The sequence below is a fragment of the Heterodontus francisci genome, chromosome 29 (genome assembly GCF_036365525.1).
Source record: "Heterodontus francisci isolate sHetFra1 chromosome 29, sHetFra1.hap1, whole genome shotgun sequence".
Classification (NCBI taxonomy): domain Eukaryota; kingdom Metazoa; phylum Chordata; class Chondrichthyes; order Heterodontiformes; family Heterodontidae; genus Heterodontus; species Heterodontus francisci.
The window spans coordinates 54,188,422-54,307,783 of NC_090399.1; the positions used below are offsets into that span (position 1 = coordinate 54,188,422).

Below are 119,362 nucleotides of genomic sequence, written 5' to 3' on the forward strand. Positions count from 1 at the left end.
ACGGAGCAGAGTTTGTACAGATTGTATCCCATAATATCCACACTAATGTTCAGGACTGAATATCCAGTGAGTGACGGAGCAGAGTTTGTACAGATTGTATCCCATAATATCCACACTAATGTTCAGGACTGAATATCCAGTGAGTGACGGAGCAGAGTTTGTACAGATTGTATCCCATAATATCCACACTAATGTTCAGGACTGAATATCCAGTGAGTGACGGAGCAGAGTTTGTACAGATTGTATCCCATAATATCCACACTAATGTTCAGGACTGAATATCCAGTGAGTGACGGAGCAGAGTTTGTACAGATTGTATCCCATAATATCCACACTAATGTTCAGGACTGAATATCCAGTGAGTGACGGAGCAGAGTTTGTACAGATTGTATCCCATAATATCCACACTAATGTTCAGGACTGAATATCCAGTGAGTGACGGAGCAGAGTTTGTACAGATTGTATCCCATAATATCCACACTAATGTTCAGGACTGAATATCCAGTGAGTGAAGGAGCAGAGTTTGTACAGATTGTATCCCATAATATCCACACTAATGTTCAGGACTGAATATCCAGTGAGTGAAGGAGCAGAGTTTGTACAGATTGTATCCCATAATATCCACACTAATGTTCAGGACTGAATATCCAGTGAGTGAAGGAGCAGAGTTTGTACAGATTGTATCCCATAATATCCTCACTAATGTTCAGGACTGAATATCCAGTGAGTAAAGGAGCAGAGTTTGTACAGATTGTATCCCATAATATCCTCACTAATGTTCAGGACTGGACTTTGTTTCGCTGTGATTTGTTCAACTTTGTCTTTGATTCAATGAATCAAGATCTTTCAGTTGTTTACAATGCTGCTTGTTCACACTCTGTTTGTTAACAGGCTGCCACACGTCAACGCAGTGAGCGAGAGAGCAAAGAATCAGGATTGGGGTCCGTGTTGGTGGGTGGGAGGGGATGCGATAACTGGAGGGAGAGGAAGGAGCGGGGTAGAGAAAAGGAGGGGAGAGAGGGAGTGGCAAGGGGGAATGGCAAGAGCAAGAACTCAGGGCGGGGGCGATAGAGGGAGAAAGAACGAGAGCATAAACTTGAGGTGGCAGAGAGAGAGAGACAACGAGCTGTGTCCCTGGGAGGGGGGGCGGGGGTGTGGAGGGGAGTGGTAGTGTGCAAGTGGGGAATGGGGTTATGGAAAGAGAGAGGGATAGAGCAGAGAGACCTGGTTGCAGTGAGGGGAGAGAGACAGAGAGCAAACAGGGAGCTGGGGAGTGCAGGGAGGGTTGGTGCAGGGGTATTTGGGGAGAGAGAGGGGGCAGCGACCTTGGGGGAGAAAGAGAGAGAGAGAGACAGGAAGTGCAGGAACATCAAGGAGATGGTGGTGGAAAGACTGAGACAACAGGCCCAGGATGAAGAGAGAGTGGGAATCCAGGGGCAGGAAGGGAGCGAAAAAGAGTGCAGGCACGTTGAGTGGAAAAGAGCAGTGGCCCAGGGGTGAGATAGTAAGCGACAGAGGGAGAGAGCAGGGACCCGGGGGCTGAGGGAGGGGGCGAGAGTGAGTGGAGAGTACACAGATGGTATAGCTTGATGTTGGTGGGATTGGGACAAGCTCGTTGAAGCCAAGTCTGGGCACCACACTATAGGAAAGATGTGAAGACATTAGAGAGGATGCAGAAAAGATTTACAAGATTGGTTCCAGGGATGAGGGCCTTCAGTTACATGGATAGACTGGAGAAGCTGTTCCCAACAGGGAAGAGAAGGTTGAGAGGAAATTTGATACAGTAGTTCAAAATCATGAGTCTATACAGAATAGACAGTGTTAAACTCCAGAAAGTTTGTTATGTCAGGATAATGCTGGAACCTATCCTGACTCAGTTTCACATTTATTGTACAGAGTAAAAGGATTGCAAGTGTGTAACTCCTCACACCAAACCCTCCCCCAGTCTCAGTAAGTGTCAGCTTATACCTGCTCAAGTAAGACCCCAATTAACATCCTCTAACTGTATATAATCAAACAATTGATACACAATTAACAGATAGCAGGGAGAAACTGCTCTCATTGGTGGAAGGATCGAGAACCAGAGGACATCGATTTAAGCTATACAGCAGAAGAAGCAACTGCGACATGAAGAAAAGCTGTTTTTACGCAGCAAGGGGTTAGGATCCGGAATTCACTTCCTGATAGTGTGGTGAAGGCAGATTGAATCGTGGCTTTCAAAACGGAACTGGATAATTATCTAAATAGAAAAAATTACAGGGCGACAGGGAAAGGGTGGTGAAGTGGGACTGGATGAGAAGCTCTTGCAGAGAGCTGACACAGACACGACGGGTCGAATGGCCTCTGTCTGTGCTGAAACTGTTCGATGAATCTATGATTCACATTGAAGATATCCAGTTATAGGAGGCAGGACTCACAGTGATGCTGGAGAAATGTCACCAGATGCTGTGTGTCGGGCACCATGTGGGTGTGGATACTTGGAGACCCAATAGGGCTAAAGAGGGCCTCCCTCAACAACAACCTGCATTTTTATAGCACATTTAACATAGTAAAATATCCCAAGGCACTTCACAGGAATGTTATCAAATAAATCACAACACCAATCCATCAAAGGAGATATTAGGACAGATGATTAAAATCTTGGTCAAAGAGATGGATTTTAAGGAGCCTCTTCAAGGAGGAGAGAGAGGTGAAGAGGTTCAGACAGGAAATTCCAGAGTTAACAACCCAGACAGTTGAAGGCAGGGCCACCAATGGTGGAGTTATTACAATCGGGGATGCTCAAGAGGCCGGAATTAGAGGAGTGCAGATATCTCAGAGGGTTGTGGGGCTGGAGGAGGTTATAGAGATAGGGAGGGGCGAGGACATGGAGGGATTTGAAAACACGCTCAATAATCTCACTAAAACTAACAGGTGTTAGATTTCCTGGGAACAGTGGGTTATTCCTCACATACTGTTAGAACTGTGGACAAACAATATAACTCCGATGAGTTAATGAAAGTAGAATGGTTAATAAGCAGTACTGATTGAAGACAATGTATTAAGATGTCTATTCCAGCTGGTACCTGGGTCTTTACCACGTTTCACAGCTTCAGGAACCCAGACACAAAGACAACACTGACACCTGCAGCTCTAACTAGTTACCACTTTAAATCAAATCAAACTTCCAGGCTGCAGCTTCGAGTGGGAAAAGCATTCTGTTCACAGCCTTGGGACTTAACCTCTTAGGAACTGAATCTAGTACAACAGAAATATTCTAAGTTATTGTCAGCCGTGGTTTAGTTAACACTCTCACCTCGGAGTCAGAAGGTTGTGGGTTTAAGGCCCATTCCAGAGATTTGAGCACTGAGGCTGACACTCCAGTGCAGTACTGAGGGTGTTAAACTGAGGCTCCCTCTGTCCACTCAGGTGGACATAAAAGATCACAGGGCACTATTTCAAAGAGCAGGGGAGTTATCCCCGGGATCCTGGTCAATATTTATCCCTCAATCAACATCACAAAAACAGATTAGCTGGTCATTATCACATTGCTGTTTGTGGGATCTTGCTGTGTACAAATTGACTGCTGCATTTCCAACATGAAAGCAGTGACTGCATTTCAATTGGCTTTCAAGTGTTTAGGGACATCTGGTGATCATGAAAGGTGCTATATCAATGCAATTCTTCCATGAGCTATAAAGAAATCCAACACAGGCAATCCAGGCAAAATCCATTGATCCACATTTACTGCCCCCACAGTTCAGTAACCTGCTGACCCTCCTTGGACACCAGTCTCCCAGTGAGGGGTCAGCACCTTCAGAGATGGCAGAGAATCGGAGGAAACTCACTCATTATTTTATTGTGTTACAGGAGTATCTCACCGTATTAAATCAGAGAATAGAGAGTGGATAGACACCGCACCCAGCCAAGACCCGAGGAGATCCCGGACATCACCCCAGGGACAACTCCACAGAAAAAGCATCTGCAATAAATCTGATTGGTCAGGAGAAGTGAAATTGACCAGTGTCCTGCGTCTAATCAAAACCAAAGCTTCCATCAGTTTGGCTGTGGGATATCAGTCTGTCCAGGAGATGGAGGGATTGTAACGGGTGAGTTTGGAAAGAAGTCTCTCAGGTTCCACAAGCAGTGGTTTTCACACAGTCATTGGTGTTCCTGAAACACTGGAACATCCACTCAGATGAAAGGTCATTCACAGTGAGGGACGTAAGGACTGCTCAGACCGTGACGAGGACTTTGAGTGTTCATTATACCTTGTGATGCATTGGCAGATCCTGACAGGTGTCTGACATTTGCTGAGGGCTTTATATGATTGTTGGACCTCCTCATCCACAGATGGTGAGAGTGTAGACAGTCTTAGTGACACCATTGTGTCTCCTGTAACACGAGAGCAGCCACATGACAGAGAAAACAATTGAATGTGGACAATTTGACGGAGTCTCTGCGAGGTCATCAGGCCCTGTGAATCCTCAATCCACCAACACAGAGGAGAGGTGGTTCTAGTGTGAAGTGTGTGAGAAGACCTGCGTACGGTTATCGTACCTCCTGAAACACCAACACACCCACACGGGAGAAACTGTTCATTTGCGAGGTGTGTGACAGAACAGGGCGGCACAGTGGCGCAGTGGTTAGCACCGCAGCCTCACAGCTCCAGGGACCTGGGTTCAATTCTGGGTACTGCCTGTGCGGAGTTTGCAAGTTCTCCCTGTGTCTGCGTGGGTTTCCTCCGGGTGCTCCGGTTTCCTCCCACATGCCAAAGACTTGCAGGTTGATAGGTAAATTGGCTGTTATAAATTGCCCCTAGTATTGGTAGGTGGTAGGGAAATATATAGGTACAGGTGGGAATGTGGTAGGAATATGGGATTAGTGTAGGATTAGTATAAATGGGTAGTTGATGGTCGGCACAGACTCGGTGGGCCGAAGGGCCTGTTTCAGTGCTGTATCTCTAAACTAAACTAAACATTCTCTCAATCATCCCACCACCTGGTCCATCAGAGAACCCACACAGGGGAGAAACCCTTCACGTGTGACATTTGCAACAAAGCTTTCCTAATGTTGTCCAATCACTTACAAAACCAGCACAGTCACACAGGGGAGAGACCCTTCATGTGTGAGCTGTGTGACAGGGCCTTCACACACCCATCGAAGCTGCTGATACACCAGCGGATGCACACAGCGGACAGATGCTTCAAGTGCGAGGTTTGTGGCAAGGCCTTCATGCAGTCGTCCACCCTGCTTCGCCATCAAAGGATACACACAGGGGAGAGGCCCTTCAGGTGTGAGGTGTGTGACAAAGCCTTCATGCAGTCATCGACCCTCCTTCGCCATCAAAGTATTCACGCAGTGGAGAAACCCTTCAGTTGTGAGGTGTGTGATAAAGCTTTTGTGAAGTCATCCACCCTCCTGGTCCACCAGCGAGTGCACACAGGGGAGAGACTGTTCAAGTGCAAGGTTTGTGGCAAGGCCTTCACTGAGTCATTGACCCTCATTCGCCATCACAGGATCCACACGGGGGAGAGGCCCTTCCCACACCGCTCGAGCCTGCGCCAGCAGCAGAGGATTCACATGGGAGAGAAACCCTTCAAGTGTGAGGTGTGTGATAAAGTCTTCAGACACTCATCGACCCTCCTGGCTCACTACGGAACCCACACAGGGGAGAAACCCTTCAAAGTCGAGGTGTGTGACAAAACGTTCCCTCAATCATCCCACCTCCTGGTCCATCAGAGAACACACACAAGGGAGAAACCCTTCACGTGTGACATTTGCAACAAAGCTTTCCCAAAGTTGTCCAGACTCTTACAACACCAGCGCATTCATACAGGGGAGAGAGCGTTCAGGTGTGTGGTGTGTGATAAGACCTTCACACAGTCATCAGCCCTCCTTCTCCATCACAGGATCCACACAGGGGAGAAACCATTCAAGTGTGATATTTGTGATAAGACCTTCAGACAGTCGTCGACCCTCCGTCTCCATCACAGGATCCACACAGGGGAGAAACTCTTCAGGTGTGAAGTGTGTGACAGGGCCTTCACACACCGATCGACGCTCCTGATACACCAGCGGATCCACACAGGGGAGAGACCCTTCAGGTGTGAAGTTTGTGGTAAAGCCTTCGTATGTTCATCAAACCTCCTGGTTCATTTCAGGACCCACACAAGGGTGAAACCCTCCCGCTGTGAGTTTTGTAAGAAAACCTTCCCACATTTGTCAGACCTGGTGGAACATCAGCAGACCCACACAGGGGAGACCCCATTCAGGTGTGAGTTCTGCAACAAAGCTTTCAAACAGTTGCCTGATCTCCTGGAACATCAACGTACTCACACAGGAGGCAAACCCTTCCAGTGTGACGTGTGCCAGGAATGTTTCACCTACTCCTCCTCTCTAGAGCTTCACCAGAGTCTCCACACAGGATAGAAACTCTCCGAGATTGACATGTACCAGTGCAGTTTCACCATCTCCTCCTCCTCCTCCCTTCCAGTATGATCACTGCAAGAACTGCTTCACTGACATAGCCACATCGGCTTGGAGCAAACTCAAGTCCTCCAGCATTGTGATGGTCTTCAGAGCTGTCTCCAGGCTGCCTTGTCCCCCTGCAGCTGAGCAGCCGTTTCATTGTGGTACCTGTTCCAGAATTTGCAGCAACATCACCAAGCTTACCCAGTCTCACTGTATGCAGACCCGTAAGAACGATTTAGAGGTTCAATGTTTCTGAAAAGACCGTTGACCAATCTGCTCCATTCAAATGCAGTGGATGTGAGCTTCGCCTGTGAATGCCTGAATTTGGTTGTGGTACATGTTAGGTGTGTCACTGGTCTTGGATCTGTTGTCTCCGAACACGGTATGGGGTTTATACATAGGAGAATGGTACCTGTAGATCAAGATTGTATGACTGATAACTCAAAGCAATCTTTATAAGCTTATAACTGTGGGGAGTTTGAGCCTTACCTGTAATGGCTAATCCATCAGGGAAGATAGATCTGGGAAAATAATGAGCTCAAGATTAATACCTGTGATATAACAGGTGTACTTCGATCAAAAAGAAGGATGTTCTTCAAAAATCCTAACTTAAGTCAAATGAACATCTGACTGGGGAAACAGCTCCAGTCTCCTGAGATCACTCAATCCAGACTTCAATATAATGGTGAGGGTGAACTCCAGTCAGCTCCATTAATCTTGTTATAATCATCCAGGATTCAGTTAAAGGACTCCAAGAATGTTGAAACATTTGTTATTTTGGTTTCATAAAATACTTCTCAGTATTGGTACAAGATACATAGGGTATTATTCGTCTGATGATTGAGCTTGCTTCTGTATAGCTGTACATTCCTGCAATAAATCTCTCTTATTATCCTGAGCCTACACTATATACTCAATTAGCCTGGTGTTTTCCCACCTATGGAAATGATTAGAAATGTCTGATTGGTATCCCTGTGTGTTTGATTAAAACAAGTTGATGAAGTGTATTTGTTCCCAGTGAGTGTGCTTGTCCACTCTGTCCACTGATGAGATCTCTGTTTCACTCAGTGGGAGGTGTGGACTTGCCTATGGGAGCTCTTTAGTTTTCATGAGGAAGCTCAGGTAAGGGCAATGGTTGCAGGTTATGAGGCCCAAACTGCCTTGAGTCGCAGGTGATCAGCTTTTCTGAATGATCAGGTTATTATTGATGAATGGATTTTTTTTTGGCACTGCAAAAAATGATTAACTGTCACAATTTTCTGATCACTTTGATTTGACACCAATCTTTTTTTCTCCAGCAACACACTACCCAGGTCCTGACAGGAAATGGGTTGCCTTTGCCACTTTCTCAGGTTGATACCAGATCACCAACAACAAAAACTTTTTTTTAATTCATTCATGGGATGTGGGTGTCGCTGGCTCGGCCAGCATTTATTGCCCATCCCTAATTGCCCTTGAGAAGGTGGTGGTGAGCTGCCTTCTTGAACCGCTGCAGTCCATGGGAGGTAGGTACACCCACAGTGCTGTTTGGAAAAGAGTTCCAGGATTTTGACCCAGCGACAGTGAAGGAACGGCGATATAGTTACAAGTCAGGATAGTGTGTGGTTTGGAGGGGAATTTGTAGGTGGTGGTGTTCCCATGCATCTGCTGCCCTTGTCCTTCTAGTTGGTCGAGGTCGTGGGTTTGGAAGGTGCTGTCTAAGGAGCCTTGGTGTATTGCTTGTATTTATATAGTGCCTTAGATATCATAAAACATTTCAAGGCGCTTTCACAGGAGTATTAGCAAATAAAAATTTAAACATAGCTACATAGGGAGATATTAGGACAGGTGATCAAAAGTTTAGTCAAAAAGAGGTAGGTTTTAAAGGAAAAAAGAGAGGGATGGAGAGGTTCAGGGAGGGACTTCCAGAGTTACGGGTCCAGGCAGCTGAAGACACAGCCACCAATACTGGGGAAATTAAAATCAGGGATGCTCAAGAGGACGAAATTAGATGAATGCAGATATCTCGGAGGTTTGTGGGGCTGGAGGAGATTACAGAGATAGGGAGGGACCAGGCCATGGAGGGATTTGAAAACAAGGATGCAAATTTTAAAATCGAGGCGTTGTTTAAACGGGAGCCGATATAGGTCAGCGAGCCCAGGGGTGATGGGTGAACAGCACTTTGTGCAAGTTAGGACACTGGCAGCAGAGTTTTGAGAATATTTCTGAAGGTGTGCGACTCGGTGAATGGTGAGTTTGTAACCTGAGATTCCTTTAGCCATGTGGGAGTGGAGGCCTGGATTTGTACAGTTCCTCTGAGGGAATGCTGTCCTACAGAGGGGCAGCACTGAGGGAGTGGTACCTTTTTGGAGGGGTATTACAAAGGAACAGAAGAAAGTCATTTAACTTTTTTGAGTATGTTCCACCATTCAGTGAGATCATGGCGGATCTGTGATCTAACTCCATATACCTGACCTTTCCACATCTCCCTTTATACTTTTGGTCAACAAAAACCTATCAACCCCAGATTTAAAATTAACAATGACCGGGCATCAATTGTCATTTGTGGAAGAGAATTCCAAATTTTTCACACCCTTTGTGTGTGGAAGAGTTTCCTAATTTCACTCAAGAAAGCTCTGGCTCTAATATTTAGACTGTGCCCCAAGCCCTCCCAAGCAGTGGAAATAGTTTCTCTCTGTTCATCCTATCTGTTCCCTTAAAATATTCAAAACTTTGAGTAAATCACCCCTAATCTTCTAATGTCCAGGGAATACAACCCTAGTTTGTTTAATCTCCCCTCGTAATTTAACTCTTATACTCCTAGTATCATTCTAATAAATGTAGGCTGCACTCCCTCCAAGTCCAATATATCCCGGCACCCAAGACTGCTCACAGTAACTCCAGGTGTGGTCTTAACAGGAATACAAATAGAAAGTGCTGGAAATGCTCAGCAGGTCTGGCAGCATCAGTGCAGAGAGAAACAGAATTAATGTTTCAGGTCTGGGACCTTTCATCAAAAAGGTTCTGATGAAAGGTCACAGAGCTGAAACGTTAACTCTGATTTTCTCTCTCCACAGATACTGCGGACCTGCTGCGTATTTCCAGCAGTTTCATTTCAGATTTCCAGAATCTGCAGTAATTTGCTTTTATTTTAGTGATCCTAACAGGGCTTTGTATATCTGAAGCATAACTTCTCCCCTCTTGTATTCTAGACCTCCCGATATAAAGATCTGCATTCCATTAGACATTTTGATTATTTCCTGTACCTCCTCATGACATTTTAATGATCTATGTACCTGGAACTCCAAGTCTATTCAGAGCCCCCCTATTTCTAGCTTTTCACCATTTATAAAGTACTCTGTTGTATCCTTTTTAGGTTCAAAGTAAATGACCTGACATTGATCTTGATACGGCCAAGTGAGGAGGGGTCACAGTCAGCCCTCTTGTCCTTCCCCTTATTTGACCACAATAGGGTTTATTCCTTTTTTTAAAAAAACAGTGGTTGTGCTTACTACCTCTGTGAGTGTTTTACATTTTAACATTACTGTGATCGTGAATGAACCAATCGGACAGGTTTGTCTTGAGTTTACACAAGAAAGCGGCAACTTTGTTAGACTTAACAATCGAACCCCGATTTACAAATAATAAAAAAAATCCACGACACATTCACGCACACAGTTACACGAGGATCACACACACACACAAATAGATTACAAAGTGGAAGGTAGGTTTTTTGGTTGGATTAAAGTCCAGAATAAATAAAAGTTAAATACACAGTCTGAAGTTGGATGATTCGCTGGTCTTCTGGCTGGGGTTGTACTCTTGAAGTCTTGGTTGGTCAAAGTGCACTTTGTAGCTGGCCCACTTTGCTCAGGGTTTACTTGGAGGCAGAATTGCAGTTGGCTCTCTTCCCCCTGGTCTCTGGCTGTAGCAGTTTGTAGGCTTGGAGAGTCCACAGTCACAGAAGGTTTTCAAACTTGATGTTTTCTGGGGAAAGGGAAAGAAAGGGAGGCACACAGCCTTCCCTGCTGTTGCAGTCTCAGTTTCTGCTTGTCTTCTGCCTGTGTCACAAAACTTCAAGTTTTCCCAGAGATGGTCACATGGTTCTCTCAGTCCACTTTGTTTTTAATGCAGTCCAAAGTCAGAAACCCAAAACCCCTCTCTCAGGTAGTATTGTCAGTGTTTACCCCTGGAGGGACATCACCACTTATGAATGCACTGTCAGAGGGGCAATTCTGAGGGATCATTGCACTGTCAGAGGATGAGCACGGAGGGAGTGCTGCACAGTCAGAAGGTAAGTACTGAGGGAGCGATGCACCATCGGAGGGGCGGTACTGAAAGAGAGGGCCACACTGTCGAGGGTCGGTACTAAGGGGCGCCAGACTGTCGGAGGGTCAGTTTTGAGGGGGCATCACACTGTCGGAGGGTCAGTACTGAGGGAACGCTGCCCTGTTGGAGGTCGGTACTGAGGGAGTGCTGCCCTGTTGGAGGTCGGTACTGAGGGAGTGCTGCACTGTCGGAGGGGTGGTTCTGAAGGATCACGGCAATGTCAGAGGTTCAGTACAGAGGGAATGCTGCACTAACAGGCGGGTGGTACTGAGGAAGTGCTGCACTGTCGGAGTGCCGCGCTGATGGAGGTTCGGTACTGATGGAGCGCCGCACAGTCCAAGAGTCGGCACTGAGTGAGCACTGTACTGTTGGAGGGTCGGTACTGAGGGAGCGCCGCACTGGGAGAGGGTCGGTACTGAGGGAGTGCTGTGATGTCAGAGGGTTGGTACTGAGGGGGCGCCATAGTCAGAGGGTCAGTACTGAGGGGGTGCAGCACTGTCGGAGGATCGTTGGTGAGGGATTACAGCAATGTTGGAGGGTCAGTATAGAGGGAGAGATGCACTGTTGTAGGGTCTGTACTGAGAGGGCGCCACACTGTTGTAGGGTCGGTACTAAGGGAGTACCGCACTGTCAGACGGGTGGTACTGAGGAAGTGCTGCACTGTTGGAAGGTCGGTACTGAGGGAATGCTGCACTGTCGGCATGCCGCGCTGATGGTGGCTCAGTACTGATGCAGCGCCGCACTCTCAGAGGGTCAGAACTGAGGGAGCACTGCAGTGTTGGAGAGTTGGTACTGAGGGAGCACTGTACTGTCGGAGGGTCGGTACTGAGGGAGCGCCATAGTCGGCGGGTCGGTACTGAGGGAGTGACGCACTGTCGGAGGATCGTTAGTGAGGGATTGCAGTAATGTAGGGTCGGTACTGAGGGAGCGATGCACTTTTGGAGGGTCGGTAATGGGGTGGGGGGGGGGGGGGGCGCCACACTGTTGCAGGGTTGGTACTGAGGGAGTCCAGCACTGTTGGAGGGTCAGTACTGAGGCAGTGCCGAACTGTCGGAGGGTCAGTACTGAGGGAGTGCTGCACTGTCGGAGGGTCAGTTACAGAGGGAGTCCTGCACTGTCGAAGGGATGGGACTGAGGGAGTGCTGCACTGTCAGAGGGACTGTGAAATGCTTTAGAACATCCTGTATATATGAAAGTTCTTGCTCCTTCTCCTTTATTTCTAATCACTGACAGTGACTGGATTGAATATTCTCAAAGTGACAAAGCACCAAGAGGTGGTCCCGCCCTCTTCTTTGTGATTGGCTGAGTGAATTGATTGACAGGAATGGCGGGTTGCAATATATCTGGGGTACCCATTGGCTGCGAGAAATGTCAATCTGAGCATCCAACCAATCGGATCATTCTCTCTTCCGCTTCCGCAACTGGTTCACTTCCTGACTGAAAACCAAGGGAGGAGACGGTGAGTAAAGGAGCAGAGTTTGTACAGATTGTATCCCATAATATCCACACTAATGGTCAGGACTGAATATCCAGTGAGTGACGGAGCAGAGTTTGTACAGATTGTATCCCATAATATCCACACTAATGTTCAGGACTGAATATCCAGTGAGTGACGGAGCAGAGTTTGTCCAGATTGTATCCCATAATATCCACACTAATGTTCAGGACTGAATATCCAGTGAGTGAAGGAGCAGAGTTTGTCCAGATTGTATCCCATAATATCCACACTAATGTTCAGGACTGAATATCCAGTGAGTGAAGGAGCAGAGTTTGTACAGATTGTATCCCATAATATCCACACTAATGTTCAGGACTGAATATCCAGTGAGTGACGGAGCAGAGTTTGTATAGATTGTATCCCATAATATCCACACTAATGTTCAGGACTGAATATCCAGTGAGTGACGGAGCAGAGTTTGTACAGATTGTATCCCATAATATCCACACTAATGTTCAGGACTGAATATCCAGTGAGTGACGGAGCAGAGTTTGTCCAGATTGTATCCCATAATATCCACACTAATGTTCAGGACTGACTATCAATTCCTTGTGACTTGTTCAGGTTTATCTTTGAATAAATTAATAGATTTTTCAATTATTTTATTTGCTGCTTGTTCACACTCTTAACAAATTTCATAGAGGGATACAGCACTGAAACAGGCCCTTCGGCCCACCGCGTGTGTGCTGACCAACAACCACCCATTTATACAAATCCTACATTGATCCCATATCCCCTACCACATCCCTACCATTCTCCTACCACCTACCTGCACTAGGGGCAATTTACAATGGTCAAATTACCTATCACCCTTCAAGTCTTTGGCTGTGGGAGGAAACCGGAGCACCCAGCAGAAACCCATGTGGTCACAGGGAGAACTTGCAAACTCCACACAGGCAGTACCCAGAACTGAACCCGGGCTGCTGGAGCTGTGAGGCTGCAGTGCTAACCACTGCACCACTGTGCTACCCCAAATTGCCTAGTTTTAACTAAGAGAGCAGGTACCATCTGATGTGGATTGGGTGGGTGGGGACAAAAGAGAGTGAGAGAGGAGAGGAAACGTGGGGTATTGGGGGAAGCGGCCTTGGTGGCAGAGGATGGTGGGTGGTAGAGACTCGGTCTGGGGGAGGCAAAGAGAGGGAGAGAGAGGGGGAGTGAACGGGTAGATATGGGAAGGTGGAGAGAGATGGAGAGAACGAGCAGGGGCCTGGAGGGGATGTTATGGGAAGTCAGAGGGAGAAGGTGTTTTGGAAAGAGAGAAAGAGGGTGAGAGCAGCGTCGTGGTTGCAATGGGGAGGGGGTGAGGGAGAGAGAGCACGCAGAGTGCTTGGGAAGTGTGGCGAGCATTGGTGTGAGTGAACAGGAACCCGGGTGGGTTGGGGGAAAGAGTGCAGTGACCGCGGATAGAAAACTAGGATGAGACCGCACCTGGAGTATTGCGTGCAGTTCTGGTCACCGCATTATAGGAAGGATGTGGAAGCTATGGAAAGGGTGCAGAGGAGATTTACTGGGATGTTGCCTGGAATGGAGGGAAGGTCTTACGAGGAAAGGCTGAGGGACTTGAGGTTGTTTTCGTTGGAGAGAAGGAGGAGGAGAGGTGACTTAATAGAGACACATAAGATAATCAGAGGGTTAGATAGGGTGGATAGTGAGAGTCTTTTTCCTCGGATGGTGATGGCAAACACGAGGGGACATAGCTTTAAGTTGAGGGGTGATAGATATAGGACAGATGTCAGAGGTAGTTTCTTTACTCAGAGAGTAGTAGGGGCATGGAACGCCCTGCCTGCAACAGTAGTAGACTCGCCAACTTTAAGGGCATTTAAGTGGTCATTGGATAGACATATGGATGAAAATGGAATAGTGTAGGTCAGATGGTTTCACAGGTCGGCGCAACATCGAGGGCCGAAGGGCCTGTACTGCGCTGTAATGTTCTAATTCTAAAAAAGAAGGGACTACATCAGAGTGTTGAGAGAGAAGCTATGAGCAGGGACCTTGGGGGTGGGGGCCGCAGTTTGTGGGAAGAGAGTGAGAGGGAGTCGGGACCTAAGAGAGAGCAGGGAATGAGGTAGCGTTGCAGTGGGATGGGGAGAGAGAGAGCAAGTGAGCAGGTAGCTGGGGGTTGTGAGGAGGGTTGGTGTGAGTGAACAGGGACCCGGGGGTGAACAGAGAAAGGGCAGTGACCTTGAGAGAGGGCAAGGGTTGGTGGAGAAACTGAGAGAGAGCAGAGCCAGGGGAAGAGATAGAGGGCAGGAATCCAGGGGGAAGAATGGGGAGAAAAGAAGTGCGCAGCATCCTTGGGTGAGAGAGAAATGGAAATAGCAGGGAGCTGCGGAGATTGAGAGAGCCAGAGAGGGAGAGTAATATGGTAAATGAATTTCAGTACCAGTGCAATGCCAGGTACGTAGGTTGTGCTTCCCAACGACTGGCATATCATATCAAACAGCACGTCCCTTCAGCTGTTTGCATGAGGTAGAGTTGTGAGTGCACTCAACCGACCCGTATGTGCAAAACTCAGAACGTAATGTCTAATGTTAGATGTGATTCCATGATTGGACGGCAGTTGCTGACTATCCCAAATGTGCTAAATATTACACAAACAACCAATTTATGATTATCAGTTGGGCTCGCAATGTGGCTCGCTTAAGCTTGCTATAAACTACCTACATTCATATGCAGGAGCCTGTCCTCTTCAGGCAAAAGGAACATGTCCACGCTTTGTGCCTTTTTTGAATTAAACAAAAGCTTTGGGGACAATACTTCCCTGGTGCATTCTCCATGGTAACGCCTGGACCAGAATCGACTTGCCAACAAATCAGCATCTTTTCTCATGCAGTACAAATTGTTGCTCCTTTTGACATTTGTCATCCTCGCATCTGTCCTGATGAGTGCAAACAAAAAAGCTTCAACAGTATGTCTCTTTTATCTGCAAAAATCCATTGATCCGCATTTACTGCCCCCACAGTTCAGTAACCTGCTGACCCTAATTACGACTGCAGTGGGAACAATGCACTGCTAATACAGTTGCGTTGCTCCACAGGTCGCAACGCTTTTTTTAAGCTTTCCAAATCGGAAAAGCAGCCAAATTGAATATTCTAGTATCCCCCGAATTAAGTGGACCAAACCAGGTATCTTTAGACAACAACAAATTAACTATGAAAAAAACTGAAAAACCTAAACACTACTAAGATAAATCTATGTCTAAAGACCTTATAACTTATTTAAAAATCTAACTCCTGCATTCGGATACATATACTCAAAATTAACAGTGGTTCGGTTTTAAATTAGCTGGCTGTCGAGAATAAATATAATGCCTTTGCAAGTTACGTTCCTGATGAATGAGGTCTTCCAATGTAAAACAGTCAACGGTCGCTTGAAGTCTTCACAGTGGTCCGATGGAAAAAAAAGTCCTTCAAAGATAGGAATTCAGCAGTACGGCTGTTGTCGCATTAAACTGTCCCTTCAGTGATGAACAAACCAAAATACCAATAATTTGTTGGGAAAGAAAAAGTTTTCTTATGGACTTAATTTGGCTTGATGTTTTGTAGAATTTTGAGAGAGGAATAACACAGCTTCTTCAGTTCAAATCGCCTCAGAACACTCTCTGCTTAAAACCAGTCTCTGTCAGTTTATCAAGTCAGACTGCAACATTGAATCATGTGACCTCTCTCTCTCCTGCTGTTGTTGCTTGGCAGCCCTAATGCAAATGGCAGACTGAGTCTCCAGAACTTTCTGTCTTAAAAGTGCACTGATCTTCATACAGTCTTAAAGACGCACACAATATTTCCGAGGAAGAAAAAAACAAGACTGTGACACCCTTCCTGGGCAGCCGTCTCCCAGTGAGGGGTCAGCACCTTCAGAGACTGGAGAGAGTCGGAGGAAAGTCACTCATTATTTTATTGTGTTACAGGAGTATCTCACCGTATTAAATCAAAGAGTAGAGAGCGGATAGACACCACAACCAGCCAAGACCCGAGGAGATCCCGGACATCACCCTGGGGACAACGCAGTCAAAGCATCTCCAATAAATCTGATTGGTCAGGAAAAGGGAAACTGACCAGCATCCAATCAAAACCACCACTTCCATAGGTTTGGCTGTGGGATATCAGTCAGTCCAGGAGATTGAGGGAGTGTAATGGGTGAGATTGGAAAGAAGTCTCTCAGGTTCCACAAGCAGTGGTTTTCACACAGTCATTGGCATTCCTGAAACACTGGAACATCCACTCAGGTGAAAGGTCATTCACGGTGAGGAGTGTAAGGACTGGTCCGAGTGTGAGGAGGGCTTTGAGTGTTCATTACACCTTGTGAAGCATTGGCAGATCCTGACAGGTGTCTGACGTTTTCTGAGGGCTTTATATGATTGTTGAACCTCCTCATCCACAGACGGTGAGAGTGTAGACAGTCTTAGTGACACCATTATGTCTCCTGTAACACGAGGGCAGCTACATGACAGAGAAAACAATTGAATGTGGACAATTTGACGGAATCTCTGCAAGTTCATCAGGCCATGTGAATTCCCAATCCACCAACACAGAGGAGAGGTGGTTCTAGTTTGGTGTGTGAGAAGACATTCGTACGGTTATCGTACTTCCTGAAACACCAACACACCCACACAGGGGAGAAACTGTTCAAAGTCGAGGTGTGTGACAAAGCATTCTCTCAATCATCCCACCTCCTGGTCCGTCAGAGAACACACACACGAGAGAAACCCTTCAACAAAGCTTCCCCAATGTTGTCCAATCTCACACACGATCAGCGCATTCACACAGTGGAGAGAGCATTCAGGTGTGAGGTGTGTGACAGGGCATTCACACACCCATCGACATTACTGATACACAAGCGGATACACACAGGGGAGAGGCCCTTCAGGTGTGAGGTTTGTGCCAAGGCCTTCATGCAGTCATCGACCCTCCTTCGCCATCAAAGGATCCACACAGGGGAGAGACCTTTCAGGTGTGAGGTGTGTGACAAAGCTTTTCTGAAATCGTCCACCCTCCTGATACACCAGCGGATCCATACAGGGGAGAGACCCTTCAAGTGCGAAGTTTGTGGCAAGGCCTTCACAGAGTCATCCACCCTACTTCTCCATCACATGATCCACACAGGGGAGAAACCCTTCAACTGTGAGGTTTGCCGGAAAGCCTTCACATATTCCTCAAGCTTGCTGCAGCATCAGAGGATTCACACGGGAGAGAAACCCTTCACGTGTGAGGTGTGTGATAAAGTCTTTACGCACCCATGCCGCCTCCTCCAACACCAGAGGATTCATACGGGAGAGAAACCCTTCAGGTGTGAGATGTGTGATAAAGCTTTCACACGCTCATCGAACCTCCTGGCTCACTTCAGGACCCACACAAGGGTGAAACCCTCCCGCTGTGAGTTTTGTAAGAAAACCTTCCTGCATTTGTCAGACCTGGTGGAACATCAGCGAACCCACACAGGGGAGACCCCATTCAGGTGTGAGTTCTGCAACAAAGCTTTCAAACAGTTGCCTGATCTCCTGGAACATCAACGTACTCACACGGGAGACAAACCCTTCCAGTGTGACGTGTGCCAGGAATGTTTCACCTACTCCTCCTCTCTAGAGCTTCACCAGAGTCTCCACACGGGATAGAAACCCTCCCAGATTGACATGTACCAGTGCAGTTTCACCATCTCCTCCTCCTCCTCCCTTCCAGTATGATCACTGCAAGAACTGCTTCACTGACATAGCCACATCGGCTTGGAGCAAACTCAAGTCCTCCAGCATTGTGATGGTCTTCAGAGCTGTCTCCAGGCTGCCTTGTCCCCCTGCAGCTGAGCAGCTGTTTCATTGTGGTACCTGTTCCAGAATTTGCAGCAATATCACCAAGCTTACCCAGTCTCACTGTATGCAGACCCGTGAGAAAGTGTAGGGGGGCAATGGACCAATCTGATTCCATTTGAATGCAGTGGATGTGAGCTTCATCTGTGTTTGGTTATAAAATATTTCTGAATTTGTAGCTGGACCAGAGCACTGGGATTTCAAATCGAGCAATGGCCTGCTGTGTCTGACAGAATGCACTGATATTAGAGACAATCACTGAACTAATCAGCCTGCTTGATTGGCATCTCATCCAGCAGTTTAAACATTTACTCCCTTCACCACCGGTACACATTGGCAGCAGTGTGTAGCATATACAAGATGCACTGCAGCATCTTGCCAGGGCTCCTTCAACAGCTCCTTTAACAGCACCTTCAACACCCGCGATCTCTACCGCTTCGAAGGACAAAGGCTGCAGGGACATGGGAACACCACCACCTGCACGTTTCCCTCCAAGCCTCTCATTATGCTGATTTGGAACTACATCGCCGTTCCTTCACTGTCACTTGATCAAAGTCCTGGAACTCACTTCCTAACAGCATTGTGGGTGTTTCTACACGACAGGGGCTGCAGCAGTTCAAGAAGGTGGCTCATTGCCGCCTTCGCAAGGGGAATTAGGGATGGGCAATCAAAGCTGGCCTAGCGAGCGACGCCCACATCCCTTGAATGAATAAAAAAATTAATTTGAAATAGTCTTTAAGCACTGATAGAATGCCTGGATTTGGTTGTGGTACAGCACGTTAAGTGTGCCACTGTGGTCTAGGATCTGTTGTCTCTGAACATGGTATGGAGTTTATGTATAGGAGAATAGTATGTATGGCTGATCACTCAAAGCGATCTTTTCTAAGTTTCTGACTGTGGTGACTTTGAGATTTACTTGTACTGGCTAACCCATCAGGGAAGATAGATCTGGGAAAATAATCAGCTCAGGATTACTACCTGTGATATAACAGGTGTACTTTGATTAAGAAGAAGGGTGTTCTTCAAAAATCCTAACTTCAACACAAATGAACATCTGACCAGGGAAACAGCTCCAGTCTCCTGAGATTACTAATTCCAGACTTTAATATAAGGGTGAGGGTGAACTCCAGTCAGCTCCATTAATCTTGTTACAATTATCCAGGATTCAGTTAAAGGACTCCAAGAATGTTGAAACATTTGTTATTTTGGTTTCAAAAAATACTTCTCAGTATTGGTACAAAATAAATACAGCATTGTTCATCTGATGATTGACCTTGCTTCTGTATAGCTGTACATTCCTGCAATAAATCTCTCTTATTATCCTGAGCCTACACTATATACTCAATTAGCCTGGTGTTTTCCCACCTATGGAAATGATTAGAAATGTCTGATTGGTATCCCTGTGTGTTTGATTAAAACAATTTGATGAAGTGTATTTGTTCCCAGTGAGTGTGCTTGTCCACTCTGTCCACTGGTGAGATCTCTGTTTCTCTCAGTGGGAGGTGTGGACTTGCCAATGGGAGCTGTTTAGTTTTCATGAGGAAGCTCAGGTAAGGGCAATGGTTGCAGGTTATGAGGCCCAAACTGCCTTGAGTCGCAGGTGATCAGCTTTTCTGAATGATCAGGTTATTCGTGATGAATGCATTTTTTTGGGGCACTGAAACACTGATTAACTGTCCCAATTTTCTGATGACTTTGATTTGACACCAGTCTTTTTATCTCCAGCACACACACACTGCCCAGGTCCTGACAGGAAATGGGTTCCCTTTAACACTTTCTCAGGTTGATACCAGATCACCAACAACAACAACTTGTATTTATGTAGCGCCTTAGACAGAATAAAATATTCCAAGGTGCTTCACAGGAGTATTATCAAATAAAAATTGAAACCAAGTCACATAGGGGGATATTCGGATCGGTGACCAAAGGTTTGGTCAAAAAGAATTAGGTTTAATGGAATAGAGGGAGGGTTGGGAGAGGTTTAGGGAGGGAATTCCAGAGTTTAGGATCTCGGCAGCTGAAGACACAGCCACCCAGGATTCCTCCCATTTCCCCTACATTTTAACCCTGGATTCCCTTCCACGTCCCCTGTAATTTAACCCTGGATTCCCTTCCATTTCCCTATAATTTAACCCGGGATTCCATTCCGTTTCCCCTATAATTTAACCCGGGATTCCATTCCGTTTCCCCTATAATTTAACCCGGGATTCCATTCCGTTTCCCCTATAATTTAACCCGGGATTCCATTCCGTTTCCCCTATAATTTAACCCTGGATTCCCTTCCGTTTCTCCTATAACTTAACCCTGGATTCCCTTCCGTTTCTCCTATAATTTAACCCGCGATTCCCTTCCATTTCTCCTATAATTTAACCCGCGATTCCCTTCCATTTCTCCTATAATTTAACCCGCAATTCCCTTCCATTTCTCCTATAATTTAACCCTGGATTCCCTTCCATTTCCCCTATAATTTCACCCGGGATTCCCTTCCATTTCCCCTATAATTTCACCCAGGATTCCCTTCCATTTCTCCTATAATTTAACCGGGATTCCTTCCATTTCTCCTATAATTTCACCCGGGTTCCTCCTATTTCCCTGATAATCTAACCCCTAACTTGCTTCCAAGTCCCCAATAATTTGACCCTAGGTTCTTGCCATTTCCCCTTGAATTAACCAGAGATTCCTTTAGCCATGTGGGAGTGGAGGCCTGGATTTGTACAGTTCCTCTGAGGGAATGCTGTCCTCTGGAGGGGCAGCATTGAGGGAGTGTTACTTTGTTGGAGGGGCAGTACATAGGAACAGGAATCGGCCATTTAGCCCCTCGAGCATGTTCCACCATTCAGTGAGATCATGGCGGATCTGTGATCTAACTCCATATACTTGACCTTTCCACATCTCCCTTAATACCTTTGGTTAACAAAAACCTATCAATCCCAGATTTAAAATTAACAATGACCGGGCATCAATTGTCATTTGTGGAAGATAGTTCCAAATTTCTCACACCCTTAGTGTGTAGAAGAGTTTCCTAACTTCACTCCGGAAAGCTCTGGCTCTAATATTTAGACTATGCCCTCTAGCCCGTGACTCCCTAAGCAGTGGAAATAATTTATCTCTGTTCACCCTATCTGTTCCCTTAAAATATTCAAAACCTAGATTAAATCACTCCCCAATCTTCTAAAATCCAGTTTGTTTAATCTTGCCTCATAATTTAACCCTTGCAATCCAAGTATCATGCTGGTAAATCTACGCTGCACTCCCTCCAAGACCAATATATCCTTTCTAACGTGTGGCACCCAGAACTGCTCACAGTAACTCCAGGAGTGGTCTAACCAGGGTTTTATATAGCTGAAGCATGACTTTTACCGCTTGTATTCTTTTCCTCTCCATATCAAGGCCAGCATTCCATTAGGTTCTTTCATTCGTTTTTCTATCTCTTCATGACATTTTAATGATCTATGTATCTGGAACCCCAGATCTCTTTGGACCCCTACGCTGCCTTCATCCCCCATTTCTAGCTTTTTACCATTTAGAAAATAGCCTGTTCTATCCTTTATAAGTCCAAGGTGGATGACCTCACATTGATCTACATTGAAATCCATTTGCCAGAGTTTTGTCCATCCACTTTATCCATCAACATTTCTTTATAATTTTATGTTTCCATGTATAATGCTTACAATGCTGCCTATCTTTGTGTCATTAGCAAAGTTGAAAATGTATCTTTCTATCCTAACATGTAACTCATGAATAAATATGAATTGTTGAGTCCCCCAAAACAGATGCTTGTCACATCACTACTGAGGGAGCCCTGCACTGTTGGAGTGGTGGCATTGGAGTGCTGCACTGTTGGAGGTCTGATACGGAGGGAGTGCTGCACTGTTGGAGTGGTGGCATTGATGGAGTGCTGCACTGTCGGACAGATAGCTGTGAAGGAGTGACGCACTGTCGTAGGGTCAGTAGTGAGGGAGTGCAACATTGTCGGAGATCAGTAGTGAGGGAGTTATGGCCAGATGAGGAGGGGGTCTCAGGCTCCCCTTTTGCCCCTTCTCTGGTTTGACTGCAACCGGGTCTAAACTTTTTTAGTCCAGTGATTGAACTTACCACCTCAGTGAGCGCTTGCTCCTGTTTTCTAATATAATTGCCAAAGACCTAATCAGACAGGTTTTCTTGACTTTAAACTAGACAGATAAAAGTTTATTATTCTTAATACTCTAAACCAGTTAAAATTACTAAAAATATGCTACGCATTCACATACTCATTCACACGAGAGTCACACACACACACACACACACACACACACACACACACACACACACAGATTACAGAGGGAAAACAGAGTTGGGTGGTTGGAGTAGAGTCCAGAATAAACAGCATTTAAATACTGAATATCAGTCCCAGAGTTCTCAGTTGCAAGTGTAGTCCTGAAGTTCCTGTTGGGCCACGTGCACAGTTGCAGGCTTGCTTCTCAGTTTCCAGAAGGCAGAAGAGGGCGTTTGATCTTTGTTCCCTATGTGTTGTTGGTGGTCTGTAGGCTGGAGGCTTTACCAGTTGCAGCCAGGGCTTCTCTGGATCATTACAGGAGAGAGAGAGAGAGATTTGCTCTTTGGATGGCTTCTCAGTTACTGTTCTTTCCTTTCTATCTGAAAAAGCATACGATCTCTTCAGAGCTGCCCAAGCAGTCACATGACATTACCAAACCCCTTTGAGTTTTAATGAGGTCCTTCCAGAAGCTTCTCTGATATTTAAGGCTCTACTCCTCAAATTGTCCAGTCACACTTGGCGGGGGTTGGCTGTTTCAAAGTCAATGGGTGTCGAAGGTCCTTGAAGACTGTACTGATTACCCATTTCAGGTAGTTTAATCATTGTTCTGGCTAAGTTGAATCAGTCACGTCTCCAGTCTACTCTGTTGGTGTTTCATATATAAATTGAGGTGGCCATCTTGGCTGCCAGCTTTTCTTTTTAAAAGTTATTTGTAAGAATTTCCAGTAAGAGTCTCAGACAAGGTTCCAACTGACAAAATTAATATCTCCCATTTGGCATGTAGGGTTTTCATGACTGCTGCACTGTCAGAGAGTCAGTAATGAGGGAGTGCTGCATTGTTGGAGGGTCAGTACTTATAGAATGCTGCACTGTTGGTGGGCCAATACTGAGGGAATATTGCATTGTCAACAGGTCAGTACTGAGGGAGTGCTGCAATGTCGGAGGGACAGTACTGAGGCAGCGTTGCACTGTCGGAGGGTCAATACTGATGGAGCACCATACTGTGGGATGGTCAGTGCTGAGGGAGTGCAGCACTGTCAGAGGGTCAGTGCTGAGGGAGTGCAGCACTGTCAGAGGGTCAGTACTGAGGGAGTGCTGCACTGTCGGAGGGTTGGTACTGAGTTGGAGGTTCGGTGCTGAGGGAGTGCTGCACTGTCGGAGGGGCTGTGAAGTGCTTTGCAACATCCTGAATATATGAAATAAAAACAGAAAATGATAGAAATACTCAGCAGGTCCAGCAGCATCTATGGAGAGAGAAGCAGAGTTAACGTTTCAGGTTTGTGACCTTTCATCAGAACTGGCAAAGATTAGAAATATATTAGATTTTAAGAAGTGAAGGTGGGGAGGTGGGTGATGGGGAAACGGGCATGGGACAAAGGCAAATGTAGTGTTAATGGTACTGGTGAAAGATAAAGCATTAGTCCAGAGAGAGCTTTAATGGCAGAATAATAAGCAGCTCTGCCCAAAAGCACAACATGAAAAACCAAGTTTAAGGGACATGGTAACAAAATAAAATAACAATAAAAAAGTAAAACATTAAAAACAGTCCAGTCATGCTCTGAAATTGCTGAACTCAATATTGAGTCCAGAAGACTGCAGAGTGCCTAACTGAAACCTGAGGTGCTGCTCCTTGAGTTTGCATTGATGTTCACTGTAACACGACAGCAGGCCAAGGACAGAGATGTGAGCATGAGAGCAGGGGGGATGTGTTGAAATGGCAAGCAACCAGAAGCTCGGGTCGTGCTTACAGACTGAGCAGAGATGTTCGCAAAGCAGTCTCCCAATTTGTGTTTGGTCTCCCCAATGTAGAGGAGACCACATTGTGAGCAGCGAATACAATATACTAAATTGAAATAAGTACAAGTAAATCGCTGCTTCACATGGAAAGAGTGTTTGGGGCCTTGGATGATGAGGCAGAGGAGGTAAAGGGCAGGTATTACACCTCCTGCGATTACATGGGAAGATGCCGTGGAAAGGGGATGAGGTGTTGGGGTGATGGAGGAGTGGACCAGGGTGTTGCGGAGGGAATGATCCCTTTGGAATGCTGACAGAGTAGGGAAAGGGAAGATGTGTTTGGTGGTGGCATCACGCTGGAAGTGGCGGAAATGGCGGAAGATGATCCTTTGGATGTAGAGGCTGGTAGGGTGGAAAGTGAGGACAATCGGAACCTTGTCACGGTTCTGGGAGGGAAGGGAAGAGATGAGGACTGAAGTGCAGGAAATGGGTTGGACACGGTTGAGGGCCCTGTCAACTACAGTGTGGGGGAATCCTCAGTTGAGGAAAAAGGAATAAATGTCAGAAACACTGTTGTGGAAGGATGCTTCATCAGAGCAGATGTGCAGAGATGGAGAAACTGGGAGAATGGAATGGAGTCCTTACAGGAGGCAGGGTGTGAGGAAGTGTAGTTAAGGTAGCTGTGGGAGTCAGTGGGCTTATAATGAATATTAGTGGACAGCCTATACCCAGAGATGGAGACAGAGAAGTCAAGGAAGGGAAGTGTCGGAGATGGGCCATGTAAAGGTGGGAGAAGGGTGGAAATTTAGAAGCAAAGTTGATGAAGTTTTCTAGTTCGGGGCAGGAGCAGGAAACGGCATTGATACAGTCATCAATGTACCAGAAAAAGAGTTGGGGGAGAGGGCCTAAGTAGGACTGGAACATGGAATGTTCCAAATACCCCACAAAATGATAGGCATAACTGGGACCCATGCGGGTAGCCAAAGCAACAATTTTTATTTGAAGGAAGTGAGTGGAGTTGAAGAAGTAGTTCAATGTAAGAACTAGTGCAGCCAGGCAGAGGAGGGTGGTGGTGGACTGGAATTGGTTGGGGCCAAATATGAAAGTTCTTGCTCTTTCCCTCCTTTATTTCTGTTCACTGATTCATTGACTGGATTGAATTTTCACAAAATTCAAAGCATGAATAGGAAGTCCCGCCCTATCATCTCTATTTGGCTGAGCAGTGTTTGCAAGAAAGGAATGGATGGGTTTGCAGTGTGTTTGAGGCACTGATTGGCTGCAAGAAAAGCTAATCTGCGAATCCAACCAATCATCTCTTTTCCTGCTCTTCCCCTTCAGCAGCTGGTTCACTTCCTGACAGAGACTGAAAACCAAGTGAGGAGACGGTGAGTAACGGAGCAGAGTTTGTACAGATTGTATCCCATAATATCCACACTAATGTTCAGGTCTGAACATCCAGTGAGTGACGGAGCAGAGTTTGTACAGATTGTATCCCATAATATCCACACTAATGTTCAGGACTGAATATCATTTTGTTGTGATTTTATTCAGATTTGTCTGATTGAATTATTTAAGATTTGTCAGTGTTTGCGTTTTTAGCAAAAGCAGCCTATTTCAAATGCTGCTTTTTCACGCTGTATTAAGATGCTGTCGAGCTTTGACAGAGTGCGAGAGCAAGAGGGAAGCCTGTGTGGCAAGGCCGTATGTGGAGTGGGGTAAAAGACAGAAAGTTAGGGATAGAGCAGGGACCCGTGGGGATAGAGGGCAGTGAGGGAGCTGAGGCCCCAGGGGGTGGATTGCTTGTGGGTTTCGGGTGTGGGGGTGTGGTTGAGCTGTGCGGGACAGGGGTGGGCGAGAGCATGGATCCAGAGAGTACAATCACAAGCAAGGACCCGGGGAGCTGGGGGAAGAGAGGGAGCCCGTGTGGTTGGGGCGGGGGGATAGAGAGAGGGCAGAGACCCCAGAGGACTGGGGATCAGGGGGAGTGAGAGATATAGATCAGGGACCCAGGGGATTGGGGCCAGAAGAGACACAAAGTGAGAGAACAGGGATCCGGTGTGGGGCGGGTGGGGGTTAGTGTGTGGAGAGAGACAGACAGAGAGTGAGAGAGAGAGGGAGAGCAAGAGAGAGAACAAGGACCCGGGAAAGAGAGAGCAGGGTCCTGGGGGAAGACAGAGAGAGCAGGAGAGGAAAGGAGAGCAGGAGAGAGTTGAGATCAGAGCTCCAGAGGGAGAAAGAGAAGAGGGATCTGAGGGAGGGGGAGAGAGTGAGTGGAGAGTACACAGATGGTACAGCTTGATGTTCGTAGTATTGCGATAATCTCGTTCAAGCCAATTCTGACACCACACGAGAGGAAAGATGTGAAGGCATTAGAGAGAATGCAGAAAAGATTTACCAGATTGGTTCCAGGGATGAGGGACTTCAGTTACATGGATAGACTGGAGAAGTTGTTCCCACAGGGAAGAGAAGGTAGAGAGGAGATTTGGTAGAGATGTTCAAAATCATGAGGAGTCCAGACAGAGTAGATAGAGAGAAACTGTTCTCGTTGGTGGAAAGGTCGAGAACCAGAGGACATTGATTTAAGGTGATTGGCAAAAGAAGCAACTTGGACATGAAGAAATACGTTTTTTCGCAGCAAGGGGTTTAGGATCTGGAATTCACTGCCTGAGAGTGTGGTGAAGGCAGATTCAATCATGGCTTTCAAAACGGAACTGGATAATTATCTGAAGAGAAAAAAATTGCAGGGCTACAGGGAAAGGGTGGTGAAGTGGGACTGGGTGAGAAGCTCTTGCAGAGAGCTGACACAGACACGACGGGTCGAATGGCCTCTTTCTGTGCTGAAACTTCTGTGATTCTATGATTCACATTGAAGATATCCAGTTACAGGAGGCAGGACTCACAGTGATGCTGGAGAAATGTCACCAGATGCTGTGTGTCGGGGATAATGTGGGTGTGGATACTTGGAGATGCTCTGGGGCTAAAGAGGGCCTCCCTCAACAACAACCTGTATTTTTATAGCACCTTTATCATCGTAAAATAGCCCAAGGCACTTTACAAGAATGTTGTCAAACAAACCACAACAGCAGTCCATAAAAGGAGATATTTGGACAGATGACCAAAGGCTTGGTCAAAGAGATGGATTTTAAGAAGCCTCTTAAAGGAGGAGAGAGAGGTGAAGAGGTTCAGACAGGAAATTCCAGAGTTTACAGCCCAGACAGTTGAAGGCACGGCCACCAATGGTAGAGTTATTACAATCGGGGATGCTCAAGAGGCTGGAATTAGAGGAGTGCAGATATCTCAGAGGGTGTGGGGCTGGAGGAGGTTTTAGAGATAGGGAGGGGCGAGGACATGGAGGGATTTGAAACACGCTCAATAATCTCACTAAAACTAACAGGTGTGAGATTTCCTGGGAACAGTGGGTTATTCCTCACATACTGTTAGAACTGTGGACAAACAATATAACTCCGATGAGTTAATGAAAGTAGAATGGTTAATAAGCAGTACTGATTGAAGACAATGTATTAAGATGTCTATTCCAGCTGGTACCTGGGTCTTTACCACGTTTCACAGCTTCAGGAACCCAGACACAAAGACAACACTGACACCTGCAGCTCTTACTAGTTACCACTTTAAATCAAATCAAACTTCCAGGCTGCAGCTTCGAGTGGGAAAAGCATTCTGTTCACAGCCTTGGGACTTAACCCCTTAGGAACTGAATCTAATACAACAGAAATATTATAAGTTATTGTCAGCCGTGGTTTAGTTAACACTCTCACCTCGGAGTCAGAAGGTTGTGGGTTTAAGGCCCATTCCAGAGATTTGAGCACTGAGGCTGACACTCCAGTGCAGTACTGAGGGTGTTAAACTGAGGCTCCCTCTGTCCACTCAGGTGGACATAAAAGATCACAGGGCACTATTTCAAAGAAGAGCAGGGGAGTTATCCCCGGGATCCTGGTCAATATCTATCCCTCAATCAACATCACAAAAACAGAATAGCTGGTCATTATCACATTGCTGTTTGTGGGATCTTGCTGTGTACAAATTGACTGCTGCATTTCCGACATTATAACAGTGACTGCACTTCGAACGTACTTCATTGGCTTTAAAGTGTTTTGGGACATCTGGTGGTCATGAAAGACGTTATATAAATGCAAGTTCTTTTTCAAGTCTTCAAAAAATCCAGCACAGGCAATCCAGGCAAAATCCATTGATCCACATTTACTGCCCCCACAGTTCAGTCACCTGCTGACCCTCCCTGGGCACCAGTCTCCCAGTGAGGGGTCAGCACCTTCAGAGACGGGAGAGAATCGGAGGAAAATCACTCATTATTTTATTGTGTTACAGGAGTATCTCACCGTATTAAATCAGAGAATAGAGAGTGGATAGACACCACACCCAGCCAAGACCCGAGGAGATCCCGGACATCACCCCAGGGACAATTCCACAGAAAAAGCATCTCCAATAAATCTGATTGGTCAGGATAAGTGAAATTAACCAGTGTCCAGCGTCTAATCAAAACCAAAGCTTCCATCGGTTTGGCTGTGGGATATCAGTCAGTCCAGGAGATTGAGGGAGTGTAACGGGTGAGATTGGAAAGACGTCTCTCAGGTTCCACAAGCAGTGGTTTTCACACAGTCATTGGTGTTCCTGAAATGCTGGAACAGCCACTCAGGTGAAAGGTCATTTACGGTGAGGGGCGTAAGGACTGCTCCGAGTGTGAGGAGGGCTTTGAGTGTTCATTATACCTTGTGAAGCATTGGCAGATCCTGACAGGTGTCTGACGTTTGCTGAGGGCTTTATATGATTGTTGAACCTCCTCATCCACAGACGGTGAGAGTGTAGACAGTCTTAGTGACACCATTGTGTCTCCTGTAACACGAGGGCAGCTACATGGCAGAGAAAACAATTGAATGTGGACAATTTTAGGAGTCTCTGCATGTTCATCAGGCCCTGTGAATCCTCAATCCACCAACACAGAGGAGAGGTGGTTCTCGTGTGAAGTGTGTGAGAAGACCTTCATACGTCCATTGTATCATCTGAAACACCAGTGCACTCACACAGGAGAGAAACTGTTCAAGGTCGAGGTGTGTGACAAAACATTCTCTCAATCATCCCACCTCCTGGTCCATCGGAGAACACACACGGGAGAAACCCTTCACATGTGACATTTGAAACAAAGCTTTCCCAAAGTTGTCCAATCTCTTACAACACCAGCGCATTCACACATCGGAGAGAGCGTTCAGGTGTGGGGTGGGTGTCAGTCCCTTCATCACCCATCAATGCTAATACAGCACCAACACATTCACACCGGCAAGAAGCTGCTGCAGTGTGAGGTTCACGACTAATTGTTTGTGACCTCCTTGAGCTTGCAGGTTCACCAGTGCACGTACACAGGGGAGAGGCCCTTCAGGTGTGAGGTGTGTGACAATTCCTTCACTCAGTCTTCGCATTTTCTGCAGCACCAGCGTATCCACCAAGGGAAGAGGACGTTCAGCTGCCAGATGAGTGATAAAGCCTTCACACGGTCCTCAGCTCTCGTCCAACACCAGCGGACGCACACAGGGGAAAAGCCCTTCAGGTGTGAGGTTTGTGACAAAGCTTTTGTGAGATCGTCCACACTCCTGGTCCACCAGCGAGTGCACACGGGGGAGAAACCTTTCCGCTGTGAGGTTTGTACAAAAGGTTTCACACTGTTATCTACCCTCCTGATACACCAGCGGATCCACACAGGGGATAGACCTTTCAAGTGCGAGGTTTGTGATAAGACCTTCACGCAGTCATCGACCCTCCTTCACCATCACAGGATCCACACAGGGGAGAAACGGTTCAGCTGTAGGGTTTGCCAGAAAGCGTTCACACACCCCTCGAGCCTGCTGCAACACCAGAGGATTCACACAGGACAGAAACCCTTCAGGTGTGAGGTGTGTGACAGAGCCTTCACACACACATCCCGTCTCTTGGAACACCAAAGGATTCACAGGGGAGAGAAACCCTTCAGGTGTGAGATGTGTGATAAAGTCTTCACACGCTCCTCAAACCTCCTGGCTCACTACAGGACCCACACGAGGGAAAAAACTTCCCGCTGTGAGTTTTGTAAGAAAACCTTCCCACATTTGTCAGACCTGGTGGAACATCAGCAAACCCACACAGGGGAGACCCCATTCAGGTGTGAGTTCTGCAACAAAGCTTTCAAACAGTTGCCTGATCTCCTGGAACATCAACGTACTCACACGGGAGACAAACCCTTCCAGTGTGACGTGTGCCAGGAATGTTTCACCTACTCTTCCTCTCTAGAGCTTCACCAGAGTCTCCACACGGGATAGAAACCCTCCGAGATTGACATGTACCAGTGCGGTTTCACCATCTCCTCCTCCTCCTCCCTTCCAGTATGATCACTGCAAGAACTGCTTCACTGACATAGCCACGTCGGCTTGGAGCAAACTCAAGTCCTCCGGCATTACGATGGTCTTCAGAGCTGTCTCCAGGCTGCCTTGTCCCCCTGCAGCTGAGCAGCTGTTCCATTGTGGTACCTGTTGTGAATTTGCAGCAACATCACCAAGCTTACCCAGTTTCACTGCATGCAGATCCGTGAGACAGTGTAGGGGGGCAATGGACCAATCTGATCCATTTGAATGCAGTGGATGTGAGCTTCATCTGTGTTTGGTTGTAAAATATTTCCGAATTTGTATCTGGACCAGAGCACTGGGATTTCAAATCAAGAAATGGCCTGCGGTGTCTGACAGAATGTCTCATAATATGCGTGCAATCACTGAACTCAGCAGCCGGCTTGATTGGCATGCCATCCACCATTTTAAACATTCACTCCCTGCACCACTGGCACACAGTGGCAGCAGTGTGTACCATCTACAAGATGCACTGCAGCAACTCGCCAAGCCTCCTTTGACAGCAGCTTCCAAACCCGTGATATATTCCACAAGGACAGCAGAGGCACCAAGGACCTTGAAATACCTGTGAATGTTCTAGTTCAGTGCTAACTGAAATCCCTGGGGTATCTAACTAAGATTGTCAACACTGCAGCATTGACCTGCAGTCTTCAGCAATTAGACATTAACCTTCAGCACACTGCTGTGGGCAACCTGTGAGTAAAATCACAGAGGCATCAAAAAAAGATTGTCTGTTGGCCTTACCATCCATGAGCTTATTGTGGATGATCACATTGACATCATGGCTTTGACGGAGACATGGCTGAGGGGTGACGGCACCTTTCCCCTTAATGAAGCTTCCCCGTCCTGGCTATACCTTTTACCATCTGTCCTGCTCAAACCGCCATAGTGATACTTTAGCTCTTGTCTATAAATCACACCTTGGTCTGTCTCCTTACTCCTCTGGCAACTTCTCCACCTTTGAGTTCCACCCCTCGTATTTCTCTTTTCAAAACTTTGTTCTGTGCGGCCCACCCAAGTGTCACTCCAGGTTTCTCACTGAGATATCTTCACTGCTTTCCTCCCTCTGCCTCTGTGCTGAGCGGCTTCTTATCCTCGGTGATTTCAATCTCCATTTCAATTCGTCATTCTCTCTCTCCTCGGAGTTTACTGCCCTCTTTCCTTGCCTAAATCTCTATCTTCATATAAACTCTCCGACCCATACATGTGGCCAGTCCTTTGATCTTGTTATGTGGCCACACTACTCCCATTGTAATTATCTCTGAGAAGGAAATCTCTGATCATTTCCACTCTCTACCCACATTGCCCTCCACCTCCCAAGCCCACTTCTTTCTGTGTCAGACTCTGGAAAAAGCTTTCCCCCAAAATCACCCGCCTCTGCTCAACTATTTATCCTTTAACCTTGAATTCATCATGACAGCTGGGAAGCTATTGCTTTGCTGAATCACACCCTCTCCATGACCTTTAATGCCCTTGTCCTCACTGGGACTATTATTCTTTCTCACCCTAATCCGTTCCCCCTAGTATACCCTCCTCTCCACTCCCTTCAGTCCAAGGGATGCAGACCTGAATGTCTTTGGTATACACCTGGTTTAACCGTTCATCATCAGTTCTGGCTGGACCACTTAAAGCATTATCAGCCTATACACTCTCTCTCACTAATACTGCCCACTATTCAAAGATCAGCCTAGAATGCAAAGATAATCCTGGCTTCTCTTCACCACAAACCATCTTAAACCACCCTTTCCTGCCTCCTTCACACTCCTCTCCAACAGTAAGTGTGATCAGCTCATGGGCTTTTTTGTTACAAAGGTCGAGACAATCTGTTGAGCTGCCTCTGCTGCTTGCTTTCCTTCCACTAGCCTATTTGGCCTAACTTCCTCTAAGCTTCCCCCTTGTCTTAACTCTGATTTTGCATCTTTCTCTAGTTTCTCTCCTCATGCCCCCTCCGAGTTCCTCTTGGCAGTGAGACCCACCTCCTGCCCTCTGGAGCCTGTTCCCACTAAACTGCTGACCACCCAACTCCCCTTCCTGGCTCCCATGTTATCTGACATTGTTAATGGCTCTCTCTCTCTTCAGGTATCTTTCTTTACTCCTTCAAATCTGCTGTCATCACCCCTCTCCTCAAAGAAACAACCCTTGACCGCCCATTCCTACTGCCCCATCTCCAACCTCCTTCTCCTCTCCAAAGTCCTTGAAGTTGTCGCACCTCACAAATCTGTGCCTACGTTTCTCGTAACGTCTTGTTTAATTTCATCCAATCAGCTTTCTGCTTTTGACACGGTACTGAAATGGCTCTATAACTCTTTAATGGGATGTGGACTTTGCTGGCCAGGCCAGCATTTGTTGCCCATCCCTAATTGCCTTTGAGAAGGTTGTTTTGAGCCTCTTTTTTGAACTGCTGCGGTCTATCTGGTGCAGGTACTCCCACAGTGCTGGATTTTGACCCAGCGACAATGAAGAAACGGTGATATAGTTCCGAGACAGGATAGTGTGTGGCTTGGAGGGGAACTTGCAGGTGGTGGCATTTCTATGCATCTGCTGCCCTTGTCCTTCTAGGTGGTGAAGCTTTTGGGTTTGGATGGTGCTGTCTAAGGAGCCTTGGTGAGTTGCTGCAGTGCATCTTGTAGATGGTGCACACTACTGCCACTGTGCGTTGGTGGTGAAGGGACTGAATGTTGAAGGTGGTGGTTTGGGTGCCCATCAAGCAGACTGTTTTGTCCTGGATGATGTCGAGCTTCTTGAGTGTTGTTGGAGCTGCACTTATCCAGGCAGCTGGAGAGTATTTCATCACATTTTGACTGCGACAAAGGTAAACTATTCCTCCTCGTCCTTTTGCCCCGTCTGCAGATTTTGACTTGTGTGACCACACCATTCTCCTCCCACGTCTGTCCGCCATCGTCCAGCTGGCTGGGACTGCACTTGTCTGATTTCATTAGTATCTGCCCTGTTGTAACCAAAGAACCATCATCAATGCTTTCTCTTCCCATTCCTGCACCATTACCCTTTCCTGTTCTAATATCAATGCTTCATCTCCTTGTGTTCACAGGAGTGTTGAATAAATGAGTAAACCTGTAATGCATGACTCTGACTATCTGACTGTAAATCAGTAGGAGGGAATTAACTCATTTAACATAGAACGAGAATCTGACCAAAGTAGATCAGTTCAGGTTGGAGCAATTGACTTGTCCCTGATTGGGATGGTAAGGAAATTCAGAACAAATTAAATCAGCACCTTATAAACATGACAATCGGGGCAGGGAAATACTGAGTCATAGATAGGCTTGAAGGAGACGGATAAACAAAAAAAAAATCAGTGCGTCACAGTGTAAAATCAGACAGACACAGGATTTGTTTTTACATTAGTCTATGGACTGTGTCTGTCTGATTTTACACTGACGCACTGATTTTTTTTTTGTTTATCCATCTGCTTGAAGAAATGGTCGCAACTGCACCCATGCAAGCATTCACTCTCTCATGCCCACACACACACAAGAATAGAGAGGAAAAGGGTAAGAGGTTTGAAGTGAGGTAGGTGTTCAGGGTTCACAATAAACCTGTTGAATTTTCTTGGAGGACGGTTTCTCTTTTTAAGTTGCAGGTCTGGGTGTTTGAAGTTTTCAAGTAGTTGAGACTTCAGACTGGAGGTGGTGGTCACTGTTCCGTTCCCTGCTTCACCAAGTTAAGTGTAGACTTTGTAGCAGGGTGTGTTTCTTGTTTTGGCTGGTCTTTCCACAGCCACTGGCTAGATTTCCTCTCTGAGATGTTGTTCTGATCTCTCTCTCTCTGTCTCCCCCCCCCCCCCCACCTTCCCCCCCGTCCACACACAAAAATCTCTCACATTAACCTCTGTTGGGAGATGCATGATGCTCTCCCTGTGGTGACCACACAATGGACCAAGATGTGGCTACTTCACACCACCTTTGTTTCAGAAGAACACATTCAATTCAGGAATGTCTCTTGATGGTTTCAGAATCGGTGTAATTGACACCTTTCATCTTGGAATGTGTCCTCATGTCCATAACAGACTGTGAGACCGTTTGAATGTACAGGCCGAGTCAGCTGACCATCGGCTGCTATTTTGCAGCATATTGTCCACTTTCTAGAGGAAAAGGCATTTTATTTCCTAACTCTTCTGTTTGGTTCTGTATTTTCATCACTGGATTTCTCATGAGTGTGATACCATCTTTCTCATAACTTCATGTCTGAAATCTACAATAATCTCTAATGTCCTTTAGGGAAGGAAATCTGCTGTCCTTACCTGGCCTGGCCTACATGTGACTCCAGACCCACAGCAATGTGGTTGACTTGTAAATGCCCTCTGAAATGACATAGCAAGCCACTCAGTTGTATTTAACCGCTACAAAGTCAATAAGGAATGAAACCAGACAGACCACCCGGCATTGACCTAGTCACCAGAAATGACAACAGCAAACCCAGCCCTGTCAACCTTGCAAAGTCTCCTTACTAACATCTGGGGGCTTGTGCCAAAGTTGGGAAGAGGCTTTCAATGTTGCAAAAAGTAGTAGCAAGTCAGGGGATTGGGACTGTTTTAGAAACCAGCAAAGGGCCACCCAAAGGGTTCATAAAAAGGGGAAAAATAGAATAAGAATAAACTAGCCAGCAATATAAAAACAGATTGTAAGTACATAAAAAGGAAGAGAGTAGCTAAAGTAGATATTGGTCCCTTAGAGGCAGAGACAGGAAAAATAATCATGGGGAATGAGGAAATGGCAGAGGCATTGAATAAATATTCTGTCTCAAATAAAAACAAGAAACGCTGGAAATACTCAGCAGGTCTGGCAGCATCTGTGGAGAGAGAAGCAGAGTTAACGTTTCAGGTCAGTGACCCTTCTTCAGATTTCCAGCATCCGCAGTATTTTGCTTTTATTTTAAATATTTGGTCTCTGTCTTCACAGTAGAACTAAAAGTGAGATCAGTGTGGATGTTCCCATTGAAGAATCAATGGGTCAGGTTCTAAGTTCCGTACCAGAAATAGGCAGTAACTTAGAGTGAGGAAATTAAGGATATTGATGTCAGTTGAGATAAAGTATTGGAGAAACTTGAGGGACTAGAATCTGACAAGTCCCCAGGACCAGATGGCCTGCATCTTAGGGTTCTAAAAAAGATAGCTGCAGAGATAGTGGATGGCTATGATTTTCCAGAATGCCTTAGATTCAGGAATGTTCCCATCAGATTGTAAGTTGGCAAATGTTACACTGCTTTGCAAGATGGAGGTAGAGAGAAAACAGGCAACTGCAGGCCAATTAGCCGAACATCAGTTGTTGGGAAAATGCTGGAAACTATTACTAAAGAAGCCTTAACATTGCACTTGGAAAAGCAGAGTATGATTAGAACAAGCCAGTATGGTTTTACTAAAGGGAGATCTTGTTTGACGAATCTGTTAAGAGTTTTTTGAGGATGTAACTAGTAGGGTAGATAAAGGGGACCAGTAGATGTTGTATACCTGGATTTTCAAAAGGCATTTGATAAGGTGCCACACGAAAGATTAATAGGCAAGAAAAGGCCTCACGGTGTTGGGGGTAATACATTAGCATGGATAGAGGTTTGGTTAACAGACAGGAAGCACAGAGTGGGCATAAATAAGGCATTTTCAAGTTGGCAGACAGTGAATAATTGCAAGGATCAGTGCTAGGGCCTGAGCTATTTACAATCTATATTAATGACTGGGATGAAGAGACAGAGAGTAATGTATCTAAGTTTGCTGATGATACAAAGCTCGGTGGAAAGGTAAGCTGCAGGGAGGATGTAGAGAGGCTGCAAAGAGATATAGAACAGGTTAAGTGAGTGGGCAACAAGATGGCAAATGGAGTATAATGTATGGAAGTGCGAAGTTGTTCACTTTGGTCATAAAAATATAAAAGCAGAATATTTTTTAAAACGTGAAACTGGTAAGTGTTGATGTTCAGAGAGACTTGGGTGTACTCGTACAAGGAATGCACAAAGTTAACATGCAGGTGCAGCAGGCTGGTAGGAAAGCAAATGGCATGTTGGCCTTTATTGCAAAGGGATTGGAGTACAAGAATAAAGAAGTCTTACAAAAATTTTACTGAGCTTTGGTGAGGCCGCACCTGGAATACTGTGTGCTGTTTTGGTCTCCACATTTAAGAAAGGATATACTTGCACTGGAGGCAGTGCAGCGAAGATTTACTAAATTGGTCCCTGGGATGATGGGGTTGTCTTGTGATGGGAGACTGAATAAATTGGGCCTATATTCTCTGGAGTTTAGAAGAATGAGAGGTGAATAAAAATGAGAAATACAAGATTCTGAAAGGGCTTGACAGGCTAGAAGCTGAGAGATTGTTCCCACTGGTCGGGGAATCTAGGACACAGTCTCAGGATAAGGGGTCAATCATTCAGGACTGAGATGAGGAAAAATTACTTCACTCAAAGGGTTGTGAATCATCGGAATTCTCTACCCCAGAGGGTTGTGGATGCTCCATCATTGAATACATTGAAGGCTGGGATAGATAGATTTTTGGTCTCGCAGGGAATCAAGGGATATGGGGAGTGGGCAGGAAAGTGGAATTGAAGCCCAAGATCAGCCATGATCATATTGAATGGCGGAGCAGACTCGAAGGGCCATATGGTCTACTTCTGCTCAATTTCTTGTGTTCTTGGGAGGGCTGTCCCACAGACTAGTCAAGCACAGCCTGACATAGTCATACTCACGGAATCATACCGTAGAGACAATGTCCTAGATACCGCCATCACCATCCCCGGGTATGTCCTGTCTCGTCGGCAGGACAGGCCCAGCAGAGGTGACGGCACAGTGGTATACAGTCAGAAGGGAGTTGCCCTGGGAGTCCTCAACATCGAATCCAGACCCCATGAAGTCTGATAGCATCAGGTCAAACACGGACAACGAAATCTCCTTCTGATTACCACCTACCACCCCCACCCCGCCTCCCCTCAACCAGGTCAGCTGATGAATCAGTACTTCTCCATGTAGAACACCACTTGGAGGAAGCACTGAGGGTGGCAATGGCACAGAATGTACTCTGGGTGGGGGATTTCAAAGTCCATCACCAAGAGTGGCTCGGTAGCACCACTACTGACCGAGCTGGCCGAGTCCAAAAGGACATATCTGCTGGACTGGGTCTGCAGCAGGTAGTGAGGGAACCAACAAGAGGGAAAAACATACACAACCTCGTCCTCGCCAGTCTGCCTGCCTCAGATGCATCTGTCCATGACAGTATTGGTTGGAGTGACCACCGCACAGTCCTTGTGGAAACAAAGTCCCGTTTTCACATTGAGGAAACTATCGATTGTGTTGTGTGGCATTATCACCATGCTGAATGGGATAGATATCGAACATATCTAGCAATGCAAAACAGGGCATCCATGAGGCACTGTGGGCCATCAGTAGCAGCAGAATTGTACTCAACCACAATCTGTAACTTCATGGCCCAGCATATCCCCCACTCTACCATTACCATCAAGCCGGCGGACCAACCCTGGTTCAATGAAGAGTGCAGAAGGGCATGCCAGGTGCAGCACCAGGCATACCTCAAAATGAGGTGTCAACCTGGTGAAGCTACAACCCAGGACTACTTGCATGCCAAACAACATAAGCAGCATGCGATAGACAGAGCTAAGCGATCACATAACCAATGGACAACATCTAAGCTCTGCAGTCCTGCCACATCCAGCCGAGAATGGTGGTGGACAATTAAACAACTAACTGGAGGAGGTGGATCCACAAATATCCCCATCCTCAATGATGGGGGAGCCCAGCACATCAGTGCAAATGATAAGGCTGAAGCATTTGCAACAATCTTCAGCCAGAAGTGCTGAGTTGATGATCCATCTCGGCCTCCTCCTGAAGTCCCCTGCATCACAGATGCGAGTCTTCAGCCAATCCGATTCACTCAATGTGGTATCAAGAAACGACTGAAAGCACTGGATACTGCAAAGGCTATGGGCCCTGACAATATTCCGGCAATAGTACTGAAGACCTGTGCTCCAGAACTTGCCGCCCCCCTAGCCAAGCTATTCCAGTACAGCTACAACACTGACATCTACCCAGCAATATGGAAAATTGCCCAGGTCTGTCCCATACACAAAAAGCAGGACAAGCCCAACCCGGCCAATTACCGCCCCATCAGTCTACTCTCGATCATCAGTAAAGTGATGGAAGGTGTCATTGACAGTGCTATCAAGCGGCACTTGCTTTGCAACAACCTGCTCAGTGATGCTCAGTTTGTGTTCTGCCAGGGCTACGCAGCTCCTGACCTCATTATAGCCTTGGTTCAAACATGAACAAAAGAGCTGAACTCAAGAGGTGAGAGTTACTGCCCTTAACATCAAGGCAGCATTTGACCTAGTATGGCATCAAGGAGCCTGAGCAAACCTGGAGTCAATGGGAATCGGAGAAAACTTTCTGCTGGTTGGAGTCGTACCAATTGCAAAGGAAGATGGTGGTGGTTGTTGGAGGTCAATCATCTGAGCTCCAGGACATCACTGCAGGAGTTCCTCAGAGTATTGTCCTAGGCCCAAGCATCTTCAGCTGCTTCATCAATGACCTTCCTTCAATCATGACGTCAGAAGTGGGGATGTTTGCTGATTATTGCACAATGTTCAGCACCATTCACAACTCCTCATATATGGAAACAGTCTGCGTAGAAATGCAGCAAGACCTGGACAATATCAAGGCTTGGGCTGATAAGTGGCAAGTAAAATTTGCGCCACACAAGTGCCAGGCAATGACCATCTCCAACAAGAGAGAATCTAACCATCTCCCCTTGACATTCGATCGCTGAATTCCCTCACTATCAACATTCTGGGGGTTACCATTGACCAGAAACTGAACTGGACTAGCTATATAAAAACTGAAAAGTAAAAACCTCAGCATAATTACAATCTCGACAGATTGATAACATAGAATGTTGATGGTGTACGGAATGCAAAAATTAGAACTTTGGCTATCACCTCATGCTTTTGACTGGTTTGGGCCCAGATTCTAGTTCAGACTAGTTACCCTCCCATCCTGTAACCTCTACAAAAACTACAAAACTGTGGCTATAAGAGCAGGTCAGAGGCTAAGAATCCTGCGGCGAGTAACTCACCTCCTGACTTCCCAAAGCCTGTCCACCATCTACAAGGCACAAGTCAGGAGTGTGATGGAATACTCTCCACCCGTCTGGATGGGTACAGCTCCAACAACAGTCAAGAAGCTCAACACCATCCAGGACAAAGCAGCCCGCTTAATTGGCACCCCATCCACAAACATTCACTCCCTCCACCACCGACGCACAGTGGCAACAGTGTGTACCATCTACAAGATGCACTACAGCAATGCACCAAGACTCCTTCGACAGCACCTTCCAAACCTGCGACCTCTACCAACTAGAAGGACAAGGGCAGCAGATGCATGGGAACACCACCACCTGCAAGTTCCCCTCCAAGCCTCACACCATCCTGACTTGGAACTATATCGCCGTTCCTTCACTGTCACTGGGTCAAACTCCTGGAACTCCCTTCCTAACAGCACTGTGGATGTACCTACCTCACGTGGACTGCAGCAGTTCAAGAAGGCAGCTCACCACCACTTTCTCAAGGGCAATTAGGGATGGGCAATAAATGCTGGGCTAGCCAGCGACACCCACATCCCTGGAATGAATAAAAATAAATAAGGCTTCCACCCCTGCTGCTACCCTAACCATGTCACAAATGATATCTTATGTGACTGTGACTAAGGTGCATCACCTCTCCTCATCCTTCTCTGCAGCTTTTAGCACAGTTAACTGCACCATCCTCCTCCATCACCCCTTCTCTGTGGACCAGTGCAGTGGGATTGCCATCCACTGGTTCCATTCTTCCCTGTATGGAACCAGGGAATCTCCCATAGTCACGTCTCTTCTTACCATTGTACCATTACCACCAGAGTGCCTGAATGAGCTATCCTTGGCCACTGCTGTTCGGACAGAAATAACAACAGAAAAATCAGGATAGGAATAGACCACTAATGGATCCACACAATAAACTCACAGGTAGCGATGGTGAAATGGAAGGAATAGCAAATAATTACTCTCCTTCAGTATCTATCAGGGAGACTGACAAGGTGGGGATGAGATTAGAAGAGACCAAAAATAATATCAAGGGATTTAAGATAGGTAGGAAATAATTAATAAACTAGTCCAACTGAGAGGATAAAACCACTGGTCCAGATGAATTACATCCACACATACTGAAAGAAGCAAGGGAAGAGGTAGTAGAGGAACTGCATATGTAACAATTCATTAGAAATTTCATTAGCGCCAGAGGACTGGTGGGCAGCTGATGTGATTACTATTGTTTTAAAAGAAGATTGAACAAGTTCAGGAACAACAAACATCAGTGATAGGAAAAATAATGGAATCCTCACTCAAAGATGTAAAAAAAAAATCAAGAAACTGACAATATAAGGAGTGGTCAGCACAGATTTCAAAAGGAAAGATCATGCTTGAACAACCATAGTAAATTCTCCGAAGAAGTAACAGAAGTAATGAGCGTAATGTAGTAGATGTCATATATTTGAATTTCAGCAAAGTCTTTGATCATAGTATACTCATGACTAAGGTCAGAACATGTTCACTCAGGGAACAAGGAGCAGAACGGATAGCAAGCTGGCTACAGGATAGGAAAGAGAGTAGGGGTTAAAGGTAGTTATGTCGATTGGCAAATGATAGGAAGTGGTGATCAGAGGGATTGGTGCTGAGACCACTGTTATTCATGATTTACATTAATGATTTGGAATCGTGAATCAGAAGTAGAATTTCAAAATTTGCAGAGCATACCAAATTGAGGGGTATAGTTAATACAGAGGAAGACTACAACAAAATACATGAAGACATTAATAAATGTGCAGAATGGGTGTTGTGTATTTTGCAAATTAATTTCAGTATAGACAAGTGTGAAGTATTACCTTTTGGTCAGAAGAATGAGGAGACTACATACTGTTTGAAAAGTAAAAGTCGAAATGAAGTAGAAGAGAAAAAGCTACGGGGTAAGGAGCAAAGGATACCAGGGCACAGATATACAAATCACTAAAAATAACAACACAGGTTATTAAGGCCATTTTTTTAAAAAAAGCAAACCAAGCACAAGGGTTCATTTCTAGAGAGATAAAACTGAAAAGCAGAAAAATTATGTTAAATGAGTTTTGCACCTTGGTTAAACCACACCTGGAGGACTGTGAAGATTTCTAGTCTCCATATTATAGAAAGAATGTAGAGGAACTGGAGAGTGTGCACAAGAATTCACAAGGATATGGGGCTCTACTTATCAGAAAAGGCTGAACAGGCTGGGGCTCTTTATCGAGAAAAGAGAAGGCTGCGGAGTGACCTAATAGAGATCTTTAAGATTATGAAAGGGTTTAATAGGGTAGAAGTAGAGAAGATGTTTACACTTGCAGGAGGAGAACAAGCCGAGGGGCCATAAATATAAGAAAAATAAATCCAATGAATTTAGGATAATTTTTTTTTATCCAGAGTGGTGCAAATGCTACCATGTGAGTGTGTGGTACAAATAGCATAGATACCTTTAAAGGGAAACTAGATAAGCACGTCAGGGAAAAAGGAAAAGAAGGATATGCTGATAGGGTGAGATGAAGACAAGTGGGAAGAGGCTTGTGTGGAGCAAACTCACCTGAATGGACCAGTTGTGTCAAATGTCCTCGAGACTCGGCCTTTCCAATTTCATATCAAAACAGAAAACACTGAAAATACTCAATATGTCAGTAGCACCTGTGGAGAGAGAAACTGAGTTCATGTTTCAGATCAATGACCTTTCATTGGAAATGGAAGATGTTGGAGATGAAGTTTTTAAGCAATTTCAGAGCCAGGGAAAACAGGGAGTGTGTGAGCAGGAATAGAACAGTGGGGATGGTCTGTAATAGAGCTTGGATCAGAAACCTACCCAGATTGTCCTGGAGTCTCCAGGAATTGGAGACTGATCTCCCGGGCACTGCCACGAGCAAAAACCCAGGGGTTGCAGGGGGAAGGATGGAAATCAGAAGGGTACCAAAATATAAAACAGAAGTTGGGGGAAGAAAGGATGTTTAATTGACAGTTAGGTGTAATCCAGTTGGGTCTGTTTACTTTCAATTATCATGGGAAGCTACAAAGATGAGATGAGGGACAACCAATGGCGGGGTTTGTGGAGAGCGGGATTGGCAGCAGGAGGTCATGTGATGAAAGTCTCCACAGTACGTCCGACCCATATTGTCATCCCGAAGCAGGATAGAGGGCAGGAGAGATTGAATGAAACAAGGGATGATGGTGCAAGGTAAAAGGTGGTGGTACTGATCACCAGTTATATCCTTGGTATTCTCAGTAATGGTCTTTGCCGAGTTTGCAGAGTCACTTTTACCAGTTTAAAATGAAAGGAGAACTAGTATCTGCAGTCTCCATTCCCAGGCAGCTCTCCAGTTTTCAGTCCCTTGTAATTCTGACACTGCTTGAGGGCAGCTTATCCAGCCTTCGATTATTCACCTGATCTCTGCACATTTTTTTATAACCATGCTGGTTGTAATGTGAGCAATGTCTCAACTTATCTCTGCAAAACACTCAAGTTTCCTTTCCAGCTCAGCGAAGCCCCTTTCCTGATTAAAATTGAGGTAAAAAACATATTTAGCATGTTTGCAGCCTGTGTCATATTAGATGTCATGCCTTTACCTGACCCCAGTTTCAGTGTTCACAGTCCAGTTAATTATTTTTTATATTTCAATATCACCAAGCTACTTTCCTCACACATTTGGGTCTATGTCTATGTGGTCTGTAAGGGTTAACTAGCAGACATCTGCTCATTATTTCACCCTGGAATGGGAGGAACTGCTTCTTAGTTTCAGCTCATTGGCTTAGAATTTTGATTGGCTATGAGAGACATCAATCAGAGTCAATCCACTCAGCCCAGTGTCTCCACCTCCTTCCGCAGCTGGTTCACTTCCTGCCAGAGGCTGAAAACCAAATGAGGGGCGGTGAGTAAAGGAGCAGAATTTGTACAGATTGTATCCCATAATATCCACACTAATGTTCAGGACTGAATATCCAGTGAGTAAAGGAGCAGAATTTGTACAGATTGTATCCCATAATATCCACACTGATATTCAGGACTGAATATCCAGTGAGTGATGGAGCAGAGTTTGTACAGATTGTATCCCATAATATCCACACTAATGATCAGGACTGAATATCCAGTGAGTGATTGGATGGAGCAGAGTTTGTACAAATTGTATCCCATAATATCCAGATTAATGTTCAGGACTGAATATCCAGTGAGTGATGGAGCAGAGTTTGTACAGATTGTATCCCATAATATCCACACTAATGTTCAGGACTGAATATCCAGTGAGTGATGGAGCAGAGTTTGTACAGATTGTATCCCATAATATCCACACTAATGATCAGGACTGAATATCCAGTGAGTGATGGAGCAGAGTTTGTACAGATTGTATCCCATAATATCCACACTAATGTTCAGGACTGAATATCCAGTGAGTGATGGAGCAGAGTTTGTACAGATTGTATCCCATAATATCCACACTAATGATCAGGACTGAATATCCAGTGAGTGATGGAGCAGAGTTTGTACAGATTGTATCCCATAATATCCACACTAATGTTCAGGACTGAATATCCAGTGAGTGACGGAGCAGAGTTTGTACAGATTGTATCCCATAATATCCACACTAATGATCAGGACTGAATATCCAGTGAGTGAAGGAGCAGAATTTGTACAGATTGTATCCCATAATATCCACACTAATGTTCAGGACTGAATATCCAGTGAGCATTTGATAAGATACAACATGGGAGATTGGTTAAGAATGTAAGAGTCCATGGGATCCAGGGCAATTTGGCAAAGTGGATCCAAAATTGGCTTAGTGGCAGGAGGCAGAGGGTGATGGTTGAGGGTTGTTTTTGTGAGTGGAAGCCTGTGATCAGTGGTGTACCTCAGGGATCGGTGCTGGGACCCTTGCTGTTTGCAGTGTACATTAATGATTTAGACATGAATATCGGAGGTATGATCAGTAGGTTTGCAGATTTTTTTAAAATTTTTTTTTTGTTTTTATTTAGAGATACAGCACTGAAACAGGCCCTTCGGCCCACCGAGTCTGTGCCGACCATCAACCACCCATTTATACTCATCCTACACTAATTCCATAAATTTCCTCAATTTGTTTGGAATATGGAACGCACTGCCTGGAGAGGTGGTAGAGGCAGGAACCCTCACAACAATTAAGTATTTCGATGAGCACTTGAAATGTCATAGCATACAAGGCTACGGGCCAAGTGCTGGAAAATGGGATTAGAATAGATAGGTGCTTGATGGCCGGCACAGACACGATGGGCCGAAGGGTCTGTTTCTATGCTGTATGACTCTTTGGAGCAGAGTTTGAACAGATTATATCCCACAATATCCAACTAATGTTTTGGACTGAATATCATTTCCTTGTGATTTGTTCAGATTTGTCTTTGGTTGAATTTATTTATTTAGAGATACAGCACTGTAACAGGCCCTTCGGCCCACCGAGTCTGTGCCGACCAACAATCACCCATTTATACTAACCCTACAGTAATCCCATATTCCCTACCACCTACCTACACTACTACGGGCAATTTACAATGGCCAATTTACCTATCACCTGCAAGTCTTTGGCTGTGGGAGGAAACCGGAGCACCTGGCGAAAACCCACGCAGTCACAGGGAGAACTTGCAAACTCCGCACAGGCAGTACCCAGAATTGAACCCGGGTTACTGGAGCTGTGAGGCTGCGGTGCTAACCACTGCGCCACTGTGCCGCAGTTACAGTTATTTTAAATGCTGCTTGTTGACACTCTGCTGTCAGGCTGTCCAGCTTTAACTCTGAGAATGAAAGCAGAAACACAGGGTTGGGGGGACTGGAGAGAGTGGAGGTGGAGTGCAGGGACCCAGCAGGAGAGAGAAGAGAAGAGAGAACAGAGACCCAGATGCGGGGGGAGAGTAAGTGGAGAGTACACAGAGGGTACAGCTTGATGTTGGTAAGATTAGGACAAGCTCGTTCAAGCCAATTCTGGCACCACACTATAGGAAAGATGTGAAGGCATTAGAGAGGATGCAGAAAACATTTACAAGATTGGTTCCAGGGATGAGGGACTTCGGTTACATGGATAGACTGGAGAAGCTGTTCCCCACAGGGAAGAGAAGGTTGAGAGGAGATTTGATAGAGATGTTCAAAATCATGAGGAGTCGAGACAGAGTAGATAGAGAGAAACTGTTCTCATTGGTAGAAGGGTCGAGAACCAGAGAACATTGATTTAAGGTGAGTGGCAAAAGAAGCAACAGTGACATGAGAGAGTGGTGAAGGCAGATTTGATCATGGCTTTCAAAACGGAACTGGATAAGTATCTGAATAGAAACAATTGCAGGGCTACATGGAAAGGGTGGTGAAGTGGGACTGGATGAGAAGCTCTTGCAGAGAGCTGACACAGACACGACGGGTCGAATGGCCTCTTTCTGTGCTGAAACTGTTGGATGATTCTATGATTCATATTGAAGATATCCAGTTACAGGAGGCAGGACTCACAGTGATGCTGGAGAAATGCCACCAGATACTGTGTGTCGGGGACCATGTGGGTGTGGATACTTGGAGACACTATAAGGCTAAAGAGGGCCTCCCTCAACAACAACCTGCATTTTTATAGCACATTTAACATAGTAAAATATCCCAAGGCATGTCACAGGAATGTTATCAAATAAATCACAACACCAATCCATCAAAGGAGATATTAGGACAGATGATTAAAATCTTGGTCAAAGAGATGGACTTTAAGAAGCCTCTTAAAGGACGAGAGAGAGGTGAAGAGGTTCAGACAGGTAATTCCAGAGTTTACAGCCCAGACAGTTGAAGGCAGGGCCACCAATGGTGGAGTTATTACAATCGGGGATGCTCAAGAGGCCGGAATTAGAGGAGTGCAGATATCTCAGAGGGTTGTGGGGTTGGAGGAGGTTATAGAGATAGGGAGGGGCGAGGACATGGAGGGATTTGAAAACACGCTCAATAATCTCACTAAAACTAACAGGTGTTAGATTTCCTGGGAACAGTGGGTTATTCCTCACATACTGTTAGAACTGTGGACAAACAATATAACTCCGATGAGTTAATGAAAGTAGAATGGTTAATAAGCAGTACTGATTGAAGACAATGTTTTAAGATGTCTATTCCAGCTGGTACCTGGGTCTTTACCACATTTCACAGCTTCAGGAACCCAGACACAAAGACAACACTGACACCTGCAGCTCTAACTAGTTACCACTTTAAATCAAATCAAACTTCCAGGCTGCAGCTTCGAGTGGGAAAAGCATTCTGTTCACAGCCTTGGGACTTAACCCCTTAGGAACTGAATCTAGTACAACAGAAATATTCTAAGTTATTGTCAGCCGTGATTTAGTTAACACTCTCACCTCGGAGTCAGAAGGTTGTGGGTTTAAGGCCCATTCCAGAGATTTGAGCACTGAGGCTGACACTCCAGTGCAGTACTGAGGGTGTTAAACTGAGGCTCCCTCTGTCCACTCAGGTGGACATAAAAGATCACAGGGCACTATTTCAAAGAAGAGCAGGGGAGTTATCCCCGGGATCCTGGTCAATATTTATCCCTCAATCAACATCACAAAAACAGAATAGCTGGTCATTATCACATTGCTGTTTGTGGGAGCTTGCTGTGTACAAATTGAGTTCTGCATTTCCGACATTATAACAGTGACTGCACTTCAAATGTACATCATTGGCTTTAAAGTGTTTTGGGACATCTGGTGGTCATGATAGGTGCTATATCAATGCAATTGTTCTATGAGCTATAAAGAAATCCAACACAGGCAATTCAGGCAAAATCCATTGATCCACATTTACTGCCCCCACAGTTCAGTCACCTGCTGACCCTCCCTGGGCACCAGTCTCCCAGTGAGGGGTCAGCACCTTCAGAGACGGGAGAGAATCGGAGGAAAATCACTCATTATTTTATTGTGTTACAGGAGTATCTCACCGTAAAATCAGAGAATAGAGAGTGGATAGACACCACACCCAGCCAAGACCCGAGGAGATCCCAGACATCACCCCAGGGACAACGCCACAGAAAAAGCATCTCCAATAAATCTGATTGGTCAGGAGAAGTGAAACTGACCAGTATCCAGCTTCCAATCAAAACCAACACTTCCATAGGTTTGGCTGTGGGATATCAGTCAGTCCAGGGGATGGAGAGAGTGTAACGGGTGAAATTGGAAAGAAGTCTCTCAGGTTCCACAAGCAGTGGTTTTCACACAGTCATTGGTGTTCCTGAAACACTGGAACATCCACTCAGGTGAAAGGTCATTCCTGGTGAGGGGCGGAAGGATTCTTTGAGTGTGAGGAGGGCTTTGAGTGTTCATTATACCTTCAGATCCTGACAGGTGTCTGATGTTTGCTGAGGGCTTTAAATGGTTGTTGAACCTCCTGTTCCACAGACGGTGAGAGTGTAGACAGTCTTAGTGACACCATTGTGTCTCCTGTAACACGAGGGCAGCCACATGGCAGAGAAAGCAATTGAACGTGGGCAATTTGACGGAGTCTCTGCGAGGTCATCAGGCCCTGTGAATCCCCAATCCACCGACACAGAGGAGAGGCGGTTCAAGTGTGAAGTGTGTGAGAAGACCTTTGTACGGCCATCGTATTTTCTGAAACACCAGCGCACCCATACAGGGGAGAGGAGGTTCAGCTGTCAGATTTGCAATAAAGCCTTCACACAGTCCTCGGCTCTCCTCCAACACCAGCGGACACACACAGGGGAGAAACCCTTCAGGTGTGAGGTCTGTGACAAAGCTTTTGTGAAGTCGTCCACACTCCTGGTCCACCAGCGAGTGCACACGGGGGAGAAACCTTTCCGCTGTGAGGTTTGTGCAAAAGGTTTCACACAATCATCCACCCTCCTGATACACCAGCGGATCCACACAGGGGAGAGACCTTTCAAGTGCGAGGTGTGTGATAAAGCCTTCACATGCTCATCGAACCTCCTGGATCACCACAGGACCCACACGGGAGAGAAGCCCTTCAGGTGCGAGGTGTGTGATAAAACCTTCACACGCTCATCAAACCTCCTGGAGCACCATCGAACCCACACAGGGGAGAAACCCTTCAGGTGTGAGGTGTGTGACAGAGCCTTCACGCATCCATCCCGCCTTCTGGAGCACCAAAGGATTCACACGGGAGAGAAACCCTTCAAGTGTGAGGTGTGTGATAAAGCCTTTGCACACCCGTCACGCCTCCTAGAGCACCAGAAGATTCACAGTGGGGAGAAACCCTTCAAGTGTGAGGTGTGTGATAAAGCCTTCACACGCTCATCAAACCTCTTGGATCACCAGAGGACCCACACAGGGGAGAAACCCTTCAGGTGTGAGGTGTGTGATAAAGCCTTCACACGCTCATCAAACCTCCTGGATCACCTCAGGATTCACACAAGGGAGAAACCCTTCCGCTGTGAGTTTTGTAAGAAAACCTTCCCGTATTTGTCAGAACTGGTGGAACATCAGCGAACCCACACAGGGGAGAGATCGTTCAGGTGCGAATTCTGTAATAAAGCTTTCAAACAGTTGCCTGACCTCCTGGAACATCAACGTACTCACACGGGAGACAAACCCTTCCAGTGTGACGTGTGCCAGGACTGTTTCACCTACTCCTCCTCTCTAGAGCTTCACCAGAGTCTCCACACAGGATAGAAACTCTCCGAGATTGACATGTACCAGTGCAGTTTCACCATCTCCTCCTCCTCCTCCCTTCCAGTATGATCACTGTCGAGGTGTGTGACAAAACGTTCCCTCAATCATCCCACCTCCTGGTCCATCAGAGAACACACACAAGGGAGAAACCCTTCACGTGTGACATTTGCAACAAAGCTTTCCCAAAGTTGTCCAGACTCTTACAACACCAGCGCATTCATACAGGGGAGAGAGCGTTCAGGTGTGTGGTGTGTGATAAGACCTTCACACAGTCATCAGCCCTCCTTCTCCATCACAGGATCCACACAGGGGAGAAACCATTCAAGTGTGATATTTGTGATAAGACCTTCAGACAGTCGTCGACCCTCCGTCTCCATCACAGGATCCACACAGGGGAGAAACTCTTCAGGTGTGAAGTGTGTGACAGGGCCTTCACACACCGATCGACGCTCCTGATACACCAGCGGATCCACACAGGGGAGAGACCCTTCAGGTGTGAAGTTTGTGGTAAAGCCTTCGTATGTTCATCAAACCTCCTGGTTCATTTCAGGACCCACACAAGGGTGAAACCCTCCCGCTGTGAGTTTTGTAAGAAAACCTTCCCACATTTGTCAGACCTGGTGGAACATCAGCAGACCCACACAGGGGAGACCCCATTCAGGTGTGAGTTCTGCAACAAAGCTTTCAAACAGTTGCCTGATCTCCTGGAACATCAACGTACTCACACAGGAGGCAAACCCTTCCAGTGTGACGTGTGCCAGGAATGTTTCACCTACTCCTCCTCTCTAGAGCTTCACCAGAGTCTCCACACAGGATAGAAACCCTCCCAGATTGACATGTACCAGTGCAGTTTCACCATCTCCTCCTCCTCCTCCCTTCCAGTATGATCACTGCAAGAACTGCTTCACTGACATAGCCACATCGGCTGGAGCAAACTCAAGTCCTCCAGCATTGCAATGGTCTTCAGAGCTGTCTCCAGGCTGCCTTGTCCCCCTGCAGCTGAGCAGCTGTTCCATTGTGATACCTGTTCCAGAATTTGCAGCAACATCACCAAGCTTACCCAGTCTCACTGTATGCAGACCCGTGAGAAAGTGTAGGGGGGCAATGGACCAATCTGATCCATTTGAATGCCGTGGATGTGAGCTTCATCTGTGTTTGGTTATAAAATATTTCTGAATTTGTAGCTGGACCAGAGCACTGGGATTTCAAATCGAGCAATGGCCTGCTGTGTCTGACAATTACTGAACTAAGCATAAAAGCAAAATACTGCGGATGCTGGAAATCTGAAATAAAAACAAGAAATGCTGGAACCACTCAGCAGGTCTGGCAGCATCTGTGAAAAGAGAAGCAGAGTTAACGTTTCGGGTCAGTGACCCTTCTTCGGAACTGAACTAAGCAGCCTGCTTGATTGGCACACCATCTACTATTTTAAACATTCACTCCCTACACCATCAGTGCACAGTGGCAGCAGTGTGTACCATCTATAAGATGCACTGCAGCATTTCACCAAGGCTTCTTCAACAGCACCTTCCAAACCCGTGATCTCTATGCCGAGAAGAACAAGGGCAACAGATCCATGGGAACACCACCTGCAAGTTCCCCTCTAAGCCACACACCACCCTGACATGGAAATATATTGCCCTTCCTTCACTGTCGTTGGATAAAACTCCTGGAACTCCCTCCGGAACAGCACTGTGTGTGTACCTACACAAGGACTGTAGCAGTTCAAGAAGGCGACTCACCACCACCTTCTCAAAGGCAAGTAGGGGTGGCCAATCAAAGCTGGCCTTGCCAGCGATGCTCACGTCCCATTAATTAATTTTTTTAAAAAGTCGTATGAAATAGTTATTCAGCACTGATGGAATGTCTGAATTTGGTCGTGAGAATGTCACTGTGGTCTTGGTTCTGGTGTCTCCAAACCCAGTATGGGCTTTATGTAAAGAACAGTACCTGCAAACAGGTTGTTGCTAGTTATGGAGTCATAAAATCATTTATGGCACAGAAGGAGGCCATTTGGCCCATCAAGTCCATGCTAGCCAGTTAGCTGAGCTAGGGTAAATAGAGGATCAAGGGAGATATCGACTCTCATGCAGGCCCCACCTACCAAGAATGAGGCACATTAATTTCGCCACATGAACATAGTTTAAAAATCAGTTACTGGAGTAAAGAAAGAACTTACTTTAAAAAAAACACCAGACCCTTGACTGTAAAGATATTTACATATTTACAGACAGTGCTTAAAAGGGACAAAAGACCATTTCCTGACACATTCAATCCACAATGGACTTTTGATTACCAGATGTAGAAGGTGAAGGAGCTAGCATTCCAGGTTGACTGCGAAGATCGCCGAATACACCAACAGACGTGGTCAGACCAGTTTAGTCACATGGCTAACTGGCTGTTGCAGGTTTGAATTTGAACTTGCCACAGAGTTTTAGAGAGAGAGAAAGCTGTTTGCTCCTAGATTGGAAAAGACTCTCTCCTGTCTGCTCTCATCTCGTTCTCACCAGCTTCGGAATCCATTGAAGACATATGAACCTCAAAAGAGAAAGGTCTCGTACAGTGAACAAGGTTTCAGAAGAATACTGGGGCCCAACGAAAAGCAAGATCTACCTACAAGCAAGGACAACAGTGAGCTCAAAGCACAGAAACAAAACCCCCCTCTTTAGAGATTGCCTCAAACATCTCCACTATTTTTTTTATATAGAGAGATACAGCACTGAAACAGGCCCTTCAGCCCACCGAGTCTGTGCCGACCATCAACCACCCATTTATACTAATCCTACATTAATCCCATATTCCCGACCACATCCCCACCTTCCCTCAATTCTCCTACCTATACTAGAGGCAATTTACAATGGACAATTTACCTATCAACCTGCAGGTCTTTGGCTGTGGGAGGAAACCAGAGCACCCGGCAGAGGGAGAACTTGTAAACTCCGCACAGGCAGTACCCAGAACTGAACCCGGGTTGCTGGAGCTGTGAGGCTGTGGTGCTAACCACTGCGCCACTGTGCTGCTCTTTTCTGTCTCTATTTGCATGTGCATATCGCGTGTGCATGCTAGTGCGGGGCGCGTCATGTATCCATAGGTGTTAACCGAATTAGAGTTTGTTTTAATAAATTTCACTTTTCTTCTTTAAACCTGAGAAAGCCTGTTTGTGCTGGTTTCTTTGCCTTATAATTGGAAAGCGGTGAACAAGGATTCACCAAGAGGGAGCTAAAAACACGGTGTGTTTAAAATTAAGGACTGTTAAAATAAGACTCCTAGACACCTTTCTCACCTAGTCGTAACACGACTCACAGTGATGCACATAAAGACTCCAAAAGGGAGGTTACTGACAGGACCACAAGATCCTACTGCTGGATGACCAGGGAACAAATTAATAAACTGCACTGCAACCTGGGAGTCTGAACCATTCTCAGCTACTGCTGAGCTGTGGGGATTTGCTTTAATGACATTTGTGCTAATTATTTATAACTTGCCAAAATACCTGTGAATGTTCTAGTTCAGTGCTAACTCAATGCGAACTGAAATCCCTGGGGTAATTTCACTGGTGAATTGAATGCCTACTGTAAACTCAAGGTTGACTATTTAAGAAATTGTTTGCTCTAAGATTGCCAACACTGCAGCATTGACCTGCAGTCTTCAGCAATTAGATATTAACCTTCAGCACAGTGCTGTGAGCAACCAGGGAGTAAAATCACAGAGGCATCAAAAAAAGATTGTCTGTTGGCCTTGCCATCCATGAGCTTATTGTGGATGATCACATTGACATCATGGCCTTGATGGAGACATGGTGACGGCACCTTTCCCCTTAATGAAGCTTCCCCATCCTGGCTATACCTTTTACCATCTGTCCTGCTCAAACCGCCATAGTGATACTTTAGCTCTTGTCTATAAATCACACCTTGGTCTGTCTCCTTACTCCTCTGGCAACTTCTCTGCCTTTGAGTTCCACCCCTCGTATTTCTCTTTTCAAAACCGTGTTCTGTGCGGCCCACCCAAGTGTCACTCCAGGTTTCTCACTGAGATATCTTCACTGCTTTCCTCCCTCTGCCTCTGTGCTGAGCGGCTTCTTAACCTCGGTGATTTCAATCTCCATTTCAATTCATCATTCTCTTTCTCCTCGGAGTTTACTGCTCTCTTTCCTTGCCTAAATCTCTATCTTCATATAAACTCTCCGACCCATACATGTGGCCAGTCCTTTGATCTTGTTATGTGGCCACACTACTCCCATTGTAATTATCTCTGAGAAGGAAACCTCTGATCATTTCCACTCTCTACCCACATTGCCCTCCCCCTCCCAAGCCCACTTCTGTGTCAGACTCTGGAAAAAGCTTTCCCCCAAAATCACCCGCCTCTGCTCAACTATTTAGCCTTTAACCTTGAATCCATCATGACAGCTGGAAAGCTATCGTTTTGCTGAATCACACCCTCTCCATGACCTTTAATGCCCTTGTCCTCACTGGGACTATTATTCTTTCTCACCCTAATCCGTTCCCCCTAGTATACCCTCCTCTCCACTCCCTTCAGTCCAAGGGATGCAGACCTGAATGTCTTTGGCGTAGAACTGGTTTAACTGTTCATCGCCAGTTCTGGGTAGACCACTTAAAGCATTATTGGGCTATACTCTCTCTCACTAAAACTGCCCACTGTTCAAAAATCACCCAGGAATGCAGAGATAAACTCAGCTTCTCCTTAGCACAAACCATCTTAAACCACCCTCCCCTGCCTCCTTCACACTCCTTTCCAACAGTAAGTGTGATCAGCTCATGGGCTTTTTTGTTACAAAGGTCGAGACAATCTGTTGAGCTGCCTCTGCTGCTTGCTTTCCTTCCACTAGCCTACTGGACCTAACTTCCTCTAAGCTTCCCCCTTGTCCTAACTCTGATTTTGTATCTTTCTCTAGTTTCTTTCCTATCTCCCCTCATGCCCCCTCCAAGCTCATCTTGCCAGCAAGACCTGTCTTCTGCTCTCTGGAGCCTGTTCCCACTAAACTGCTGACCACCCAACTTCCCTTCCTGGATCCCATGTTTTCTGACATTGTTAATGGTTCTTTCTCTCCAGGTACCTTCCCTTTCTCCTTCAAATCTGTCGTCATCACCCCTCTCCTCAAAGAAACAGCCCTTGACCCCATATTTCGACTGCCCCATCTCCAACAGCCCTTTCCTCTCCAATGACTTCGACATGTTATCACCTGGCAAACCTGTGCCTATCTTTCTCGTAACGCCTTGTTAAAATTCCTCCAATCGAGTTTCTATCCCTGACGCAATGCCAAAACAGCTCTTATCAAGCTTACAGGTGACAGCCTATGTGACTGTAACCAAGGTAAACTATTCCTCCTTGTCCTTTTCGACCTGTCTGCAGACTTTGCCACGTGTGATAACACCATCTTCCTCCAACGCCTCTCTGCCAACATCCAGCTGGGTGGGACTGCATTTGTCTGATCGGGAACTGCCATCACTGGCTTCTCTTCCCATTACCTCTGGTGTTCCCCAAGGATCTGTCCTTGGCCTCTTCCTATTTGTCATCTACATGCTGTTCCTCAGTGACATCATCAAAAAGCACAGCATTAGTTTTCACGTGTACGCTGATGACCCCCAGCGCTACATCACCACCACCTCTCTCGACTTCCCTGTTATGAGTTCTTTGTGTTATCTTAAGCAACAAAATAAGGTATGTGTATTCTTGTTCGTTGAAGATCTCCAACAGGTTTATGAACAGCTAAACTAGTATAGACAATATAGAGTAAACTATATACAGAACCTTTGCCTAGGATGTTAGAGCTGTAGAGTGACTATGGCTTCTAGTCACATGACCACATCCTGGTATTTCGCTCATTAGCATACTGAGTTCTTAAAGTGACACAGTAGCGCAGTGGTTAGCACCGCAGCCTCACAGCTCCAGCGACCTGGGTTCCATTCTGGGTACTACCTGTGCAGAGTTTGCAAGTTCTCCCTGTGACCGCGTGGGTTTCCGCCAGGTGCTCCGGTTTCCTCCCACAGCCAAAGACTTGCGGGTTGATAGGTAAATTGTCCATTATAAATTGCCCCTAGTGTAGGTAGGAGAATTGAGGGAATATGGGATTAATGTAGGATTAGTATAAATGGGTGGTTGATGGTCGGCACAGACTTGATGGGCCAAAGGCCAGTTTCAGTGCTGTAACACTCTATAACTCTTAAGGCGATCATACAGCATTCCCTTTCTTTCCAAAGATAAGTCTTGTATGCTACAAGTAAAAACGCATAAAATTGGATATCAAAATTAATTATACGGAATAGAGATTGTAAAATGTACAAGTAGAAGGATAGGGGTTGTGAAATTTAAGAGTGCAGAAACTGAAGAGTCCATATATCGTTTCAGTGGTTTGACAGCTCTTCCAGATCTTGTTATAGTATAACTTTCTGGGCTTGTGGATTTAACCTTTGGCTGTTTTTGGTTTGCAGACATGTTGTCAATGTGATGGTTGTTGTCCTGTTGTTCCATCACACCCTCGTCATTGGAGTGTGTTCTTTTGAGTCTGCTGTGCGCAATTGGAGTATCGCACATCTCTTAATTGGCTTCAGTTCCTCTTCAACACCGCTCCATTAGATGTTGTAACCTCATAGGACCTAGGCTCACTGCATACTTTGGATACCTCTGCAGGTAACCATGTTCTCATTGTGGGGTGCTCTACATGTAGTTGAGGTTGTTCCGCCCCTGCATTGTCGGTCGTGCACCATCTTCATTCTCCCTTGTTTATCACAGTGTCTCCTGCATCTTGGAGAATCTGGACAGATGATAGTTTGGCAGAATTGTTCGTACTTGTCTGTCAAACATGATCTCTGCTGGTGACGTAAAGCCCATATCCATAGGTGTAGCTCTGAGGTGTAGCATGGCAACACAAACATCTTGTTTCATTGGTTGATCTGATCTGTTGGTTGTGGGATTGCTTAGCCTTGTCTATCGCATGCTGCTTCCACTGTTTGGCATGCAAGTATTTTGAGGTATGCCTGGTGCTGCTCCTGGCATGCCCTCCTGCACTCTTCATTAAACCAGGGTTGGTCCCCCGGCTTAATGGTAATGATAGCGTGGGGGATATACCAGGCTGTGGGGTTACAGACAGTGGTTGAATACAATTCTGCTGCTGATGGCCCACAGCACCTCGTGGATGCCCAGTTTTCAGTTGCTAGATCTGTTCGAAACTAACCCAATTAGCACGATGTTAGTGCCGCACAACACAATGATGGGTACCCTCAGTGTGAAGACGGGAATTTGTCTCCACAAGGACAGTGCAGTGGTCACTCCTATCAAAACTGTCATGGAGAGATGCATCTGCGACAGGTAGATTGGCGAGGACGAGGTCAAGTAGCATTTTCCCTCTTGTTGGTTCCCTCACAATCTACCACAGACCCGTTCTAGCAGCTATGTCCTTTAGGACACAGTCAGCTCAGTCAGTAGTGGTGCTACGGAGCCATTCTTGGTGATAGAGATTGAAGTCCCCCACCCAGAATACATTCTGTGCCCTTGCTACTCACAATGCTTCTTCCAAGTACTGTTCAACCTGGAGGAGTACTGATTCATCAGCTGAGGGGGGAGAGGTAGGTGGTAATCAGCAGGAGGTTTCCTTGCCCATGTTTGACCTGATGCCATGTGACTTCATGGAGTCTGGAGTCAATGTTGAAGACTCCGAGGGCAACTCCCTCCCGACTAAATAACACTGTGTGCCACCACCTCTGGTGGGTCTGTCCTGCCGGTGGGACAGGACATACACAGGGATGGTGGTGTCTGGACATTGTCTGCAAGGTATGATTCCATGAGTATGACTATGTCAGGCTGTTGCTCAACGAGCCTGTGGAACAGCTCTCCAATTTTTGGCAGAAGCCCCAAGATGTTAGTAAAGAGGGCTTTGTAGGGTCAACAGGGCTAGGTTTGCTGTTTTTGTTTCCAGTGCCTAGGTCGAGGCTGGGAGGTCCATCCAGTTTCATTCCTTTTCTTAAGACTTTGTACTGATTAGATACAACTGAGTGGCTTGTTAGGCCATTTCAGAGGGCTTTTAAGTGTCAATCACATTGCTGTGAGTCTGGAGTCACATGTAGACCAGACCAGGTAAGGATGCCGGATTTCCTTCCTGAAAGGACATTAGTGAACCAGATGGGTTTTCACAATAACCGACAATGGTCAATCGACAATGGTTTCATGATCAACGCTAAACTAGCTTTTTAATTCCAGATTTATTAACTGAATTCAAATGCCACCATTTGCCAAGGTGGGATTCAATTCCTTGTCCCCAAAGCATTAGTGAGATTACCACTACACCACCGCCTCCTAGCCAAATATACTATATACTAGATAAACTAGTATATACAATATAGAGCAAACTATATACAGAACCTTTGTCTAGGGTTTTACAGTTGCAGAGTGACTACGGCTTCCAGTGACTACAACCTGGTACTTAGCTCATGAGCATACTGAGTTCTTAAGGGGACATCACTCTTAAGGCGATCATACAAAATTCTGCCCTGTTGCTAAATTATCAAACTGCTTATCCAACATCCAGGACTGATTAAACAAAAAATTCCTCCAATTAAAGATTGAGAAGGCTGAATCCATTGTCTTTGGGCCACGTCACAGACTTTGCTGCCTCGGCAGTGACTCCATCCCTGATATAACCTTTTACATTTCTAATATTTGCTAGTTCTGAAGAAGGGTCACTGACCTGAAACGTTAACTCTGCTTCTCTCTCCACAGATGCTGCCAGACCTACTGAGTATTTCCAGCATTTCTTGTTTTTATTTACTCCATCCCTCTCCCTGGCAACAGTCTGACACTGAACCAGACTGTTCACAACCTCTGTGTTATATTTGACCCTGAGATAACATTCTAACCACACATCTGCACCATCACTGCGAGTGCCTATTTTCACCCTAACATTACCCAATATTGCCCCTGCCTCAGCTCATCCACTGCTGAAACCCTCATCCATGCTTTTGTTACCACTAAACTTGACTATTTCAACACACACCTGGCCGACTTGTCACGTTCTAGCCGACACAAACTTGAGGTCATCCAAACTGCTACCAATTTCCTTACTCGGACCAAGTTACGTTCAGCTGTCAACCCTGTGCCCGCTGAACTATACTGGCTCATTGTTAAACAACACTTCCTTGGCCAGTTTCTGAATTATACTTTCTAAGTATACTTCAAAGAGCAGGTCACCACCAGATAGCTGGGAGGGCATGTGACCACTAGATACCCAAGACGTCATATGATCACCAGATAGCAGAGAGATCATGTGATCAACCCCCTCTTCAAAAAGCACTCCCTTACCTCACTCAAGTCCTCGAATGTGTTGTTGCTTCTTAAATCTGTGCCCATCTTTCTCATAACCATGTCTGAAATCTCCGATTAGGTTTCCACCCCTACTGCTACCTAACAATGTCACAAATGGCACCCTATGTGATGGTGACTGAGGTGTACTACCTCTCCTCATCCCTCTCTGTAGCCTTTGACAAGCTTGACTGCACCATCCCCCTCCGACACCCCTCATCTGTGGACCAGCTCAGTGGGACTGCCATCCACTGGTTCCACTCTTCCCTATTAGATTGGAACCAGGGAATCTCCCACAGCGACTTTTCTTCCTACCCACTGTACCATTACCGCCAGAGTGCCTGAAAGACCTATCCTTTGCCACTAGAGTCATAAGAGTCATACAGCACAGAAACAGGCCCTTCGATCCATCGTGCCTGTGCCAGCCATCAAGCACCTATCTATTCTAATCCCATTTTCCAGCACTTGGCCTGTAGCCTTGTATGCCAAGGCGTTTCAGGTGCTCATCTAAATACTTCTCAAATGTTGTGAGGGTTCCTGCCTCTACCACCCATTCAGGCAGTGCATTCCAGATTCCAATCACCCTCCTGGTGAAAATATTTTTCCTCAAATTCTCTAAACCTCCTGCCCCTTACCTTAAATCTATGCCCCTTGGTTATTGACCCCCTCCACTAAGGGAAAAAGCTTCTTCCTATCTTTCCTATCAATGCCCCTCATAATTTTGTATACCTCAATCTAGTCCCCCCTCAGCCTTCTGTGCTCTAAGGAAATCACCCCTCGCCTATCCAGTCACTCTTCATAGCTGAAATGCTCCAGCCCAGGCAACATCCTGGTGAAGCTCCTCTGCACCTTTTCCACTGCAATCATATCCTTCCTATAGTGTGGTGCCCAGAACTGTGCACAGTACTCCAGCTTTGGCTTAACTAGCGTTTTATACAGCTCCATCATAACCTCCCTGCTCTTATATTCTATGCCTCGGCTAATAAAGGCAAGTATCCCATAAGCCTTCCTGACCACCTTATCTACCTGTGCTGCTGCCTTCAGTGATTTATGGCCAAGTACACCAAGCTCCCTCAGACTCTCTGTACTTCCTAGGGTCCTACCGTCTATTGTATATTCCCTTGCCTTGTTACTTCTCCCAAAATGTATCACCTCACACTTCTCAGGATTAAATTCCATTTGCCACTGCTCTGCCCATCTTACCAGTCCATCTCTATCGTCCTGTAATCTAAGGCTTTCCTCCTCACTATTTACGACACCACCAATTTTCGTGTCATCTGCAAACTTACTGATCATACCTCCTATATTCATGTCTAAATCATTAATGTACACCACAGACAGCAAGGGTCCCAGCACCGATCCCTGCGGTACACCACTGGTCACAGGCTTCCGCTCGCAAAAACAACCCTCGACCAACACCCTCTGCCACTAAACCTATTTTGGATCCAATTTGTCAAATTGCTCTGGAACCCATGGGTTCCCCACCTTCTTAGCCAATCTTCCATGTGGGACCTTATCAAAAGCCTTACTGAAGTCCATGTAGACCACATCAGCTGTTTTACCCTTATCTATACATCTAGTCATCTCCTCGAAAAATTCAATCAAGTTTGTTCGACACAATCTCTCCCTGATTAATCCCAGCCTCTCCAAGAGGAGATTAGTCCTGTCTCTCAGATTTTTTCCAATAGTTTCCCAAGCACTGATGTTAGACTCACCAGGCTGTAATTACCTGCATTATCCCTGCAACCCTTCTTGAATAATGGTACCAGATTCACTGTCCTCCAGTCCCCTGGTGCCCTCCTGTGGCCAGAGAGGATTTGAAAATTTGTGTCAGAGCCCCCGCTATTCCTCCCTTGCCTCACATAGCAGCCTGGGATACATCTCATCTGGGCCGAGGGATTTATCCACTTTAAAGCCCGCTAAAACAGCGAATATAGTTCCTTTCTTTAAATGCTAATATGTTCAAATATATCACAATCCCCCTCCCTGATCTCTACACCTGCATTGTCCTTCTCCATAGTGAACACAGATGAAAAATAATCATTTAACACCTCACCTTTTGTCCTCCAGCTCCACACACAGATTGCCACTTTGGTCCCTAATGGGCCCTACTCTTTCCCTGGTTATCCTCTTGCCCTTAATATACTGATAAAACGCCTTGGGATTTCCCTTTATCTTGCCCGCCAGTGTTTTTTCATGTCCCCTCTTGTATGATTTAATTTCCACTGGAAGACAGTAAATTGTCACCCGATTCTAAAATGGGGCACAATATAAAATGTGCTGACAATTCGTTATTGTGATTCGCTTCTATGACTGGCCAGGACTGATTTCACCCGAACGCAACAGGTTCCCGCTCCACTGGCCGCTCTACCACCCTCCTCCTCTCGGCAACTCGCTTTCTCCCCCTCCTCCTGACCGGCCGCTCCCCTCCCCTCCCGGGGCCGATTGTTCCCGGCACGCGCCGCTCCCGGGGCCGATTGTTCCCGGCACGCGCCGCTCCCGGGGCCGATTGTTCCCCGCACGCGCCGCTCCCGGGGCCGATTGTTCCGCGCTCGCGCCACCCCGAAGACGACGGCGGCGGCCGGGGGGCGGTGATGCGGGGAAGCAGTGAAGGAGCTCCTGGAGTACGGGGATGCCGCGCGAACCAGGGAACAATCGGCCAGGGGGGTGGGGGTGGGGGGTGAGTAGCCGAGGGGGCAGGGGAGGACGCAGAGCTCCAGTCTCTCAATCAGCCGCTTCCTCCAGCCGGGGGACGGGGCTGCCGCGCATGCGTCACTGTCCTGTCAAGCTGCAGCTGCGCATCTCGGCGCTCGGTGAGGACGTCAGAGGGGCGGTGCGTTGTGAGGAATCACTTTCTGCTCCGGTCAAGGAGGTAAGTGAAGGCCCTGAACTACATGAAAAGGAGCAGAGTTTGTACAGATTGTATCCCATAATATCCACACTAATGTTCAGGACTGAATATCCAGTGAGTGAAGGAGCAGAGTTTGTACAGATTGTATCCCATAATATCCACACTAATGTTCAGGACTGAATATCCAGTGAGTGAAGGAGCAGAGTTTGTACAGATTGTATCCCATAATATCCACACTAATGTTCAGGACTGAATATCCAGTGAGTGAAGGAGCAGAGTTTGTACAGATTGTATCCCATAATATCCACACTAATGTTCAGGACTGAATATCCAGTGAGTGAAGGAGCAGAGTTTGTACAGATTGTATCCCATAATATCCACACTAATGTTCAGGACTGAATATCCAGTGAGTGAAGGAGCAGAGTTTGTACAGATTGTATCCCATAATATCCACACTAATGTTCAGGACTGAATATCCAGTGAGTGAAGGAGCAGAGTTTGTACAGATTGTATCCCATAATATCCACACTAATGTTCAGGACTGAATATCCAGTGAGTGACGGAGCAGAGTTTGTACAGATTGTATCCCATAATATCCACACTAATGTTCAGGACTGAATATCCAGTGAGAAAAGAAGTAGAGTTTGTACAGATTGTATCCCATAATATCCACACTAATGTTCAGGACTGAATATCCAGTGAGTGAAGGAGCAGAGTTTGTACAGATTGTATCCCATAATATCCACACTAATGTTCAGGACTGAATATCCAGTGAGTGAAGGAGCAGAGTTTGTACAGATTGTATCCCATAATATCCACACTAATGTTCAGGACTGAATATCCAGTGAGTGAAGGAGCAGAGTTTGTACAGATTGTATCCCATAATATCCACACTAATGTTCAGGACTGAATATCCAGTGAGTGACGGAGCAGAGTTTGTACAGATTGTATCCCATAATATCCACACTAATGTTCAGGACTGAATATCCAGTGAGTGAAGGAGCAGAGTTTGTACAGATTGTATCCCATAATATCTACACTAATGTTCAGGACTGAATATCCAGTGAGTGACGGAGCAGAGTTTGTACAGATTGTATCCCATAATATCCACACTAATGTTCAGGACTGAATATCCAGTGAGAAAAGAAGTAGAGTTTGTACAGATTGTATCCCATAATATCTACACTAATGTTCAGGACTGAATATCCAGTGAGTGAAGGAGCAGAGTTTGTACAGATTGTATCCCATAATATCTACACTAATGTTCAGGACTGAATATCCAGTGAGTGACGGAGCAGAGTTTGTACAGATTCTATCCCATAATATCCTCACTAATGTTCAGGACTGAATATCCAGTGAGTAAAGGAGCAGAGTTTGTACAGATTCTATCCCATAATATCCTCACTAATGTTCAGGACTGAATATCCAGTGAGTAAAGGAGCAGAGTTTGTACAGATTCTATCCCATAATATCTACACTATTGTTCAGGACTGAATATCCAGTGAGTGAAGGAGCAGAGTTTGTACAGATTCTATCCCATAATATCTACACTAATGTTCAGGACTGAATATCCAGTGAGTAAAGGAGCAGAGTTTGTACAGATTCTATCCCATAATATCTACACTAATGTTCAGGACTGAATATCCAGTGAGTAAAGGAGCAGAGTTTGTACAGATTCTATCCCATAATATCTACACTATTGTTCAGGACTGAATATCCAGTGAGTGAAGGAGCAGAGTTTGTACAGATTCTATCCCATAATATCTACACTAATGTTCAGGACTGAATATCCAGTGAGTAAAGGAGCAGAGTTTGTACAGATTCTATCCCATAATATCTACACTATTGTTCAGGACTGAATATCCAGTGAGTGAAGGAGCAGAGTTTGTACAGATTCTATCCCATAATATCTACACTAATGTTCAGGACTGAATATCCAGTGAGTAAAGGAGCAGAGTTTGTACAGATTCTATCCCATAATATCTACACTATTGTTCAGGACTGAATATCCAGTGAGTAAAGGAGCAGAGTTTGTACAGATTCTATCCCATAATATCTACACTATTGTTCAGGACTGAATATCCAGTGAGTAAAGGAGCAGAGTTTGTACAGATTCTATCCCATAATATCTACACTAATGTTCAGGACTGAATATCCAGTGAGTATAGGAGCAGAGTTTGTACAGATTCTATCCCATAATATCTACACTAATGTTCAGGACTGAATATCCAGTGAGAAAAGAAGCAGAGTTTGTACCGATTCTATCCCATAATATCTACACTAATGTTCAGGACTGAATATCCAGTGAGAAAAGAAGCAGAGTTTGTACAGATTCTATCCCATAATATCTACACTAATGTTCAGGACTGAATATCCAGTGAGTAAAGGAGCAGAGTTTGTACAGATTCTATCCCATAATATCTACACTAATGTTCAGGACTGAATATCCAGTGAGTGACGGAGCAGAGTTTGTACAGATTGTATCCCATAATATCGACACTAATGTTCAGGTCTGAATATCCAGTGAGTGACGGAGCAGAGTTTGTACAGATTCTATCCCAAATAATCTACACTAATGTTCAGGACTGAATATCCATTGAGTAAAGGAGCAGAGTTTGTACAGATTCTATCCCATAATATCCACACTAATGTTCAGGACTGAATATCCAGTGAGTAAAGGAGCAGAGTTTGTACAGATTCTATCCCATAATATCTACACTATTGTTCAGGACTGAATATCCAGTGAGTAAAGGAGCAGAGTTTGTACAGATTCTATCCCATAATATCCACACTAATGTTCAGGACTGAATATCCAGTGAGTAAAGGAGCAGAGTTTGTACAGATTGAATCCCATAATATCCACACTAATGTTCAGGACTGAATATCCAGTGAGTAAAGGAGCAGAGTTTGTGCAGATTCTATCCCATAATATCTACACTAATGTTCAGGACTGAATATCCAGTGAGTAAAGGAGCAGAGTTTGTGCAGATTCTATCCCATAATATCTACACTAATGTTCAGGACTGAATATCCAGTGAGTAAAGGAGCAGAGTTTGTACAGATTCTATCCCATAATATCCACACTAATGTTCAGGACTGAATATCCAGTGAGTAAAGGAGCAGAGTTTGTACAGATTCTATCCCATAATATCTACACTAATGTTCAGGACTGAATATCCAGTGAGTGACGGAGCAGAGTTTGTACAGATTGTATCCCATAATATCCACACTAATGTTCAGGACTGAATATCCAGTGAGTGACGGAGCAGAGTTTGTACAGATTGTATCCCATAATATCTACACTAATGTTCAGGACTGAATATCCAGTGAGTGACGGAGCAGAGTTTGTATAGATTGTATTCCATAATATCCACACTAATGTTCAGGACTGAATATTCAGTGAGTGACGGAGCAGAGTTTGTACAGATTCTATCCCATAATATCCACACTAATGTTCAGGACTGAATATCCAGTGAGTAAAGGGGCAGAGTTTGTGCAGATTCTATCCCATAATATCCAGACTAATGTTCAGGACTGAATATCCAGTGAGTGACGGAGCAGAGTTTGTACAGATTCTATCCCATAATATCTACACTAATGTTCAGGACTGAATATCCAGTGAGTGAAGGAGCAGAGTTTGTACAGATTGTATCCCATAATATCTACACTAATGTTCAGGACTGAATATCCAGTGAATGACGGAGCAGAGTTTGTGCAGATTCTATCCCATAATATCCAGACTAATGTTCAGGACTGGATATCCAGTGAGTGACGGAGCAGAGTTTGTACAGATTCTATCTCATAATATCTACACTAATGTTCAGGACTGAGTATCCAGTGAGTGAAGGAACAGAGTTTGTCCAGATTGTATCCCATAATATCCACACTAATGTTCAGGACTGAATATCCAGTGAGTGAAGGAGCAGAGTTTGTACAGATTGTATCCCATAATATCCACACTAATGTTCAGGACTGAATATCCAGTGAGTGAAGGAGCAGAGTTTGTACAGATTCTATCCCATAATATCCACACTAATGTTCAGGACTGAATATCCAGTGAGTGACGGAGCAGAGTTTGTACAGATTCTATCCCATAATATCCACACTAATGTTCAGGACTGAATATCCAGTGAGTGACGGAGCAGAGTTTGTACAGATTGTATCCCATAATATCAACACTAATGTTCAGGACTGAATATCCAGTGAGTGAAGGAGCAGAGTTTGTACAGATTCTATCCCCTAATATCTACACTAATGTTCAGGACTGAATATCCAGTGAGTGAAGGAGCAGAGTTTGTGCAGATTCTATCCCATAATATCCACACTAATGTTCAGGACTGAATATCCAGTGAGTAAAGGAGCAGAGTTTGTCCAGATTGTATCCCATAATATCCACACTAATGTTCAGGACTGAATATCCAGTGAGTGACGGAGCAGAGTTTGTACAGATTGTATCCCATAATATCCACACTAATGTTCAGGTCTGAATATCCAGTGAGTGACGGAGCAGAGTTTGTCCAGATTGTATCCCATAATATCTACACTAATGTTCAGGACTGAATATCCAGTTAGTGACGGAGCAGAGTTTGTCCAGATTGTATCCCATAATATCCACACTAATGTTCAGGTCTGAATATCCAGTGAGTGACGGAGCAGAGTTTGTACAGATTCTATCCCAAATAATCTACACTAATGTTCAGGACTGAATATCCCGTGAGTAAAGGAGCAGAGTTTGTACAGATTCTATCCCATAATATCTACACTAATGTTCAGGACTGAATATCCAGTGAGTGACGGAGCAGAGTTTGTACAGATTGTATCCCATAATATCCACACTAATGTTCAGGACTGAATATCCAGTGAGTGACGGAGCAGAGTTTGTACAGATTGTATCCCATAATATCCACACTAATGTTCAGGACTGAATATCCAGTGAGTGACGGAGCAGAGTTTGCACAGATTGTATCCCATAATATCTACACTAATGTTCAGGTCTGAATATCCAGTGAGTGACGGAGCAGAGTTTGTACAGATTCTATCCCATATAATCTACACTAATGTTCAGGACTGAATATCCAGTGAGTGAAGGAGCAGAGTTTGTACAGATTGTATCCCATAATATCCACACTAATGTTCAGGACTGAATATCCAGTGAGTGACGGAGCAGAGTTTGTACAGATTGTATCCCATAATATCTACACTAATGTTCAGGACTGAATATCCAGTGAGTGACGGAGCAGAGTTTGTACAGATTGTATCCCATAATATCTACACTAATGTTCAGGACTGAATATCCAGTGAGTGACGGAGCAGAGTTTGTATAGATTGTATTCCATAATATCCACACTAATGTTCAGGACTGAATATTCAGTGAGTGACGGAGCAGAGTTTGTACAGATTCTATCCCATAATATCCACACTAATGTTCAGGACTGAATATCCAGTGAGTAAAGGGGCAGAGTTTGTGCAGATTCTATCCCATAATATCCAGACTAATGTTCAGGACTGAATATCCAGTGAGTGACGGAGCAGAGTTTGTACAGATTCTATCCCATAATATCTACACTAATGTTCAGGACTGAATATCCAGTGAGTGAAGGAGCAGAGTTTGTACAGATTGTATCCCATAATATCTACACTAATGTTCAGGACTGAATATCCAGTGAATGACGGAGCAGAGTTTGTGCAGATTCTATCCCATAATATCCAGACTAATGTTCAGGACTGGATATCCAGTGAGTGACGGAGCAGAGTTTGTACAGATTCTATCTCATAATATCTACACTAATGTTCAGGACTGAGTATCCAGTGAGTGAAGGAACAGAGTTTGTCCAGATTGTATCCCATAATATCCACACTAATGTTCAGGACTGAATATCCAGTGAGTGAAGGAGCAGAGTTTGTACAGATTGTATCCCATAATATCCACACTAATGTTCAGGACTGAATATCCAGTGAGTGAAGGAGCAGAGTTTGTACAGATTCTATCCCATAATATCCACACTAATGTTCAGGACTGAATATCCAGTGAGTGAAGGAGCAGAGTTTGTGCAGATTCTATCCCATAATATCCACACTAATGTTCAGGACTGAATATCCAGTGAGTAAAGGAGCAGAGTTTGTCCAGATTGTATCCCATAATATCCACACTAATGTTCAGGACTGAATATCCAGTGAGTGACGGAGCAGAGTTTGTACAGATTGTATCCCATAATATCCACACTAATGTTCAGGTCTGAATATCCAGTGAGTGACGGAGCAGAGTTTGTCCAGATTGTATCCCATAATATCTACACTAATGTTCAGGACTGAATATCCAGTTAGTGACGGAGCAGAGTTTGTCCAGATTGTATCCCATAATATCCACACTAATGTTCAGGTCTGAATATCCAGTGAGTGACGGAGCAGAGTTTGTACAGATTCTATCCCAAATAATCTACACTAATGTTCAGGACTGAATATCCATTGAGTAAAGGAGCAGAGTTTGTACAGATTCTATCCCATAATATCCACACTAATGTTCAGGACTGAATATCCAGTGAGTAAAGGAGCAGAGTTTGTACAGATTCTATCCCATAATATCTACACTATTGTTCAGGACTGAATATCCAGTGAGTAAAGGAGCAGAGTTTGTACAGATTCTATCCCATAATATCCACACTAATGTTCAGGACTGAATATCCAGTGAGTAAAGGAGCAGAGTTTGTACAGATTGAATCCCATAATATCCACACTAATGTTCAGGACTGAATATCCAGTGAGTGACGGAGCAGAGTTTGTACAGATTGTATCCCATAATATCTACACTAATGTTCAGGACTGAATATCCAGTGAGTGACGGAGCAGAGTTTGTACAGATTGTATCCCATAATATCTACACTAATGTTCAGGACTGAATATCCAGTGAGTGACGGAGCAGAGTTTGTATAGATTGTATTCCATAATATCCACACTAATGTTCAGGACTGAATATTCAGTGAGTGACGGAGCAGAGTTTGTACAGATTCTATCCCATAATATCCACACTAATGTTCAGGACTGAATATCCAGTGAGTAAAGGGGCAGAGTTTGTGCAGATTCTATCCCATAATATCCAGACTAATGTTCAGGACTGAATATCCAGTGAGTGACGGAGCAGAGTTTGTACAGATTCTATCCCATAATATCTACACTAATGTTCAGGACTGAATATCCAGTGAGTGAAGGAGCAGAGTTTGTACAGATTGTATCCCATAATATCTACACTAATGTTCAGGACTGAATATCCAGTGAATGACGGAGCAGAGTTTGTGCAGATTCTATCCCATAATATCCAGACTAATGTTCAGGACTGGATATCCAGTGAGTGACGGAGCAGAGTTTGTACAGATTCTATCTCATAATATCTACACTAATGTTCAGGACTGAGTATCCAGTGAGTGAAGGAACAGAGTTTGTCCAGATTGTATCCCATAATATCCACACTAATGTTCAGGACTGAATATCCAGTGAGTGAAGGAGCAGAGTTTGTACAGATTGTATCCCATAATATCCACACTAATGTTCAGGACTGAATATCCAGTGAGTGAAAGAGCAGAGTTTGTACAGATTCTATCCCATAATATCCACACTAATGTTCAGGACTGAATATCCAGTGAGTGACGGAGCAGAGTTTGTACAGATTGTATCCCATAATATCCACACTAATGTTCAGGACTGAATATCCAGTGAGTGACGGAGCAGAGTTTGTACAGATTGTATCCCATAATATCCACACTAATGTTCAGGACTGAATATCCAGTGAGTGAAAGAGCAGAGTTTGTACAGATTCTATCCCATAATATCCACACTAATGTTCAGGACTGAATATCCAGTGAGTGACGGAGCAGAGTTTGTACAGATTGTATCCCATAATATCCACACTAATGTTCAGGACTGAATATCCAGTGAGTGACGGAGCAGAGTTTGTACAGATTGTATCCCATAATATCAACACTAATGTTCAGGACCGAATATCCAGTGAGTGAAGGAGCAGAGTTTGTACAGATTCTATCCCCTAATATCTACACTAATGTTCAGGACTGAATATCCAGTGAGTGAAGGAGCAGAGTTTGTGCAGATTCTATCCCATAATATCCACACTAATGTTCAGGACTGAATATCCAGTGAGTAAAGGAGCAGAGTTTGTCCAGATTGTATCCCATAATATCCACACTAATGTTCAGGACTGAATATCCAGTGAGTGACGGAGCAGAGTTTGTACAGATTGTATCCCATAATATCCACACTAATGTTCAGGTCTGAATATCCAGTGAGTGACGGAGCAGAGTTTGTCCAGATTGTATCCCATAATATCTACACTAATGTTCAGGACTGAATATCCAGTTAGTGAAGGAGCAGAGTTTGTCCAGATTGTATCCCATAATATCCACACTAATGTTCAGGACTGAATATCCAGTGAGTAAAGGAGCAGAGTTTGTCCATATTGTATCCCATAATATCCACACTAATGTTCAGGACTGAATATCCAGTGAGTGACGGAGCAGAGTTTGTACAGATTGTATCCCATAATATCCACACTAATGTTCAGGTCTGAATATCCAGTGAGTAACGGAGCAGAGTTTGTCCAGATTGTATCCCATAATATCCACACTAATGTTCAGGACTGAATATCTAGTGAGTGAAGGAGCAGAGTTTGTGCAGATTGTATCCCATAATATCCACACTAATGTTCAGGACTGAATCTCTAGTGAGTGAAGGAGCAGAGTTTGTGCAGATTGTATCCCATAATATCCACACTAATGTTCAGGTCTGAATATCCAGTGAGTGACGGAGCAGAGTTTGTCCAGATTGTATCCCATAATATCTACACTAATGTTCAGGACTGAATATCCAGTTAGTGAAGGAGCAGAGTTTGTCCAGATTGTATCCCATAATATCCACACTAATGTTCAGGACTGAATATCCAGTGAGTAAAGGAGCAGAGTTTGTCCAGATTGTATCCCATAATATCCACACTAATGTTCAGGACTGAATATCCAGTGAGTGACGGAGCAGAGTTTGTACAGATTGTATCCCATAATATCCACACTAATGTTCAGGTCTGAATATCCAGTGAGTAACGGAGCAGAGTTTGTCCAGATTGTATCCCATAATATCCACACTAATGTTCAGGACTGAATATCTAGTGAGTGAAGGAGCAGAGTTTGTGCAGATTGTATCCCATAATATCCACACTAATGTTCAGGACTGAATCTCTAGTGAGTGAAGGAGCAGAGTTTGTGCAGATTGTATCCCATAATATCCACACTAATGTTCAGGTCTGAATATCCAGTGAGTGACGGAGCAGAGTTTGTCCAGATTGTATCCCATAATATCTACACTAATGTTCAGGACTGAATATCCAGTTAGTGAAGGAGCAGAGTTTGTCCAGATTGTATCCCATAATATCCACACTAATGTTCAGGACTGAATATCCAGTGAGTAAAGGAGCAGAGTTTGTCCAGATTGTATCCCATAATATCCACACTAATGTTCAGGACTGAATATCCAGTGAGTGACGGAGCAGAGTTTGTACAGATTGTATCCCATAATATCCACACTAATGTTCAGGTCTGAATATCCAGTGAGTAACGGAGCAGAGTTTGTCCAGATTGTATCCCATAATATCCACACTAATGTTCAGGACTGAATATCTAGTGAGTGAAGGAGCAGAGTTTGTGCAGATTGTATCCCATAATATCCACACTAATGTTCAGGACTGAATCTCTAGTGAGTGAAGGAGCAGAGTTTGTGCAGATTGTATCCCATAATATCCACACTAATGATCAGCTCTGAATATCCAGTGAGTAACGGAACATTCTTGTGATGCAAAATTTCACCTATATTGAACACAGTTGGTGTCGAGGCTAATGGTAGCAGCTCTGATCAGTGCAGCTACTGTGTTCTTGATACTGTCAAGCTTCTTCAGTGTTGTTGCAGCTGCACCTTCCATCACTCTGCTGAATTTCACCTTCTCAGCTTTGAGGAGGATTTGAGTGATCTTCTGGGGGGAGCTCTCAGCTTCTTCCTGTTCTTGGACCTGTGCTATTGACAAGGCTGGTCCAGTTGAGCCTCTGCTCACTGATCGTCCACAATAAGTTGATGGTGGAGGTTTGGTGATGATGGAGCCATTGAAGTTTAAAAGAAGGTGCGTGACCTTTATTTGTTTCGGATGGTCATCAATGGGCATGAATGTGGCACAGATGTTGCAAGCAGTTCACAGCCCAAGTCTGGATGACATCCAGGCCTTGCTGCATGTGGGTATGTGCTGCTTCATTATCGGAGCAATGGTGAGAGGAACTGGACACTGTGCAATCATCAGTACACATCCCCCCATGGAGGGAGGAGGCTGGGTTTGATCATCCACTCGGTATTTTTAGCTGAAGACTCTTTAACATTGTATCTTACAATCACATGCTGGGTTCCACCCTAGTTGAGGATGGAGATGTCCATAGAGCCACTTTCTCCTGTTACTTAACTGGTTGTCCACAATTGTCGACTAGATGTTGCTCGGGGTACAGGACTTTGATCTGTTGCTTGTGGAATCGTTTAGCTCTTGTCCATCACCTGCTGCTATTGGTATTTAGCCTATAGCTAGCCCTTGTAGTCGTTCACTCGGTTCATCCCTTGACTCTAAGGAACTCAGTGCTGTTCTGTCTTTTGTTTTGATGGTAGTCATGGAATGAGGGCTGTGCTGGGCTCTGAGATTGTGCTGCTGCTGATTGGACATTCATGAGGTGCAGTGGGCACTTTTGGGATCTGTCCTTAGTCCAGTTCCCTAGTGATGATTAACTTGGGGGAGGGAGTGCTCATTCATCAGCTGGGAGGGGCGTGGTAGTTTTCCTTGAACCTTTTTGACCTGAAGCTATGAGATTCATGGAGTCAATATTGAGGACTTCCCGAGCTGGCAGTGGGATGGGACATTCCTAGCAATGGTGATGGAGCAGTCTGGGATGTTGGCTGATTGATATGATTCAGTGAGTATTACTGCTACTTGAGCAGTCTGTGGTGCAGTTCTCCCCTACTTGGGTACTCATCCTCTGCCAGTGAACTCTGTAAAGTCCCTCAGAGATCACCTTAATCTTATTCTGACACAATGCCAGAATTTTCCAGATCTGTCTGATATTCCTCTTATTATTGACTTTGTTTATCATTGTTTGTTAGCCACATCAGAGGGCAGTTAGGAGTTTACAATGTTGTGTCGGACTGGAGTCATCTGTAGACCTAAATGGGCTGGTGTGGCAGGTTCCCTTCCCTGAAGGACAACATTTGGTTTTCTACAACATGAAAGATTTCATGTGTTTATTTTGACTGAATTCCACAAATTCCATAATTGATTAAATTCAGTTTCGGAGTGATTGAGACAAAGAGCATTGAAGCCTTTAAGGGAAACTAGATAAGCATGTGAGGGTGAAAGGAATAGAAGGAAATGCTGATAGAGTGAGATGAAGAGGGTGGGAAGCAACTGGTCTGGAGCATAAACACCAGCGTAGACCAGTTGTGCTGAATGGCTTGTTTCTGTAATTTATTTCCACTTTTGCCTTGGTTGGATTTGAACTCTGGATTGTTAATCCAGTACCACAGGAACTCACCTGCCATAACCACAGCCTTTCCCATTAGCCTGGGCTTGGATTTGATAGTTTTGCCCAGCACTGTGACTGTTAGCTGAGTTTGAAAAGTGCAGTCTGAGCGAGTGCGCTTTGTCTAATTTCCCAGGATAAACTAGTACCTGTCAATCAGCTACACTGAGGCAATCTTTTCCTCTGCTTCTAGCACTTCCTGCTCAGAACAAGGGGAGACATTTCAAAATCTCCATTGAATTTACATTTCTGTCGAGTGCTTTTTATATTAAATGCAGAGGGGGTGAAATTGTTAGAAGCACAAAACGAGCTCATAGTGAATTGACAGCCTGTTTCACCCTCCTCCGACTGCCTTTTCCATTGCCCTCTTGGTGCCTGGGAAGATGGCGAGTAGGCAGAGGAAAGAATGTGGCCAAAGTGTCTGCTCCTGGTCACTATCCAGTGTTCCTGCTGGAAACAGGGGATGAGTGACAGTCAAAGGAGGAAAAAGAGAGGGCGTGCATCTGATGCCTACCTCAGGGGAATAGCAGACTGACATTCACAGTGGAACAGTCTCTAACTGAGGGGTAGCACCTTTAGCAAAGGAGGAGAGTCAGTTGGAGGAAATCATGCTTTTCTTTACTGTTTTACAGAATATTTGCACCGTACTACACCAGATAATACAGAGAGAATAGACACCACAGATAGATCCTGACCATCGCCCAAGGAAAAACTGCACATTGTCAACCGTGGGAAGACATCCAGCCCTTTCACAGTGTGGCTCAGTACGGAGAAGGGTTGGGCAGTTAAACCATCATCCAGAAATCGGCTGGGTCAGGAGAGCTTTGACATATCCTCAGATCTGAAACTATTCAGTGGTGTGGAGCCTTTCACCAGAACCGATCGTTCTACAGGTTTGGTCATGGGGGATTGATCAGGGTGAGGCTTGAATAAGCGTGAGTGGGCTCCGAGTGTGAGGAGAGTTTCAATTGTTCATTGAGCCTCATGAACCACTGAAACATTCCAACAGGTGAGAGGCTGTTCAAGTGTGAGGAGGGGTCAAAAGACCTCCCAACACAGAAGGTGCATTTGTTTTACCACCTGTGACACAAGGACAGCCACATGGAAGAGAAACCATTCAAGTGTGAGGTGTGCAACCGAGCCTTCGCACAGTCATCAACGCTCGTGAATCACCGACGTATCCACACTGGGGAGAAGCCATTCAAGTGTGAGGTGTGTAACAAGGGTTTTGCACAATTAACGGGTCTGGTGAATCACCGACGCGTTCACACTGGTGAGAAACCATTCACTTGCGAGACTTGCAACGCATCATTCTCGCAGTCATCATACCTCCGGGTACACCAACGCATTCACACAGGGGAGAGGCCATTTAAATGTGAGGTGTGTGACAAAACCTTTACACAGTCATCGTATCTCCGAGTCCATCAGAGGATCCACACAGGAGAGAAACCTTTCAAGTGTAAGGTTTGCGATAAGGCTTTCCTGAGATCTTCGACCCTCTTGGAGCACCAACGGATTCACACGGGGGAAAAGCCCTTCAGGTGCGATGTTTGTGACAAGGCTTTCACACAGTCATCCTATCTGCTGAAGCACCAAAGGATCCACACAGGTGAGAAACCCTTCAGGTGTGAGGTGTGTGACAAGGCCTTTACACAGTTATCGTATCTCCTAGTTCATCAGAGGATCCACACAGGAGAGAAACCCTTCAAGTGTAAGGTTTGCGATAAAGCTTTCCTGAGATCTTCGAACCTCTTGGAGCACCAACGGATTCACACAGGGGAAAAGCCCTTCAGGTGCGATGTTTGTGACAAGGCTTTCATACAGTCATCCGATCTCCTGAAGCACCAGATGTTCCACACAGGTGAAAAACCCTTCAGGTGTGAGGTGTGTGACAAGGCCTTCACACAGTCAGCATATCTCCTGGTCCATCAACGTACTCACACAGGAGAGAAACCCTACCGGTGTGAGTTCTGTAACAAAGCCTTCACACAGTTTTCAGACCTACTGGAACATCAGCGAACCCACACAGGAGACAAACCCTTCCAGTGTGATGTGTGCCAGGAATGTTTCACCTACTCTTCCTCTCTCGACATACATCGATGTCTGCACACAGAATTGGAGCCAAGTCACTGTTAGTTGTTTGTGTTGATTTCCCTCCAGTGCTCGTTCAGGGGAGCTGTCATTCCGAAACGCTGTCTGTCTCTCCCCCATTATCAGTCCACTAGTTTCAAGAAGGCCAATTTGACCTCTGACCAGATCTCCAAATATGATAATAAGAGGACAGCAATATGCATAGAGGCTCCTATATAAGCTCAGCATCCTTTCAGTACAGCATCAGGTGCAAGTCACTCACTGACTCTCCGTCTTGACAAGAAGACAATCAGACACTCGGCACTTATAAATGTCTTTCTCAGTTGCTATGACCTTTCTGGGGAAGGAGGTGGGGGAACATAAGAACTAGAATCAGGAGTAGGCAATTCAGCACCTCGAGCCTGCTCCGCCATTCAATACGATCATGGCTGATCTCATCTTGGCTTCAACTCCACTTTCCTGCCTGTTCTCCATAACCCTTCAACCCATTTCTAATTAAAAACCTGTCTATCTCCTCCTTCAACTTGCCCAATGTCCCGGCATCCACCACACTTTGGGGTAGTGAATTCCACAGATTCACGACCCTTTGAGAGAAGTAATTTCTCCTCATCTCTGTTTTAAATCTGCTACCCTTTATCCCAAAGCTATGACCTCTCGTTCTAGATTGCCCCACCAGAGGAAACATACTCACTATGTCTACTTTATCAATCCCGTTAATCACCTTAGATACCTCAATTAGATCTCCTCTCATTCTTCTAAACTCCAGAGAGTAAAGGCCTAAACTGCTCAATTTCTCTTCACAAGACAAGCCCCCCATCCCTGGAATCAATCTAGTGAACCTCCTCTGAAATGCCTCCAATGCAACTACATCCTTTCTCAAGTAAGGGGACCAAAACTGTACGCAATACTCCTGGTGTGGTCTCACCAATGCCTTGTACAGTTGCAGCAACACTTCCCTACTTTTATACTCTATTCCTTTTGCAATAAATTCCAAAATTCCATTTGCCTTCCTTATCACCTGCTGTACCTGCAAACTAGTTTTCTGCGATTCATGCACGAGGACACCCAGATCCCTCTGCACCGAAGCACTCTGAAGTTTCTCTCCATTTAGATAATTTGCCTTTCTATTCTTCCGACCAAAATGGATAACCTCACACTTATCCACGTTAAAATCCACCTGCCTCATTTTGACCCATTTGTCTAATCTATCCATATCCATTTGTAGATTTCTTGTTTCTTTATTGCAACTTACTGTCCCACCTATTTTAGTGTCATCTGCAAATTTGGCAAGAGTACCTTCTATCCCTGCATCCAAGCCATTAATATAGATTGTAAATAGTTGGGGCCCGAGGACCGAACCCTGTGGCACCCCACTAGTTAACGTCTTGCCAACCAGAAAAAGGCCCATTTATCCCAACTCTGATTTCTGTTGGTTAGCCAATCCTCTATCCAAGCTAATAAATTGCCCCTAACCCCATGTGATCTTATCTTGTGTATTAAACTTTTGTGCGGCACCTTATCAAATGTCTTCTGGAAGTCCAGATAAACTACATCTACAGGATCCCCATTATCCACTTTGCTTGTTACAGCTTTGAAGAACTCTAGCAAATTAGTCATTTACCCCGCGATTTACCCTTCATAAAACCGTGCTGACTGTGATGGATTGCGTTTTGACTTTCTAAATGTCCTGTTATTACTCCCTTAATAATGGATTCTAACAATTTCCTAACGACAGATGTTAAACTAACTGGTCTATAGTTTTCTACTTTCTGCCTGCCTCCCTTTTTGAATAAGGACAGTACATTAGCTTTTTTCTAATCCACTGGAACCTTTCCCATATCCAGGGAATTTTGGAGTATTATAACCAATGGATCCACTATCTCCACTGCCACTTCCTTTAAGACCCTAGGATGTAGGCCATCAGGTCCTGGGGACTTGTCTGCCTTCAACCCCAATAGTTTGCTTTGTACTTTTTCCCTTTCTATAACCTCTGCATTACCTGTTACTATTGGAATGTACTAGTGTCCTCCATCGTGAAAACTGAGGCAAAATACTGATTTAGTGTCTCTGCCATTTCTGTGTTCCCTTCTATTAACTCCCCAGTCTCATCCTCCAATGGACCAACATTCACTTTAGCTACTGTCTTCCCTTTTATATACTTATAGAAGCTTTTGCTATCCGTTTTTATATTTTGCGCTAGTTTTCTTTCATAATTTACCTTTGCTCTTTTTATTACTTTTTTCGTAACCCTTTCTTGATCTTTAATAGTTTCCAAATTTTCCAGCCTGCTACTGGCCTTTGTAATATGGTTTGCCTTAGTTTTTGTCTTTGTTATCCTTAACTTCCTTGCTTAGCCATGGATGTTTTTTCACCCTCCTAGAATCTTTCTTTCTCTCTGGAATATATTTTAGTTGGGATAAATTGAATATCTCCTGAAACATCTGCCACTGCTCGTCAACTGTCCTACCTTTTAGTCTTCCTGCCCAGTCCCACTAGGGCCAAATCTGTCCTCATGCCTATATAATTACCTTTGTTTAACTCCAAAATGCTCGTGTGGGCCTCAGCTTCTCGCCCTCAAACTGAATTTGAAATTCTAGCATGCTCTGATCACTTTTCCTTAGAGGATCCTTAACAATGAGATCATTAATTAATCCCACCTCATTACACAATACCAAATCTAGAATAGCCTTCTCCCTGGTTGGTTACACAACATATTGCTCCAAAAAACAATTTCTAATACATTCAATGAACTCTCCCTTGAGGCTACCCTTGCCAATTTGACTAATCCAATCTATATACATATTAAAATCACCCATGATTATTGCCGTACCTTTCTTACAAGCCCCCAGTATTTCCTGGTTTATACTGTGCCCCACTGTGGAACTACTGTTTGGGGATCTATAGATTACTCCCACCAGGGACTTCTTTCCCTTGCTATTTTTTATTTCTACCCAGACTGATTCTACGTCTTGATCTCCAGTACCTATATCGTTTCTCACTACAGCACTGATCTCTTCCTTCACTAACAAAGCTACATCACCTCCTTTTCCTTCCTGTCTATCCTTCCGAAATACTGAGTACCCTTGAATATTCAATTCCCAAACCTGGTTTCTCTGCAACCACATCTCAGTAATCGCCACTAAATCATACCCATTTGTCTCTATTTGCGCTGTTAACTTATTTATTTTATTCCGAATGCTTCATGCATTCAGATACAAAGCCTTTAAGTTTGTTCTATTATTAAATTTCCCTACTCTTGTATGATTCCTTGGCGCTATATGATATTCACATGTTCTGTCCCTTCCTTTTATTTTCTGGTAACAATGAGCCTCACCGCTAACCTGCACTCCTACCTTCTCCTTTAACTTGCTGTTTTTCCATGCAACTTCCACCCCACCCCCACTATTTAGTTTAAAGCCTAATTTACAGCCCTAGTTCTGCGATTTGCCAGGACTCTGGTCCCAGCATGATTCAGGTGGAGCCCGTCCCATCGGAACAGCTTCCTCCTTCCCCAGTACTGGTGCCGATGTCCCACGAATTCGAACCCATTTCTCCCACACCAATCTTTGAGCCACACATTTACCTCTTTAATCTTACTGACCCTGTGTCAATTTGCTTGTGGCTCAGGTAGTAATCCGGAGATTATTACCTTTTTGGTTCTGCTTTTTTAATTTAGCCCCTAGCTGCTCATATTCCCTCAGCAGAACCTCTAACCTCGTTCTACCTATATCGTTGGTACCTACATGGACTACAACAACTGGATCTTTCCCCTCCCGCTCCAAGTTCCTCTGCAGCCCAGACGAGATATCTTGAACCCTGGCCTCAGGTAGGCAACACTGCCTTCTGGACTCTCGATCCTGGCCACAGAGAACAGTGTCTATGCCCCTAACTATACTATCCCCGATTACAACTACATTTCTCTTTTCTCCCTGCGCTTGAATGGCTCCCAGTACCACGGTGCTGTGGTCAGTTTGCTCATCCTCCCGACAGTCCCTGCTCTCGTCCACACAGGCAGCAAGAATCTCGAACCTGTTGGACAAGGGTTGAGGCTCCTACAGCACTACCTCCTAGATCCCTCTACCTGCCTCACTCCGAGTCTCACACTCCTGTTCCTGACCACTGGCCGAATTCAAGGTAGCGTCCAGGTAACTCTCCTCCTCCCTGATGTGTCACAGTGTCCGAAGCTCAGACTCCAGCTCATCAAATGTGAGTCAGAGTTCCTCGAGCAACCAACACTTGCCACAGATGTGTTCACCAGGAACCACAATGGGGCCCACCAGCTCCCACATCATGCAGGTTCAACACAGCACCTGGTCCTGCATCTCTATTTTATATAATTAGATTTTAATTTGTGATTTAAATTTCCGACTGGTCTTTAGTATTTTTTTTATCCGCTTTAGTCTTTAGATTATACACTTATAAATCAATCAAGTCTTACTCTATTCAATTAAATTAAATTAAAAACTTACCTGAATACTGACCCCAGCTGCTTTCTGTTTCCCTGCTCTCACTGTTCAATGTGTCGTCACTCTGATGTCACTTTTCGATTTTTCTCGGGCTCCGCTCCCCTCTGTCTCTCTCCTGCACTGGTTTTGGCGGGCTTTTTCAAACCTCCGGTCCTGCTGCTGCTCCTTGGGCTCCGCTCCCCTCTCTCTCTCTTCCACACAAACCTCCGGTTTAATATCAATCCTGAGTCATTAGAAGAACTTAAGCAAGGCTAGGCTAAAAGTTTGGCAGAAATGTTAGTGTTAGAGTTAAAACCAGGGGCTAAGAAAGCAGACTAATAATTGCAGTAATAGCACACCATTTGAAATTGGAAGAGGAAAGGTGAACCAGGTGGTAATGCAGTTGAATTAGCTAAAATTCAGTTACGGATGAAGCAGCTTGAGCTTGAACAGGAAAAAGCGATGAAAAAACTTGAACTACAGTTTTAATGAGAAAGAGAAGGAAGGGAATTCGAATTTAAAAAAGATGGAACTAAGACAAAGAAGTGGCCTTGACACCAGTGAAAGTTCTGGTGAGTGAAGATCTGACTGCAGCCCAGGACCCAGGGAAGAGCTGTTTATATTTGTACAAGCCCTCCCGAAGTTTGAGGTAGGGGACATAGAGGCATTTTTCATTTCTTTTGCAAAGATAGCCAGACAGATAAAGTGACCGAAGGAAAGCTGGACACTGCTTATGCAAAGAAGGTTGTTGGGTAGAGCTCATGAAGTTTCTGCCATGCTTTCTGCAGATTATGTAACAGACCAAACCATCTTTTCCAATGCTTAGTTGTGCCATTTGGGCTAAAAAAATGCCCCAGCAACTAATAAAGTGGTAGCCAGTGTTCCTAACTGTGTGTGGTTTACTGTGATGATGTGATGGTATACACGACATTTGGAAGGACCTCTTGAATCAATTAGAAGCTCTGTTTAGAAAATTACAGTTGCCTGATTTGATAAACTTTGCCAAAAATTCAAAAACCAGAATGCCAGACTATTTTATTTTATTTATTTAGAGATACAGCACTGAAACAGGCCCTTCAGCCCACCAAGTCTGTCCCGAACAACAACCACCCATTTATCCGAATCCTACATGAATCCCATATTCTCTACCACATCCCCACCATTCTCCTACCACCTACCTATACTAGGGGCAATTTACAGTGGCCAATTTACCTATCAACTTGCAAGTCTTTGGAGGTGGGAGGAAACCGGAGCACCTGGCGAAAACCCACGCAGACACGGAGAACTTGCAAACTCCACACAGGCAGTATCCAGAACTGAACCCGGGTTGCTGGAGCTCTTGAGGCTGCGGTGCTAAGCACTGCGCCACTGTGCCGTCCTGATGGAGTTCTCTATTACAGCCCCATCACTTAAAGATCATCCACATTGTGGGGCAAAATAATGTGATTACAGATGCTTTATGGAATCACAGAATCCTTACAGTGCAGAGGGAGGCCATTCAGCCCATTGTGCCCACACTGGTTCTCTGAAAGAGCAATTCCCTCAGTTCCATTCCCTGCCTTCTCCCCGTAATCCTGCATGTTCTTCCTTTTCATATAACTGTCTAATTCCCTTTTGAATGCTTCAATTGAACCTGCCTCCACCATGTTCTCAGGCAGCGCATTCCAGACCTTAACCACTCGCTGTGTGAAGAGGTTTTTCCTCATGTCACTTTTGCTTCTCTTACCAATGACTTTAAATCTGTGCTCTCTTGTTCTCAATCCTTTCACAAGTGGGAGCAGTTTTTCTCTATCTACTCTGTCTATCAAATCATCTCTCGGCCTTCTCTTCTCCAAGGAAAATGGTCCTAACTTCTCCAATCTATCTTCATAACTGAAATTCCTCATCCCTGGAAACATTCTCATGAATCTTTTTCCTAAAGTGTGGGACCCAGAACTGGATGCAATACTCCAGCTGAGGCCAAACTACTATCTTATACAAGTTCAACATAACTTCTTTGCTCTTGTACTCTATGCCCTATTAATAAAGCCCATGAAACTGTATGTTAACCGCATTTTCAGCCTGTCCTGCCACCTTCAATGACTTATGCACAAATGCACCGAGGTCCCTCTGCTCCTGTACACTCTTTAGAATTCTACCCTTTATTTTATTTTATATTGTCTCTCCATGTTCTTTCTTGCAACATGAATAACTTCACATTTCTCTGCATTGAAATTCATCTGCCACCTGTCTGCCCATTCCATCAATTTGTCCGTGTCCTTTTGAAGTTCTACACTATCCTCTTTACAGTTCAAAATACTTACAAGTTTTGTATCATCTGCAAACTTTGAAATTGTGCCCTGTACACTAAGGTCTAGTTCATTAATATATATCAGGAAAAGCAGGAGGCCCAACACTGATCCCTGGGGGACTCCACTACAAACTTTCCTCCGTAATGAAAAACATCCATTAACCGCTACTCTGTGTTTCCTGTCACTCAGCCAATTTCATACCCATGTTGCTACCATCCCCTTTATTCCATGAGCTACAAGTTTGCTCACAAGTCTGTTGTGTGACACTGTATCAAATGCCTTTTAAAGTTCATGTACACCACATCTACAGCATTGTCCTTATCAAACCTCTCTGTTTTTTCTCAAAAAACTCCAACAAGTTAGTTAAACATGATTATCCCTTAAGAAATCCATGCAGGCTTTCCTTAATTAACGCGCATTTGTCCATGTGACTTGATTTTATCCCAAATTATTTTTTCTAGAAGTTTTTGCAACACCGAAGTTAAACTGACTGGCCTGTAGTTGCTGGGCTTATCTTTACACCCTTTTTTGAACAAGGGTGTAATGTTTGCAATTCTCCAGTCTCTGGCATCGCCCCCGAGTCTAAGGAAGACTGAAAAATTATGGCCAATACCTTTCCGATTTCCACCCTCACTTTCCTCAGTATCCTTGGATGCATCTCACCTGGTCCTCGTGCTTTATCCACTTAAAGTACAGTCAGCCTATCTAATATAATAAATAAAAACAAGAAATGCTGGAAATACTCAGCAGGTCTGGCAGCATCTGTGGAGAGAGAAGCAGAGTTAACATTTCAGGTCAGTGACCCTTCAGAACTGGCAAACATGAAAGTACAAACATGAAAAAAAAGTGGGTAGGCAAACTGAACAAACTAAGATGAAATAAAATCAAATAAACTAAGCACAAAAAAAATTGGAAAAAAAATAACTAAGAATAAAAGTAAAATGGGGGGCCCATCATGCTCTGAAATTACTGAACACAATATTCAGTCCAGCAGGCTGTAGTGTGCCTAATTGGTAAATGAGATGCTGTTCCTCCAGCTTACGTTGATGTTCACTGGGACACTGCAGCAAACCCAGGACAGAGATGAGAGCAGGGCGGAGTGTTGAAATGGCAAGCAACTGGAAGCTCAGGGTTATGCTTTCGGACTGAGCGGAGGTCTTCTGCAAAGCTCTGGTTCATTGCTCCAGTTGATTCTGTCCTCGACCCCTCTGGGACACACTTTTTCTCCAGCACTACAATGCTCTCCTTAATCAATACCACCCCTCCCTCTTTTTCCCTTTCCTAAACACCTTGTATCCAGGAATATTTGATGCCCAGTCATGCCCTTCTTTGAGTTAGGTCTCTGTTTTAGTCACAACATCATATTTCCACATGGCAATCCGCGCCTGTACCTCACCAGTCTTATTAACCACATTCCGTGCATTTACATGCATGCATATTAACCCTGATTCAGACTTTATTGCTTTCTCCCTTACTCTGACCCCATCTAATAACGTACTATTCCCCAGTGTTCTGTGCACCTTGGTATTCCTGTCTGATACTTGCTCCTGGTTCCCACACCCCAGACAGGTTACCGGTTTTGATTCCCTCCGATCTGAGCTCCCTTTCAGGATCCCACAATTTAGTTTAAAACCTCCCCAACAGCACTAGCAAATCTTTCTGTGAGGATATTCATGTCAGTCCTGCTTAGATGCAACCCGTCCATCTTGTACAGGTCCCGCCTGCCAGTCCCAATGTCTCAGAAATCTGATGCCCTCCCTCCTACACCAGTTCTCCAGCCATGTGTTCAATCGCTCAATTCTCCTATTCCTGTGTTCACTTGCAGGTGGGACTGGGAGTAATCCTGAGATTACTGCTTTTGAGGTCCTGCTTTTTAATCTTCCTAGCTCCCTAAAATCTGCTTTCAGGGCTTTCAGCTGGGCTGAGAGATGGCAAATGGAGTTTAATGCGGAAAAGTGTGAGGTGATTCACTTTGGAAGGAGTAACAGGAATGCAGAGTACTGGGCTAATGGGAAGATTCTTGGTCGTGTCGATGAACAGAGAGATCTTGGTGTCCAGGTACATAAATCCCTGAAGGTTGCCACCCAGGTTAATAGGGCTGTTAAGAAGGTATATGGTGTGTTAGCTTTTATTAGTAGGGGGATCGAGTTTCGGAGCCACGAGGTCATGCTGCAGCTGTACAAAACTCTGGTGCGGCCGCACCTGGAGTATTGCGTGCAGTTCTGGTCACCGCATTATAGGAAGGATGTGGAAGCTTTGGAAAGGGTGCAGAGGAGATTTACTAGGATGTTGCCTGGTATGGAGGGAAGGTCTTACGAGGAAAGGCTGAGGGACTTGAGATTGTTTTCGTTAGAGAGGAGGAGAGGTGACTTAATAGAGACACATAAGATAATCAGAGGGTTAGATAGGGTGGATAGTGAGAGTCTTTTTCCTCGGATGGTGATGGCAAACACGAGGGGACATAGCTTTAAGTTGAGGGGTGATAGATATAGGACAGATGTCAGAGGTAGTTTCTTTACTCAGAGAGTAGTAGGGGCGTGGAACGCCCTGCCTGCAACAGTAGTAGACTCGCCAACTTTAAGGGCATTTAAGTGGTCATTGGATAGACATATGGATGAAAATGGAATAGTGTAGGTCAGATGGTTTCACAGGTCGGCGCAACATCGAGTGCCGAAGGGCCTGTACTGCGCTGTAATGTTCTATGTTCTATGTAGGACCTCATCCCCCTTCTTACCAACGTCATTGGTTCCAATGTGGACCACGACCTCTGGCTGTTCGTCCTCCCCCAGAAGAATATCCTGTACCTGCTCTGTAACATCCTTAATTCTGGCATCAGGGAGACAACACACCATCCTGGAGTCACGTTTACTGCTGCACAAACGCCTATCTGTTCCCCTAACTAATGGGTCTCCTATCACTACCGCTCTTCCACTCCTCTTCCTCCCCTACTGTGCAGCTGAGCCACCTGTGCTGCCACAAACTTGGCTCTGACTGCACTCCTCTGAGGAACCATCAACCTCACCAGTATCCAAAATGGAAAACCAATTAGCGAGTGAGATCATACCAGGGGACTCCACTATCTGCCTGGTTCTCTTAGACTGCCCAGTGGTCACCCATTCCCTGTCTGCCTGCATGCTCCTAACCTGCAGTGTAACCACCTCCCTATCCACATAGTTCTCTGCCTCGCAGATGCACAACAGTGACTCCAGCCGCCACTTGAGTTCCAAAACCCGGAGCTCAAGCTTCTGCAGCCAGTGACACTTTCTGCAGATGTGTTTGTCCAGGACACATGGTGCGTCCATGACTTCCCACATTCCACTCGGTAGAGCTGCCTTGCCATACCTTAACTTTACAGACTATTTATTATCAGTAGAATAGCTTACTAGTTACTCACCAAACAACACTTTATACTGCACCGAAGCAAGAAAATAATACTGGAGGGTTACAAAAGTAGAAACATGGAGCACCTCTGCACCCCCCCCCCCCCCCCCACCCTTCACCAAACTCGCCACTCACCAAATTGGAATCTCCACACTCAGCTTGCAATCTGCACACAGTTTTCTAAAATCTAGATCTAGAATGTAACTTTGCTTTGATTTATCTTTATGCAAAGTTAGTACAAAGCAGAATGGTATTAGCTACAGGTAAAGAGTGAATGAGAATTAGTGTGAAATGTATTTTACTATATTTCGTCGGTTTTTTAAACTCATTGTAATGAAACACATTAAAATGGCATTTCATTCCTCCAAGGATGGAGCTGTTACAAAAATGCTTCTACATTTTTTGTTAAGTATATGTTTTTGAGGACTTCTATTTAAATTTTTGAGATGGATTCATTGGAAGCTAAAGATTTCATAGAAGCTGGACTTTGCTTTGTTGTTGACAGTGCATTGAAAGGTCATTGAGATGTTATTTAAAAACAACCTTGCTGGAAGTCATGTGCTTTAAGCAATAAACAACAGAAACCTTGGTGGCCTGGGGGAGATGTTTACTGAGAAACGACAGACCAAGATTTATAGGGGTCAGGAGGCTTGACTCGAGATATTGTTTCTGATTTTGCTTAGGACAGTGTGTTGGGGTGTGAACTGTTTTTAAGACCATTGGAGAAAATAAGCCAAGAGTGCAGCCACCATCAGCGCACCCTCTTCCATTTCTTTGAGAACTTACTGAGAATTCAAGTGTAAGAAATAGAGAAACTGATGATGCATTTCTCTTGGAAAGCCTTCCAAACTGATCCTTAATGTAACCAGAAAAGAACTGCTCCAGAAAGATACCAGTGACGGCCATCTATGCGTATTTGGAATGCCAGACCAAAAAAGGGACAACTGACATCTTTCTATATCATTTATCTTTATTTGACCTCTGCAGAGAGAATTTCTATATTTTTTCAGTGAGGGGTTGTGTGTGTGGGGAATTTTAAAAAGGGAAATTTCATATTTCAATCGGTTTGTTAATGCTTTGCTTCATTACTGTTGAGACTTGTTTAATAAACAACAAAATTTGTCAGTTTATTATAAAGAAACCAACTTCCTGTATTTTATTCTGGGATAAAGAGTAGAGTATATGATTGACCTCATCGGTAACTGGATGAACATTTTAAAAAATATATTTTGTGATCTGTGGAGAAGTGGAACTAGAAAAGACAGTGCACTCCTCCTGCGTCAGTCATAACAAGATCCATAAACCAGATGCTCCACTATGACCTATTGTCTCCACCAAAGGTTGTCTGACATACAAGACAGCCCAACACCAGCTAAGATTCTCCAGCTACTAACGGGAAAATCTACAAACCACATCAGCAAATCTAAACACTTCATTGAGAGGAAACAGCAAACCACAATCAACCTGACTGATACAATAATCAGTTTTGATGTTGAGTTACAGTTTAGCAGTGTACCTGTCCTGAAAGCCTGTCTTATCATTAAACAATGCTTAGAAGTCGACTGTTCCTTACCTAACAGAACTGCGATGTTACTGGACTACATTTACAATCATCCACTGATGTGCCTCAACTCAATATCATTTCAATGGGAGGTTCCTATTTCAAACAATCAAATGAAGCTGCTATGGGATCTCCACTGTCACCAATCTTCACCAACATTTTCATGGAAGACTTTGAACAAGCAGCACTTCAATCAGCTACTCTTCAATCTAAACTCTGGGTCCCATATGTCGATGACACTTTTGTAATAAGGGAACATGATAGGAGAGATCTGAATGGTTTTCTACAGCATCCTAACCAACATATGAACATCAATTTCACCCCGGAGATGGAACAACAAATTTCGATACTTGCTGTTCTCGTTACCAAGTCTCAATGGTACACCAGCATATCAAGTCTACTACAGGTCCATTCATACTGATAGATACCTGAACTACCATTCCTTTCATCATTCCTCTACTCTTCAATCGGTCTCCAACACCCTCATCAAAAGAGCCTATTCCATTAGCAATAAAAAAAAATCTACAACAAGAACTTTGTCATATCAAGTGTACTCTTCTACTCAATGGATTTCCTTCCCACAAGATTAATACACATCCACGTGTTATTCACACTGGAGCAATTACGAAGACTAAGACAAGAGTCAGCCTCCCATACATCAGCTCCACCTCAAAGAGACTATGATGCATACTCAAGTCAGCGGACATAGAGGTCCAACATAAGTCATCCAAGAAACTCCACTCCATCCTTTATACCCACAAAGACAAGAAACAATCTCACAACAAATCTTAGCATACAGCATACCATGTAGATGAGTCCACAGTCACATCAGAGAAACAGGCTGTAGCCTACATGCCAGACTCAAGGAACACCAAGCCTGCTTCAAACATAGTGAATGGGACAAGTCAGCTATTATCAAGCACACTCAATTCAATAACCACGGCTTTGAATGGTCCAACTCCAAACTCATCTTAAGCATCACTCACTGGCATAAAAGATGCATCAGGGATGTTATGAGATCGATCAACACCACACCGTCCACCTCACAGAAGCCTGCTCATTAGTGATATCTGGCTACCTCTACACAAGAAAACACATCTCCACCTGCTGTGCAGCCAACATAGCCCGACAAGAATAGTATGTATCGACTTCCCATGAGACAATAGCTGACCAATCAGCAGCAAGAAATATCGCATGCACCGACCTATCACAGAACGCACTTAGCCGACCAGTAGCAGCAAGAACAGGAACATGTGTTGACCGATCATTCTCCAGCAAATATAAAGCCACTGTTTCCATTTGTTCCAGTTATTCTTCCAGACGATGGGCAGTTCTTCCAAGAATTCCTTTATCAAGGAAACACCTGCTCTTTTCAGACCAAATCACATGGCATAAAACCCTTTCATCATCTTACTCAAATTCATTCTGCTTTCATTAACTCATGTGAGTTATATTGTTTGGCCACAGTTCTAACAGTTTGTCAGAATGAAAATGCCAGGAATAACCCACTGTTCCCTGGAAAGCTGACGACTTTTAGTTTTAGTGAGGTTATTGAGCCTCCATGGCGTCGCCCTCCCCAACTTTACTCAGGGTTGGAGGAGGTTATAGTATTACACAGCTTCCACAACAGCAACTAGTGGAATTTAAATTGAATTAATTTATAATCTAGTTAGTTTCAGTAATGTGCAATGAAACCATGTTTGATTGTTGTCAAAACCCATCTGGTTCACTGAAGTCCTTTAGAGAAGGAAATCTGCTGTCCTGATCTGGTCTGTTCGACATGTGACTCCAGACCCCAGCAATGTGGTTGACTGTTAGCTGCCCTTTGAAATGGCCGAGCAAGCCACACAGATGTTGAGGGCCATTAGGGATGGGCAACAGTTGCTGGCTTTGCCAATGTCGTCTGCATCCCATGAATGAAGAAAACAGAAGTGTTAGCCTATATTTTTGTACTCAAATCTTGAAGTGGGACATGAACCCAAAACATTCTGTTTCAGATTGAGTCAGCAGGACCAGTGAGCAGTTTAAAATAGCGGCAGTGGGAAGCAGAGTGAGAGAGAAGGTGGGACTAGCGAGCAGTTTAAAAGAGAGGCTTTGGGAAGCAGAGTGAGAGAGAAGGTGGGACTAGCGAGCAGTTTAAAAGAGAGGCTTTGGGAAGCAGAGAGAGAGAGAGAGCGGGACCAGCGAGCAGTTTAAAAGAGAGGCTGCGGGAAGCAGAGAGAGAGAGCGGGACCAGTGAGCAGTTTAAGAGAGAGGCTGCGGGAAGCAGAGAGAGAGAGCGGGACCAGTGAGCAGTTTAAAATAGCGGCAGTGGGAAGCAGAGTGAGAGAGAAGGTGGGACCAGCAAGCAGTTTAAAAGAGAGGCTTTGGGAAGCAGAGAGAGAGCGGGACCAGTGAGCAGTTTAAAAGAGAGGCTTTGGGAAGCAGAGTGAGAGAGAGAGCGGGACCAGTGAGCAGTTTAAAAGAGAGGCTTTGGGAAGCAGAGAGAGAGAGAAGGTGGGGCCAGCGAGCAGTTTAAAAGAGAGGCATTGGGAAGCAGAGTGAGAGAGAAGGTGGGACCAGCAAGCAGTTTAAAAGAGAGGCTTTGGGAAGCAGAGAGAGAGAGAGAGCGGGACCAGCGAGCACTTTAAAAGAGAGGCTTTGGGAAGCAGAGTGAGAGAGAAGGTGGGACCAGCAAGCAGTTTAAAAGAGAGGCTTTGGGAAGCAGAGAGAGAGAGAGAGCGGGACCAGCGAGCAGTTTAAAAGAGAGGCTTTGGGAAGCAGAGTGAGAGAGAAGGTGGGACCAGCAAGCAGTTTAAAAGAGAGGCTTTGGGAAGCAGAGAGAGAGAGAGAGCGGGACCAGTGAGCAGTTTAAAAGAGAGGCTTTGGGAAGCAGAGAGAGAGAGAAGGTGGGGCCAGCGAGCAGTTTAAAAGATAGGCTTTGGGAAGCAGAGTGAGAGAGAAGGTGGGACCAGCAAGCAGTTTAAAAGAGAGGCTTTGGGAAGCAGAGAGAGAGAGAGAGCGGGACCAGTGAGCAGTTTAAAAGAGAGGCTGCGGGAAGCAGAGAGAGAGAGAGAGCGGGACCAGTGAGCAGTTTAAGAGAGAGGCTGCGGGAAGCAGAGAGAGAGAGCGGGAACAGTGAGCAGTTTAAAAGAGAGGCTGCGGGAAGCAGAGAGAGAGAGCGGGACCACTGAGGAGTTTAAAAGAGAGGCTGCGGGAAGCAGAGAGAGAGAGAGAGCGGGACCAGCGAGCAGTTTAAAAGAGAGGCTGCGGGAAGCAGAGAGAGAGCGGGACCAGCGAGCAGTTTAACAGAGAGAGAGAGCGGGACCAGTGAGCAGTTTAAGAGAGAGAGAGCGGGACCAGCGAGCAGTTTAAAAGAGAGGCTGCGGGAAGCAGAGAGAGAGAGCGGGACCAGTGAGCAGTTTAAAAGAGAGGCTGCGGGAAGCAGAGAGAGAGAGAAGGTGGGACCAGGGAGCAGTTTAAGAGAGAGAGAGCGGGACCAGTGAGCAGTTTAAAAGAGAGGCTGCGGGAAGCAGGGAGAGAGCGGGACCAGTGAATAGTTTAAAAGAGAGGCTGCGGGAAGCAGAGAGAGAGAAAGCGGGACCAGTGAGCAGTTTAAAAGAGAGGCTGCGGGAAGCAGGGAGAGAGCGGGACCAGTGAGCAGTTTAAAAGAGAGGCTGCGGGAAGCAGAGAGAGAGAGAGCGGGACCAGTGAGCAGTTTAAAAGAGAGGCTGCGGGAAGCAGAGAGAGAGAGAGAGCGGGACTAGTGAGCAGTTTAAAAGAGAGGCTGCGGGAAGCAGAGAGAGAGAGAGAGAGCGGGACCAGTGAGCAGTTTAAAAGAGAGGCTTTGGGAAGCAGAGAGAGAGAGAGAGCGGGACTAGTGAGCAGTTTAAAAGAGAGGCTGCGGGAAGCAGAGAGAGAGCGGGACTAGTGAGCAGTTTAAAAGAGAGGCTTTGGGAAGCAGGGAGAGAGCGGGACTAGTGAGCAGTTTAAAAGAGAGGCTGCGGGAAGCAGAGAGAGAGCGGAACCAGTGAGCAGTTTAAAAGAGAGGCTGCGGGAAGCAGAGAGAGAGCGGGAACAGTGAGCAGTTTAAAAGAGACGCTGCGGGAAGCAGAGAGAGAGAGAGCGGGACCAGTGAGCAGTTTAAAAGAGAGGCTGCGGGAAGCAGAGAGAGACCAGTGAGCAGTTTAAAAGAGAGGCTTTGGGAAGCAGAGAGAGAGAGCGGGACTAGTGAGCAGTTTAAAAGAGAGGCCGCGGGAAGCAGAGAGAGCGGGACCAGTGAGCAGTTTAAAAGAGAGGCTTTGGGAAGCAGAGAGAGAGCGGGACCAGTGAGCAGTTTGAAAGAGAGGCTGCGGGAAGCAGAGAGAGAGCAGGACCAGTGACCAGTTTAAAAGAGAGGCTTTGGGAAGCAGAGAGAGAGAGCGGGACCAGTGAGCAGTTCAAAAGAGAGGCTTTGGGAATCAGAGAGAGAGAGGGCGGGACCAGTGAGCAGTTTAAAAGAGAGGCTGCGGGAAGCAGGGAGAGAGCGGGACCAGTGAGCAGTTTAAAAGAGAGGCTGCGGGAAGCAGAGAGAGAGAGAGAGCGGGACCAGTGAGCAGTTCAAAAGAGAGGCTGCGGGAAGCAGAGAGAGAGAGAGAGCGGGACCAGTGAGCAGTTTAAAAGAGAGGCTGCGGGAAGCAGAGAGAGAGAGCGGGACTCGTGAGCAGTTTAAAAGAGAGGCTGCGGGAAGCAGAGAGAGAGCGGGACCAGTGAGCAGTTTAAAAGAGAGGCTTCGGGAAGCAGAGAGAGAGAGCGGGACCAGTGAGCAGTTTAAAAGAGAGGCTGCGGGAAGCAGAGAGAGAGAGAGACCAGTGAGCAGTTTAAAAGAGAGTCCGCGGGAAGCAGAGAGCGAGAGAGAGCGGGACCAGTGAGCAGTTTAAAAGAGAGGCTGCGGGAAGCAGAGAGAGAGAGACCAGTGAGCTGTTTAAAAGAGAGGCTTTGGGAAGCAGGGAGAGAGAGAGCGGGACTAGTGAGCAGTTTAAAAGAGAGGCTTTGGGAAGCAGAGAGAGAGAGAGCGGGACCAGTGAGCAGTTTAAAAGAGAGGCTGCGGGAAGCAGAGAGAGAGCGGGACCAGTGAGCAGTTTAAAAGAGAGGCTGCGGGAAGCAGAGAGAGAGAGAGCGGGACCAGTGAGCAGTTTAAAAGAGAGGCTGCGGGAAGCAGAGAGAGAGAGAGCGGGACCAGTGAGCAGTTTAAAAGAGAGGCTGCGGATAGCAGAGAGAGAGAGAGAGCGGGGCCAGTGAGCAGTTTAAAAGAGAGGCTGCGGGAAGCAGAGAGAGAGAGAGCGGGACTCGTGAGCAGTTTAAAAGAGAGGCTGCGGGAAGCAGAGAGAGCGGGACTAGTGAGCAGTTTAAAAGAGAGGCTGCGGGAAGCAGGGAGAGTGAGAGAGCGGGATAGTGAGCAGTTTAAAAGAGAGGCTTTGGGAAGCAGAGAGAGAGAGAGAGCAGGACCAGCGAGCAGTTTAAAAGAGAGGCTGCGGGAAGCAGAGAGAGAGAGTGGGACTAGCGAGCAGTTTAAAAGAGAGGCTTTGGGAAGCAGAGAGAGAGAGCAGGACCAGCGAGCAGTTTAAAAGAGAGGCTGCGGGAAGCAGAGAGAGAGAGTGGGACTAGCGAGCAGTTTAAAAGAGAGGCTTTGGGAAGCAGAGAGAGACAGCAGGACCAGCGAGCAGTTTAAAAGTGTGGTGGTGTGAAACGGGGAGAGAGAGAGTGAGTGCGGGACCAGTTAACAGTTAAAAGAATGATCAGCAGAGAAAGGCCAAGGCATCGGAACAATATAGCAATGTCGGTAAAGTCCAGCAGAGTTGGACAGGAAGGGATAGAAAGTTTAACAGAAATTGTGCATCAGAAAGTAAGTTCATTGAAGGGAATAGAAGCAAAAAATGAAATTAAAGGTTCTATATCTGAATGCGTGAAGCATTCACGTGGGGCGGCACAGTGGCGCAGTGGTTAGCACCGCAGCCTCACAGCTCCAGGGACCCGGGTTCGATTCCAGGTACTGCCTGTGTGGAGTTTGCAAGTTCTCCCTGTGTCTGCGTGGGTTTTCTCCGGGTGCTCCGGTTTCCTCCCACAAGCCAAAAGACTTGCAGGTTGATAGGTAAATTGGCCATTATAAATTGTCACTAGTATAGGTAGGTGGTAGGGAAATATAGGGACAGGTGGGGATGTTTGGTAGGAATATGGGATTAGTGTAGGATTAGTATAAATGGGTGGTTGATGTTCGGCACAGACTTGGTAGGCCGAAGGGCCTGTTTCAGTGCTGTATCTCTAATCTAAAAATAGATGAACTAGTGGCACGTATAGAGGTACATGATTTAGATCTAATCGCCATTACAGAGACATGATTACATGGTGATCAATGTTGGGAAGTAGATATTCCAGGATATGCAGGAAAGACAGACAGAATACCAAAGGAGGTAGGGTTGCACTGATGGTAAAGGATGACATAAGGGCGTTCGTGCAAAAGGATTTGGTCTCAAGATCATGAAGTGGAATCAGTATGGGTGGAAAGAGGGAATAACAAGAATCAAAAAACACTGGCGGGAGTAGTTTATAGGCCCCCTAACAGCAGCTGCACTATTGGACAGAGCATTTAACAAGAAATTATTGGAACTTGTAACAAAGGCAATTTAATAATTTGGGGGATGTTAATCTTCATATAGACTGGGACAATGAAATTGGCAGGAGTGATCCAGAAGATGAATTGTAGAATGTTTTTGGGACACTTTCTTGGAACAGTACATTGTGGAGTCAACTAGGGATGAAGCTATCTTAGATCTAGTATTGTGTAATGAAGCAGGGTTCATAAGCAATGTAATAGTAAAAGATCCACTGGGATGCAGTGATCATAATACCATTGAATTCCATGTTGAGTTTGAAAGTGACATGCTCCAATCACAAATAAGAATCTTAAACTTAAACAAAGCCAATTACATAGGCATAAGGGCAGAACTGGCTAAGATAAATTGGGTAAATAGACTAAAAGGTATTGCGGTAAATGAACAGTGGGAAACATTTAAAGAAACAATTCAAAATGTTCAACAAAAGTACATTCTTTTGAAAAACAAAAACTCAGCCAGAAAGATCCATCCATGGCTCACTCAGGGAGTTAAGGATAGTATTAGATGAGAAGAAAAGACTTACAATGTTGCAAAAGAGTAGGAAGACAGAGGATTGGCAGTGTTTTAGAAACCAGCAAAGAACCACCAAAAAGTTTTTTTTTTAAAGGAAAAAATAAAAGAGTAAACTAGCCAGTAAAATAAAACAGATACAGGTATATTGAAAGAGAGTAGCTCAAGTAAACATTGGTCCTTTGGAAGCAGAGATGCGTGATATTATCACGGGGAATGAGTAAACGGTAGAGGCATTGAACAAATACTTTGTGTCTGTCTTCACCGTAGAAGGCATATGTTGGAAATAGACAGTAACCTAGGGTCTAAAAAGAGTGAGGAAATTAAGGAAATTCATATCAGCAGAGAAAAAGTATTGAAGAAAATTAAGGGACTGAAATCTGACATCTCCAGGACCTGATGGCCTACATCCTAGGGTTCTAAAAGAGATAGGTGCAGAGATAGTGGATGCACCAGCTGTGATTTTTCAAAATTCTTTAGATTCAGAAACAGTCCCATGAGATTGGAAGTTGTGAAATGTTACACCATTTTCAAGAAAGGAGGGAGAGAGAAAACAGGGAACTACAGGCCAGTTAGCCTAACATCAGTCATTGGGAAAATGCTGGAATCTATTATTAAGGAAGTGTTAACAATGCACTTAGAAAAGCACAGTATGATTAGAACAAGTCAACATGGGTTTACTAAAGGGAATACTGTTTGACAAATCTCTTAGAGTTTTTTGAGGTTGTAACTAATAGGGGGAGATAAAAGGGAACCAGTAAATGTAACATACTTGGATTTCCAAAAGGCATTTGATAAGGTGCCACACAAAAGGTTAATTGGCAAGATAAGAACTCATGGAGTTGGGGGTAATAGATGATTGGTTAACAGTCAGGAAGCAATGGGTGGGCATAAACGGGGCATTTTCAAATTGCCAGACAGTAAATAGTGGAGAGCCACAGGGATCAGTGCTGGGGCCTCAGCTATTTACAATCTATATTCATGACTTAGATGAAGAAACCAAAGAGTAATGTATCTAAGTTTGCTGATGATACAAAGGTAGGTGGAAAGGTATGCTGTGGGGAAGACACAGAGAGGCTACAAAGAGATATAGACAGTTGAATTGAATGGGCAACAAGATGGTAGATTGAGGATAATATAGGGAAGTGTAAAGTTATGCACTTTGGTCGTAAGAATAGTAAAGCAGAATATTTTTTAAAAGGTGTGTAACTTGAGTCGATGTTCAAAGAGACTTGGGTTTGCTTGTACAAGAAACACAGAAACTTAACATGCAGATACAACAAGCAATTAGGAAGGCAAATGGCATGTTGGCCTTTATTGCAAGGGAAATGAAGGAAAGGAACAAAGAAATATTGCTGCAATTGTACAGGGTTTTGCTCTGACCACTATGGAATACCGTGTGCAGATTTGGTCTCCACGTTTAAGAACGGATGTACGTGCATTAGAGGTGGTGCAGCGAAGGTTCACCCCATTGGTCCCTGGGATGAGGAGGTTGTCCTATGATGAAGGAAAAAGTAATTTGGGCCTGTATTCTCTGGAGTTTAGAAGAATGAGAGATGATCTCATTGAAACATGTAAGATTCTAAAGGGGCAGGATAGGGTCGACGTTGAGAAATTATTTCCACTGGTTGGGGAATCTAAATCATGGGGGCACAATCTCAGGATAGGGGGCCGATCATTTAGGACTGCAATGAGGAGAAATTACTTCATTCAAAGGGTTGTGAATCTTTGGAATTCTCTGCCCCAGACGGTTGTGGGTGCTCCATCATTGAATACATTTAAGGCTGAGATAGACATATTTTTGGTCTCAGGCAAGTGGGCGGGAAAGTGGAGTTTGATCCTAAGATCAGCCATGATGGTATTGAATGGGCCATATGGTCTACTCCTGCTCCTATTTCTTGTGTCTGACCCCAGATGCATTTTTCCACAAATATGGATTATTGTTGTTTTCAGGACCATATGAAGACATCTTGAGGCTCCGGGATCCCCGTACAATCTTGCCACCATTGAAACACAAACGTCAGACAATGAGGGAAGAAATTATCCTCTCGATGTTTAAACGTTGCATTGATTGTGAAGCCGATCAGATCGCCATGTACCACACTTAAATGAAACTGCTTTAATTGGTCACAAGTTTTGTTTTTATAAACAATGTTTGCTTTAGTAAAACTCATTGACAAATACACAGTGACCAGACACACGCAGGTTGTAGCTTGGAGTTTACGCTGGTTTATGTTGGTTTTATCAGCACTAGCCACCTGAAATTAGCCGAATCAGCTCAATAGACCGAGGAATTTTAACTGTAAGTTATGTCAAGTGAAAATCTACCTTCCGTGATCTTTAACCTTGATTTAAATATGTCACGCAGGAAGCCGGCCCCCATCACAGAACTGACCACTGCCCCAGAAGAGAGTTTTGTTTGATTCATTCATGGGATGTGGGCACTGCCGGCTAGGGCAGTGTTTAGTGCCCAATCCTAATTACCCTTGAGAAGGTGCCTTGTTGAACCACTGCAGTCCTTGGGGTGTAGGTACACCCACAGTGCTGTTAGGAAGGAAGTTCCAGGATTTTGACCCAGCAACAGTGAAGGAACAGCAATATAGTTCCAAGTCAGGATAGTGTGTGGCTTGGAGGGGAACTTGCAGGTGGTGGTGTTCCCATGCATCTGCTGCCCTTGTCCTTCGAGGTGGTAGAGGTTGCAGGTTTGGAAAATGCTGTCAAAGGAGCCTTGGTGAGTTGCTGCTGTGCATTGTGTGGATCAGGGTTTTCCAGCCGTTTCGTGCGGAGGGCTGCATTACAATTTTCGCTTGGCCCGGGGGGCCGGTGAGCAAATTTCAAAAGATAAAGGCATTAAAAATGTTATCTTATTAATAAAAACAACAAATATGCATTTTTTGAAGAAGCTTTCAGTAAGAAGACTAAATTATTGTTCCCTGTCTTTGTTTCCTCCCTCTCACTCTGTTTCCTCCCCCTCACTCTGTTTCCTCCCTCTCTTTCGCTGTTCTCTACCCTCTCTCTGTTTCTTCCCCCCTCCTCTGTTTCTTCCCCCCTCCTCTGTTTCTTCCCCCCTCCTCTGTTTCTTCCCCCCCTCCTCTGTTTCTTCCCCCCTCCTCTGTTTCTTCCCCCCTCCTCTGTTTCTTCCCCCCTCCTCTGTTTCTTCCCCCCTCCTCTGTTTCTTCCCCCCTCCTCTGTTTCTTTCCCCCTCCTCTGTTTCTTCCCCCCTCCTCTGTTTCTTCCCCCCTCCTCTGTTTCTTCCCCCCTCCTCTGTTTCTTCCCCCCCTCCTCTGTTTCTTCCCCCCCTCCTCTGTTTCTTCCCCCCTCCTCTGTTTCTTCCCCCCCTCCTCTGTTTCTTCCCCCCCTCCTCTGTTTCTTCCCCCCCTCCTCTGTTTCTTCCCCCCCTCCTCTGTTTCTTCCCCCCCTCCTCTGTTTCTTCCCCCCCTCCTCTGTTTCTTCCCCCCCTCCTCTGTTTCTTCCCCCCCTCCTCTGTTTCTTCCCCCCCTCCTCTGTTTCTTCCCCCCCTCCTCTGTTTCTTCCCCCCCTCCTCTGTTTCTTCCCCCCCTCCTCTGTTTCTTCCCCCCCTCCTCTGTTTCTTCCCCCCTCCTCTGTTTCTTCCCCCCTCCTCTCTCTCTTTCCCCAACCCCCTCCCTCTCTCTTCCCCCAGCACCGCCCCCCCCCGCCCCTCTCTCTCTGACAGTTGCACTGAACAGGAGCGCTCAGCTCGTCAGCTTTGTGATTGGTCAGTTTGTTGAAAAACATTGCATTGAGTTTCACAGCTGAAGCAGGAAAGCGCTTCACTACAGTGGACAGATTCAGAACATTCCGGCGGGCTTTTAAAAATGTCAAAATCCCGAATCTGTCAAAGTTGGAAAGCGCATTCCTATTTCAGCAGCTGTGAAACTGACAGCGATTGTTTTAAAAAGGCTGGTCTGCAAGAAGAAGACAAAGGGAAATTTCCCATCTCCAGTCATGGAGCCCTAGCGAGGGGGAGGAATGGCCCCGCGTATGGTTTACAGCCGCGGGCCGGATGTAAACCTTTGGTGGGCCAGATCCTGGCCTACGAGCCGTATTTTGGGGAACTCTGGTGTAGATGGTACACGCTGCTGCCACTGTGCATTGGTGGTGGAGGGACTGAATGGCACCCCATCTACAAACAATCAAGCGGGCTGCTTTGTCCTGGATGGTGTCAAGCTTTTTGAGTGTTGGAGCTGCACCCATCCAGGCAAATGGAGAGTATTCCATCACACTCCTGACTTGTGCCTTGTAGATAGTGGACAGGCTTTGGGGAGTCAGGAGGTGAGTTACTCGCCGCAGGATTCCCAGCCTCTGACCTGCTGTTGTGGCCACAGTAGTTTAGTTTAGTTTAGTTTAGTTTAGAGATACAGCACTGAAACAGGCCCTTCGGCCCACCGAGTCTGTGCTGACCATCAACCACACATTTATACTAATCCTACATATTCCTACCTGTCTCTATATTTCTCTACCACCTACCTATACTAGGGGCAATTTATAATGGCCAATTTACCTACCAACCTGCAAGTCTTTTGGGTTGTGGGAGGAAACCGGAGCACCCGGAGAAAACCCACGCAGACACAGGGAGAACTTGCAAACTCCACACAGGCAGTACCCAGAATTGAACCCGGGTCACTGGACCTGTGAGGCTGCGGTGCTAACCACTGCGCCACTGTGCCGCCCACTATATGTATGGCTACTCCAGTTCAGTTTCTGGTCAATGGTAGCCCCTAGCATGTTGATAGTGGGGGATTCAGCGATGGTAATGCCATTGAATGTCAAGGGAGATGGTTAGATTCTCTTTTGTTGGAGATGGTCATAGCAGAAATGTTGGGGAACACAACTTAGTGAGAGTGAGGAACTGAAAGAAATCAGCAATAGTAGAGAAATTGTGTTGAGGAAATTGATGGGATTGAAGGCCGATAAATCCCCAGGACCTGATGGTCTGCATCCCAGAGTACTTAAGGAAGTGGCCCTAGAAATATTGGTTGCATTGGTGGTAAACCTTTCAGTACTGAGATGAGGAGAAATTTCTTTACCCAGAGAGTGGTGAACCTGTGGAATTCGCTACTTCAGAAAGCAGTTGAGGCCAAAACATTGTATGCTTTCAAGGAGTTAGATATAGCCCTTGGGTGTAAAGGGATCAAAGGGTATGGGGCGAAAGCGGGAACAGGCTACTGAGTTGGATGATCAGCCATGATCATAATGAATGGGGGAGCAGGCTCAAAGGGCCAAATGGCCTACTCCTGCTCCCATTTTCCATGTTTCTATGTCATTGTCTGGCACTTGTGTGTCACAAAAGTGACTCGCCACTTATCAGCCCAAGCCTGGATATTGTCCAGGTCTTGCTGCATTACTACACAGGTTGCTTCAATATCTGGGGAGTCGTGAATAGTGCTGAACATTGTGCAATCATCAGATTTGCAGCAATTTCAACTTTAAACAAGATTAAACTAACTCATGGTGCCTCCCAAGGCCGCTGTTTGTGCCAATAATGGCCAGGCCGCATCATATTGAGAAATGCCACATGCAGTCAGCCAGTGGGAAGCCAGTGTTTTTTTGGGTCTTCAGATTTCCCTCAATGTGTGTCAGGACCAGGAGTCAGTCACTGGGAAAGTGAATCAGCAGCTGTCACCTGGGTGACACTGAAGCTGTTCCAGCAGCTGCTCCATCTCCAAAGCTGTCAATGAGTGAACAGTAAATCTGCTGCTGCCTCTCTCATTGACTGCTTTCAATTAACACAGTCTCACAGTAACAAGAGCAACACCCACATTCACCTCTCTGATTGGCTGAGCACAATGATTGACAGTCCGACAGTGGATAGGGTTTCAGTGCACATCGTTTCCGATTGGGTGAGCACACTGAAACCCCAACCACTGCAGGAATGGCAATGTACTTTAGTCGCTGATTGGTTGGGAGAGACGTCAATTAGGGAGTCCAACCAATTCATCCATTCCTGCCTCTTCTCCTTGCACAGCAGGTTCACTTCCTGACAGGGACTGAATCCAAGTGAGGAGATGGTGAGCGATGGCGCAGAGTTTGTACAGATTGTATCCCATAATATCCACACTAATGTTCAGGACTGAATATCCAGTGAGTAAAGGAGCAGAGTTTGTACAGATTGTATCCCATAATATCCACACTAATGTTCAGGACTGAATATCCAGTGAGTAAAGGAGCAGAGTTTGTACAGATTGTATCCCATAATATCCACACTAATGTTCAGGACTGAATATCCAGTGAGCGACGGCGCAGAGTTTGTACAGATTGTATCCCATAATATCCACACTAATGTTCAGGACTGAATATCCAGTGAGTAAAGGAGCAGAGTTTGGACAGATTGTATCCCATAATATCCTCACTAATGTTCAGGACTGAATATCCAGTGAGTGAAGGAGCAGAGTTTGTACAGATTGTATCCCATAATATCCACACTAATGTTCAGGACTGAATATCCAGTGAGGAAAGGAGCAGAGTTTGTCCAGATTGTATCCCATAATATCCACACTAATGTTCAGGACTGAATATCCAGTGAGTGAAGGAGCAGAGTTTGTACAGATTGTATCCCATAATATCCACACTAATGTTCAGGACTGAATATCCAGTGAGTGAAGGAGCAGAGTTTGTACAGATTGTATCCCATAATATCCACACTAATGTTCAGGACTGAATATCCAGTGAGTGAAGGAGCAGAGTTTGTACAGATTGTATCCCATAATATCCACACTAATGTTCAGGACTGAATATCCAGTGAGTGACGGAGCAGAGTTTGTACAGATTGTATCCCATAATATCCACACTAATGTTCAGGACTGAATATCCAGTGAGTAAAGGAGCAGAGTTTGTACAGATTGTATCCCATAATATCCACACTAATGTTCAGGACTGAATATCCAGTGAGTGAAGGAGCAGAGTTTGTACAGATTGTATCCCATAATATCCACACTCATTCAGGACTGAATATCCAGTGAGTAAAGGAGCAGAGTTTGTACAGATTGTATCCCATAATATCCACACTAATGTTCAGGACTGAATATCCAGTGAGTGAAGGAGCAGAGTTTGTACAGATTGTATCCCATAATATCCACACTCATTCAGGACTGAATATCCAGTGAGTGAAGGAGCAGAGTTTGTACAGATTGTATCCCATAATATCCACACTCATTCAGGACTGAATATCCAGTGAGTAAAGGAGCAGAGTTTGTACAGATTGTATCCCATAATATCCACACTAATGTTCAGGACTGAATATCCAGTGAGTGAAGGAGCAGAGTTTGTACAGATTGTATCCCATAATATCCACACTCATTCAGGACTGAATATCCAGTGAGTGAAGGAGCAGTGTTTGTACAGATTGTATCCCATAATATCCACACTCATTCAGGACTGAATATCCAGTGAGTGAAGGAGCAGAGTTTGTACAGATTGTATCCCATAATATCCACACTCATTCAGGACTGAATATCCAGTGAGTGAAGGAGCAGAGTTTGTACAGATTGTATCCCATAATATCCACACTCATTCAGGACTGAATATCCAGTGAGTAAAGGAGCAGAGTTTGTACAGATTGTATCCCATAATATCCACACTAATGTTCAGGACTGAATATCCAGTGAGTGATGGAGCAGAGTTTGTGCAGATTGTATCCCATAATATCCACATTAATGTTCAGGACTGAATATCCAGTGAGTGATGGAGCAGAGTTTGTACAGATTGTATCCCATAATATCCACATTAATGTTCAGGACTGAATATCCAGTGAGTGACGGAGCAGAGTTTGTACAGATTCTATCCCATAATATCCACACTAATGTTCAGGACTGAATATCCAGTGAGTGAAGGAGCAGAGTTTGTACAGATTGTATCCCATAATATCCACACTAATGTTCAGGACTGAAAATCAATTCCGTCTGATTTTTTAAGGTTTGTCTTTGAATTACTTAAGATATTTCAGTTATTTAAAATGTCCCTTTAACTCAGATAGAAAGCAGGGAACTAGGGTTTGGGGATTGGAGAGAGTTGGAGGGAGCGATGGGAGGGCCTGGGGCAGTGGGGACTGAGAATATGAGAGAGAAGCAGAGGGAGTGAGATCATGTCTCCAGTGGGGTGGTGGGTTGTGTGCATGGGTGGAGAGAAAGAGAGAGCGAGTGAGTGCGAACAGGGAACCCTAGAGGTGAGGTGGGGGTGGTGTGAGAAGAGAGAAGATGGGGAGACAGCATGGACCCTGAGGGAGCAGGGACATTTTGGAAATGGTGGTGGGAAGAGAGAGAGAGTACAGAGAGCTGGGAGGGTGCTCTTGGTATGAGTGTGTCGGGATACAGGAGAGAAAGGGAGAGGGAAAGCCAGAATCTCAGGATGGGTTTTTTTTTATTTGTTCATGGAATGTGGGCATCGCTGCCTAGGACAGCATTTATTGCCCATCTCTAACAGCTCTCGAGGAGATGGTGGTGAGCTGCCTTCTTGAACTGCTGCAGTCCATGTGGACTGGTATACCCACAGTGCTGTTAGGAAGGGAGTTCCAGGATTTTGACCCAACGCCAGTGAAGGAATGGCGAAAAGTTCCACGCCAAGATGGTGTGTGGCTTGGAGGGGAACTTGCAGGTGATGGTGTTCCCAAACATCTGCTGCCCTTGTCCTTCTAGATGGTAGTGGCTACGAGTTTGGAAGGTGCTGTCGAAGGAGCCTTGGTGAGTTGCTGCAGTGCATCTTGTAGATGGTACACACTGCTGCCACTGTGCGTCGGTGGTGGTGGTAGTGAATGTTTGTGGATGGGGTGCCAATCAAGCGGGCTTCTTTGTCCTGGATTGTTCGAGCTTCTTGAGTGTTGTTGGAGCTGCACCCATCCAGGCAAGTGGAGAGTATTCCATCACACTCCTGACCTGTGCCTTGTAGATGGTGGACAGACTATGGGGAGTCAGGAAGTGAGTTACCCGCCGCAGGAATCCTAGCTTCTGACCTGCTCTAGTAGCCGTGCTATTTATATGGCTACTTCAGTTCAGTTTCTGGTCAATGGTAACCCCCAGGCTGTTGATAGTGGGGGATTCAGCAATCGTGGTGGAAAGAGTGAGAAAGCAGGCTCTGGAAGAGAGAGAGCAGGAATCCAGTGGGAGGGATGGAGAGAAATAGAGAGTGCAGGGACCTTGGGTGAGAGAAAAAAAGAGCAGGCACCTGGGGGAGAGAGAGCAGGAATCCAGAGACAGAGAGCAAGCATCAGAGGAAGAGAGCAAGGGCCCAGTGAGGGAAAAAAAGAGAGAACAAGGACCTGAGGGCTGAGGGAGGGAAAGAGAATGAGTGGAGAGTACACAGATGATGGAGCTTGATATTGGTAGGATTGGGACAGGCTCGTTCGAGCCAATTCTGGGCACCATAGTATAGCAAAGATGTGAAGGTATTAGAGAGGATGCCGAAACGATTTACGAGATTGGTTCCAGGGATGAGGAACCTCAGTTACGTGGATAGTGTTAGGACCACAGCGGGAGCAATGCACTGTCAATTCAGTCCCGCCACTCCACAGGTCGCAGCATATTATTAAGCTTTCACACCAATCAGAAAACAGCCAAATTGAACACCCTAGTAACCCCCAGAATAAAACAGACCAAACCAGGTATCCTTAAACAACAAATTAAACTATTTATTAAAAGACTAAATCTTAAACACTATTAAGATAAACCAATGTCAAAAGACCTCATAACTTATTTTAATCTAACTCCCCCATTTGCACACATACATTCAAAAATAACAGTAACTAACCGTTTTTTAAAAAGCTGTTTTTAAAAAATTAGCTGTCTCTTAAGGATAAAATAAGCAAGTCTTTATGTATTACGCTCCTGGTGGATGTGATATTTTAATGTGGAAATAGTCAAAGGCCACTCGAAGTCTTCACATGGATTTGATGCAGTAGTGGATTCTTAATAGGCATTGAATTCTTCGGCTGCAGTAAACTTTAAACAGTTCTTTGAACGATGAGCACAGCAATATGTCAACTTGAATTTTAAAACTGACAGTATCTGAGTTGAAACTTTGAGTTTGCTGCAATTCAAAGTAATCTGTCCAGAGAGATTCAATCTTGAAGCAAATACAAACGGTCTCTTAAAAGGAAAGGCTTTTTCTTTCCTTAGGGGATTAACTTGTGTTGTGGAATAATCAGACTTGGCACGGGGAGTACTCGCAACCGACTTTTATTAACTTGTGCACAAGGAGACCAAACACAGTAGAGCTCACATTGAGACTCAGTGCAATGTTCTGAAGAATTTCAGTAAAACAATGGCAATTATACTATTCTGCAACCAATAATCTTACAACAATAGTTCAATCCTTAATTTGCATTCTAAAGCACCAATAATATTACAATTCAGTTTTTGCTCTAAACGAATAAGATACAATAATTTTCAATCATTCGTTTACATATCTATCTCACCATTGGCCTTGTAGCTGGTACAGCGCAATAACAGAAAGAGACATTATGCTTCAACAACACTCTTCTTATCTCATCACCCAGACATGACACATTCCTAAGGAACAGTTAGTGTGAGAAACATACTAACCAGGCAAACCCACACCCCTTGTCTGAAGGTGGCTCACCTCAGGTTCCACACTTGGCCTGTAGCTCGTTGTAGCGTTTCTGCTGAGAGAGAATAAAACAGCTCCCTTCTCTTCAGTATGCTTCGCTGGAGAGTCTGGTTCAAACCGGTTTTTGCCAGTTCTCCACACACTGTCAAGTGGAAACATTATACCATATGACCTCTCTCCTACTGTTTCCAAGGATAACAAAATGCAGCTGCTGGCGTCTGTGCCTCAGTAATTCCAGAACTTTCACGCCCTTCAAGGTGCAGTACTTTTAACAGAGTCTTAAAGGCGCACACACTTTTTAATCAGAGGAGAAAAATAATTACAAGTCTGTGACAGTAGACTGGAGAAGTTGTTCCCCACAAGGAATAGATGGTTGAGAGGAGATTTGATAGAGGTGTTCAAAATCATGAGGAGTCGAGACAGAGTAGATAGGGAGAAACTGTTCTCATTGGTGGAAGGGTCAATAACCAGAGGACATCAATTTAAGGTGATTGGCAAAAGAAGCAATGGTGGTGTGAAAAAACTTTTTAATACAGCGAGAGGTTATGATCTGGACTTCATTGGCTGAGTCTGGTGGAGGCAGATTCAATCATGGCTTTCAAAATGGAACTGGATGATTATCTAAAAAGAAAAAATTTCAGGGCTACATGGAAAGGGTGGTGGAGTGGGATGAGGTGAGAAGTTCTTACAGAGAGCTGACACAGACACGATGGGTGGAATGGCCTCTTTCTGTGCTGAAACTGTTGGATGATTCTATGATTCACATTGAAGATATCCAGTTACAGGAGGCAGGACTCACAGTGATGCTGGAGAAATGCCACCAGATGCTGTGCGTCAGATACCATGTGGGTGTGGATACTTGGAGACCCAATAGGGCTAAAGAGAGCCTCCCTCAGCAACAACCTGCATTTTTATAGCACCATTAACATAATAAAATATCCCAAGACACTTCACAGGAATGTTATCAAATAAACCACAACACCAATCCATCAAAGGAGATATTAGGAGACATGACCAAAATCTTGGTCAAAGAGATGGATTTTAAGGAGCCTCTTCAAGGAGGAGAGAGAGGTGAAGAGGTTCAGACAGGAAATTCCAGAGTTTACAGCCCAGACAGCTGAAGGCAGGGCCACCAATGGTGGAGTTATTACAATCGGGGATGCTCAAGAGGCCAGAATCAGAGGAGTGCAGATATCTCAGAGGGTTGTGGGGCTGGAGGAGGTTATAGAGATAGGGAGAAGCGAGGACATGGAGGGATTTGAAACACGCTCAATAATCTCACTAAAACTAACAGGGTGAGCTTTCCTGGGAACAGTGGGTTATTCCTCACATACTGTTAGAACTGTGGACAAACAATATAACTCCGATGAGTTAATGAAAGTAGAATGGTTAATAAGCAGTACTGATTGAAGACAATGTCTTAAGATGTCTATTCCAGCTGGTACCTGGGTCTTTACCACGTTTCACAGCTTCAGGAACCCAGACACAAAGACAATACTGACAACTGCAGCTCTAACTAGTTACCACTTTAAATCAAATCAAACTTCCAGGCTGCAGCTTCGAGTGGGAAAAGCATTCTGTTCACAGCCTTGGGACTTAACCCCTTAGGAACTGAATCTAATACAACAGAAATATTATAAGTTATTGTCAGCCGTGGTTTAGTTAACACTCTCACCTCGGAATCAGAAGGTTGTGGGTTTAAGGCCCATTCCAGAGATTTGAGCACTGAGGCTGACACTCCAGTGCAGTACTGAGGGTGTTAAACTGAGGCTCCCTCTGTCCACTCAGGTGGACATAAAAGATCACAGGGCACTATTTCAAAGAAGAGCAGGGGAGTTATCCCCGGGATCCTGGTCAATATTTATCCCTCAATCAACATCACAAAAACAGATTAGCTGGTCATTATCACATTGCTGTTTGTGGGAGCTTGCTGTGCACAAATTGACTGCAGCATTTCCAACATTATAACAGTGACTGCACTTCGAACATACTTCATTGGCTGTAAAGTGTTTTGGGACAGTCGGTAGTCATGAAAGGTGCTATATAAATGCAAGTTCTTTTCAAGTTTGAAAAAAATCCAGCACAGGCAATCCACATTTACTGCCCCCACAGTTCAGTAACCTGCTGACCCTCCCTGGACACCAGTCTCCCAGTGAGGGGTCAGCACATTCAGAGACAGGAGAGAATCGGAGGAAAATCACCCATTATTTTATTGTGTTACAGGAGTATCTCACCGTATTAAATCAGAGAATAGAGAGTGGATAGACACCACACCCAGCCAAGACCCGAGGAGATCCCGGACATCACCTCAGGGAAAATTCCACAGAAAAAGCATCTCCAATAAATCTGATTGGTCAGGAGAAATGAAGCTGACCAGTATCCAGCTTCCAATCAAAACCAACGCTTCCATAGGTTTGGCTGTGGGATATCAGTCAGTCCAGGAGATTGAGGGAGTGTAACGGGTGAGATTGGAAAGAAGTCTCTCAGTTTCCACCAGCAGTGGTTTTTACAGTCATTGACGTTCCTGAAACACCGGAACATCCACTCAGGTGAAAGGTCATTCACAGTGAGGGGCGTAAGGACTGCTCCGAGTGTGAGGAGGGCTTTGAGTGTTCATTATACCTTGTGATGCACTGGCAGATCCTGACAGGTGTCTGATGTTTGCTGAGGGCTTTATATGATTGTTGAACCTCCTCATCCACAGACGGTGAGAGTATAAACAGTCTTAGTGATACCATTGTGTCTCCTGTAACATGAGGGCAGCTACATGGCACAGTGGCGCAGTGGTTAGCACTGCAGCCTCACAGCTTCAGGGACCCGGGTTCGATTCTGGGTACTGCCTGTGTGGAGTTTGCAAGTTCTCCCTGTGTCTGCATGGGTTTTCTCCGGGTGCTCCGGTTTCCTCCCACAAGCCAAAAGACTTGCAGGTTGGTAGGTAAATTGACCATTATAAATTGTCACTAGTATAGGTAGGTGGTAGGGAAATATAGGGACAGGTGGGGATGTTTGGTAGGAATATGGGATTAGTGTAGGATTAGTATAAAGATGGGTGGTTGATGTTCGGCACAGACTCGGTGGGCCGAAGGGCCTGTTTCAGTGCTGTATCTCTAATCTAATCTAATCTAAAACAATTGAATGTGGACAATTTGACAGAGTCTCTGCAAGGTCATCAGGCCATGTGAATCCCCAATCCATCAATACAGAGAAGAGGTGGTTCTAGTGTGAAGTGTGTGAGAAGACCTTCGTACGTCCATCGTACCTCCTGAAACACCAACACGGGCGAAACTGTTCAAAGGCGAGGTGTGTGACAAAACTTTCTCTCAATCATCCCACCTCCTGGTCTGTCAGAGAACACATACAGGGCAGAAACTGTTCACGCATGACATATGCAACAAAGCTTTCCCAAAGTTGTCCAGTCTCTTACAACACCAGCGCATTCACACAGGGGAGAGAGTATTCAGTTGTGAGGTGTTTGTCAGGGTTTTCACACACTCATCAATGCTGCTACAGCACCAACACATTCACACTGGCAAAAAGCTGCTGCAGTGTGAGTTTCACAACAAGCGTTTGTGACCTTGAGCTTGCAGGTTCACCAGTGCACGTACACAAGGGAGAGGCCCTTCAGGTGTGAGGTGTGTGTCAAAACTTCTGTGAAGTCATCGAACCTCCTGGTCTAATAGTTGGTACCCATGGAGGAGAAAGCTTTCCGCAGTGAGGTTTGTATAAAAGGTTTCACACGTTCATCCACCCTCCTGATTCACCAGCGGATCTACACAGGGGAGAGACCTTTCCAGTGCGAGGTTTGTGATAAGACCTTCATTGATTCATCAACCCTCCTTCGCCATCACAGCATCCACACAGGGGAGAGACCTTTCAAGTGCCAGGTGTGTAATAAAGCCTTCAGACGCTCATCATACTTCCTGGAACACCTGAGGACCCACACAGGGGAGAGGCCCTTCAGGTGTGAGGTGTGTGACAATTCCTTCACTCAGTCTTCGACCCTCCTGCGGCACCAGCGTATCCACCAAGGGGAGAGGAAGTTCAGCTGTCAGATTTGCGATAAAGCCTTCACACAGTCCTCAGCTCTCCACCAACACCAGCGCATGCACACGGGAGAAACCCTTCAGGTGTGAGGTGTGTGCCAATGCTTTTATAAAGTCGTCCACCCTCCTGGTCCACCAGCGAGTGCACACGGGGGAGAAACCCTTCTGCTGTGAGATTTGCAATCAAGGTTTCACACGTTCACAAGCCCTAGTGATACACAAGCGAATTCACACAGGAGAGAAACCCTACAAGTGTGAGGTTTGTGATAAAGCCTTCAGACGCTCATCGAACCTCCTGGATCACCATAGGACCCACACAGGAGAGAAACCTTTCAGGTGTGAGGTGTGTGACAGAGCCTTCTCACGCTTATCGAACCTCTTGGATCACCACAGGACCCACACGAGGGCCAAACCCTTCAGGTGTGAGGTTTGTGACAGAGCCTTCGAGCACCCCTCCCACCTCCTGCAACACCAGAGGATTCGCACTGGTGAGAACACTTTCAGGTGTGATATGTGTGATAAAGTCTTCACATGCTCATCGAACCTCCTGGATCACTTTAGGACCCACACGAGGGAGAAACCCTCCCGTTATGAGTTTTGTAAGAAAACCTTCCCACATTTGTCAGACCTGGTGGAACATCAGCGAATTCACACAGAGGAGACCCCATTCAGGTGTGAGTTCTGCAACAAAGCTTTCAAACAGTTGCCTGATCTCCTGGAACATCAATGTACCGACACGGGAGACTAACCCTTCCAGTGTGACGTGTGCCAGGAATGTTTCACCTACTCTTCCTCTCTAGAGCTTCACCAGAGTCTCCACACAGGATAGAAACCCTCCCAGATTGACATGTACCAGTGCAGTTTCACCATCTCCTCCTCCTCCCTTCCAGTATGTTTGCTGCAAGAACTGCTTCACTGACATAGCCACATCGGCTGGGAGCAAACTCAAGTCCTCCAGCATTGCGATGGTCTTCAGAGCTGTCTCCAGGCTGCCTTGTCCCCCTTCAGCTGAGCAGCTGTTTCATTTTGGTACCTGTTCCAGAATTTGCAGCAACATCACCAAGCTTACCCAGTCTCACTGTATGCAGACCCATGAGAAAGTGTAGGGGAGCAATGTTTGTGACACAGCTTTTATCAAGCTTACCAGTGACTGCACAAAGACAGACTATCCTTCCTCGTTCTTCTTGACTGTCTGCAGCCTTTTATACGTGTGACCACACCATCCTCCAACGCCTCTCCATTATCCAGCTGGGTGGGACTGCACCTGTCTGGTTTCTCTTCCCACTCCTGCACCATTACCTCTGGTGTTCCCAAAGGATCTCTCCTTGTCCCTTCCTGTTTCTCATCAACAGGCTGTCCCTCAGTGATATCAAACAAAAGCATTAGTTTTCACACGTGCACTGACGACACCCAGCACCAGCTGACCCGACTTCCCCACTGTTGCTAAATTATCAAACTATTTATCTGACATCCAGTATTGAATGAACAAAAATTTCCTCCAATTAAATATTTGGAAGACTGAATCCATTGTCTTCAATCCACATCACAGACTTTTCTCCCTCAGCAGCGACTCTATTCCTCTCCCTGGCAATTGTCGGACTATTTACAACTTTGGTGTTATATTTGGCCCCAAGGTGAGCTTCTGACCTCACATCTGCTCCATCATTGAGTGCATCTATTTTCACCTTAACATTCCCCAATATTGCCCCTGCCTCAGCTCATCCACTGCTGAATCCCTCACTATGCCTTTGTTACCTCTAGACTTGACTATTTCAACACATATGTGGCTGATCTCTCACATTCTAGCCTGCATAAACTTGAGGTCATCCAAACTGCTGCCCATTTCCTTACTCTCACCAAGTTCTGTTCAGCTGTCACCCCTGTGCATACTGAACTATATTGGCTCCTGGTTAAACAACACCTTGAATTTAAAATTCTGATCCTGTTACAATTCCCTCCATGGCCTCACCCCTCTCCATCTCTAATCTTGTTTAGCCCTACAAACCCACCCAGATCTCTGCGCAACACCAATTCTGGCCTCTTGTGCAGCCCTGATTTTAATCTCTCCCACATTGGTGGCCTTGCTTTGAGTTGCCAAGATCCTAAGCTTTGGAATTCCCTCCCTAAACCTCTCTTGTAAACCTCGCTTTCCTCCTTTAAGACACTCATTAATACTTACCTCGTTGACAAGCTTTTGGTCATCTGCCCTAATATCTCCTTCTGTGGCTCGGTGTCAAATTTTGTTTCATAATCTTCCTGTAAACTGCGTTGGGGAATTTTATTCCATTAAAGATGTTATATAAATGGAAGTTGTTGATTGGTTATAAAATATTGGAGATTGGAATAAGGCTGTTTGATTGACCATCCAATTGGATAATGAAGACTCTACTCGCTTTCCAGTTGCCATTGGGAAGTTGGAGCACTGTGAGGATCCCCATGTTGGGTGACCAATGGTGGGAGTATAGGAGTGGGAGGTTAGTGATGAAACCTCCAGGAATCCATTCAACCAGAGTTGGCAACTCTCAGTGTAACTGAAGGCCTGACCCCCTTACCTGTTCTAATATCAATGCTTCATCTCAGGAGAGAGAGAGCTCCTTGTGTTTACAGCGGTGTTGAATAAATGAGTAAATCTGTAATGCATGTGTCTGACTATCTGACTGTAAATCAGTAGGAGGGAATTAACTCATTAAACATAGAACGAGAATCTGACCAAAGTGGATCAGTTCAGGTTGTAACAATTGACTTGTCCCAGACTGGGATGGTAAGGAAATTCAGAACAAATTAAATCAGCACCTTCTAAACATGGCTATCGAGGCAGGGAAATACAGAGTCATAGATAGGCTTGAAGGAGACGGATAAACAAAGAAATCAATGAGGCACAGAGTAAAATCAGAGAGACACCGTCCATAGGTTATGTAAAAGTAAACACTGTGAACACTCACTCATATATTGGAAGCAGGAGAGTTCATATAGGAATTGTCTGTGGAATTCGCTCCCACAGTTAGTACTTGAGGCAGAAGCAATGTTAACATTCAATATTGGACTGGATAGTGGCTGAAGGAAAAGGGGATAAAGAGATATGGAATTAGGGAAGGTAAATTTGATTGGGATTATTTGCCCATCTGGAGGGTGAATGTCCACATGAATGAACTGGACTGAACTGCCAGTTTCTGAATTATACTTTCTAAGTATATTTCAGAGAGCAGGTCACCATCAGTTAGCTGGGAGGGCATGTGACCACTAGATACCCAAGACACCATGTGATTACCAGGTAGCTGAGAGATCATGTGGTCATCGGCCTCCTCAAAAACACTCCCTTACCTCACTAAAGTTCTTGAATGTGTTGTTGCTTCCCAAATCTGTGCCCATCTTTCTCATAACTTCATGTCTGAAATCTCTGATAAGGTTTCTGCCCCTGCTGCTACCTTAACCATATCACAAATGACATCCTATGTGACAGTGACTCCTCATCCCTGTCTGCAGCCTTTGACTAGGTTGACTGCATCATCCTCCTCCAACACCCCTCCTCTGTGGAACAGCTCAGTGCGACTGCCATCCACTCGCTCCACTCTTCCCTGTACGGTTGGAACCAGGAAATCTCCCACAGTCACTTCTCTTCCTGCCCACTGTACCATTACTGCCAGATTACCTGAAGGACGTATCCTTGGCCAATACTCTTCCTAATCTACATGCTGCCCCTTGGCAACATTTATCCTAAGCCAGTAGAAAAAAAGGGCGTAACTAACAGCAAGATGGAAACAGAATCCATATGAATTGAGATAAAGGATAACAAGTAATCACCCATGCTAACAGGTATTCTAAAGTGTACTTAACAGTGGAAGGGAAGTGGAGGAAGAAATGCATAAACAATAAAATGAGTGGAAGATGTACAGTAATGATCATGTGAGATTTCAGCTACACCTGAATAGACTGGCAAGGGTGGGTGATGCTAAAGGGAATGGAGTTTGGATACTGTGTACAGGACTCCTTTCATACCCCATCTGTAAGAAGCCCAACTAGGGAGGAATCACTGCTGGATCTGTTACTGGGAAATGAACTGGAGCAGAGAAGTAAGTGTCGAGGAACATCAAGCAATAGTGATCACAACATTATAATGTTTGAGATCAGATTGAGAAGGAAAATAATAGGACAAATGCCAAAATAGTAGATTGGTAAAAAGCTAATTATGAGGGGGTGAGAATGGGACTAGGTAAAGAACATTGACAAAGGGATAGAACAGTATGGGAATTTTAAAAAACATTCTCAATAGAAGAAGAATAGAAGAATCAGGAGAAATATATTCCCACAAAAAAGTCTAAACTAATCAACAATGAAACACCATGGATGAATAAAGAGATGGGGTAAAATTGAAACTAAAGAAAAGATATACACTAAGTACATAGACAGTAAAGGAGAGGATGACAATAGGGAATACAAGCAGGTCAGGGAAGAGTGAAAAAAGCAATTAGGCTTAAATTATTGAGGGCAAAGCCAAACCTGACAAATTATCAAGGAATATACTGACACATAAATAACAAAAGAAAACCCAGGATAGGTATAGGACTACTAAGGAATACACAATAAACTCAGGTAATGAAGGTGAAATGGCAGAAATAGCAAATAAGCCTCACTATTTATCAAGTGACTTACAAGATGGAGATGATATTACAATACGACAAAAAATATATTTAGATTTAAGATAGGCAGGAAATAATTAGTAAACTAGTATTGCTAAAAAAAGAGACATGCTATTGAAGCTTTTAGTCTTGCACTCATCAGGACAGATGCAAGAATGCAAAATTTCAAAGGGAGCAACAATTTTTACTACATGAGAAAAGGGTGCTTCTTGGTTGGTAAGTCGACTCTGATTGTTTGAGGTGTTGCCTTGGAGAATGCACCAGCTAACAATGTCCCTACGCTTTAGTTTAATTCAAAAAAGGTGCAAAGCCTGGACATGTTCCTCTTGCCTGCAGAGGGCAGGTCCTTGCACATATATTCGGACACAGAAAGGAAAGATCGTGCTAACCAACCCGATTAAATTCTCTGAAGAGGTAGGAGAAGTAACAAATGAAATGTAGTAGATGTAATCTGTTTGCATTTTCAGCAATGTCTTTGTTCATAGAAGTCTCATGACAAAGGTCACAACATGTTCAGTCAGGGAACAAGTAGCAGAACAGATTGCAAGCTGGCTACAGAATAGGAAAGAGAGTAGGGGCTAAAGGTAGTTATGTAGATTGGCAAATGACAGGATGTGATGATCAGAGGAATTGGTGCTGAGACCACTGTTGTTCATAATTTACATTAATAATTTGGATTTGTGAATCAGAAGTACAATTAAAAAATTTCCAGAGCACATCAAATAATTAATACAGAGGAAGATGCCAACAAAATACAAGAAGGCAATAATAAATGTGCAGAATGGGTGCATATTTGGCAAATTAATTTCAGTGTAGACAAGTGTGAAGTATCACCTTTTGGTAGGAGGAATGCAGAGGCCACAAATAAAAGTCTAAATGGAGCAGAGGAGAAAAGGATAGAGGGGTAAGGAGCAAAGGATACTCAAGGTACAGATACACAAAACACTAAAAATAACAATGCAGGTTAATAAGGCCATAAAAAGCAAACCAAGCACGAGGGTTCGTTTCTAGACAGATAGAACTGAAAAGCAGAAAAATTATGTGAAACGAGTATTGAACCTTGGTTAGACCACACCCGGAGGACTGTGAACATTTCTAGTCTCCATACGATAGAAAGGACATAGGAACATAGGAGCAGGAGTAGACCATTCAGCCCATCGAGCCTGCTCCATGATCAATACGATCATGGCTGATCATCTACTTCAATGCCTTTTTCCCTCATTATCCCCATATCCCTTTATGTCATTGGTATTTATAAATCTGTCAATCTTTGCTTTAAACATACTCAATGACTGAGCTTCTACAGCCCTTTGTGGTAGAGAATTCCAAAGATTCACAACCCTCTGAGTAAAGAAATTTCTCCTCATCTCTGTCCAAAGTGGCTTCCCCCTTATTTTGAAATTGTGTCCCTTGGTTCGAGACTCCCCAACCAGGGAAAACATCTTACCTGCATCTACCCTCTCTATCCCTTTAAGTACTTTATAGGTTTCAATGAGATCACCTCTCATTCTTCGAAACTTTAGAGAATAAAGGCCTAGTTCCCAATTTCTCTTCACAGACATTTCCGCCATCCCGGGAACAAGTCGTTACACTCCCTCAATGACAATAATATCCTTCCTAAGGGGACCAAAACTGCACACTGTACTCCAAGTGCGGTCTGTCCAAGGTTCTTAGCATTGAAACTTCGCTACTTCTGTACTCAAATCCTCTTGTGATAAAGGCTAACATACTGTTAGGACCAGGTGAGGAAGGTGTCCAGAGGTCTCTCTCAGCCTTCACCTGGTCTTACCGTAACCGGGTTTAATTTTAAACACACGTTTTTTTTTAGCTCCCCCTTGGTGAATCCTTGTTCACCGCTTTCCAGTTATAAGGCAAAGAAACCAGCACAAATAGGCTTTCTTAGGTTTAAAGAAGAAAAGTTGAAATTTATTAGACTTAAACTCTAATTCGGTTGACGCCTACGGATACACAACGTGCCCACGCTAGCATGCATACACGATACACGTGCAAATAGAGACAGAAATGAGCATAAGAAATAAAGTGGAAAAATTTGAGGCAATATCTGGAGAATTTTTGTTACGTGTCTTCGAGCTCACTGTAGAGTCCTTCTTTGTAGGTAGATCTTACTTTTCAATGGGGCCCAGTATTCTTCTTAAACCTTGTCCGCTGTGAGAGACTGTCGTGGGGTTCTTGTGCATTCAGTGGATTCAGAGGCTTGTGAGAAAGAGATGGGAGCAGACAGGAGAGATATCATCTCAGTCCAGGACCAAACAGCTTTCTGCCCAAACTTTTTCTACAAATTCAAAAAGCTCAGGTTGCCCAGCAGGTTAGTCATGTGACTAGCTGGTTTGACCATGTCCGTTTGTGTATTCGGTCATTTTAGCAGTCAACCTGGAATGCAAGCTCCCCCACCTTCAACATGTCCATTGTGGGTTGAATGTCAGGGAATGGCTGCTTTGTCCTTCCAAACACCGTCTGTTAATATGCAGATGTTTTTTCCAGCCACGGCTGATCTGTTTAACAAGTCTTTTCTTCACTCCAGTAACAGTTTAAAATCAATGTTCATGACAAAATTAATGTGCTTCATTTTTGGCAGGTGGGGGCCTAGCATGACAATACCATTAGCCTTCCTAATTGCTTGCTGCACCTGCATGTTAGCTTTCAGTGACTTATTGACGAGGACACCCAGGTCTCTTTGTGCATCAACAAACACTTTCTAATCTCTTACCATTTAAGAAATAGTCTGCACATCTATTCCTCCTACCAAAGTGGATAACCTCACATTTTTCCACATTATATTCCATCTACCATGTTCTTGCCATTCACCAAGACTGTCCAAATCTCCTTGAAGCCACTTCGCATCTGCCTCACAACACACATCTGCGAACATGAAAATACTACATTTGGTCCCTACATCCAAATCATTGATATTTATTGTGAACAGCTAGGGCCCAAGCACTGATCCCTGCGGTACCCTACTCGTCACAGCCTGCCAATGTGTAAATGACTTGTTTATTCCTACTGTCTGTTTTCTGCCTGTTAACCAATCCTTAATTCAAGCCAGTATATATTACCTCCTATCCCATGTGCTTTCATTTTGCTAATCAACCTCCTGTGGGGACTTTATCAAAAGCCTTCTGAAAGTCCAAGTATACCACGTCCACTGACTCCCCTTTATCAATTCTATTAACAACATCCTCAACAAATACAATCAGGTTAGTCAAACATGATTTCCCATTCATAAATCCATGCTAACTGTGCCCAATTAGATCATTATTATCCAAGCATCCATTTATCACAGCCTTTAGAATAGATTCTAGCATTTTCCCTACTACTAATGTAAGGCTAACAGGTCTGTAGTTCTCTGTTTTCTCTCTCCCTCCATTCTAAAATAGTGGGGTGACACTTTCTACCTTGCAATCTGCAGGAGCTATTCCAGAATCCAGAGAATTTTGGATGAATATCACCAATGCATCTACTATCTCCATAGCTACCTCTTTCAACACTCTGGGATTTAGAATATCAGATCCCGGGGACTTATCAACCTTAAGCACCATTAATTTCCCCAATACAACCCTCTTACTAATACTAATTTCCTTCAATTACTCATTCCCCCTAATCCTTTGGAGCTCTAATTCTGGGAGATTCCTTGTGTTTTCCTCAGTGAAGACAGACACAAAGTAATCATTTAGCTTCTCTGCCATTTCTCTATTCCCCATTATAAATTCTCCTGACTCAGCCTGTAATGGACCCGCATTTATCTTAGCCAAATGTTTCCTTTTTACATACCTGTAGAAACTTTTACAGTCCATTTTTTTTTTGTTTTTTGCTACTTTACATTCCTATTCTATTCTCCCTTTCTTTATCAGTTTCTTCGTCCTCCTTTGCTGTATTCTAAAATCTTCCCAATACTCAGGTTTACTACTATTTATGGCAACTTTTTCGACAATTTCTTTTAATTTTATACAATCCTTGACTTCCTTTCTTAGCCATGATTGACTGACTTTTCTTTTTGGGTTTTTGTACCTTGAAGGAATGTATAGTTGCTGTAAACTATGTAATAATCCTTTAAAGACATTGCCTATGTATTGTCATACCTTTTAATGTATTTTTCCAAGACACTTCAGCCAATTTGCCCCTCATACCTTCATAATTTCCTTTGTTCAAGTTTAACACCTTGGCTTCAGATTGAACTACCTCACTTTCAAACACAATATAAAATTCTATCATATAACGGTCACTCATCCCTAATGGTTCTTTTACAAAAATATTATTAATCAGTCCTTTCTCATTACATAATACTCGATCTAAAATAGCCTGTTCTTTAGTCGGTTCCTCACATACTGCTCTAGGAAACCATCAACACACTCCAGAAACTTGTCCTCCACAGCATTAGTTCTCATTAGTTTTACCCAGTCTATATGCAGATTGAAGTCATCCATGATTACTGTATTACCCATGCTACATGCTTCTCTAATGTCCCATGCCCCACACTACCACTACTCTTTGGTGGCCTATAAACAACTCCGACCAATGTTTTCTGCCCCTTGCTATTTCTTAGTTCCACCCAAACAGATTCCACATTTTGTTCTTCTGATCTGAGATCCTCCCTTACTAATGTACTCATCTCATCCCTTATTATTAGTGCAACACCACCTCCTTTTCTTTTTTGCCTGTCCTTCCTAGATGTGAATACCCTTGAATATACAGTTCAAAATCTTGGTCACCCTGTAGCCACATTTCCATAATGGCAATTAGATCACACCCATTTACCTGTATTTGTGCCTTTAAATCATTTACCTTGTTGCAAAATACTGTGTGCATTCATGTAGCGTGCCCTTAACTTTTCTCCTTGACATTATTTTGCATTATAAGCCTAGTTGGTGCTCGCCTTTGCTTCGACTGCCTTCTAATTTTGCTTGCTACATTTCGACTTCCTTTAACCAGCTTTACTTCCTTCCAATTTGAGCTACCCCTCAGGTTCCCATTCCCCTGACAAACTAGTTTAAACCCTCCCCAACAGCACTAGCAAATCTCCCTGCAAGGATATTAGTCCCAGTCCTGTTAAGATGTAACCCATCCATCTTGCCGCAGAAATGCCTGTCTGATCCCCTGAGTATTGGATCCCCAATCACTATTGCTCTTCCACTCTTATTCCTCCCCTCCTGTGCAGCTGAGCCACCCATAGTGCCACACACTTTGATCTGGCTGCACTCCCCTGAGGAACCATCGCTCTCCTGTATCCAAAATGGAAAAGCGATTAGCAAGCAAGACTCAGGAGACTCCTGCACTACCTGCCTGGTTCTCTTAGACTGCCTGGCAGTCACCTATTTCCTTTCTGCCTGCATGCTGCTAACCTGCAGTGTGACATCTCCCTGAACATGCTGTCCATGTAGTCCTCTGCCTTGCGGATGCACAAAATGACTCCAGCCACTGCTCGAGTTCCGAAACCCAGAGCCCAAGCTTCTGCAGCCAGTGACACTTCCTGCAGAAGTGTTTGTGGAGGACATGTGGTACGTCTACGACTTCCCACATACCGCAGGATGTATATTCGACTTGTCCGAGCTGACATGCCAGACTGTAACATTAAAAACTATTTATTACAATTAGAGTAAGTAGAATAACTTACTAGTTACTCACCAATCAGCTTCTACCCCTGTACCAACGTAAGAGGTTGAAAAAATGTAGAAAACGAAAGAAATATCAGTTATGTCAAATGTCCTCGAGACTTGGCCTTTCCAATTTCATATCAAAACAGAAAACACTGAAAATACTCAATATGTCAGTAGCACCTGTGGAGAGGGAAACTGAGTTCATGTTTCAGATCAATGACCTTTCATTGGAAATGGAAGGTGTTGGAGATGAAGTTTTTATGCAAGTTCAGAGCCAGGGAAAACCAGGAGTGTGTGAGCAGGAATAGAACAGTGGGGATGGTCTGTAATAGAGCTTGGATCAGAAACCTACCCAGATTGTCCTGGAGTCTCCAGGAATTGGAGACTGATCTCCCGGGCACTGCCACGAGCAAAAAACCAGGGGTTGCATGGGGCAGGATGGAAATCAGAAGGGTACCAAAATATAAAACAGAAGTTGGGGAAAGAAAGGATGTTTAATTGACAGTTAGGTGCAATGCAATTGGGTCTGTTTACTTTCCAATTATCATGGGAAGCTACAAAGATGAGATGAAGGACAACCAATGGCAGGGTTTGTGAAGAGCGGGGTTGGCAGCAGGAAGTCATGTGATGAAAGTCTC

General features: G+C 45.0%; 4 protein-coding genes and 1 pseudogene across 11 annotated transcripts; all 5 read left to right on the plus strand.

Moving 5' to 3' along the window:
• Positions 1 to 4,054: 4,054 nt before the first annotated feature.
• On the plus strand, positions 4,055 to 52,309 carry LOC137346307 (zinc finger protein 271-like). 6 transcript variants are annotated; one of them, XM_068009796.1, is made up of 4 exons: positions 25,389 to 25,433; positions 28,393 to 28,631; positions 47,465 to 49,023; positions 49,422 to 52,309. In XM_068009796.1, exons 3-4 carry the CDS (start codon positions 47,996 to 47,998, stop codon positions 49,996 to 49,998), a joined length of 1,605 nt encoding a protein of 534 aa, XP_067865897.1. In that variant the 5' UTR covers positions 25,389 to 25,433; positions 28,393 to 28,631; positions 47,465 to 47,995; the 3' UTR covers positions 49,999 to 52,309. The 6 variants fall into 6 exon arrangements, with proteins under 6 accessions (XP_067865892.1, XP_067865896.1, XP_067865893.1 ...); XM_068009791.1 differs by lacking the exons at positions 28,393 to 28,631; positions 49,422 to 52,309 and adding an exon at positions 4,055 to 4,088 and having other exon boundaries at positions 25,387 to 25,433; positions 47,465 to 49,256; XM_068009792.1 differs by lacking the exons at positions 28,393 to 28,631; positions 49,422 to 52,309 and adding an exon at positions 12,203 to 12,220 and having other exon boundaries at positions 25,387 to 25,433; positions 47,465 to 49,256.
• Positions 4,082 to 21,819, plus strand: LOC137346312 (zinc finger protein 91-like). Its single transcript, XM_068009802.1, has 2 exons — positions 4,082 to 6,338; positions 17,042 to 21,819. The coding sequence occupies exons 1-2, from the start codon at positions 5,050 to 5,052 to the stop codon at positions 17,868 to 17,870; spliced, it is 2,118 nt and encodes a 705-aa protein (XP_067865903.1). The 5' UTR covers positions 4,082 to 5,049; the 3' UTR covers positions 17,871 to 21,819.
• Positions 25,385 to 108,079, plus strand: LOC137346310 (zinc finger protein 271-like). 3 transcript variants are annotated; one of them, XM_068009797.1, is made up of 2 exons: positions 25,385 to 25,433; positions 73,576 to 86,241. In XM_068009797.1, the coding sequence occupies exon 2, from the start codon at positions 74,045 to 74,047 to the stop codon at positions 75,077 to 75,079; it is 1,035 nt and encodes a 344-aa protein (XP_067865898.1). In that variant the 5' UTR covers positions 25,385 to 25,433; positions 73,576 to 74,044; the 3' UTR covers positions 75,080 to 86,241. The 3 variants fall into 3 exon arrangements, with proteins under 3 accessions (XP_067865898.1, XP_067865899.1, XP_067865900.1); XM_068009798.1 differs by lacking the exon at positions 25,385 to 25,433 and adding an exon at positions 61,181 to 61,364; XM_068009799.1 differs by lacking the exon at positions 25,385 to 25,433 and adding an exon at positions 107,728 to 108,079 and having other exon boundaries at positions 74,023 to 75,074.
• Positions 29,230 to 33,547, plus strand: LOC137346311 (zinc finger protein 271-like). Its single transcript, XM_068009801.1, has one exon. The coding sequence runs from the start codon at positions 29,550 to 29,552 to the stop codon at positions 30,369 to 30,371; it is 822 nt and encodes a 273-aa protein (XP_067865902.1). The 5' UTR covers positions 29,230 to 29,549; the 3' UTR covers positions 30,372 to 33,547.
• LOC137346309 (zinc finger protein 271-like) lies at positions 108,023 to 109,745 on the plus strand (annotated as a pseudogene).
• The last annotated feature ends 9,617 nt before the right edge of the window (positions 109,746 to 119,362 follow it).

Coding starts and splice junctions, on each gene's coding strand:
- LOC137346311 (XM_068009801.1), top strand. CDS start 29,550: ATGAGTGATAAAGCCTTCACACGGTCCTCAGCTCTCGTCCAACACCAG.
- LOC137346312 (XM_068009802.1), top strand. CDS start 5,050: ATGTTGTCCAATCACTTACAAAACCAGCACAGTCACACAGGGGAGAGA. Junction 6,339..17,041: donor ACAGGAGGCAAACCCTTCCA/GTGTGACGTGTG, acceptor GAGAGCATTCAG/GTGTGAGGTGTGTGACAGGG.
- LOC137346307 (XM_068009796.1), top strand. CDS start 47,996: ATGGCAGAGAAAGCAATTGAACGTGGGCAATTTGACGGAGTCTCTGCG. Junction 49,024..49,421: donor ACAGGGGAGAGATCGTTCAG/GTGCGAATTCTG, acceptor GAGAGCGTTCAG/GTGTGTGGTGTGTGATAAGA.
- LOC137346310 (XM_068009799.1), top strand. CDS start 74,045: ATGGAAGAGAAACCATTCAAGTGTGAGGTGTGCAACCGAGCCTTCGCA. Junction 75,075..107,727: donor AGAATTGGAGCCAAGTCACT/GTTAGTTGTTTG, acceptor AACTGTTCAAAG/GCGAGGTGTGTGACAAAACT.